The sequence below is a fragment of the Pseudophryne corroboree genome, chromosome 3 (genome assembly GCF_028390025.1).
Source record: "Pseudophryne corroboree isolate aPseCor3 chromosome 3, aPseCor3.hap2, whole genome shotgun sequence".
NCBI lineage: Eukaryota > Metazoa > Chordata > Amphibia > Anura > Myobatrachidae > Pseudophryne > Pseudophryne corroboree.
In genome coordinates this window covers 458,933,931-459,078,109 of record NC_086446.1, presented here as the reverse complement: position 1 = coordinate 459,078,109, position 144,179 = coordinate 458,933,931, and the positions used below count along the sequence as shown (strand labels likewise).

The 144,179-nt window shown below is 44.8% G+C and overlaps 1 protein-coding gene and 2 pseudogenes across 1 annotated transcript; 2 read left to right on the top strand and 1 right to left on the bottom strand.

Annotated features, from left to right (window-relative positions):
* The first annotated feature begins 64,916 nt into the window (after positions 1 to 64,916).
* On the top strand, positions 64,917 to 140,674 carry LOC135055992 (proton channel OTOP2-like). The gene is made up of 6 exons (XM_063960670.1): positions 64,917 to 65,601; positions 98,258 to 98,394; positions 116,030 to 116,088; positions 129,852 to 130,000; positions 131,295 to 132,163; positions 138,970 to 140,674. Exons 1-6 carry the CDS (start codon positions 65,280 to 65,282, stop codon positions 139,138 to 139,140), a joined length of 1,707 nt encoding a protein of 568 aa, XP_063816740.1. The 5' UTR covers positions 64,917 to 65,279; the 3' UTR covers positions 139,141 to 140,674.
* Positions 70,307 to 70,425, bottom strand: LOC134890688 (5S ribosomal RNA; annotated as a pseudogene).
* LOC134890687 (5S ribosomal RNA) lies at positions 71,266 to 71,384 on the top strand (annotated as a pseudogene).
* Positions 140,675 to 144,179: the final 3,505 nt, after the last annotated feature.

The window sequence follows — 144,179 nt, the reverse complement described above, 5'->3', positions numbered from 1 at the left end:
CATGTGATAGCACTGTCAGCAGTGTTCATTCCGGGAGTGGACAACTGGGAAGCAGACTTCCTCAGCAGACACGATCTACACCCGGGAGAGTGGGGACTTCATCCAGAAGTCTTCCACATGATTGTGAACCGTTGGGAAAAACCAAAGGTGGATATGATGGCGTCCCGCCTCAACAAAAAACTGGACAGGTATTGCGCCAGGTCAAGAGACCCTCAGGCAATAGCTGTGGACGCTCTGGTAACACCGTGGGTGTTCCAGTCAGTGTATGTGTTCCCTCCTCTGCCTCTCATACCAAAAGTACTGAGAATTATACGGCAAAGGGGAGTAAGAACGATACTCGTGGCTCCGGATTGGCCAAGAAGAACTTGGTACCCGGAACTTCAAGAGATGCTCACGGAGGAGCAGGGACCGTGTCTATTCCAAGACTTACCGCGGCTGCGTTTGACGGCGTGGCGGTTGAACGCCGAATTCTAAGGGAAAAAGGCATTCCGGAAGAGGTCCTTCCTACACTGGTAAAAGCCAGGAAGGAGGTGACTGCACAACATTATCACCGCATTTGGAGAAAATATGTTGCGTGGTGTGAGGCCAGGAAGGCCCCCACGGAGGAATTTCAATTGGGTCGATTCCTACATTTCCTGCAAACAGGATTGTCTATGGGCCTCAAATTGGGGTCCATTAAGGTTCAAATTTCGGCCCTGTCGATTTTCTTCCAGAAAGAATTGGCTTCAGTTCCTGAAGTCCAGACTTTTGTAAAAGGAGTACTACATATACAGCCCCCGGTTGTGCCCCCAGTGGCTCCGTGGGACCTTAATGTAGTTTTGGATTTTCTCAAATCCCATTGGTTTGAGCCACTCAAATCGGCGGATTAAGTAACCATGCTACTGGCCCTGGCTTCAGCCAGGAGAGTGTCAGAATTGGCGGCTTTATCCTATAAAAGCCCATATCTGATTTTCCATTCGGACAGGGCAGAACTGCGGACGCGTCCTCATTTTCTGCCTAAGGTGGTGTCAGCGTTTCACCTGAACCAGCCTATTGTGGTGCCTGCGGCTACTAACGATTTGGAGGATTCCAAGTTGTTGGACGTGGTCCGGGCATTGAAAATATATATTTCAAGAACGGCTGGAGTCAGAAAGTCTGACTCGCTGTTTATATTGTATGCACCCAACAAGCTGGGTGCTCCTGCTTCTAAGCAGACGATTGCTCGTTGGATTTGTAGCACAATTCAACTTGCACATTCTGTGGCAGGCTTGCCACAACCAAAATCTGTCAAGGCCCATTCCACAAGGAAAGTGGGCTCATCCTGGGCGGCTGCCCGGGGGGTCTCGGCATTACAACTCTGCCGAGCAGCTACGTGGTCGGGGGAGAACACGTTTGTAAAATTCTACAAATTTGATACCCTGGCTAAAGAGGACCTGGAGTTCTCTCATTCGGTGCTGCAGAGTCATCCGCACTCTCCCGCCCGTTTGGGAGCTTTGGTATAATCCCCATGGTCCTGACGGAGTCCCCAGCATCCACTTAGGACGTCAGAGAAAATAAGATTTTACTTACCGATAAATCTATTTCTCGTAGTCCGTAGTGGATGCTGGGCGCCCATCCCAAGTGCGGATTGTCTGCAATACTTGTACATAGTTATTGTTACAAAAAAATCGGGTTGTTATTGTTGTGAGCCGTCTGTTCAGAGGCTCCTACGTTTGTCATACTGTTAACTGGGTTCAGATCACAAGTTGTACGGTGTGATTGGTGTGGCTGGTATGAGTCTTACCCGGGATTCATTATCCTTCCTGATTGTGTACGCTCGTCCGGGCACAGTATCCTAACTGAGGCTTGGAGGAGGGTCATAGGGGGAGGAGCCAGTGCACACCACCTGATCCTAAAGCTTTATTTTTGTGCCCTGTCTCCTGCGGAGCCGCTATACCCCATGGTCCTGACGGAGTCCCCAGCATCCACTACGGACTACGAGAAATAGATTTATCGGTAAGTAAAATCTTATTTTTTTATGTGTGTGTTGGGGGCAGAGCAACAGGGATTCAGCAACTGGGGGGCACAACAACAAGGGGCACAGCAACAGGGGCACAACTATAAGGGGCAGAGCAACAGGGGCACAGCAAAAGGGGCACACCTATAAGGGGCACAGCAAAAGAGGCACAACTATAAGGGGCACAGCAAAAGGGGCACAACTATAAGGGGCACAACTATAAGGGGCACAGCAAAAGGGGCACAACTATAAGGGGCACAGCAAAAGGGGCACAACTATAAGGGGCACAGCAAAAGGGGCACAACTATAAGTGGCACAACTATAAGGGGCACAGCAAAAGGGGCACCACTACAAGGGGCACAGCAACAGGGGCACAACTATAAGGGGCACAGCAAAAGGGGCACAACTACAAGGGGCACAGCAACAGGGGCACAACTATAAGGGGCACAGTAACGGGCACAGCAAAAGGGGCACAACTACAAGGGGCACAGCAACTGTGGGTCACAACTACAAGGGGCACAGCAACTGTGGGTCACAACTACAAGGGGCACAGCAACTGTGGGTCACAACTACAAGGGGCACAGCAACTGTGGGGCACAACTACAAGGGGCACAGCAACTGGGGGCACAATTACAGGGGTCACAGCTACTGGGGGCACAGCTATTGGGGGCAAAGCTACAGGGTGCACAGCGACTGGGGTCACAGCTACTGGGGGCAAAGCTACAGGGGGCACAGCGACTGGGGGCACAACTACTCGGGGCACAGCTAGGGGGCACAGCTATTGGGTGCAAAGCTACAAGGGGCACAGCGACTGGGGTCACAACTACTGGGGGCACAGCGACTGGGGGCAAAGCTACAGGGGTCACAGCGACTGAGGGCACAACTACTCAGGGCACTGCTACAAGGGGCACAGCTACAACGGGCACAGCTACAGGGGTCACAACTACTGGGGGCACAGCCACAAGGGGCAAAGCTACAGGGGGCACAGCTACAAAGGGCACAGCGACTGGGGGCACAACTACAGGGGTCACAACTACTCGTGGCACTGCTACTGGGGGCACTGCTACAGGGGGCAAAGCTACTAGGGGTATAGCTACTAGGCTCACAACTATCGGGGACGCCTGCTCCATCATCCCAGTTAGCAGCAGCACTCTCCCCTGTCTGTGCTAACGTCCTCCCGCATCAGCGAGTGTATAATATTCATTAATTTCTCTCTCTCCTCCTGTGGATTACTTTGTTTGTAGGTATAATTTTCATTTTTACAGGTACCGGCCCTATTGGATTCTACTGGACAAGTGGACGTGACCGGCGTGGGATGTAGGTAAGTAATCTCTCTCTCATTTTTACAGGAACCACCTATTGGATTCTACATGGACAAGTGGACGTGATCGGCGTGGGATGTAGGTAAGTATGTGTGAGTGTGTAAGTGTGTTTTAATAAATGTTTACTTTCACGGTGTGTGTGTTGTGTTTTTATTTGGATATTTTTTTTGTTGTAGAACTACAGGTACCAGCGGGCCCGTTATTTCCCCGCATGCTGGTACTTGAGGTTCTCCAAGCACCAGCAAGCGGGGGAGGCTTGCTGGGCCTTATAGTTCCACAACAAAAAACAATATTCTTTTTTATACACACTATGGCTATCAGCCCGGCACCCACCGCCCAGGGGTGCTGGGGACAACCTCGGGCTTCACCCCTGGCCCTTGGGTGCCTGGAGGGGGGGGACCTCTTGATTTAAAGGGTCCCCACTCCTCCAGGGAACCCCGGCCAGTGGTGACTGACTAGTTGGGGGGGTAATGCCACGGCTGCAGGGACCTACATAAATGTGTCCCCCGGCTGTGGCATTATGTCCCTGGCTAGTGGAGCCATGTGCTGGTTTTAAAAATACGGGGGACCCCTACATCTTTTGTCCCCCGTATTTTTGGAACTAGGACCGATCTAAGAGCCCGGTGCTGGTTGTCTAAATACGGGGAACCCCTGTCCAATTTTTTCCCAGTATTTAAACAACCAGGACCGGCTCAAAGAGCCCGAGGCTGGTTATACTTAGGAAGGGGGACCTCACGCATTTTTTTTTTTACATTTTTGAACCCATTCAGACTTTTCTCCATTAAGTTAATGGAAGCCCTGGACAACAAAATTGCATTCATGTCCTCCTCCCACTCCCTTCCCAAACACTAATTTAAATTTTTTTCTATAAAAATGTACAATATATCACAAGTATGATGAGCAGGCAGGCAGCGGCCATTGGTGGCATCGGATTGAGATGCAAATTAGTAGCTGAGGGCTGGGTCAGTTGATGGTGGGCGAGTTTGTAAGCCATTGGCGGTGGCAGCAGGCATCGGCTCAGAGGCAGTAGCAGGCATTGGCTCGGTGGCGGTAGAGGTCATCGGCAGGATTCGGCGGACATTATGGCTGTAGTGCCTCACCAGCCTCTGACCTCACCGCATGCCACTGCTATGTATAACCAGGGCCATCTTAACAGCAGTGTAGGCCCCTGGGCAAAGCAATGCACTGGGGCCCCTAACAATTCTCCAGCGGTAGGGGTGATGGGCTGTTATCAGCGGCAGCTGTGATGTCCTGCGGGCGGCAGGGGGTGTTTTATCTTCCTCTCAGCATGTAGGACCTGGAGCAGTAATTTCTGCTTATTACTCCTTTACTGCACAGATGGTGGGAAATGGTAGATCCAAGTGGCCTAAGGGAGCTTTTATGTCAAGGGGAGGAGCCACAACACAAGTGGGAGGAGCTAGGCCAGCGGGATAGTTCCTCCACGATCCACACCACTAACTATTACCTTTAGTAACCCGGTGGCGAGCGAAGCGTAGCAAGCCACCGTGCCTGAAGTGTGGCGAGCGAAGCGAGCCCATGAGGGTACATTTCGGGTACCCTGTTCGGCCGTAGCGCCTCCACCTAGTGACGTGTCTCCTCCTCTAGTGACATTAGAAGGTCCCTTCTCCCACTCCAATTTAGAACCAACTGGTGGGAAATGGGGCAGAAAGGGGAACACTAAACTGTAGAAGGGGGCATTAGGCTGAATGAAGGGGCTCCTGTACATTACTTCCAGGACGGTATGGGGTGTTTAAAATACAGGGGAGGGCAGGTTAGTGGAGTTGGCTTAATATTCATCATTTTCCAGTGGGAGGGCAGCTTGCTTGACTGCAGCTATCTCCAATTCCTGGAAAAAGATTTCTTAGCTTTCAATGGTATAGAAAAACTAGAGAGTCCCACCTTTCTGGAGGTGCTGGGGAATTGGGGATCAGAGTTCAGGAGCCAGAGCAATCCTTAGACAAATACATAAAACCGCATCCCAGGCATGTGGAGTTGGAGCAGGGACCAGCTGCTGGAAGGCTGATAGCTCTGGTTTGGGCATAGTAGACACAAGCTGCCAGTGTCGACTGAAAGGGGAGAGCCCCAGCTTTTATAGTAAATCCTCAGACAAGCTCTAAATTATACAGAACCTGAGATATCTGGCTGGGAACAGCAATTAACAGGCTTGGATGGGGACCACTGCTTTGAAGTCAGATATCTCTGATTTCCAAGGTCCGATTATCAGAAATCTGGTACCCATGGGTAGAGGGGACCCTCAGCTATCAGCCTAAGGCCTTTATACTCCTGGGGCGCTTGGGCAAGTGCCCATTGAGCCCATACGAAAAGACGGCCCTGTGTATAACCTTTTTTAATTGTAAGCAGGGATGTAGTGAGGGTGAACGTGAGCTCCAGGCACTGACAAAGTTAGAGAGCACACAGCCACCTTATGCTGTGCCGTGGACCGCAGAGCAGGAGGAGGAGAAAGAGCAGAGGGGGTGCACACTGACTAGGACTCTGAGACTAGGTAGGGAACAGGACAGGCCATAGGAGACAGCAGGAGATACTGAAAGTCAGCACATGCCGGAGCTGTACTTGTCTTCTCTATATAGCTACTATGTGCTTGTAGCATTGCAGTAGGGTTACTTCTGTCCTGCAGCACCATTCTCTGCCTCCGCTGCTGCAGCACCTCTCTCTGTTTAGCCCAGCTGCTGCAGCACTCTCTCTGCCGCAGTTGCAGCATAATCTCTCTCTGCCCCAGCTTTTGCAACATCTCTCGCTTTCCTGGAAGATGCAGCACATGTCTCTACTTCAGATGCTGCAGCACCTCTTTCTGCCCTAGCTGCTGCAGCACCTCTTTCTGCCCCAACTACTGCAGCAGTTCTTTCTGCCCCGGTTGCTGCAGCATCTCTCTCTACATTGATGCTGCAGCACCTCTCTCTACACCTGGGACATTATTTTAATTAAGGTATAGCGGGATTATCAGGTCTGGGATGGCAGGTCTAGGGTTTTTTTTTCATTGAGGCACTAGGGGAATATCAAGTTGGGGGGGGGCAGTTTTTGTGCATTATTTTCATTGAGTTTGGGAGGAGGGTTCAGGTCTGCCGGGGGGGGGGTTCACATTTTGGGTATTATTTTCATTAAGGTAGCCGGAGATTATCAGATCTGGGGGGATCAGAGTTTTGGGGCATTATTTTCTTTTTTTGTATAATCTGTTTTTATTCAGGAAAATATAAAGGTTACATCACGTTCAGACACACAAGCGACAATGTGTAAAATTAGGATTAAGTACACTTTTGCCTATGGTAGCTGAGTATTAGGTTACCCCAGACCCTGGGGATCAGTATAGGTAAAGGCATCGGTACATCATCTTATAGCATCAATACAGTGTCCACTTGCTTTCTGTCTATACAATGGATACAATCGTGGTGTCTGGGTGATCATAGTAGGATAGTTATAGGGAGAGTGAGGAATGAAGTAAAGAAAAGGAGGGGGAAAGAACAAGGAGTGACCAGTACTGGGAGACCCGCAGACTAAGTGATAGATGTAATGCCGTCTGTGTGATCGATCAGTTGCGATGCTAAGTCATTTGTTTGCATAAATGTAATCTTTGTAGTCTTTGGAGGACGTGTATTCTAACCATGGTAGCCACGTGGTCATGAACTCTGAGAGTTTGTCTCTGGAAACCAGGAGAATATTCTCCATATTCATGTAGTAGTTAATTCTAGTGAACCATAGTTTTCTTGTGGGCGGAGTTGGGGACCTCCAGAGAGAGGGGATAACTGCCGTGCTGCGTTAAATAGGTGGCGGAGCAATGATATTCTATGTTGGGCCAGTGAGAGAGGGGAGTGGGAAAGCAACCAGAAGGCCGGGTCGTTAGGGACGGAGGTGTTGAGTATATCTTGAGAGATGGAAATTACATCAGCCCAGAAAGGGCGAAGTAGGGGGCAGCTCCACCAAATGTGCATTAGGGAGCCAGTGGCGCTAAGGCATCTCCAACATCTGTCCGTCATTCCAGGATACATGAAGTGGAGGAGAGAGGGGTGTCTGTACCATCTCATTAGTAGTTTATATTGGGTTTCCCTAACTTGTATGCACACTGAACTTTTGTGGGATTTGAGGAAAATCATCCTCCAGTCTTTGTCCGTCAATTGAATCCCCAGGTCCCTTTCCCAGGCCACCTGGAAGGATGTAGGTGATTGAGCATCTGTGCTTTGTAACAGTTTGTAAAGTGTAGAGACAGTATGCTGGGGGGAGCACTTGGAAACACATAACCTCTCAAACTGTGTTAGTTCCCTTGAAGCCTGGAGATATCTATGCTTGGAATGCAAAAAATGTCTAAGCTGTAGATATTTCCAAAAGTCATGTTGTGGGATATCCCATTTTGATCGCACTTCCGAAAACTGCCTAACTCCTGAGAGAGTCGCCAACTGGCCCACCCTGAAGAGACCCGCAAGGGCCCAATCGCTAAAGTGGGAGAGTGTTAAGCCGGGTAAGAAGTCGGGGTTTGCTAGAAAAGAGGTCAACGGGCCAAAAGCGGAAGAAAGGGAGGGCCAGCCACGCGCTTTTTTCCAGAAAGAGAGGGTTGCGTCGATAGTTGGGTGGGGGGATGAAGGCCTGGGCAGGGAGGGGAGCCAAGGGAAGATCTCTGGGAATTGCTGCATGTAGAGCCCCTCTAGAGCCACCCACTGTTTGGTATCGCGACTCCTCGTCCAGTCCAAAACCCTATTAAGCAAAATTGCCCAATAATAGCCTCTGATATCTGGTAATTGGAAACCACCACTCCGGGTGGAACGAAGCATAGTAGATCGACTAATTCTTGGTCGTCTCCGAGACCATATGAATTGTTGTATCAAGAGTTGTATGGACTTGAACCAGGAGTCTGGGATCCGTATGGGGGGGCTTGTAGTTTGTAGAGCAGCTTAGGGAGAGTATTCATTTTCACAACATTTACTTTCCCCAGCCATGAGAGTGGTTTGAGATACCATCTGCTATAATCAGCTCTGAGTGTTCGGAGAAGGGGTGCGAAGTTCAAATTGAACAAACAGGACAAGTCTCTCGGCAGTTGTATACCTAGATAGGATAGGTGAGAGGTGTTCCAAGTGAAGGGGAAGGATCGCTTAAGTTTAGCCACTGTGTCGGGGGGCGTGGAAATGTTCAAAGGGCAGGATTTGGACATGTTAATCTTAAAGTTGGAGAGTCGGCCAAAATGGGACAGTTCTTGCATGAAGTGAGGAAGGGAGGAGATCGGATGTGTTATTGTGGCCAGTAAGTCGTCTGCAAACAGGGAGAGTTTGTGGTCTGTATCTCCAACCCTCAGGCCAGTAATGTAGTCATTGGCCCTAATAGCTCTCGCGAAGGCTTCTATACAGAGGACAAAAAGTAAAGGAGATAGTGGGCAACCCTGTCGTGTCCCATTACTTATACAGAAGGGGTCGGATAAGGATCCGTTGACTCGGACTCGGGCTGTGGGAGATCTGTAGAGTCCCATAATTCTGCCAAGTGCTAGGGGACCCAGTCCGATGTGCCCCAACACAGACCTCATAAAACCCCAGCTGACTCTATCGAAAGCCTTTTCGGCGTCGGTAGATAATAACACGGTAGGGGGACCCCCCTGGGATGCTATATGAATTAGGCTCAGAACCTTGGTGGTATTGTCTTTGGCCTTGCGGTTCGGGACAAAACCCACCTGATCGTTATGGATCAGGGAGGGCAGGAATGTATTTAGTCTATTCGCCATTAATTTTGCAAACAACTTAACATTGACGTTTAGAAGAGATATGGGCCTATAGCTGGAGCACATCGAGGGGTCCTTGCCGGGCTTGGGCAACACAGAGATGTGGGCCTCCAGGGATTGGCTTGAAAAATGGGTATCAGCGGAGATGGAGTTAAAGGCCAGGAGAAGATAGGAGGAGAGGAGGTCTTTGAATTGTTTATAATATGCGAGCGTGAAGCCGTCCGGCCCCGGGCTTTTACCAGAGGGTGTCGAGGCCAGGGCGTCCTCCAGCTCTAGCTGGGTAAAGGGTTGTTCCAGTGCCTCTCTATCCGCAGGCGGTAGAACAGGATAGGACACCTTTTCTAAATATGCTTTCGCCTGTAGGAAGTTATAGGGAGTAGCTGTATCGTCGGCTCGGTTCTCTAGGTTATATAGAAGGGAATAATATTGTTTAAAGCACGCAGCAATTTCAGGGGTTTTGAATCGGAGGGCATCCCCAGTGTCTTTTATGTTGTTAATGTACAGAGATGAGCGTTGAGCTCTAAGAGCTTGGGCCATGAGGCGACCAGGTTTGTTACCCCACTGGTAGTATTTAGAATTACATTTGCGGACAGAGAGCTGAATACTATCCGTAAGGGTTTTTTTTCAATTGGGCACGGGTGTCAATTAGTTCTAGGTAATCAGTCTCCGAGAGGGACATTTTGTGTAAGGACTCGTAGTGTTCACTCTAAGCTTCTTTTGCAGGGCGCTGCGCCCTGCCCCTTTTTTGAGTGACAGAATGCCGCCCTGCCCGTTTGTGCCCGCCCTGCCGCCCTGCTAAGGACTGCTCTTCTCCCCCCGCCGCGCTGTCACTTCTTTCCCCCGCCGCGCTGTCACTTCTTTCCCCTGCCGCGCTGTCACTTCTCCCCCCCGCCGCGCTGGCACTTCTCCCCCCCGCCGCGCTGGCACTTCTCCCCCCCGCCGCGCTGATAGCTCTCAGCTGAAGGCGGAGACAGGGCCAGCGTGCAGTGGGGAGGAGCAGCCAATCAGAGCCTGCGGTGTCTCCCGCCAGTCCTCCGGCATGGTTTGATTCCCCCTCACCATGGCGCTGCGCGCTGACCTGGGCTCCGCCGTCAGCATCAAGAGACCGACCCCGCTGACCCGGCACAGCGCTTTCCTCCGCAACTGTGAGTGCCGCTCTGCATCTGCCCTGTGCCCGTCCTCCCCTTCCTCCTAGTGTTCTCTCCCTGTTACAGTGTGCCTCAGTGTTCTCTCCCTGGTGCAATGTGCCTCAGTGTTCTCTCCCTGGTGCAATGTGCCTCAGTGTTCTCTCCCTGGTGCAGTGTGCCTCAGTGTTCTCTCCCTAGTGCAGTGTGCCTCAGTGTTCTCTCCCTAGTGCAGTGTGCCTCAGCGTTCTCTCCCTAGTGCAGTGTGCCTCAGTGTTCTCTCCCTAGTGCAGTGTGCCTCAGTGTTCTCTCCCTGGTGCAGTGTGCCTCAGTGCTCTACCTGCCGCAGTGTGTATAGGAGGTTCTACCTGGTGCAATGTGTATAACGTGCTCTATCTGGCGCAATATGTATAACGTGCTCTACCTGGCGCAGTGTGTATAGGAGGTTCTACCTGGTGCAATGTGTATAACGTGCTCTACCTGGTGCAATGTGTATAACGTGCTCTACCTGGCGCAATGTGTATAACGTGCTCTACCTGGCGCAATATGTATAACGTGCTCTACCTGGCGCAGTGTGTATAGGAGGTTCTACCTAGTGCAATGTGTATAACGTGCTCTATCTGGCGCAATATGTATAACGTGCTCTACCTGGCGCAGTGTGTATAGGAGGTTCTACCTGGTGCAATGTGTATAACGTGCTCTACCTGGCGCAATATGTATAACGTGCTCTACCTGCCGCAGTGTGTATAGGAGGTTCTACCTGGTGCAATGTGTATAACGTGCTCTATCTGGCGCAATATGTATAACGTGCTCTACCTGGCGCAGTGTGTATAGGAGGTTCTACCTGGTGCAATGTGTATAAGCAGCACTATTGTGTGGTATAATGTGATTTGGTACTATTATGTGGTCACGCCCCTTCCCCACGAAACAACTCCCCTAAATTTTTGCTGCACGCCTCCGGCGCGCACTGTCCATGCTTTCACCTATAGGAATGGGAGCACCAAGCATTATAGTATGTACCTGATTTGGCCCTTCTAACTTAAAAATGTGCCCTCACGAATGAAAAATGTGCCCTCACGAATGAAAAATGTGCCCTCCCCGTGATCAGCACCCTGCCCTAAAAAAATCCTAGAGTGAACACTAGACTCGAGGTGGTGAAGTCGTTCTAGTAGTTTGGTGATTAGTGCTGACCTCTGTTTCTTCATAAATGTCCCCAGCTGTATAAGTTTACCCCTTATGGTGCATTTGTGTGCTTCCCACAGAGTAACCTTGGAAACGTCCTCTGTGTCATTAAAGGAGAAAAATTCCCTCAGGGCCTTTTCTATTTCGCCTTTGCAATATTGGTCCTGTAGTAGTGACTCATTAAGGCGCCAAGTCCATTGGCCCAGGGCTGCCTGGGGGGTCGAGAGGGTCATATGTACTGGGGCGTGGTCGGACCAGGTTATCGAGCCTATGGAGGAGTCTATTAGTAGAGGGAGATGTCTATGACTCAGAAATAAATAATCGAGACGAGAGTAAGCATTGTGCGGGGTCGAGTAAAAGGAGTAGTCTCGATCAGAGGGATGGAGAACTCTCCAGGAGTCAGCCAACAGGAGGTCATGGAATAGTCGCCTAACCTGTCGGTGTCGACGTTGGGATGTCCGGGGAGAGCCGGAAGATGAGTCCAGGGATGGATCCATTATCCAGTTCAGGTCTCCCCCCAGAACCACAACCCCTGAAAGTAGTGGTTCCACCAAGGTAAGGGCGGAGCGGAGAAATGGGATCTGGTCCTTATTTGGGACATAAAGTACAACGAATGTGTATGGGTGCATACATATTTTACAGCTGACTATCAAGAGGCGACCTGGGATCGGTTTGTGGACTGATATGTCTGACAGTTGGAGAGTCCTAGAGAATATTATCGCCACGCCCTTGGACTTGGCATCTGGGTTGTTGTTATAATAGGCCTGAGGATAACGGTAGTTAGTCAAGGGGGGGTTCCTGGCGGAAATTTTAAAATGTGACTCCTGGACTAGCGCAACATCCACTCTATCAGCCCATAGGGACCGCAACAGGGATGTTCTTTTCTCCGGCACGTTAAGGCCTTTCGCATTGATCGATGTTACCTTAATTCTACCAGGGGATGCCATGGGGGACGTAGGTCGTGGTGGAAGGTCGCGGGTCCAGAATGGTCAGTGGAAGGAAAGAGGGAGAAATAGTGGAGAGTGAGAAAGGGACAGAGCATGGGGAAAAAACAACAATAACATTCAAAAAACCCGCATTGAGGTTACCGATCCAACTAAGGATTGGGAACCCAAGGGGCAATACAGCCAGGGGCGGGTGCGGGGCGGATAAGGGAGCCTCCGCTAAGGGCAACTTGGCAATAAGCAAAAGTAGGGCAAGAATCAATAAACATGCATAGTGTTAGCTATTTGTAAACTTTAAACTGTAAACTATAAACCTCATTAATATGTAAAGACATCGAGTGGTTGGCTGCATGAAATTCCATAATCAGGGAACAGGTGTTTGCAATCAACGACTCGTGACACAATAGGGGGGAGAGGGCAGAGCCCCAGCGACAGCGAGATGTCGGATAAGGGTCCATCAGTGGTTAGAAATGGTATCGTGCTGTGTTCCGGGAAACCATGTCCCACCGCAAGCTTTCTGTCAGGTAACACGTGAGTCCCTGTCGGGGGGGGGGATTTTTGGAGCTTCTTCTCCCAGCTTTCCGCACCTCTTTCCAGGGAGCTCCGGTATGTAAGGGTTGGAAATATGGTAGCTCTGGAGTGGGGAAGTCCCAATCACGCAAATCAAGTTTCGGAATGCCCAGTCCTGTACAGAATTCCGGGAAGTCCGAGAACGAGTTGAGGATGTGAGTTCTCCCCGACAAGGAGACTTAGAGATTAAAGGGGAAGCCCCAACGATATTTCAATTGGCGTTTACGGAGTTCGTCCGTTAGGGGCTTGAGGGCCTTTCGCTGTTGGAGTGTGTGCCAGGATAGATCTTGATGTATCTGGATCGGTGAACCGTTGGCGGACTTTGCGCACGATATCATCCTTTTGGGAGAAGTAATGCAATCTGCAGATTATGTCACGTGGTCTGTCCGCAGAGAGACCCCTTGGTTTCAAAGCTCTGTGGGCCCTATCGAAAGTGATGATGTCGTTGGGGTCGTTGCACAAGATTTCGTTAAAGATTTTTGTGAGGGCGTCGATCAGACCCATCTGAGGGACATCTTCCGGCAGGCCCCGCACACGGATATTGTTTCTCCTCCCTCTGTTGTCCAAATCTGTTAGTCGTGTTTGGAGTGAGCGGAACTCTGAGGACTGAGCCTCAATGATGGTTGTCAACGACTTTAGAAATGTGTCGGAGGAATCCTGATAGTCCTCTAGGGTCGTCACCCGGTCGTAAATGTGGGAGATATCTTGTCTCACGGCTGCCAACTCACGTCTCACTGTATCTTGCAGATCTTGCTTAGTGGGTAGGTTTTTCATGTAGGCTAAAATATCTTGTAGGTCCCTACTTCCTGGGGAGCAAGCGCGTGATGCTTCCACACCTGGAGGAGATGGGTGAGGGATCTGTGGGGGTGCGGGGGAGTCCGCATCAGGAGGGCTGGCAGCCAGTGCGGGTGGGGTGGGTTGTAGAAAGGATCTCATAGCGGATTGTGACATATTTCCTCGCGGAGTTGATGTGTCGGCCTTTTTGGAGGGTCTTTTGTTCCTGGTCATCACTCCACCAGCGGCGGGAGGTTTAGTTTCCCTGAAATCGGATCAACGAGGTTGAATTTATTTACATAGCTCGCATAAGAGTGCCTTCAGCGGAGCAGCTCCCTGTGGGTTGGCATCAGCAGCACATTACGGTGCCAGTAGCAACAACAGCCAGGTGTGGCGCATGTCTAATAGCGCCATTTACTCAAGTTGCAGAGGGACATTCAGATGATCTCCCTTGAGTGGGTTTAAATGTACTTCTTCGGTGTATTAACCTAGGGTAGCCACCAGGGGGAGTTTTCTGTGTGAATAGTAGCTCAGGGACTATGAAAGGGCCTTTCTTAGAGCGTGATGGATAATTGAGTCCCCTGCTTCTGGAGAGGAGCTAGGCCGCAACCTGCAGGGAGGTTTTGAGGCCCCCCCCAGCTCCAAGGGATCAACCCCTGTTGCCCAGGTGATGCCTCCTTGTCAGAGTAGAGAAAAATAAGGGGGGATTGGGCGGGTGTTGGGGTGGAGGTGTTCACCTCCGTGCGAGTGGCAGTGGGCCCGTTAGTGCCAGTGGAACAAGGGACTCCCGGGTCAGTGTTTCCGGGGGCGCGGGAGAGCTCCGGAATCTGTCCGTGCAGGAAGTGGTCCGGGCAGCGAGGCTCACGGCGCTGCGCTGCGAGGTTGTGGGAGAGGTGCGGCCGGCCCGCGGGTGGGAGACAGGCCTGTCTGCCGTTGTTGAAGCTCCGGTGACGGAGCGGACTCACCCTTGGATGCGGGTCTGGCCTCCCGTTCCTCAGTCAGAGTGCAGGAGATCTGAACGAAGCGGCGCTGACCTCGGCCGCCGGCTCGTAGCGGGTGTCTGCCTCCGGAGATGGTGATCCGGATCTCCTCCGGCTCCAAGTCCCGGCTTCCGTCCGGGGAGAGGGCCGCAATCTACAGGAGCGCTGAAAAGCGCTCCCCAACTCCGCGGGTCTCCCCGAGCCTCGGCAGTCAGTTAGGTGAGGTGGCCTGGGTCTTCACACGTTATTTGGAGAGGCAGATGAGGGGTAAAAGGGCCTCAATTATAGTGTCTCTTGAGGAGCTGAGTGAAAGCACGTCCACCGTCTGTGCCAGCCAAGCCACGCCCCGGGGCATTAATTTCATTGAGAGATTGGGGAGATTATCAGGTCTGTAGAAGGTCACATTTGGTGCTTTATTTTCATTAAAGGATTGGGGGGCTGTGAGGTAAGGTCAGTCGGGGCATAATGTACATAGAGTTTTTAACTGATTTGAATTAAACAAGTAAATAGTTAAATACAGACACTTCCATAGTGGTACCACTGGGGTGTAATGTGTATAAGCAGCACTAACGTGGTGTAACGTGTATAAGCAGCTCTACTGTGGTGTAATGTGTATAAGCAGCAGCTAATGTGGTGTAATGTGTATAAGCAGCTCTACTATGGCATAATGTGTATAAGCGGCTCTTCTGTGTGGTGTAACATGTATAAGTGGTACTACTGTGCGATGTAATGTGAATTTGTACTATTCTGTGGCCACACTCCTTCCCTATAAAGCCATGCCCCTTATTTTTGCTGCTTGCATTATATATATTTCAAGCAAGATCTAGAACTGGCCCTATCACCAATTTAGGATTTTTTTATATTTTTTTTTCTTTTCAATTGTAACATGCCACCATATGTTTGCCAGGCCCCCAATTCAGTACAGGTGAGGGGGGCGCCAAAACATTCCCTTGCTCCAGGCATCATGGCACCTAGCTACACCTCTGATTGTAAGAAATATCCCACAGATACCTGCACAGATATTTCAAATCAAACAACATCACAATCACTGTGTAACGGTGAGCATTACTGCCGACACAGCAATAAGATCTTGGGTTCAAGTTCGTTCATGGCCCTGTGTGGAGTTTCTATATTCTCCCATACTTGCATGGGTTTCCTCCCACACTCCAAAAAAATTGATATGTTAATTTAGCTCCTCATAAAAGGAACCCTAGAGTGTATGTCATACTTGCCTATTCTCCAGGATCGTCCAGGAGGCTCACGAAAATCGGGTGGTGCTGATGTTTTACATCAGCTGGGAATTCAAACCTGTATTCATGCCAAGCTACAGCATTTCTAAACCCATTAATCATCACCTGTTTATTGCTTGGGAGCAGTTAATACAAGCAAGAAACAGTTGCTTTCATAACTGGATTAACAAGAAACAATCTTTATTACCATATACTCCTGAATTGTCCATTATAGTGCAGCGGTGGCCAACCCGCGGATCACGAGCCACATGCGGCTCTTTCTTACTCCGCATGCGGCTCGATCCGCTCCAGGCCACCGCTGCATGACACAGCGCACTCACAGCCTGGCGCACAGACAGGTCTCCAGCTGCGGTGTCTATCTTCAATTCGGCGCCAGCCCGTGAGCCAATCAGAGCTCGCGGACCGGCTGCTAAGGCTCCTGTTTGGCTGCCGGACCGCGAGCTCTGATTGGCTCACGGGCTGGGGCTGAATTGAAGATAGACACCGCCGCCAGAGACTGAGGGGTAGAAGAGGCACACACTGCGCTCTCCTTCCCCTCACAGCAGCAGCTGAGCAGTGTGGTAAGCAGCACTTTTTTTTTGGGGGGGGGGGGGGGGAGTGAGGCACTGTGGTGACATGTGTATCAGCACTGGGGGCATATCTGGCACTGTGGGAGGCACTGTGGGGACATGTGTATCAGCACTGGGGGCATATCTGGCACTGTGGGAGGCACTGTGGTGACATGTGTATCAGCACTGGGGGCATATCTGGCACTGTGGGAGGAACTGTGGGGGCATGTGTATCTGCACTGGGGGGATATCTGGTACTGTGGGGGCATGTGTATCTGCACTGGGGGCATATCTGGCACTGTGTGGGGACATGTGTATCTGGCACTGTGGGGGCTTGTGTATCTGCACTGGGGGCATATCTGGCACTGTGGGAGGTACTGTGGGGGCATGTGTATCTGCACTGGGGGTATATCTGGCACTGTCTGGGCATATCTGGCACTGTGGGGGCATGTGTATCTGCACTGGGGGCATATCTGGCACTGTGGAGGTATGTGTATCTGCACTGGGGGCATATCTGGCACTGTGGGGGCATGTGTATCTGCACCGGGGGCATATCTGGCACTGTGGGGGCATGTTTATCTGGCACTGTGGGGGCATGTGTATCTGGCACTGGGGGCATATCTGGCACTGTGTGGGCATGTGTATCTGGCATTGGATTCATATCTGGCACTGTAAGGACGTGTGTATCTGGCACTGGGGGCATATATGTATCTGGCACTGTGGGGACATGTGTATTTGGCACTGTGGTGACATGTGTATTTGGAACTGTGGGGGCATACATGTATTTGGCACTGTGGGGGCATACATGTATTTGGCACTGTGGGGGCATACATGTATTTGGCACTGTGGGGGCATACATTTATTTGGCACTGTGGGGACATGTGTATCTGGTACAGGGGGCATATATGTATCTGGCACTGTGGCGGCATGTATTTATCTGGCACTGTGGAGACATGTGTATCTGGCACTGTGGGGGCATATATGTATCTAGCACTGTGGTGGCACCCATTTTTTGGCATTTTTATATGTATGTGGCACTGTACAACATGACTAAAAGAGGTTATGACACAAGGTCACACTCCTACAAACGTCATACCGAAAGGTGTGTGCACAAAAATGGAGCGTGGCTTTGTGATAACTAGGCCACGCCCCCATTTTTGCACACGCGCCCACAATAGTGGCTCTTGCCCTTGCCTACAGATATTTTCTGGCTCTTTGCCTCTGACTGGTTGGCCACCCCTGTTGTAGAGCTACTGTACATCACAGTTGGGGCACAGGGGCAAACGCAGGATTTCTAGGGGGGTTTCCATAATATATATATATATATATATATATATACACACACACACACACACACTGTGTATAGCGAAGGCAGGTGAGGTGGCACTCACAAGACTTTCCAAGCAACAAAATGCACAGTAAATGAACAGAAGATAAATCTAAATCAAATCAATATTTGGTGTGACCACCCTTTGCCTTCAAAACAGCAAAAATTCTTCTAGGTACACTTACACAGTTTTTGAAGGAACTCGGCAGGGAGGTTGTTCCAAACATCTTGGAGAACTAACCACAGATGTTCTATGTATGTAGGCTTGCTCAAATCCTTCTATCTTTTCATGTAATCCCAGACACTGAGCCCTGCTTATAAAGTAGAGATGTGCGCCGGACCATTTTTGCTGGATTTGGATTTGGCTCTGATTCATCATCCACATTTGGATTTGCCAAACTGTCGTGACTGGTTTGGGATTTGAATTTGGATTTTTTTTTTTCAAAAATGGATAAAAAAGCTAAAATCACATAATTTGGGCCTTTTTTTGTTCCTAGAGTATGATTAACCTCAATAACATTCATTTCCAGTCATTTCCACTCAATTTTGACCACCTCACAGCTCACAATATTGTTTCCACCAATATTGGCCAAAGGCTAGCTGGCTAAACTACGGTACACAGTGTGGGTTGGATACAGTGCGGGTCAGATACAGTGTGGGTTGGATACAGTGAGGTATACAGTACAGGTTGGATACAGTGTGGGTTGGATACAGTGCGGGTCAGATACAGTGCAGGATTTATTACTGGTTGGATAAAGTGTGGGATACAGTGCTGGTTGGAAATAGTACAGGTTGGATACAGTGTGGGTTGGTTACAGTGAGGGATACACTGCGGGACTGCGGGTCAGATACAGGGCCTAATTCAGCAAGGATCGCAAATCAGCAAAATTAGCAAAAAAAAGCGTAAAAACGCAAATTTTGCAACTTAAATAGCAAAAACGGAGAAAAAAAAACTATTTCTGAGACTTAGCAAAAACTGCGTATGCACTACGAAAAGTAGGCGTGTAGGGGCGTACTAAAGGGCTGTACTCACAAAAACTACGATCAGGGGCATGTTGTGGGCGTATGCTGATGGTCGGTGTGCGGTGTGCGGTACAACAGATCTCACATTTCTGATGTGCAGTTTCTGAGTGACTATAGGTCTACCTTAAAAATTGCACAAGCTGACCTCAGTTGTAAACTGCATGTATACTGCAATCATTGCTACATTACACCCAGCTGAAGAAGCTCACACCTCAGACCACAAATCACTTCATTCAGCTGTATTGGAATTTAGAAACATGTAAGGTATTGTTTAACTCTGTAACATGTTGATTGTGAAAATATGTTACTAACCGATTTGTGTTTACACTTACTAACAATCAAGGTTTGACAATCACACTATTTGATAGAAGCAAATGTAAAATAACCTTTACAAGCATTTTGCTTAGTAGTATCTGCTGAATGACATTTAGCTTCCTAACATTTTTTTTTTAAACAACCAACATTTTTTTGTTAAACAAAACATACCCACATACATTTTTTTTATTTATTTTTTTTTATTTGTGGGCTACACACATAAACATATGTTGAAGAACAGCAACACCATCGTGTTTTTTTTTTTTTTCAAGCTTTGCAAATTCTGCTCCATTTGTATATTATTATTATTATTATTACATTTTATTTATAAGGCGCCACATGTGTTTCGCAGCGCCATACAAAGGACAGTACAGGGGACAAAACATTGCATTACAGTAAATAAATAACAGAAATAGAGTACAGGTAACAGAGCACCACACATTCTCAATACATAATACAGCTAAGATGTAAGTATTAAGGGAGTGATCATCGTGCTACTAGAGGCTGGTGGCCATAGATGGAGATGAGCCTTAACTAGCAGGATAAAGATGGTCGTTGAGTAGGGGAGAGCTGTGAGTGAAATGTGTTGAGACGAGGGCTTAGATAACAAGAGGAAAGAGGGCCCTGCTCTGAAGAGCTAACAATCTATTGGGGAGTGGCGATAGACAGATGACAAGAGGTGCAGGCAAGTGGGAGGTAGCCTGATGGCAGTATGCAAGTAAAGCTGAGATGTTCACGTCATGAGGCAGGGGGGTGGAGGCGCGGCTCATATACTTATTGAAAAAAATATTTACATATAATTCCTTAAAGTACGGTATGTAAATAAAAGCAAAGAAACAATAATATGTAATGTTTGACTACTTCACAATCAAAAAACACATTTTTTTTTATTTTTTATAAAAATGTTACTGTTGTTCCTGAATTAAAATATTTTGACTCCAAAAACAGTGTGTTTGCTAAAACATATACCAATAATTGCTTTTGTATAGGGTTTAGAGCAGAGGTTCTCAAACTCTGTCCTTGGGAGCCCACACAGTGCATGTTTTGCAGGTAACCCAGCAGGTGCACAGGTGTATTAATTACTCACTGACACATTTTAAAAGGTCCACAGGTGGAGCTAATTATTTCACTTGCGATTCTGTGAGGAGACCTGCAAAACATGCACTGTGTGGGCCCCCGAGGACCGAGTTTGAGAACCTCTGGTTTAGAGGCTAGAATTCACTCTCTCTCTCTAGTTGAATATATTTGAACACAGTTATGGGCATTTGTCAATGTTTGAAGAAAAACACTATGGTGTCTATAAGATAATAGTTGCTTAATTACCACAAGATCATTTGAACAATTAAGTGATGATTGAATTGATTTACAATTGTTGAGTAGTTTCTTTAATTTGGGTGCTATAAAAGTAGGTTGTGCTATTTTTAAGGGGAAAACACTGTTAGCAAAAAATGCAACATCAGAAACATGTATGCAAAAATTGTGATTATTAGGATGGTTTTCGCAATATTTGCACATTTCACAAGGCCACCTTCTTTTTGTTAAATTAAATTAGTGTTGCAGTTTTTCCATTTGGGCGTGCTTTCGCAATTTTGCTTTTTCTCGCAATTTTTGCTAATTTGTAATTTTTGTAATCCTTACTGAATTTGACCCACACTGCAGAACAGTATACACTGCGGGTCGGATACAGTGTGGGTTGGATACAGTGTAGGTCGGATACAGTTATATACAAAAAGAAAAGGTCGCACAAGTCATCTATTCCTTTGGACCAACCCCTTTAGATATTTGCCATTTTGTTCATATGAATTATCTTCACTGGGGGGTGCTACCACAGGCAAGATAGGGTAATATGTATGCAAAAAAGAGAAACAAGATTGCATAATAGTGGTTCACACTACTAATAATAAAATGTAAATTTTAATTTTATTAATAAAAAACATTGTGAAATATAAGATAAAATATAGAGGTGAAAAAATAGAAAAAGTGTTCTAAAATATATGACTTCCTGCACATGCCCTAAACTTCCTGCACATGTCCGCAAACTGTAAATTCTATATGCCTTTATGATATGCAAATGTCTATATATTTTATTGTATTTATTAATAAACGTTATGTAATTCCTAGCAGTGATTCATGTCTTGTTTTGTATTTATTAATAAATATTATACAATTACCAGCAATTGATGATCATGGCTGCAGCCACTCACAGGCAGATTGCATGCCTGTGAAAGTGTGAGCAAGAAGCAGCTCAGGGCTGGGATCATCAACACCAGTGGGACCGACTGCCAGCCTTTGCTTTAGATCCATGTTTAAAAAAGGTGGCATGGGGGCTGTGTGCCCCCCTCCCCCAGGGGACATCTTCATGCCTAACTTGAACTAGTTCACGTCAGCCTTCTATCCTCACTCAGGGGCAGATTTATTAAGCTTAGTGAAGTGATTAAGTGGAAGGTGATAAAGGACCAGCCAATTAGATCCTAATTACCATGTCACAGGCTGGGTTTGAAAAATGACAGTTAGGAGCTGACTGGCTGGTCCTTTATTACCTTCCAATTTATCACTTCACCGTGCTTAATAACTCTGCCCCTCAGCTCCTTCCTTCTCCCTCATCCCATGCTTCTCCTGACTGGGCTAGACAGAGTTACTCAGAAGACATTTGCCAGCTGTGTCTCTGCTCCTCTGTGTTTGCTCCCCCACCCCCACCCTTCCATGCCTCAGCTCCCTCTCCCATATGTGCCTCTACCACTTCCCTCCTCTGTGCCTCTGCCCATTTGCCTTCTGTGCTCCTGACACAATCTCCACACACACATATTTATTTACATTTCTACTTTATCTGTGTGTGAGATAGATAGATAGATAGATAGATAGATAGATAGATAGATACAGTATTATAGGCCGCGGCACTCACGGGGTTAACGCTCAATACCACCTCAGGTACAACATCTTCTCAACAGGACATCCAGTCCATCCAAAGTCAGTCAACGGTTCACTTTATTTTTTAAAAATTTTGTCAGGGCCCATCCTGGTGAAATTTAAAAAATAAAATGAAATGTTGACTGACTTTGGATGGACTGGATGTCCTGTTGAGAAGATGTTGCACCTGAGGTGGTATTGAGGGTTAGCCCTGTGAGTGCCGCGGTCTGTATCCACATCTATTATTACCCCCATAAGAGTACCGCAAGGACTAAGGATATTTAAACAACCCACCTTCAATACACAGAATGATCAATTTTTGAAAAATTGGGATGCAATACTACATGATTGTTCAACAAAACTCATGAGTTTAATTATTGAAGAAAAGAAAAGAGATCTAGTCACACTTGAAGAAGATATAAGGAAGGAGGAACTAGCCATGGAACCATATAAGGGGAAAGAAGACTACAAGATCAACGAGATTGTTTTGGTGAAGAAACTGGAAAAAATAGAGGATGAAGTTATAGCTTTGAAGGAAAGGAAATACCAACAGGACAAACATGACTACATTAATGATAGAGTAAAGAAATGGAATGGACTCAGAGAGCCGGAAGAACATAGGAAACATGATCATTCCAATCAAAGAAATCAGAACTGGCGAATCATTCCACAGAAACAAAGATATCATAAGGTTAACGGATCCTACATGAAACCAAGGACACCGGGAAAGGTAAAATTCGAGACTCAAAACAGGTATTCAGCTCTTAACAGACTACATTCGGAGACAGATGTGGAAGATTTTTTATCCCCAACAGCCTCAGACCAAAGGACGAGGAGGGACCCTTACGTCAGAGAAACAGTACAGAGAGCCTCACCCTTAAAAAGAAGGTTCGAAGAGGACGAAGGGGGGCACTAAGTGACTACAAAAAAAGAAGAAACCTCAGACAATAGACACCCCAGTGGTGGGAGAAAAGGGGATTTTCAATTTGTCCAATCATTCTTTAACCCAGGCTGAAATGACACTATTATCCAAAGGACTTTCTTTTGCCCCCACATCCCAGATGGATGATTTTGAAGCCTTTACAGATTTAAATAAATCTCACATTAAAAAGACATTTCCAAAAGTAGGTTACTAGTCAAAAAGAAAATCCTGAAACGGGATCGAAATCAGGCCTTAGACCACAATCAAAATACTATCCACTTGAATCAAGAAGCAATCCAATTGACCTATTTTATGAACTAGTAAAGAAGGACTTTGAGTCACTCAAACCAGGTACAAAAAACGAATTTATCCAACTTCGAGAAAAAAGCATTGAAAGATCTGAAAAACAACAAACAGATCGTGATACGTCAAGCTGACAAAGGAGGAGGCCTGGTATTCATGGACCGCACTCAATATGAGAAGGAAGCGTACCGTCTATTAGGAGACACAGATTCATACAGAGAATTACCTACAGACCCTACTGAGATCTATGTGGAAGAACTTAGATCAATATTGATCACAGCTTTGCACCAAGAAATTATAACAAAAGATGAATATCAATTTTTAATAACAAAACATCCTACCTTACCAATTTTTTATTTCTTGCCCAAAATACACAAACGACTAATAGATCCTCCAGGCAGGCCAATTGTGGCCGGCATAAGTTCATTAACAGCAAATTTATCAGAATATGTCGAGATTTTTTTAAAGAAGTATGTTCCAAAGCTAGAATCATATGTCAAAGATACAACATCACTGTTACAATTTTTGGAAAATTTCCAATGGAAACAGGAATACTTATGGATAACAATTGATGTTCAATCCCTGTATACCTCCATATCACATGAAAAAGGGATAGACTCTTGCAAAGAATTCTTGGACAATGATGACACTTTGGATAGCGCACACAAAGAACTTATATGCAACTTAATTGATTTTATACTCAAACATAATTATTTTCAATTTTTAGAGAAATTTTATTTACAAGTTTGCGGAACAGCAATGGGCACTGTTTTCGCACCCAGCTTCGCCAACCTACACATGGGGAGCTGGGAACAGAAACATGTATATAGTAATAATCCTTATTTTGAGCATATTGTTGTGTATAAACGCTATATTGATGACATACTTTTAATCTGGGATGGCACTAGGGAATGTTTTATGGACTTTATGACACACTTGGAAAAAAATGATTACAATTTATCCTTCACCTACAAGGTGGGTGCAACAGAGATTGAATATTTGGACTTGATCCTAAGTAATAAAGAGACTGAAGTAATAACAAAGACTTTCATCAAAAAAGTAGATACCAATTCATATGTACACCATAAGAGCGGTCATGCAACTAAATGGAAGACAAATATCCCTTACTCACAATTCTGTAGAATAAAAAGAAACTGTACAAAATCAGAGGATACGGAAGAACAACTTACTCTGTACGGAGAATGCTTCTTAGAAAGTGGCTATCCCAAGAACTTAGTGGAGGAAGCACAAACCAGGACTCTTGCCACAAATCGACAGGATCTTTTGAAATACAGGGTCAAAGATAAACAAAATCAAGGACTGAATTTTATCACAACCTTTAATTGTCAGGATAAGAAAATTCTGAGTATTTTAAGTATACACTGGGGGATTTTGCATACAGATGCCATTCTAATCTCGATTTTACCGGACAGACCACAGGTGGTTTTTAAAAAAGCAAAGAATTTAAAAGATCATCTTGCACCGAGTATGCTGCTTCCCATTCAACAAGAAAAAAAGAACTTTTTGGATACAAAAGGACTTTTCAAATGCCAGCACTGCAAAATCTGTCAATTTGTGAACCCTCATACGAAATCCTTTACTAATACAGAAGGTTCCAAAACATACTTCTCAAAAGATCGAACAACATGCAACACCTCTTGGGTAATATATATGCTTGAATGTCCTTGCAAACTCAGATATATAGGGAAAACAAAATGACAACTGAAACTACGCATCCAAGAGCATATCAGAAGTATTAAAAATAAACAGGAACATCATTCGGTACCCAAGCACTTTAAACTCTTTCATGGATCAGACACAAAGGGCCTTACAATTAGAACACTTGAAGTAGTCCATATGGGACGAAGAGGAGGCGAGAAAATACATTTTTACAGCGGGAAATGTATTGGATTTATGAACTAAAGACTCTGGCCCCTAGAGGTCTTTTTTTTTTTTTAAGTGTTTTTATTGACCAGTGAGGTAACAGTAAGACAGGATTTACAGTAAACATTACATGAACAGTATTGCACAAACATTTAATCTCAGTAAATATGATTATACTTATACGTGCAAGCCCTAGGTAATAATATTTTTGAAACAGTAGAGGGTGTGTATCAACGTCTGGAGTATATGAGGTTTAGCTGGTATATATAAGTGATATGGAGTCTTAAGCTCAAAAAGGGGGAGGTGCGGAGTCCAGAGTCTCTAGCAAGTACCATTTAGTATCTTTGAAACATTTCCGCAGAGCTTCCTTTGTAACCTGGGGGAGGAGCTGAACGTAGGGTAGCCAAATATGGAAAAATTTCTCGGTCAGTTTGTCTTTCTGTAAAGCGGTATTGGTCCAATCTAGATGGAATAGGTGAAAGATCCTAGGGTGTAGTAGTGAGATGGGGGTGGGGTCAGTGGATATCCATTGTGAGAGAATCGTTTTTTTTGTAGCAGCTGCCAGTTTAATTAATAGAATGCGTTATCCCTTGGACAGATCGGGGGGGTGTTGTTTCGGGAATATGCCCCAGAATGCCCACGTCTTAGTAATGGTAAATTGTAGCTGTAAGTCTGTTGTGATATATGATTGGAGCGCCTGCCAGAGTGTGTGTACCTTGGGGCACGACCATAGGCAGTGTACAAGGTCTGCTTCTGGATCGGTGCATTTGAAACAGTGAGAGGAGGAGGCTGCTCCGATAAGGTACCGTAGCTTTGGGGTGATATATGCTCTATGTAGGATTTTTTGGTGCATTTCTGAGTATGTAACTGAGCCTAGTGTTTTATCTAAGTAGGTATTGGCCTCTAGGATCAGTTTCATTGTGAGGTCTGGGAATTCCAGTTTCCACTTTAGGAGGCCTACTGAGCCGGTTTCCACATCTAGTAGAGTGCGGGAATATGTGTATATGAGTGCTGTGGGAAAATTACTATTTTGGGTGCGTCGCAATGTTTTGTCGAGGGCATGGGAGCTATCCTGTAGAGATAATGAGGAAGTAACCTTTTGTACGTAGCTACATGCCTGAAGGAAGGGAAAGAATGGGATTAGTAAGGATGGAAAACGTGTCATAAGTTGAGAGTGTGTTAGTAAGGTTAGAGTTTCGGTATGTAAGAAATGATGAATGAATTTCAGACCGCTATCGTACCAAGTCTGAAATATAGGGGAGGTGTTATGAGGCTTGAAATTTGGGTTATTCCAGAGAGGTAGGAATAATGATGTATATTGTGATATTTTTAGTCGAGAGCGAATCTGTCTCCATGCTACGCAGGTAGAGGAGATAAGTATATTGTCTGCCATGCAGTGTGGCATGGAGGTGGGTGTGGTGTGTAATAAAGATACCAGAGTCTGAGGTGGAGTAAAAGACTGTTCCAACTGTGTGTTGGCATATATGTCTTGGCCGCCAATCCAGTCCAAAGCGATCCTGTAGTTGGCTGCCAAGGCATAGGAGTGAAGGCATGGTAAATTAAGGCCTCCAAGAGAGCGAGGTTGGCGTAATTTGAATAATGAGAACCTAGGGTGTTTATCTGCCCAGATAAATTTGGACAGTGCTTTGTCCAATTGAGCTAGTATGTGTTTGGGTGGGATCAGTGGGAGCATCTGTATTACATAAAGGAAGCGGGGAAAACTTATCATTTTGTACAAGTGACTCCTGCTAGTATACGTAAGGGGAAGGTGGGACCATCTGGCAAAGTCTGTATATGTCCTGGCCAATAGTGGGGGGAGATTAAGCGAGTATAGCTTGGATGGGTGATCAGGGAATTTAATCCCTAGGTAAGTAATGCAATTGTTTGTGGCCCAGTGAAATGGGAACGTTTCTCCCCAGCCTGTTTTTATTGAGGGAAAGAAGGCCAATGCTTCTGTTTTGGAGTGATTAATTTTAAAGCCAGAAACTAGTTCAAATGAGTTTAGAATGTCAAGTAGGTACGGCATGGCTTTTCGGGGATTGCTAGAGTAAAGTAGGATGTCATCTGCAAATACTGAGAATTTGATTTCGTGATTGGCCAGTTTTATACCGTGCCAACTATTTTCTCTGCAGAAATGGCGAAGGAGGGGGTCTAAGGCTAAATTGAATAAAAGGGGGGATAGGGGGCAACCCTGTCTGGTGCCGCGGTATAAGGAGAATAGTCTCGAATTGTGGCCATTCACCGTCAAAAAGGCTTGTGGTGTTTGGTAGATGATATGAAATACCTTAACAAAAGCAGTACCAAAGTTTTGAAGTCTAAGTAGTCTATCTATGTGGGCCCAGGACACTCGGTCAAATGCTTTGTCTGCGTCACAGCTCAATACCATATTGTCTAGCTCCATTGAGTCGTGAGTTTTATACATAGCTGCCAGCAATGAGCGAACATTATGTACTGAGTGTCTATTACGCATGAATCCTGTCTGGGCAGGATGTAGCAGTTTTGGTAGGACTACTTGGAGACGGGTGGCAAGAATCTTTGTAAATAATTTAAAATCCTGGTTTAGCAGTGAGATTGGGCGATAGGATGAGACTAAAGTATGGTCCTTGTTAGGTTTAGGGAGGACTATGATTCGGGCCGTGTTAAAGTCAGTCGGGACGGGGTGTCCCTCCAAAAGCGCATTATATAGTTGCCTAAGGTGTTCGCTTAAGTGTGGGAGAAGTAACTTGTAATAGGTCGCTGACATACCGTCGGGTCCTGGGGATTTCCCATTTGTTAGGGATTTGATGGTTGATTCCAATTCTGTTGCGGTAACGGGGCTGGTAAGGAAATCTCTGTCGCTTTCAGAAAGTGTAGGGAGATTTGCCTGTGTCAGAAAATCCACGCCTGCTGTAGGGTAGTCAGGTGGTGCGGTGTATAATTTCTCAAAGAAAGTTAGGAAAGTGTTGCTAATTTGTTCTTGCGTCACTGAGGGGGGTCCATCTGTGTCTCTAATTGAGGAGATGTATTTTAGTGTTGCATGAGTTTTCACCATGTTTGCTAACAGCTTCCCTGGGCGGTTGCCCCAGCGAAAGTATTTATTAGATTGGAAGGAGAGGAATAGCTTGGCCCGTTCAGCACAGAGAGTGTCGTGTATTGATTTGGTGTCTTTATATAGTTTCCTGTTAGTCTCGGATGGGTCGGCTAGCAATTGGGAATAGGTCGTGGCTACCTGGAGGGATGCCTCTGCCATCCTCTCCCGAAGTTGCCTCTTCCTGGCAGAAACATAGGAAATGATTTGCCCTCTAAGGACGGGTTTAGAAGCCTGCCAGAAAAGGTTTACGTCATTGACATGTGTTGTGTTATCCTGTATATAGTTGAGATATGATTGTGTCAAGAAGAGTTTGAAGTCTTCCGAGTGGGCAAGATATTCAGGGAATCGCCAGGTATAGGAGTAGTGTCTGGGTGTGGTTAGTTTTATTGTCAGGGTGATGGGAGCGTGATCAGATATGAGTATATTGGCTATGGTGGAGTCTATTATTCTATGTATTGAAGAGGTTGGTATTAGCCAGTAGTCTAATCTGGAGAATATTTTGTGTGGGTGCGAGAAGAAGGAATACTCCCTAGAGTTAGGGTGGAGGAATCTCCATGGATCTAGCAGTTGTAAAGAGTCTTGCAGTAGTGACAGGGATGGTGGAATGGATCTACTGTAATTCTGCTGTCTGGGGCCACCGGATACATCTAGTAGTGGGTCCAATACAATATTGAGATCTCCCCCTATGATCAAGACTCCCTCCGTCCAATCCTGCAATTTAACATAGATGTCTGAGAAGAAGGAAGCGTTCGGTCCTGTAGGGGCGTAAATACAAGCCAGGGTAAAAAGTTCTCCCTCGACCTCCATCTTTAGGAACAAAAACCTGCCCTCAGGGTCTACCCAGTCGTCTTTGATCTTATAGTTCAAAGATCTGCGAAATAGAAGCAGTACTCCCCTTGTTTTTGTAGTATAGGAAGCGCTTTTGAAGTCTCCAACCCAGGTGTCTCTAAGTGTGTTGGGATCATTGAGACGCCAGTGTGTTTCCTGCAGGAACACTATATCAGGATGAAATTTTTTGAGGTGGGTCAATACCTTTTTCCTCTTGATTGGTGTGTTCAGGCCCTCTACGTTCCACGAGACTAACTTAAGGGACGTCTTTGAGCCCTCTTTAGAGGCCCCAGTGTCCCTAGGGGCTGTCATTATCCAATTCCCAGTCTAGTGGAACGCAGAAGGAGAAGCCATAAACGAAAGTCCTTTCCCCCGTCCCAGCTCGCAGGGGGAGGACTAGAGTGATGTGTCGGGCAAACTAACGGAGATAGGGTATACATACGGTAACTAGACAAAGTAGTGCAAAAAGAAAATAGTAGCCAATGTAGTATAGGCCACCAGTCATAACAATATTTAAATTTTTGAACCCAGGAAGACAGTAGTGAAGACCGTCCATCTGTAACAGAAACTTTTGGTTGGTTAGTAGGGGGAGGGGGGAGAAAAGGTGATAACAACCATATAACAACAATCAACCATGTGTTATCCATTGGACAAGGGAAGAAGATGTAACTTCGGAGGGAAATACTTGGGTCTGGGAAAGTCAGTCAGCATCATCCATTCGAGGGGTAGGTGGTGATGATGAGAGGGACTTGAGGAAATTCCGAGCTGAGTCTGGTGTGACGAAGAAATAAGGTTTGCCGTCATGGAGGATTCTCAGTTTTGCCGGGTACAGGAGGGCAAATCTGATGTTTTTAGCATAGAGTTCCTTACATATAGGGGAGAATTCTCGCCGTTGTGTTGAGACTTGAAAGGAGAAGCCCTGGAACAAAAGGAGTTTGGATTCCTTATATCGTATGTCAGGGCATTTGCGGTATGCTTCCATGATCTTGACTTTGTCAAGGTAATTTAGTAGCCTGAAGATGACTGGCTTAGGGCGTGATGAAGAGGATTGTGAAGATTGCCTGTCAGGGCCGATGCGATGGACTCGTTCCACCAGATAAGAGGTGTGGGAAGAGGGTAGGTTAAGGGTTGTGGGGAGCCATTGTGTGACCAAGTCCATTAGATCTGCTTGTCTGATGGTTTCTGGGAGGCCAATCAGGCGCAGGTTATTCCGGCGATTTCGATTTTCTAAATCTTCGATCTTGTCGGTCATGGCCGCTAAGGTGTTATCGTGTGTTTGTTGTTGGGATTGGAATGTTTGGTAATCGTCTTCCAAGGTGGATATTCGGTCCTCGGCTTCAACCAGGCGTTGGGTGTGTTGGGTCAGTTGCGCTGCTGCTGACGTAATTGCTTCCATTAGGGGTGCTAATTTTGCATCCAGTAAAGGAGATATGATGTCTGAAATTTCTCTGGCCCTCTGTATTGAGGACGGGCTAGCATGGACGTCAGTAGGTATCGTGTCGTCAGTGATTTGCCTGTTTGGTGAATATGGAGATCCCTGTGAGATAAGGCTGGGTTCCCTCTCTTTGGCCGTTGGTTTGTTTTTGTTTTGAGAATTTTTATTCGCACGTGATGTTTTGGCCACGTATCTTTCCATGGTGGAGAATATATCCTCTAAGGGGGCCAGAGGTTTCAGACGTTCTGGAATTACGTCTTGGGAAGCAGGGGACCACGGTTTCTGTGATGGTGGGGTGTGTTTCCGTTACATTCGGTTGTGTTTTATTAGGTTGAGGTGTGGTGAGGGGGGTAGCACTGGATCCAGGGGGCTAGCAGGTGATAACAGCGAGTTGCTGTAGGATGCCAGGGATCCCTCGGGCAGCCGGGTCAGCACTTTCTTCAAGACCCAAGATGGCCGCCGTTGTTTATTGCACACTTATTTGTGTGCGTTTCGGTGAATGGTGGGGGGTGAGTGAACGAATTACAATTCAGCACAGCATGGGTGTGAGTGAACCAGTGGCAGGTCTCGCCCCTGTCCGAGGGCTATTAGTTGTAGAAATAAGCCCCTTGGTATCGGGAGGGCAGATATCTGGTGTGGTATAGTGCACGACTGTGCGGTACAATTTATTAGTAGGTTCCTAGTAGCGGACACCAGGTGTCTATGATGTCAGGACCTTCACCCCACTCTCGGGTATCAGTGGGTCAGGGGGGTGTAGATAAGCGGGTCCAGAGGGGTCCGCTACCACTGCTTGGTCTCAGAGGGGTAGCGAGGGCCAGCTGCAGGATAAGGTGTCCAGTGCAGTGTTGCTGTGTTTCCCCGGTAACCAGCTCGGGGCTGCTAGCAGCGACCGGCCGCTGATGAGTGGAGCAGGTGTTAGTGGAGGGAGAGTGTGCCAGGGGAACGGCTCACCTCTGTAGCTGTAAGGAGCCGCCGGGTTGCACGTCCGTCCCGCCGCGTCGCTGCTACGCGGGTCCCGAGATCTAAGATGGCCGCCACCTCCGGAGCTCCGGGTCTCCTGCACCTCTCCTCTCTCCCGTGGTGCAGAGTGTCGCGTTGGTCCGGGGAGGGGGTCCGGTCCCAGATGATACAGGCAGGTGTGTTCTGGAAACGCCTCCGGGCTTGATATTCTGCACGGCCTGCTGCGTCAGCATCCGAAATTTAGGCCCCGGCTTCAGAGTGGTGGGCAGGCCGCAATCCGCGGGAGCCAGTATACCGGCTCCCCGATTCCGCAGCTCTACTCCACTGCAGAGGGGCACTTCCACAGTCAGAGGGATCAGATTTAGAAGGGTTCTGCGGGACAGGGGGAGAAATATTGGAGTTTTATCTCTCAATTATAGTGGAGCTCTCTGCTTGTGCTTCCTTTCACTTCAGCCTCCAGGCCACGCCCCCGCCCCTAGAGGTCTTAATGATAATTATGAAGTAGCACCTTTCCTTTAAAGTATTCTTTTTGAACCTATGATATATACCTATCTTATGTTTAAACATTTGTATTTAATAATTTTATGGTATAATAATATTTTAATTTGCACTGTCACTTTAAATTTATGCTCATTATGTGTATATGGATATATACATATGTACACTAGAGATTAAATATATTCAATTTATTTATGCACATATTTATGAACAAGCACTTTACAATATTATTACACACTAGTGCACTTTATAAACCACATTAGTTGGATCACGCTCATAGAGAGGAAAAGATTTCATTTAAAACTTTTTAAATAATATATTATCTCATCCCCTTATATGATTCTCTGAAATAGAAGCTCGGGACACATAACAATAACCCCTTTTTATTACTTTGTATTTTTTACTCTTGTTTGCATCAGAGTTTTGTGCACAACTAATCTATAGTCTCCGGCAAGATGGCGCCATATAGCAGACTCATCTGGCTGACGAAGGGAGCCTGAGCACGGCGGCGGTGGGCGGCACTGTGACCGGCCTGGCAGGTGCATGCGCACAGGGCTCCGTGAAGTCAGTCAGAGAGAGGGCGGCTGTGAAGCCCCGGTCTGCTCGTGACTTCCGGCGGTCACTCCAGACGGGGGCGAAAGAACCGCTTGAAATACACAGTACAGACTTAGCTAAGCACACTGGCGCTAGCTTCATGTGTTTGGTATAACATATATATTGAAAATTGTAAATAAACGAGATATACTCCGAGCGGAAATGACGTCATTTCTGGAAAACTGGGAAGATTGTCAATTTCCTGTGAAATTTAATTAATTGACAGGGGTATAAATATGTGTCCATACAATCACCACCATCACACTCCTGAGGAAGTCCAGGCCGTGGGCATAGGACGAAACGCGTTGAGTGTTTATACGTATGGACGACTAACTGATAGATAAGCTGTTTTTAATTTTCTATATGGTACGGGCAATGTTTTTACTGTTGGACTAGTTCCAAATAAATGTGTGTTTTGTATAAAACTTATTGCACCATCGGTCCTTTTTCTGCTCTTATCATTACTATGTGAGTAAAAAGAAGGAGAAATACCACCAGGATATTACTGATGACATCGTTCATTTTGAGATTGTGACATTCTGCCATTGACAAAGGTGGTTGGAATTCCACCATATACGGTACACCTCTATTTCACAGGGTGACAATAAGGGTGGCGGTTATATCTTAAATACAATACTAAACTAGGAGGCGCCTATTCTCATTTTTTGTTTTCCATATATATATATATATATATATATATATATATATCAAAGTCAAATAGACCGGCACCCTCTTCTCACAGCATTCATGTCACGGTACCAAAAGAGAAAATAATACAGCAAATCCAACGGAGGCACTCAAGTGCTCTTAAAGAAATATCACTCAGGAGACAGCAGCTTTGCAGCAACGTTTCGGGATTTATTTCCCTTCGTCAGGCATCATACACAAAGAACATGTAACAAACATACCTTGCAGGTGTATAAGTAAGATATGTTTGTTACATGTTCTTTGTGTATGATGCCTGATGAAGGGAAATAAATCCCGAAACGTTGCTGTCAAGCTGCTGTCTCCTGAGTGATATTTCTTTAAGACCACTTGAGTGCGTCTGTTGGATTTGCTATATATATATATATATATATATATATATATATATATATTAGAGATGAGCGGGTTCGGTTCATCGAGATCCGAACCCCCCTGAACTTCACGTGTTTTACACGGGTCCGAGGCAGCCTCGGATCTTCCCACCTTGCTCGGTTAACCCAAACGAGGCCGAACGTCATCATCCCGCTGTCGGATTCTCGCGAGATTCGTATTCCATATAAAGAGCGGCGCATCGCCGCCATTTTCACTCGTGCGTTGTTGATTGAGCGGAGAGGACGAGGCTACGTTCTCTGCCTGAAAAGCTCAATATCTGTGCTCAGTGTGCTGCAAATATCTGTGCTCAGTGTGCTGCAAATATCTACGTTCTCTGCCTGAAAAGCTCCATATCTGTGCTTAGTGTGCTGCAAATATCTGTGCTCAGTGTGCTGCAAATATCTGTGCTCAGTGTGCTGCAAATATCTACGTTCTCTGCCTGAAAAGCTCCATATCTGTGTTCAGTGTGCTGCAAATATCTGTGCTCAGTGTGCTGCATTTTGGTGACCAACAGTATATAGTTGTACAGTACAGTAGGCCATTGCTGTATCTTGCAGCTCCGTGTCAGACTCAGTTCTAGTATCCTGATCAGTGCTCAATATCTGCTGCATTGTTGTGTGTACAGTAGTACAGTGCAGCATTTTGGTGACCACCAGTATATATAGTAGTACAGTACAGTAGGCCATTGCGTATGTTGTGTGTATAGTAGTACAGTGCAGCATTTTGGTGACCACCAGTAGTACAGTACAGTAGGCCATTGCGTAGTTGTGTGTATAGTAGTACAGTGCAGCATTTTGGTGACCACCAGTATATATAGTAGTACAGTACAGTAGGCCATTGCTGTATCTTGCAGCTCTGTGTCACTTCTAGTATCCATATCTGTGCTGCATTGCTGTGAGCAGTATATAGTAGTACAGTGCAGCATTTTCGTGACCACCAGTATATATAGTAGTACAGTACAGTAGGCCATTGCTGTATCTTGCAGCTCCGTGTCAGACTCAGTTCTATTCTCCGGATCAGTGCTCAATATCTTTGCAGCATTGTGGGGACCAGTATACTACAGTACAATAGTCCAGTGCTGTTCTCGCTGCTCAGTGTCAGTTCTCCGTAGTATCATCAGTGATCAGTATAATCAGTTCTCAGTATAATCAGTGCGCTGTTAGACGTGCGCCCGTTTTCCGCCATTAGTGCATTGGGATTTAGACAATTGATGAAGTTATTGTGTCCCTGGTACAAAATCCCATCTAGATTCCACTTCACTAGGCAGGTGATAGCGAGATTTTACCAATTAATATCAGTGATTTATAATTATTAATTACAGTGATCTTGCCAAATAATTCCAGTGATTTTGTCATTTTCTTCCAGTAATTTGGACCAATAATACCATTGATTAGAACAAATAATTCCAGTGATTTTGTCATTTTCTTCCAGTGATTTGGACCAATAATACCATTGATTAGAACGAATAATTCCTGTGATTTTGTCATTTTCTTCCAGTGATTTGGACCAATAATACCATTGATTAGAATGAATAATTCCTGTGATATTGAGGTGTTTGTTTCGCTTCGCTTAGCTTAGCCATCCAGCGACCACAGTGCACCTCTTTTTCTCTTTTCTTTGCATCATGTGCTGTTTGGGGCCAATTTTTTTTAAGTGCCATCCTGTCTGACACTGCAGTGCCACTCCTAGATGGGCCAGGTGTTTGTGCCGGCCACTTGGGTCGCTTAGCTTAGTCATCCAGCGGCCTCGGTGCAAATTTTAGGACTAAAACTAATATTGTGAGGTGTTCAGAATAGACTGGAAATTAGTGGAAATTATGGTTATTGAGGTTAATAATACTATAGGATCAAAATTACCCCCAAATTCTATGATTTAAGCTCTTTTTGAAAAAAAAACACCCAAATCCAAAACACACCCGAATCCGACAAAAAATTTTAAGGGAGGTTTTGCCAAAACGCATCCGAATCCAAAACACGGCTGCGGAACCGAATCCAAAACCAAAACACAAAACCTGAATTGAAGGGGTTGGGAACAGGATGTGTGGAGGTGACCTGCAGATACTGAGTACATTTATTACAGGGTCCCACATTCCCTGCACCCCTGTCGTGTCGCTGAACATGGAAAAAATGAGAGAGGGAACCAAACAGACAGTGGCTCATACTGTGTGGCATAACGTGAATTTTGGCTCATACTGTGTGGCATAACGTGAATTTTGGCTCATACTGTGTGGCATAACGTGAATTTCGGCTCATACTGTGTGGCCTAATATGAATTTTGGCTCATACTGTGTGGCACATTGTGAATTTCGGCTCATACTGTGTGGCATAGCTTGAATTTATCTTCATACTTTGTGGGATAACTTGAATTTATCCTCATACTGTGTGGCATAGCTTGAATTTATCTTCATACTTTGTGGGATAACTTGAATTTATCCTCATACTGTGTGGCACATTGTGAATTTCGGCTCATACTGTGTGGCATAGCTTGAATTTATCTTCATACTTTGTAGGATAACTTGAATTTATCCTCATACTGTGTGGCATAACGCGAATTTACCCTCATACTATTGGCATGACGTGAATTTCGGCTCTTACTCTGTGGCATAACGTGAATTTCATCTCATACTGTGTGGCATAATGTGAATTTCAGCTCATACTGGACCAGATAGCCTTAAAAGTGATAAAATAGAGAGTGATAAAGTACCAGCAAATCAGTTCCTTACTGCCATGTAGAGGCTGTGTTTGAAAAAATGACAGAAGATGGTTGGTTGGTTGGTTGGTGGGTGGGTGGGTGGGTGGGTGGGTGGGTGGGTGGGTTGGTGGGTTGGTTGGTTGGTTGGTTGGTTGGTAGTTTATCTCTCTCTATTTTATCACTTTTCAAGACTTAGTACATCTGGCCCACTGTGTGGCATAATATGCATTTTGACTCATACTGTGTGGCGTAATGTGAATAAGGGGCACTACTGCCAGTAGCTGGTGAGCATGGGGACATGTGTGACAAATGTTGGTGTCCTGCTTGTATAGAGAATCTGATGGCATGGAAAGAGGCAGATGTGGCTATGATGGCACATGTGTACATTTTAAACTTTATTTGTGTTATCTTAAAACTCACATTTTTGGCCCCCATAAATCTCCCGTACTTTTCAGAGTGGCCCACTCAAAATCAGGGTGTAGGTGTAGGGGGGTGCAAGGCGAGGGGTGTGTGGAAGGGGAGGAGGGGAATGCATATGCACCTAGAACCACCACTCTTTAGTTTCGCCACTGGGTCAGGGATAGGTTGGGGAGGTGTAAGCAGCGATAGGGAGCAGCTGCAGCTAGGACTCAGGGTTATGCCATAGCGGACAGTCAGTACCAGCCGGTGGTCGCACCATTATGTATCATTTTATTTCTCTGGGGTGTATTATATCTACTTGTATTGCTAGGGACTATGGAGATTTTAAATTAAGCCATGTGATTTTACTGAGAGAATGTAAAATAGTGCTAGACATGTCCCTGGGCAGTGCTAGACATGCCCAAAAGGTGGTACGAGACACGTCCCTCCTGCGATGTACCACCTAATAAAATTAGCTGCGCACACCTATACATACAGCACACCATCTCGCAACAGAGGAACAAAACCTAAACCGGTAAGGAGGATAGGGAAGCGGGACACCACAAGGTCTGTTAAGGACTGAATACATCTATTCTATTTTCCGTTAAATTTGTGCCTTACAAACAAAGATCCTTTAATTCAGAAGATGGGGGAATTAATCCCCTCAAATTCTGGACTATTGTAAAGAAATGCAGGGAAACCTGACATTTTAGAAACACCTGTTCGCATGCACCAGCATATCTGTAGCCAAGGCCGGTGCTAGGGTGTTCGGTGCCCCCCTGCAATCTCTAAATCTGCGCCCTCCCATATCCCACAAAGGGTCAGCGCGCGCCGGGAAGGGGCATAGCCACACAATAGTACCACCATTTAAAATTCCGCCACACAGTACCTCAAACTTATTCAACTTATAAGTAATGCTCCACCCGTAGTAGTAGCGTCCTTATATGTAATGCACCCCAGTAGTAGTAGCATCCATATACATAATGCCCCCCAGTAGTAGTAGCATCCTTATGCATAATGCCCCTCCAGTAGTAGTAGCATCCTTATACGTAGTGCATCCCAGTAGTAGACGCGTCCTTATACGTAATGCCCCCCAGTAGTAGTAGCGTCCTTACATGTAATGCCCCCCCAGTAGTAGCATAGTTATACGTAATGCCCACCCCCAGTAGTAGTAGCGTCCGTAAATGTAATGCCCCCCCAGTAGTAGCTTCGTTATACATAATGCCCCACCCAGAAGTAGCGTTGTTATACGTAATGCCCCCCCCAGTAGTAGTAGTGTCCGTAAATGTAATGCCACCCCAGTAGTAGCGTCGTTATATGTAATGCCCACCCCCAGTAGTAGTGTTGTTATACGTAATGCCCCCCCAGTAGTAGTAGCGTCCATAAATGTAATACCCCCCAGTAGTAGCATCGTTATACGAAATGCCCCCCAGTAGTAGCGTCGTTATACGTAATACCCCCGCCAGTAGTAGCGTATGTACATGTAATACCCCCCCAGCAGTAGCGTCCATAATGCGCGCGCACACAGACACACCTCACACACACATACATCCCCCCACCATACACACACACATACACACATACATTTCTCTCTCACCCTCCACTTACTTGACACTTTAATTACTCTTCAGTCTCCCTCTGTACAGAATCCTGGTCCGTGTAGCTCCACCCCCTTTCACCCCACGTAGCTCTGCCCCTTTCATCCCATGTAGCTCCACCCCCTCCTCTGATCCGTACACAGCGCTGTCATACAGGTGGAGGGAGGGGAGGAGGCTTTTCATGCTGCCGGCGCCGCTGCCAGTGCCTGTCATACAGTGACAGCCACAGCAGCTGGCAGCAGCAGCAGGGGGGGACAGGACGGCGCAGCAGCAGGGAAGGGATGCAGAGCAGGGGGAACGCCTCTCCGTTCCAGCACCTCCCTGCACTGCATCCCTTCACTGAGCGGGTAGCGCCAGGCCTGTCTGTAGCCACGGATACAATACAGTATTGTTGATTGAAACACACCTGTTTGCATGCATGAATCATTTGGATATACAGTATATCCCCATTGGGCCTAATTCAGATCTGATTGTAGATGTGCTAAATTTAGCACATCTACGATCAGTTTCTCAGACATGCGGGAGGGGGGGATGCCAAGCACAGGGCTAGTCGGCCCCTCATTTCTGGCTCTGCCCCTCACCCCCGCACTGGTGCAAAAGCATCGTATGGTGGCGATGCTTTTGCACCTGGCGAGTAGCTTCCTGCCTGCGCAGCTCCTGCGCTCTGGCAGAAAGCTACCCGCCACGTCCCGTGTTGCAGAATCTGCATGTGACAGCATGCAGCCACCGCGGCTTGCCCCCCCAACGGTCCGGACACGCCTCCGTTGTCCGGACCACGCCCCGCCAACTGCATTCTATCGCCATTGGCACGCCCCCTCCCGCCCTGCAATCGCCTCTGCCTGTCAATCAGGCAGAGGCGATCACAGCTCTCAGATGCTTTTAGAATCTCACTGGGCTCCCAGGGTGCACGGGCGCACTCCACAAAAAAATTCAGACTGCAATCGCTGCCGCTGCAGCGATGCAGTCTGAATTACCACCATTGTCTTTTACATATTGTGCACCTGCTATATAAATATATATATATATATATATATATATATATCTTTATTATTTGCTATATTTAATTGTTTATTTTCTCTATCGTCCTAGTGGATGCTGGGGTTCCTGAAAGGACCATGGGGAATAGCGGCTCCGCAGGAGACAGGGCACAAAAAGTAAAGCTTTTCCGATCAGGTGGTGTGCACTGGCTCCTCCCCCTATGACCCTCCTCCAGACTCCAGTTAGATTTTTGTGCCCGGCCGAAAAGGGTGCAATCTAGGTGGCTCTCCTAAAGAGCTGCTTAGAGAAAGTTTAGCTAGGTTTTTTATGTTACAGTGATTCCTGCTGGCAACAGGATCACTGCAGCGAGGGACTGAGGGGAGAAGGAGTCAACTCACCTGCGTGCAGGATGGATTGGCTTCTTGGCTACTGGACATCAAGCTCCAGAGGGACGATCACAGGTACAGCCTGGATGGTCACCGGAGCCGCGCCGCCGGCCCCCTTGCAGATGCTGAAGACAGAAGAGGTCCAGAATCGGCGGCTGAAGACTCCTGCAGTCTTCTAAAGGTAGCGCACAGCACTGCAGCTGTGCGCCATTTTCCTCTCAGCACACTTCACACGGCAGTCACTGAGGGTGCAGGGCGCTGGGAGGGGGGCGCCCTGGGAGGCAAAATGAGTACCTATAAAGGCTAAAAATACCTCACATATAGCCCTAGAGGCTATATGGAGATATTTAACCCCTGCCTGATTTCTCAAAATAGCGGGAGACGAGCCCGCCGGAAAAGGGGCGGGGCCTATCTCCTCAGCACACGGCGCCATTTCCTCTCACAGCTCCGCTGGTCAGGACGGCTCCCAGGTCTCTCCCCTGCACTGCACTACAGAAACAGGGTAAAACAGAGAGGGGGGGCAAATTTATGGCGATATTTTTATATAACAAAGCAGCTATAGGGGAGCACTTATTATAAGGCTATCCCTGATATATATATAGCGCTTTTGGTGTGTGCTGGCAAACTCTCCCTCTGTCTCCCCAAAGGGCTAGTGGGTCCTGTCTTCATTAGGAGCATTCCCTGTGTGTCTGCTGTGTGTCGGTACGTGTGTGTCGACATGTATGAGGACGATATTGGTGTGGAGGCGGAGCAATTGCCAAATATGGGGATGTCACCTCCTAGGGGGTCGACACCAGAATGGATGCCTTTATTTATGGAACTACGGGATAGTGTCAACACGCTAAAGCAGTCGTTTGACGACATGAGACGGCCGGACAATCAATTAGTGCCTGTCCAGGCGACTCAAACACCGTCAGGGGCTGTGAAACGCCCTTTGCCTCAGTCGGTCGACACAGACCCAGACACAGGCGATGACTCCAGTGGTGACGGTGACGAATCAACCGTATTTTCCAGTAGGGCCACACGTTATATGATTTTGGCAATGAAGGAGGCGTTACATTTAGCTGATACTACAGGTACCACTAAACAGGGTATTATGTGGGGTATGAAAAAACTACCTATAGTTTTTCCTGAATCAGAAGAACTAAATGACGTGTGTAATGAAGCGTGGGTTGCCCCTGATAAAAAGCTGATAATTTCAAAGAAATTATTGGCATTATACCCTTTCCCGCCAGAGGTTAGGGAGCGCTGGGAAACACCTCCTAGGGTGGACAAGGCGCTAACACGCTTATCTAAACAAGTGGCGTTACCCTCTCCTGAGACGGCCGCACTTAAAGATCCATCAGATAGGAGGATGGAAAATATCCAAAAAAGTATATACACACATGCAGGTGTTATACTACGACCAGCTGTAGCAACTGCCTGGATGGGCAGTGCGGGGGTAGTTTGGTCAGAATCCCTGATTGAAAATATTGATACCCTGGACAGGGACAATATTTTACTGTCGTTAGAACAAATAAAGGATGCATTTCTTTATATGCGTGATGCACAGAGGGATATATGCACACTGGCATCACGGGTAAGTGCTATGTCCATTTCGGCCAGAAGAGCTTTATGGACGCGACAGTGGACAGGCGATGCGGATTCAAAACGGCATATGGAAGTTTTGCCGTATAAAGGGGAGGAGTTATTTGGAGTCGGTCTATCAGATTTGGTGGCCACGGCTACAGCCGGGAAATCCACCTTTCTACCTCAAGTCACTCCCCAACAGAAAAAGGCACCGACTTTTCAACCGCAGCCCTTTCGTTCCTTTAAAAATAAGAGAGCAAAGGGCTATTCATATTTGCCACGAGGCAAAGGTCGAGGGAAGAGACAGCAACACGCAGCTCCTTCCCAGGATCAGAAGCCCTCCCCGGCTTCTACAAAAGCCTCAGCATGACGCTGGGGCTTCTCAAGCGGACTCGGGGACGGTGGGCGGTCGTCTCAAAAATTACAGCGCGCAGTGGGCTCACTCGCAAGTAGATCCCTGGATCCTGCAGATAATATCTCAGGGATACAGGTTGGAATTAGAGACAGATCCACCTCGCCGTTTCCTGAGGTCTGCTTTACCAACGTCCCCCTCCGAAAGGGAGACGGTGTTGGAAGCCATTCACAAGCTGTACTCTCAGCAGGTGATAGTCAAGGTACCTCTTCTGCAACAAGGGAAGGGGTATTATTCCACTCTTTTTGTGGTACCGAAGCCGGATGGCTCGGTAAGGCCTATTCTAAATCTGAAGTCCTTGAACCTGTACATAAAGAAGTTCAAGTTCAAAATGGAGTCACTCAGAGCAGTGATAGCGAACCTGGAAGAGGGGGACTTTATGGTATCCTTGGACATCAAGGATGCGTATCTCCACGTTCCAATTTACCCCTCACACCAGGGGTACCTCAGGTTCGTTGTACAAAACTGTCACTATCAGTTTCAGACGCTGCCGTTCGGATTGTCCACGGCACCTCGGATCTTTACAAAGGTAATGGCCGAGATGATGATTCTTCTTCGAAGAAAAGGCGTATTAATTATCCCATACTTGGACGATCTCCTAATAAGGGCGAGGTCCAGAGAACAGCTAGAGATGGGATTAGCACTGTCTCAAGAAGTGCTAAAACAGCACGGGTGGATTCTGAATATTCCAAAATCCCAGTTAATGCCGACAACTCGTCTGCTGTTCCTAGGGATGATTCTGGACACGGTTCAGAAAAAGGTTTTTCTCCCGGAGGAAAAAGCCAAGGAGTTATCCGAGCTTGTCAGGAACCTCCTAAAACCAGGAAAGGTGTCTGTACATCAATGCACAAGAGTCCTGGGAAAAATGGTGGCTTCTTACGAAGCGATTCCATTCGGCAGATTCCACGCAAGAATTTTCCAAAGGGATCTGTTGGACAAATGGTCAGGGTCGCATCTTCAGATGCACCTACGGATAACCCTGTCTCCAAGGACAAGGGTGTCTCTTCTGTGGTGGTTGCAGAGTGCTCATCTATTGGAGGGCCGCAGATTCGGCATACAGGATTGGATCCTGGTGACCACGGACGCCAGCCTGAGAGGCTGGGGAGCAGTCACACAAGGAAGAAACTTCCAGGGAGTATGGACGAGCCTGGAAACGTCTCTTCACATAAACATTCTGGAACTAAGAGCAATATACAATGCTCTAAACCAGGCAGAACCTCTGCTTCAGGGAAAACCGGTATTGATCCAGTCGGACAACATCACGGCAGTCGCCCATGTGAACAGACAGGGCGGCACAAGAAGCAGGAGGGCAATGGCAGAAGCTGCAAGGATTCTTCGCTGGGCAGAGAATCATGTGATAGCACTGTCAGCAGTGTTCATCCCGGGAGTGGACAACTGGGAAGCAGACTTCCTCAGCAGACACGATCTTCACCCGGGAGAGTGGGGACTTCATCCAGAAGTCTTCCACATGCTGGTAACCCGTTGGGAAAGACCAATGGTGGACATGATGGCGTCTCGCCTCAACAAAAAACTGGACAGGTATTGCGCCAGGTCAAGAGATCCGCAGGCAATAGCTGTGGACGCGCTGGTAACGCCTTGGGTGTACCAGTCGGTGTATGTGTTTCCTCCTCTGCCTCTCATACCAAAAGTATTGAGAATTATACGGCAAAGAGGCGTAAGAACGATACTAGTGGTTCCGGATTGGCCAAGGAGGACTTGGTACCCGGAACTTCAAGAGATGATCACGGAAGATCCGTGGCCTCTACCTCTAAGGAGGGACTTGCTTCAGCAGGGTCCCTGTCTGTTTCAAGACTTACCGCGGCTGCGTTTGACGGCATGGCGGTTGAACGCCGGATCCTAAAGGAAAGAGGCATGCCGGAAGAAGTCATTCCTACTTTGATTAAAGCAAGAAAGGAAGTAACCGTGCAACATTATCACCGAATTTGGCGAAAATATGTTGCGTGGTGCGAAGATCGGAGTGCTCCGACGGAGGAATTTCAACTGGGTCGATTCCTACATTTCCTGCAATCAGGATTGTCAATGGGTCTCAAATTGGGATCTATTAAGGTTCAAATTTCGGCCCTGTCGATTTTCTTTCAAAAAGAATTGGCTTCAGTCCCTGAAGTCCAGACCTTTGTTAAGGGAGTGCTGCATATACAGCCTCCTGTGGTGCCTCCAGTGGCACCGTGGGATCTAAATGTGGTTTTGGACTTCCTAAAATCTCATTGGTTTGAACCACTAAAAAAGGTGGATTTGAAATATCTCACATGGAAAGTGACCATGCTTCTAGCCCTGGCTTCTGCCAGGAGAGTGTCAGAATTGGCAGCTTTATCTTACAAAAGCCCATATCTGATTTTCCATTCGGACAGGGCAGAACTGCGGACTCGTCCGCATTTTCTCCCTAAGGTGGTGTCAGCATTTCATCTGAACCAGCCTATTGTAGTGCCTGCGGCTACAAGTGACTTGGAGGACTCCAAGTTACTGGACGTTGTCAGAGCATTAAAAATATATATTGCAAGGACAGCTGGAGTCAGAAAATCTGACTCGTTGTTTATATTGTATGCACCCAACAAGATGGGTGCTCCTGCGTCTAAGCAGACGATTGCTCGTTGGATCTGTAGCACAATCCAACTTGCACATTCTGTGGCAGGCTTGCCACAGCCTAAATCTGTAAAGGCCCACTCCACAAGGAAGGTGGGCTCATCTTGGGCGGCTGCCCGAGGGGTCTCGGCATTACAACTTTGCCGAGCAGCTACGTGGTCAGGGGAGAACACGTTTGTAAAATTTTACAAATGTGATACTCTGGCTAAGGAGGACCTGGAGTTCTCTCATTCGGTGCTGCAGAGTCATCCGCACTCTCCCGCCCGTTTGGGAGCTTTGGTATAATCCCCATGGTCCTTTCAGGAACCCCAGCATCCACTAGGACGATAGAGAAAATAAGATTTTACTTACCGATAAATCTATTTCTCGGAGTCCGTAGTGGATGCTGGGCGCCCATCCCAAGTGCGGATTATCTGCATAAGTTGTACATAGTTATTGTTAACTAATTCGGGTTATTGTTGAAGGAAGCCATCTTTCAGAGGCTCCGCTGTTATCATACTGTTAACTGGGTTTAGATCACAAGTTGTACGGTGTGATTGGTGTGGCTGGTATGAGTCTTACCCGGGATTCAAAATCCTCCCTTATTGTGTACGCTCGTCCGGGCACAGTACCTAACTGGAGTCTGGAGGAGGGTCATAGGGGGAGGAGCCAGTGCACACCACCTGATCGGAAAAGCTTTACTTTTTGTGCCCTGTCTCCTGCGGAGCCGCTATTCCCATGGTCCTTTCAGGAACCCCAGCATCCACTACGGACTCCGAGAAATAGATTTATCGGTAAGTAAAATCTTATTATTTATTATATTAAAAAAAAATTGTGCATTAAGAAATTCTCCTCAGGAAATAATAATAAAAAAAAGACAAAAATCACTGGGTATGTGTTATAATTTATTGGTGGACCGAAACATAAAATATAAATTTTAAAAGGAGTCAGCGCCAAACTAATACAATCTTTTATAAGGTATCCGGACCTAAAAAGGTCTACAGTCAATAGGTCTACCACTAATGGTAGACATGCATTAGGTCGATAGGGTCAAAAGGTTGACAGGGTGAAAAGGTCGACACACATATGGTAGACACAAGTTTTTTTATTTTATTTTTTTATTTTTTTCAACTTTTTCATACTGTACTATCCACGTGGACTACGATTGGGAATAGTAACCTGTGCTGAGCGCTGCAGTAATGGAGTGAGCACCTTGCCCGAAGCATGGCGAGCAAAGCATTAGTGGTAGACCTATTGACTGTAGACCTTTTTAGAGTAGATCTAATAATCCACACCCCTTTTACAAATAGCATTCTACACCCTGTAGGGAGGTGGAGGGATCCTCTTACATGTACTAGTGGGCAGCAGACTCTATTCATATTTGATAATAGCCCAGCTGGAATCTGATAGAATAAACAGTACCAAGGACAATGAAATATTAAGTTAGCAGGAGGTGGCCAATAAACATTAATGTCTTTTTGTTTTCCATACTCTTATTTAAATGAAGAAGAAGGATAAATAATTTATAGTAATATAGTAATATTGTGATAAATAAGATGATGGTAAACAAGAAGATATTATTGTTTATTAGTTACTTGCTCCATTAATAGTACTGTACCTTGTATATACTGTTATATGTATGAGGGGGGACAGCTATATAAAGTTATATGTACAGGGGGCTACTACAGTGTGTGCATAACGTGCAAGGGGCACTGCTACTATGTAAGGGGCACAACTACTGTGGGCATAATGTGTATAGGGCACTAACTCTTTGTGTGCATGATGTGTAAGTGGCAGTGCTACTGTGGGCATCATGTGTAAGGGGCACTACCACTGTAGGCATAACACATACAGTATGCAGCACTACCACTGTGTGGGCATCAATTGTAAGCGGTACTACTACTGGGGCATAATGTGTATGGGGTACTACCATTTTGTGGACATAATGCACAAGGACCACTACTACTGTGGGCATAACATGTAAGGGGCACTACTACAATGTAGGCATAATGTGTAAGGAGCAGTACTGTGTGGCATAATATGTATAAGGGGTACTACTGTGAAGTGTAATGTGAATAAGGGGCTCTAGTGTGTGGTGTAACTGTCACAATCCTGACTAAAATCATATCATTTGGCGACTTACCTCTGCCATCTAACCTGTAACCTGCATGTGTTCTGCTGGCTGGGATAAACAGCTCACCAGTATCGTGAGTTCTCTGTGTGCTGAGCTCACTCTCTTCTGGCGAGTTCATCTGTGTTGATTGACCTTCTGTGTGAGTTCGGAACTTGGCGGGTCTCTGCATGGTGTGCCTGCGTGGCGGTCATTGGGGATTTTTGTGCTGTCCTGTACTTCCGTGCCAGCATTCACGGGTCCAGTGGTTGTCGGGTGTACCTTCCTGTGCTCTCAGGACCTGTGGCCATTATTGCCTGTCTGTGCACACACCACGCCGGAGTTCCCTCCAAAACCAGCTATGGACGTCGCCATGACAGTTCCTGGTCAGCTGACCTTCTAGGGTCCAATCCGGATTCACTTCCGCATCATATGAGCCACTCATCTACTCAGCTGTAAGCACTGGTTATAAGTTCCAGGTCTCAAGCACTAGCAAGCTATCAGTGCTTTGGTGTCTCTCAGCCTGGAGCTCCAGAATCTCCTGCTGGTAATGGACTCTGTGCAAGTTACCATGCCCCGCACTGCCTGACTCCCTGTATGATTTAAAGGGCCATCGCTGCCACTATATCCTGGCAGCTCCAGATTCACCGGAAGTCCTCCAGTGATCCAAAGGGACTATCCTATATCCCTAGTGGCATTTGCAATTTTCATCTCATGCACTTCCTGACTCCCTGGATGATTTAAAAGGCCTTCACTGCCACTACATCCTGGCATCTCCAGACTTGCTGGAAGTCCCCCAGTAAACCAGAGGGACAGTCCTACAGTATATCCCTAGTGGCCTTAAAGACTTTGCTGGTTCTTGCCAGCTTCCAGTTCTCCGCTGCGCAAGGTAGCACTCCATAGTTTCCGGAAAACCTGCCACTGCTGTCTAAAACATTGCAGCATCCATTGTGCAGAACCACCGCATCACAGCTACTGGGAAACCAGCAGTGCCGACACTGCACTGCACAGCATACAGAATCCCCATTGTGCTACCTCAGCTGCCCAGCATCTGGAAACCTGTGTTGCTGACATCCTCAGCTTCGGTTACAAGTATTGCTGACGTCCTCAGCTTCTGCTACAAGCTTTGCCGATGTCCTTGGCTTCGTGTTCAAGTATCACTGACATCCTCAGCTTCATCTTCAAGTACTGCTGTTGTCCTCAACCTCGTCGACAGCTATCACACTGGTTCCAGCCAGTGATCTGTGACTTTCCTGCATTGCTGATCCTCCCAGCATTCAGTCAATTCACCAGTTCTCACGTGACTCTCCATTAGGCGAGAACCCAGCTACCCATTGCACTGGTGGCATCCACCACCAGTGTTCCAGTACCCATAGCTGGTCACCTTCCCTCATAGAGTACACTGCCTGACTGCCACGTCTGGACGAGCGGATTGTTCACTAAGCCAGCCCGCTTCTGCTCACTGCGCTCAAGACAAAACCAAGTGTCCAGTACTAGTCCGGGTTCACAAATAACCTCAGCCGTGACAGTAAGCACTGACCTAATGGATCCGGATAGCGGTACTGGGTTAAGTGCAAACCTGCTTCAAGCAATAGCAGCTCGTCTAGAAGGCCTTGAGTTAGTACAGCGTCAGATGGATAAAGGCTTACAGTATCTTTCTGCTCGACCAGACTGGTTCCAAGTGACTCTGGCTACGTCGCCACCACAGTCTGCAGTTCGAGGCTCTCCGTCATTTCCTCCTGCCTCCTCCAAAGGTTCTAGCCCGAATTCTCCAGCATCAACTTCAGGTGCATCATCTGAACCTCTTATCCAGATTCCTGAATAAGCAGCAGAAAACTGCAAACAGTCTGCGACTCCATGCTAGACACAGCTACTGCATCGGTCTCCATTGCTGCAATGCTTGCTGTGAGCAGGCCCCACCCCTCCCTTTTGTTCCTTTTCGTGACGACATCATCTTGATGAGACAGTAAAAAGTCCATTTTTAATGACATCAATAGGCTTTTACAGAGCTTACCCGGGTTAAGTGGAAACAGATCGGACCCGGGAATAACCCATGTCGAAGTGCAGTGGAAACGGCAGGGCCGACACGGGTTCTAGCTAGGTTAAACATCCCGGATCGGACCCGGTATTCAGGTGGAAAAGGTTATTAGTCTACCACTGCTATGCAGATGATACACAACTGTACCTGTCCTTTGTTCCAGGTACTTATAGCCCAATATCAACCTTAAATGGCTGCCTAGCTGAGCTCCAGGAGTGGATGAGTGCCAGTTGGCTAAGACTGAACCCTGATAAAAAAAGAAAAGAAGTCCTGATGATAGGTCACAGTACAACACTGCAGTATAGCCAACTGACAGGACTTACGCTTGGGGGTTCAGAACTACAAAACACTGAACATGTGCAGAATCTTAATATTGTCCTGGATAGTAGCATGACACAAACATCAGGTGTCAGCCAAAATAAAATCCTCATTCTTTCATCTGAGGAACACAGACAGAATTATTATTATTATTATTATTATTATTATTATTATTATTATTATAGAGATGTGCGGCTGGCACTTTTAGTGTTTTATGTTTTGGTTTTGGTTCTAATTCCACTTTCGTGTTTTGGCTTTGCCAAAACCACCCTTTCGAGTTTTGGTTTTGGTTTTGGATCTGGATGATTTTTGAAAAAAACATAAAAACAGCTAAAATCACAGAATTGGGGGGGTAAATTTGCTCCTACTGTATTATTAACCTCAATAATATTCATTTCCACTCATTTCTAGTCTATTCTGAACATCTCACAATATTGTTTTTAGGCCTAAAAGTTGCACCGAGGTGGCTGTATGACCAAGCTAAGCGACACAAGTGTGCGGCACAAACACCTGGCCCATCTAGGAGTGGCACTGCAGTGTCAGACAGGATGGCACTTTTCAAAAACTAGGCCCCAAACAGCACCTCATGCAAAGATGTACAGTAGAAGAGGTGCATTGAGGTAGCTCTATGACTAAGGCAAGCGACACAAACACCTGGCCCATCTAGGAGTGGCACTGCAGTGGCATACAGGAGGGCAGATATAAAAAAAAAGGCCCCAAACAGCACATGATGCAAGGAAGAAAAAAGGTGCACCGAGGTTGTTGTATTACTAAGCTAAGCGACACAACCACCTGGCCCATCTAGTAGTGTCACGCAGTGGCTGAATGTTGAGAGTGGTCCGCAATTGTTCGGTCCACTAACAGCATCTCCAGCACGCCCCTGTCATTTTAAAAAAATTCTGCAATTGGTGGACTTATATGGCAGTACCCCAGGACTAATACAGCACTACCCCTGGACTCATACGGCAGTGTCAGACAGGATGGCACTTTTCAAAAACTAGGCCCCAAACAGCACCTCATGCAAAGATGTCGAAGAGGTGCAATGAGGTAGCTGTATGACTAATAGGCCCTACACACTGGCGACACTCTTCAAAGATATGAATTATCTCGTTCATTATTGAACGAGATACCATTCATATCTTTGAGTGTGGAGTCACCAGCGATGAACGATGTGCTCGTTCATCGCTGGTGCTCCATCGGCTGTGCATGCAGGCCAATATGGATGATCTCGTCCATATTTGCCTGCACTTGTATGGAGCTGGGTGATGGGGGGAGTGAAAAAACTTCACTCCCCTCGTCACTGCCCCCCCCGCCGCCGGGTCGCCCGTCTGCCGTATCGACGGTTGGGCTGCTTGGCGGCAGATCGCCGTGTCTGTAGGGCCCATTAGCCAAGCAACACAAACAATTCCAACTGAAATTATACATCCAAATCACCGGAATTAATTGTCAAAATCACTGTAATTAATAATTATATGTCCAAATCACTGTAATTATACTGCAAAATCACTGTAATTATACGTCCAAATCACTGGAATTAATTGGCAAAATCACTGTCATTAATAATTATACGTCCAAATCACTGGAATTAACTGGCAAAATCACTGTAATTATACGTCCAAATAACTGGAATTAATTGGCAAAATCACTGTAATTAATAATTATACGTCCAAATCACTGGAATTAAATGGCAAAATCTCAGTATCGCCAGCCTAGTGAAGTGCAATCTAGATGGGATTTAGTACCGGGGACACAATGGGGTAAATTTACTAAGGTGGGAGTTCTATTTAAGATGGTATGTTGCCCATAGCAACCAATCAGATTGTACTTCTCATTTATCTAGCACCTTCTAGAAGATAATACCTGGAATCTGATTGGTTGCTATGGGCTACATCCCATCTTAAATAGAACTCCCATCTTAGTAAATTTACCCCAATATCTCCATCAATTGTCTAAATCCCACTGCACTAATGGCGGATACCAGACGCACGTCTAACACCAACATAAAGTGTCAAGGCCTCAGTTATGAGGGCTTCCATCGCCACTCTGTGTCGTAAATGGCATATTGGCAAGTTTACGTTTCTCCTCAGACCATTTAAATTTCTTTTTTTGTGTCTTTTTACTGAACTTTGGCTTTTTGGATTTTACATGCCCTCTTCTATCACAATGGGCATCGGCCTTGGCAGATGACGTCGATGGCATTTCATTGTCTATGTCATGGCTAGTGGCAGCAGCTTCAGCACTAGGAGGAAGTGGTTCTTGATCTTTCTCTATTTTATCCTCCAAATGTTTGTTCTCCATTATTTTTCTGGAGTTATATAACACAATATGCGGCACAAGAGAGCGTACCCCTACACTTCACAGGGCAAACCCTGTAAAAATTATTTGGATTCAATATTAATAACCACTTTATTTAGAGTAAATAATATACAGCACAGGATGGCACCACTGAATTTATATGGCAGCACCACTGGACTGTATTTATACGGAATTATATGGATTTATATGGAATTATACGGCAAGATACCGGTAACTGGAATTATACGGCAGTATCAAGGTAATTATGGCAATCTCACAGGAATTATAAGCCAGTATCATGGGAATTATACGCCAGTATTCCGAGAATTTTATGGCAATACCACAGGAATTATATGGCAATATCACAGGAATTATACGCCAGTATCACGGGAATTATATGCTAGTATTCGGAGAATTATACGGCAATGTCACAAGATCTATACGCCAGTATCACGGGAATTATACGGCAATATCATGGGAATTATACACCAGTATCACGGGAATTATACGCCAGTAACACTGGATATATGGCAGTAGAGGACACCACCACTGTGACTGGTCACTGGACTCATGCAGCACAATACACTGACTACACTGGACAGCACAACATAGCACAAGACTCGCCACCCCACTTTCCCGCCCCCACACAGACACTGAACACTGAGGACACGTCCTCTCAATACACTCTCCGAGACTGGAGTGAAAATGGGCACGACGCGCGGCTCCTTATATGGAATCCAAATCCTGCAAGAATCCGACAGCGGGATGATGACATTTTGCCGCGTTCGGGTTTCCGAGTCAGGCGGGAAAACCTGAGCCTGGCTCAGAACCGAACTCGGAAGGCAAAGTCCGGTAGGGTTCGGTTCTCTGAGAACCGAACCCACTCATCTCTAATTATTATTATTATTATTATTATTATTATTATTATTTTATTTTTTTTGTATTCTCCCTCCCGTCCCATCATCTGTGCAGTAAAGGAGTAATTAGAAGAAATTACTGCTCCAGGTCCTACACATCTACATGGTGTCAGAACTGGGATGCCATGGCACACAGTCTCAGGAGAATAGATCCACTGATATTTAATGAAAACGTGGCTGACAACTGAGGTTTAAAAGGGAGTGGCACATATACTCTATAGCAGGCCTTTCAGACAAATCAAAAAAACTCCAGGCATACACTCTGCTGAACCTCACAGGCACCGATGCTGTGGACAAATCAGATGCTTTTGTATACGCTGACAGAGAAGACAGAGAGGATCCTGACATCCTAATTGCAAAGTTTGAAGAGATCTGCATGCCAGTAAAGAATGTAATTATGGACAGGCATGTTTTCAACAGCACAAACCAAAAGGGTGATGACACTATACAGTCCTACGTCTCCACGCTAAAGCTGCTGGCAAATAAGTGCAATTTTGGTATCCTCACAGAGGAGCTCATCTGTGACAGAATCGTATGCGGCATACACAGCGACAAGGTACGTGCACAGCTGCTGCAGGAGAAGGGCCTCACATTAGAAACTGCCATAAATATCTGTACGTTAAATGAGCAGTCTGAAAAGGGCACAAGGGAACTAAGAAAGGATGCTGAGGTGTGTCATGGAGGCCGTTCCGCGCCGATCCTCCACGTGTGGGAACTGTGCGGCACAGCACCCTCCTGACAAAGGTGCCCCGCATATGATAAACGATGTAATGCATGTGGCAAATGGAATCATTTTGCAAGGTGCTGCAGCTCCAAAGATCAAACTCCCATAATGCAACAGTCTGAGTCGCGCTATAGCCGCTCACCCCGGCGGATTAACCAGGTTGAAACGGAGCCAGGATGTGAATCGGTTCGCATGACAGTTTGTGATAGTGTAGACATCATGGATGAAAAGGGCAAAATATTTATCAAACTGAAAACAAAGCATACGAACAAGGTGGCCATAGTCAAAATAGACTCAGGAGTGAAGTGCAATGTCATATCCTACAAACAACTACGTGAAATAGATCCAACTGCACAGATAAACCCACGAGACTAGATCAACTTGATAGCTTATGGTGGCCAGATCATCACCACTTTGGGTACCACAAAGCTAAAGTTTACCCGTGCTGATTTGCTATTCCACATTGTGGATCAAAAGGTTAAACCACTACTAGGCCTCCCTGACAGTATGAAGCTAGGCCTTCTCAAATTGGGGCCTGAGGTACACGAAATACAAATGACCTTCCCAGATATAAAAGTCTTCCAGGATTTATTTGATATCAGTACACTTGGCAAGCTTCCTGTTGTGTACCATATGAGGCTGTATGACTCCATTGTACCTACTGTCTGTGCCCCCGGAGGGTTCCTATCACAATGAAAGACAAAATCATTAAAGAGATCCACAGAATGACTCAATTGGGTATCATTGCCCCCATAGAGGAAGCAACACAGTGGGTGTCCGCCATGGTGGCCCCATAAAAAAAGATGGGACTGTACGTCTTTGTATTGATCCAGTACACTTGAACAAAGCACTTGCTGTGTCCATATCACCCTCTCCGCAGCATCGGGCAAGTGATTGCTGACATGCCAGGTGCCACAGTTTTCAGTACCCTGGATGCAAAGTGCGGATTCTGGCAAATCCCTTTGGACAGAGCTTCGTTCCTGTTCACCACTTTCATGACGCTGATAGGGCGGTATGTCTTCCTTTGCATGCCCTATGGAATCACTACGGGCAGTGAGGTCTTCCAGCATTGCATGGAGCAACTGTTTGCAGGCTATCCCTGTGAAATCATCGTTGATGACATCCTGGTGTGGGGCCGCACCATGGAAGAACACGACCAGCGACTGGACAAGGTACTTGAACAGGCCCGTGCTTTGAACCTCAAGCTCAACCCAGACAAATGCAAATTTAGAGTTACAGAAGTGGTTTACCTGGGCCACGCGCTCACTAGTCCAGGCGTCAAACCGGATCCGAATAAAATCACTGCCATCCAGCAAATGCCGCTTCCGGCTGACCAACAGGCACTGCAGTGCTTCCTGGGGATGACCAACTACCTGTCTAAATTTGTTCCGCATTACAGTGAAACCATGGCACCTTTGCAGCAGCTACTCCACTAGGACTCAGAATGGTGCTGGCTGGACGCACACACGGCTGCTGTTGATCGATTGAAGACCATGCTGACAAATCCACCGGTCCTGAAATACTTCAACGTGCATGATCCGGTAGTCCTCTCTGCCGACGCTTCACAGAGTGGTCTAGGGGCTGTGTGCCTCCAACACCGCAGACCGGTGGCTTTTGCTTTCAGGGCTCTCACTGACACTGAAACCAAGTATGCACAAATTGAGAAAGAACTGTTGGCACTGGTGTTCGCCTGCAACCGTTTCCATGACTTCATCTATGGCCATCCTGTCACGGTGGAAACCGACCATCAGCCTCCCATCACCATACTGAAGAAGCCCATCCACTCTGCTTCTTCCTGTATTCAGGGCACGATACTCAAGCTGCAGCGGTACAACCTGGATGTCATATATAAGCAAGGCAAAGAAATGTACATTGCTGATGCTCTGTCTCGAGCCATCCTTTCGACTACTGACATGAACGTTGCTGAGCATGACTATGAGGTCATGGTTGTGGAGGTGCTCCCTACCAAGCGGCTGAAAGAGCTGCATGCTGCTACACTTGCGGATGATCTATGCCAGCGTCTCTCTGCTGTAATTCTCAACAGCTGGCCATCTTCTTCCAAGGAACTGCCGCACTGCCTTCGCTCCTTCTACTGTATGAGAGATGAGCTCACTGTGTCTGATGATGTCATCCTGCGGGGTAATTGCTTTGTGATTCCGGCTCCCCTTCAGACGTTCTACACCAAGCAGATGCACCAGGGCCATCCTGGCCTGGTGGCTACCAAGCGTAGGGCCCGTGAAACCCCGTTCTGGCCCTCCATGTACAGTGACATTGACCATGCTGTCTCGTTTTGTGCACCCTGCAATGCCTTGCGTCCACACCTGCCACAGGAGCCCATGCTGCTCCATGACATTCCTGATCTTCCATGGTCCATTCTTGCGGCTGATCTATTTGAATGGAGGGGGAAGGAGTACCTGGTACTAGTTGACTCCTATTCAGGATGATTCGAGATAAACTACTTGCTCAGCACCACAAACTACTTGCCCAGCACCACAAGTCACATGGTCATTGCAAAGCTGAAGAGACACTCATAGCCAGCCCTAACCAATATGATGCCCTAGGCAAGATTTTTGCTGGTGCCCCCTAGCACCGCAACTAGTTCTGCCTCTGAACATGCGTCCTTTTCCCAGGACCATCACCCCTCACCCATAGCAGTCCTCATTTTGGTCTTGCTACCCCCTATATTTTAAATAGGAGCAGTGCGCACATTTGGCACACAGCTCAAAAAGGAGTGTGTTCTTGCTGGGAAGGGGCATGGCCACACAATAGTACCCCCAATTCAAATTACGCCACACAGAATTGCAACTTTATTCACATTATATCATGCGATAGTGTCTTTTCTTCACGTTGCATCACACAGTATTACAACTTTACCTTATAAACGTTACTCCTCACAGTTGTGCTCCTTATTCACATTACATCACACTGAATTGCTCCTTATTCACATTACACCACACCATACTGCTCTTTATTCACATTAGACCACACTGTAGTGCCCTTTCTACTGTATATGTTTCGCTACACAGTAGAGCACCTTATACACATAATACCATACATGAGTAATGCCTTTATACACATAATACCACAGAAATGCCTCTTACACATATGACACACATTATTAATGTCCTTATAAACATAATGCACCTTACATATTATGGGGTATATGCAATTGCGGTCGAATTCCCGAAAATGTTGAAAAACGGGACATTTTCGCCAAAAAAAAAAAATTCGACAATGCAATACAGTACTTTTCGCCAGAAAAACGGCCATTCCAAATTCGACTTTTTGAAATTCGACATTTGTCAAATTCGACATTTCTGCAATGGTACAAATGCGGCATTTCGACAAAAGTATATTCAATTGAAGATTGTAAATTCGACAACAGTGCTTTTAGACAGTAAATTCGTCATTTTCAATCCGCCACACTTTGCAAGCGGAATCTAATAAAAATTATTAAAAACATGTATTTTTTTGTGTTTTTTTTATTGGTAATAGCATATCTATTTATATTAGAAGGGATTAGGTACTTGGTTTGTCTATTTAGGAGGCACAAGTATTATTTATATATATATTTTTTTTTTAAATATATATATATATTATTTTTAATGGAATGGTGTAAAAATCAGAAAAAAAAAATGCGTGGGGTCTCCCCTCCTAAGCATAACCAGCCTCGGGCTCTTTGACCCGGTCCTGGTTGCCAAAATACGGGGAAAAAAATTACAGGGGATCCCCCGTATTTTAACAACCAGCACCGGGCTCTGCGCCTGGTCCTGGTGCAAAAAATACGGGGGACAAAAAGAGTAGGGGTCCCCCGTATTTTTTGTACCAGCACCGGGCTCCACTAGCTGGACAGATAATGCCACAGCCGGGGGTCAGTTTTATACAGCGCCCTGCGGCCGTGGCATTAAATACCCAACTAGTCACCCCTGGCCGGGGTACCCTGGAGGAGTGGGGACCCCTTCAATCAAGGGGTCCCCCCCAGCCACCCAAGAGCCAGGGGTGAAGCCCAAAGCTGTCCCCCCCATCCAAGGGCTGCGGATGGGGGGCTGATAGCCATGTGTAAAAATGTAAGAATATTGTTTTTTGCAGAAGAACTACAAGTCCCAGCAAGCCTCCCCGCAAGCCGGTACTTGGAGAACCACAAGTTCCAGCATGCGGGGGGAAATGGGCCCGCTGGTACCTGTAGTTCTACTGCAAAAAAAATACCCAAATAAAAACAGGACACAGACACCGTGAAAGTATAACTTTATTACATACATGCCGACACACATACTTACCTATGTTGACACGCCGACTCTGGCCTCGTCTCCAATGTCGACATCCGGGGTACCTGAAAATAAAATTATACTCACCTGATCCAGTGTTGAGTTTTTTTATTATAATCCACGTACTTGGCAAAACAAAAAAACGCATTTACCCGAACCAGACGGACTGAAAGGGGTCCCATGTTTACACATGGGACCCCTTTCCCCGAATGCAGAGACCCCCTGTGAGTACTGTCACAGAGGGTCCCTTCTGCCAATCAGGAAGCGCCACTTTGTGGCACTCTCCTGATTGGCTGTATGCGCGTCGGAGCTGTCAGACGCGCATTGCACAGCCCCCTCCATTATCTTCAATGGTGGGAACTTTGCGGTCAGCGGTGAGGTCACCCGCGGTTAGCGGCTGAAGGGGGGGACAGTCTTGGGCTTCACCCGTGGCCCTTGGGTGGCTGGGGGGGACCCCTTGATTGAAGGGGTCCCAACTCCTCCAGGGTACCCCGGCCAGGGGTGACTAGTTGGGTATTTAATGCCACGGCCGCAGGGCGCTGTATAAAAGTGACCCCCGGCTGTGGCATTATCTGTCCAGCTAGTGGAGCCCGGTGCTGGTACAAAAAATACGGGGGACCCCTACTCTTTTTGTCCCCCGTATTTTTTGCACCAGGACCAGGACCAGAGCCCGGTGCTGGTTGTTAAAATACGGGGGATCCCCTGTCATGTTTTTCCCCGTATTTTGGGAACCAGGACCGTCTCAAAGAGCCCGAGGCTGGTTATGCTTAGGAGGGGGGATCCCACGCAATTTTTTTTCGTTTTTTTTAACCGTTTTTTTCGTTTTTTTAAACATTTTTAAAAATCTAATCAAAATCCGTCAAATCGGCCGTTTTTCGACAGCGGGACTGTCGAATTCATTTTTTTATTGAATATGTCGAATTCCGGCACCCACCTGCCGGAATTCGACGGTCGAATTGTGTCGAATTTAAAAATGGGTGAACAAGTGCCGCAATTCGCCCGTAATTGCATATACCCCTAAGCCACACATTATTAATGCCCTTACACACATAATGACACACATAGTGCCCATCACACATATGCGGAACACTACAGCACAACCAACCCTCCCATACATTGCACTCACTTGGCCGCTGACACTGTTACATCTGCCTCTGCTTGGATACAGATGTGTCCACATACATCTTGCCTCAATATACCATGAAGCAGGAGTTGCCTGGCATGAGTCAGCTGGCAGCTCTGCTAACGTTGAGCACCCTTTTTGATGAATATGCATCTTATTTGCATTGCTATGTGCAGAGCCGGTCATAAGCATAGGCAAACTAGGCAATTGCCTAGGGCATTCGATATGCCTAGGGGCATCAGAAACTTCTGCTGATTAAAATGATATGCGGCATGCCTATATTCTGTGTGTAGCATTTCATATGCAGATACAGCCACAGTCTCAGACAGTATGTAGGCATGCTGCATATCATTTTAATCAGCGGAAGCTGCTTGTGCATCCTAGCCACATAGTAATGCAAATAAGATGCATTTTCATTAAAAAAAAGGTGCCCGACGTTAGCATTGAGGTAAGATTTATAATGACACATCTGTATCCAAGCAGAGGCAGAGGTCACAGTGTTAAGTGGTAGTGTGAGTGCTGTGTGCATGTGAGTGGGTTGGTTGTGCAGTAGTGTTCGGAATATGTGTAAGGACTCGGAGCATTATGTGTGTCATGTAAAAATGCATTAATAATGTGCAACATATGTGTAAGGGGCACTATGTGTGTCATTATGTGTATAAGGGCATTAATAATGTGTGGCATATGTGTAACAGGGTACTACTGTATGTGTGTCATTATGTGTATAGGGGCACTAATAATGTGTAGCAAATGTGTAAAGGACATTATGTGTGTCATTATGTGTTTAAGGGCATTAATAATGTGCGGCATATGTGTAAGGGACATTATGTGTAAAAGGGCATTAATAAAGGTTATCATAATGTGTAAGGCGCATTATGTTTATAAGGACATCAATAATGTGTCTCATATGTGTAAGGGGCATTACTGCGTGGAATTATGTGTATAAATGCATTACTAATGTGTGGCATTATGTGTATAAGGTGCTCTACTATGTGGCATTGCGTATAGAAGGGGCACTACTGTGTCGTCTAATGTGAATAAAGAGCAATAGGGTGTGGTGTAATGTGAATAAGGAGCAATTCAGTGTGATGTAATGTGAATAAGGGGCTTTACTGTGAGGAGTAACGTTTATAAGGTAATGTGATACTACTGTGGGATGTAATATGAATTATGGACACTATCGCATGATCAAATGTGAATAAAGTTGCAGTACTGTGTGGCGTAATGGGAATTGGGGGTACTATTGTGTGGCCATGCCCCTTGCCAGCAAAAACACACCCCTTTTTGGGCTGTGCGCCAAATGTGTGAACTGTTCCTATTTAAAATATAGGGGTACAAATACCAAAATAAGGACTGCTGTGGGTGAGGGGTGATGGTGCTGGGAAAGAGGTGCAAGGTCAGAGGCGGAACCAGCAGTGGTGCTAGGGGACACCAGCCAAAATCTTGCCTAGGGCATCATATTGGTTAGGGCCGGCTCTGGCTATGTGGCTAGGATTATAAGCAACTTCTGCTTATTGAAATGATATGCGGCATGCCTATATACTGTGTGTGACTGTGGCTATATCTGCATACGAAATGAATGCTACGTTACAATGATTTCCAGGAATACACTGTAACGTAGCATTCTGTATGCAGAAACAGCCGCAGTCACAAACAGATTATAGGCATGTCACATATCATTTTAATCAGCAGAAGCTGATTTAGCCCCTAGGCATATCAAATGCCCTAAGCAATTGCCTAGTTTGCCTATGCCTAGGGCCGACTCTGGAGACACTTTGCAGCACATGGCACCCCACAGCAGCTGATCACTGATAATGCCGTGCAATTCAAGAGTAGAGAGTTCAAGGACTTTGCAAATACATGGGACTTCCAGCACATCACTAGTAGTCCACACTACCCACAGCCACATGGATTGGAAGAGCGTGCAGTCCACTCTGCAAAGCACCTAATGGAGAAGTGTGCACGTGATGGATCGGACATATACTTGGCACTGTTAAACTTGAGAAACATGCCCCGAGATGGACTTACATCCCCTGTACAGTGCCTATTAGCATGGCACACCAGCACAGGCATCCCAATGGCAAAGCAGCTCCTGCAATCCAGAGTAGAGCCACAGGTACGGGAGAACATCAGCAAGCGCAGAATGGCTGCCAAAGCTTCTTATGACAGGTCAGCATACTGCCTGCCACGACTGTCTCCAGGCCAGCCGGTCCGCATGCAAACCGAGCAAGAATTTGACAGAATGGCAGTGGTTCAGCATCCTGCAGGTCATCCAAATAGCTATGTGGTACAGTCTGATAATGCCCTCTATAAACGCAACCGCCGGATTCTGTTAAGTGTATTGCATTGACAGAGATCACTTCTGAAGTAATAGAGCCCTCTGGTGTCACAGCGGACATGCCTATAGGTTCCCAGTGTACAATTACCAGATCGGGCCGTGTGTCCAAACCCAACCCAAAGTTCCAAGACTTTATTGTATAATGTCTTTTCTTTTGTTCATGCCTAACATTGTCACATTGTTGCATTTGTTTCATCTATGTTCTGCATCCTCTCAGTTTGAAAGGGGGGATGTAAATGCATCCTGTGCATCATGGGAGATGATGTCATGCCGAGGTGACGCACTTCCTGTTGGTCTCCTGTTACTTCCACTTTGTGTCCGACTCATGCTGAGTAAAGACCTGTGTGAGGATACTGGGTTCAAAATCACTCAGTCATGGTGGTAGACGAAAAACCAACAGTGGTTTATTGAACAGAATGGGTTATAAACAGCTCAGCACACTTCTGTGATCCAATTCAACACGACAATTCCCTCCTGGAACTCCCGGCAGAACATTACTTCTTAGCCAGTCTCCTGTCACTTTCTGACCTTCTTTCTCAGATCTCTCTCACCTCCCCTGTTTACTATTATCAAAACCTTTGTCTTTTCTACAATAAGGCGACACCCCCAGAACAGTTTCAGAGCAAACCTACTTTCACATGCCCAGACATGTCCCCTAGGCCACAATAGATGTTAACTAAATTAACCTTACTTAATCTGATTGTGTGGCCTGGAATCCATTGTGTGGGGAAGAATGAGGGGGTTGTATGGCCTGACATCTGAGACTGGCTGTATCTACCCAACAGCAAACAAACAGGTTATATGAGCAGCCACATGGGGGGGAACATTATTTTACAAACTATAACACAATAACCAATACATTCATATATATACATCGAAAACATAACTGTACCCTTGTAACAATAACATCATACAATATAATACAATATTGCCTAGTACATAGCCAAATACAAATCAACAATCAGTGTAGTCCATGGGTCAGACCAGGGCTAGGGAAGTAGCTGCGTGTCTTTTACCACTGTGTGACACAACGCGCCGGCTGTGTTGTCACAACCTGTATTACACTGATGCTGCAAGTGTCGTCCTGATTTTGTTGTTACACATCTACACTTACATCTTTTTCACCCCGGATTTTTGAAACTAGAACTGGTCCAAGACCTTTTTGCTAGTTCTTAAAATACAAGGGGGCCTCACACATTTTTTCCCCTGTAGTTTTAGAATCTGGACCCTCTCAAAGCGCCTATGGCTGTTTATGCTTGTGAGGGGGGAGTCCTACACAGATTTTTGTAAAGTATTTTTACACATTTAAACAGAGACCTGTGCAGGCTTCATGTATGGGATAGTTTAGCTGCTGGTAAACACGGTAACATGGAAACATACACTATTAACTAAAACACAGGATCAAAGTAAATTCCAGTGTTTTAGTTATGAAAGAACACCTGCGTCTGATCGATCTCACCCGGCAAACACGGCTGAGATACGATCCTTAGTAAGTTTACCATTAAGGGGTCCATTCATGAAGCAGTGAAAACTGTTGAGAAGTGAGCCAGTGGAGAAGTTGCCCATGGCAACGAATCAGCATTGAAGTAACATTTATAATTTGCATACTATACAATTGTACCGAGCAGCTGATTGGCTCATTTTTCCATTCTTTTCACTACTTCATGAATAGACCCCTAAGAGAGAACACTTCATTACTCCCTAGTTATGCCAAATGGAGATGTGACTGAGGTAAATTCAGCATGGATCCTGTCATCAGTCTTCCCGGACGGCCCAATAGGAGGGGAGGGGGCCGGGGGGATGAGGCCGGATCCACAACACTTGACCTTTCCGGGAAACCGGGAATGCCACCCGATTTTCGGAAACCTCATTGCCGATCTGGGAGTGTAGGCAATTATGCATAAAATACGTCCTCTAACATTATTTGTGTTCAACTCTGCATCTGTTCCTATGTGGAAGGAAACATCTTTAAATAGGTGGAATCTGGCTCTCCAGCCTTACTCTATTGTAGTGTATCACAAACCACAATACTTTCATCTTACTGCAGACTTTTTGTTTTGGACAGGGTCAGGGGTGCTAATACGTGGGTGGGGTGGGGTCTGAGTACCCAAGCCTAGGCCAGATATAGAAGAGGTGGAATGGCCACTTTTTAGGTGCATGCTACAGAGAAGCATAGTGTTCTAAGTCAAAGGTTTAACTAATATTTCTGGCCACACTAGGGATAGCTATTGACCTTCGATGATTTTAAATCATTAAAGATATATGACCGATGTTGAATACTTTTACCATCGATGGGGGAAAACTAGATCGTTTCCCACTATCGAAGGTTCAGTGCTACCAAATTTATTTTCCTCAAAGTGTCAGGGCATTGAACTAAGCCCCACCCCCTGGATCCGATTGGCCTGCATTTCTTTGTACAGTAATGCAGGGGTGACCATCGATGGGTAAAATCATAGATGGTTCCCTTACAGATGTTTTTACACCATCAAGTTTAGCCATCAATGATACCATCGATGGTGACCAACAATGGATAACTCACCGATGGCCATCCCTAGGCCAAACCTCTGTGTTTGGCCACGCCTCCTAGAATTTTTGCCCACCTAATGTCTGGGCAGCTCTGCACAGGATTGGAGTTCCAGGCTTCTGCCTTGGCTGGTTCTGAATAAAAAAATAAAAAAAATTTAGCAAATTTTAAAATATTTTTCTAAGGCTCAGATTTATCAAGCCTTGGAGAGTGATAAATTGCACCAGTCAATCAGCTCTTAACTGCCATGTTACAGGCTGTGTTTGAAAAATGTCAGGAGCTGATTGGTTGGTACTTTACCCCTCTCCAAGACTTGATGAATCTGGGCCAATATTTGTTAATATTTGCAAATTGTACAAAAGGGTTTGGAAATAGCCCTTCCCATATGTACACACACACACACACACACACACACACACACACACACACACACACACACACACACACACACTCTCTCTCTCTCTCTCTCTCTCTCTCTCTCTCTAGTGTTAATTTTTGTTCAGCCATCAGCATATACATGGGGAGGTCACACATACTTTATGCAGACAGTCCAGTACCCCAATTGTCAACGTTAACCACCGAGTTAATATGCTGCTTTCAAAAAAGTGATTCCATTTAATTTTATACTAAGATACATACATGCGGCAATATGTAATGCCACCCAGGTCTGACGGCCATGCGAGATTCTGGCCGAACTCAGACTTTTTTTTAAAGGGGAAATCACTTACAAGGTGGTTTTGCCTTGTAAGTGATTGCCCCTTTAAAAAAAGTCAGAGTTCGGCCGGCATCCCGCACGGCCGCCTGACTCGGGCGGCATTACATACTGCCACTGGACTGCATGTGCTACTGTGCTGTAATTTAGCAAACAAAATGTGAATATAACACAAATGTCTGACCTAATAGTCTGATTTGTGTTTACATGTATACTGTATGGGCCTAATTCAGATATGGTTGAAGTTGTGCCCTGTGCCGCAAAGTACTGATCATCTTTATTTTGCTCATGCTCAGGACCCATTCTGCTTATGTGCGAATGTGAGTGGGTCCTACGACGCCGGACGGCAGCAAACTGTCAGGGATCTTTGTTGCTGGGCGCAGATTTCCTGGCCTCTGCGATGGCCGGTGATGCTGCCAGGATGCAGCAGCGATAGCAACTCCAGCCACATAAAATTAGGCCCTGTGTGCTCTATTAACCTCCACACACACACCTTTCCCAATGTACTGTATACAACATTTAGCAATAAGCTATTTTTTATGGTCAGCTCACTCTTTAAGTCTGGCATTTCCAAGCTCATCCTCAAGGCACACTAATAGGCCCTACACACTGGCCGACATCAGTCAAAGATATGAACGATCTCGTTCATTAATGAACAAGATACCGTTCATATCTTTGAGTGTGGAGGCTCCAGCGATGAACGATGCGCGGCCCCGCACTCGTTCATCGCTGGTCCCGTCGGCTGTACATGCAGGCCAATATGGACGATATCGTCCATATTTGCCTGTACTTTAATGCAGTCGGGTGATGGCGGGAGTGAAGGAACTTCACTCCCCCGTTCACTGCCCCTCCGCCGCCGGGTCACCCGTCGGTCGTATCCGCCGTCAGGCAGCTCGGCGGCGGATCGGCCAATGAGTAGGGCCCATAACAGTCCAGGTTTTAGTGATGTCCAGGTATGAGCACAGGTGACAATTAGTACCTCAGTTATTTTGATTTAACCATCTTTGCTGAAGCCTGGATATCACTAAAACCTGCAATATTAGTGTGACTTGAGGACAGAGGTTGTGAATTCCTGGTTTAAGGGGTAATGGGTCAGTGCCATCCTTTGTCACTAGCAGTGATGAAATGTCTGGTCACATTTCATAATCAGGACTTTGTGGGACATTAGTTGACATTTCACAACTGCCAAAAATCCGTCCAAAAACAAAAAACAAATGAGAATATGAGTGAATTAGTGTCAACAGCCTGCAGGTGTGTTCTGTAATAGAATTACCACTATATTATAAACATGTTGAAACATTAATGTGCCGCACCTCTGCCTACAGCATTGATGTCTGACAACTCTTCCCATTTACTTCAAAATTTTCAGCAACTGCTTTTAAACAAGTCTTTATTTAATTGTCTTTATTTTATTTGTTTTGTTTTGGATTATCTCCACATTACCTTACGTCACTGTAACTACTAAGATTTTGTCACAGTTGACAGCTCCTCCCATAAGCTAATGCTTTGTCCTGGTATTGAAATCCACATAATGCTCTGGTTACTTAAACAAAGCAAGCAATTATAAGAAAGTATCTGCTGGATCAAATACAAAGAACAAGTTTTCCCACAAAGTTAACACTGAACTCCTGTTAATAGAAAAGAATGTAGGACAACCCACGCAGAGGGAAGAGTAGAAGACCAGATATGACCAGCTTGTACAAAGGATGAATTCTTAGTCTGTGCTCTGCTGTCTGAACAGATCATACCTGCACACAAAACTTTAACAAAAGTCATCATGGAAATTGGGACAGACAAGGACGTGTCCAATGACCAAGTACAAGACGTGTCGGTGAAACTTCCTCAGCCTGAAGCCTGGAAGAAAGGGGGTCGGCTACTGTCTGGGCTTATAGGCTCCAATGTGCTACTTGTAAGCTGTGCTTTACTAACCTGTGTGTACACTGAGGATGTTGCAGTCTATGAGGTTGACTTTCTTATAATCCTGTCTGTCATGATGGTCATCTGTACTCTGTGGATGTTCTTCCAAATGTACTTCACATGGAAGTACAAAAATGCAATTCTGTATAAGGATTGCGAAGCAGGACCAATATGGATGAGAGGTCAGTCAGTTTATCTAATTTTTTGTGATAATCATTTGATTATGTTGTTTAGATTATTTTTATTTTTGTATAGGTAATGTTTTTATTTTGTGTATGTTAATATTTAAGTCCTAAACAAGTCTTATACCTGCCCAATGATCTTTTAATTAACTGGATATAATGTAGTCTGTTATATAAACAAATCTCATAAGGTATCCATAAGAGAACTAATATCAAGAGGCATGACGTCATAAATTCCATAGAATAACTACTTATGTGTCACTTGTTGGAAGTGAAAACACTGTTTGTCAATGTGATGGAAACCTGAAACAAATGAAATGAATTAGCTTGCATAAAAGCAAGTAGGAAAAACTAAAGGTGGGTACACACTAGGCGATGTGCTCTATGAGCGACGTCACCTAGTGTGTCCTCTCCCAGGCTCGGGCGGTCGGTGGCAGTGCGTACACACTGAGCGATATGCAAGCGGTATCGCTCAGTGATGTCACACCGTGGCCGGGCTGTGTATGTAGTTTTTGGATGACAGTCCAAATTGAGCTGCATGTATTGCCGACAGCAAGAGACATTAATGACCAGCAGGGCAGCGCATCACTCTGCGTCGGCGTAATTCACACTTAGTGATAAGTCCGTTGGGCAGACGGTACAGCTCGAGGCTCGTGACAGCCAGGCACAGAAACAGCTTCTTTCCTCAGGCAACTAACTTGGTTAATTCAGCAAACGCTTAAGGGCCCTACACACTGGCCGATAGAACTAAACGATATGAACGTTCTCGTTCATTAATGAACAAGAACTCGTTCATATCGTTCAGTGTGGAGGCAGCAATGATGAACGATACGCGGCCCCGCGCTTGTTCATCATTGGTGCCGGGTCGCTTGTGCATGCAGGCCAATATGGACGATCCCGTCCATATTTGCATGCACTGCTATGGAGCCGGGTGATGGGGGAAGTGAAGAAACTTCACTCCCCCCCCACCTCCCCCCCCCCACCGCCGGGTCACCCATCTGCCGTATTGGCAGTCGGGGAGCTCGGTGGCGGGACGCCCAGTCTGTAGGGCCCAGTAGTCATATTCACAAATCCACTCTGTACTCAACTCATGTACTCAAACTATCCTTCATGTGTTCTCCTTCCTCTATTTTTCTGTTGTATGTCATATTCTGTCTGGGAGCTGTGGTTATCGGAAACAAATTCCTTGTGTATTATGTACTGATATACTTGGCAATAAACTGATTCTGATAAAGTAAACAACGTTGCTCGGGAAGGGTCAAAATGAGCGACGTTGTTTCATTTTTTCGCTAAGTGTGTACCCTTCCTAACTGTAAAAATATGGAAGTCTCAAAAGCACAGTGATATATTCACAGTGATATAAAAGCAAAGTACCAAATTGTTTATGTGGTGGTACAGTCCCCTCAGGCCATGTCTGTCCCACCTAGGACCTACAGCAGTTAGGAGGTAGGCTGACCATATTATCCCTTTAACCTGGGACACTCATGAATTACACAGGTTCTGTGGCTGCTTACAAAGTTAAAACCAGGTGAAATGCAGGCTTGTAGTCAGCCAGCCACAGAACCTGTGTAATTCATGAGTGTCCCAGGTTAAAGGCATAATATGGTCAGCCTAGGTAAGTCACAACTGGAAACGTGGGCCTGGTACCAAGTTTTGATCCTGGGAACCCTCTCACATACCTCCCAACATGACCCTCTTCTGGATGGACAGAATGCTCTGCTCCTGGACTTTTCTCTTAATATATGATTGCCATCACTTGTGCTGCAACACCTTTCTTATCCATTGACTAGTTCAATACAGGTGCCGGCAATCATAAATTAAGAGAAAAGTCCAGAAGTAGAGCATTCTGTCCCTCCTGGAGAGGGTCATGTTGGGAGGTATGCTCTCATATCTGCTTTACTGATACTAATTACTGGATTTGCATATAGTCATGGCCTTCGTTGCGTCTTTTGCTGCAGTTGCTTGTGCAATATTATGCTATTATCACAACAAAGCCCTTCCCTGGTGTACATCCGTGCATCGGAATGTGCGAGGACTGTGGCCCCCTGTCAGTGTCTACAGATGCTACAATCATGTTTTGTGCATCTTATACTTCACCATCAGTTGCACCACTGAAACTTGCACAAGCTGTATGCTAGAATAAATAAACACTGCCATATCAGTGGCAAACAAGCCTTTGTCAGGAGGCAGTGGCAAACACAGGATTTCTAGAGGGGGGTTCCCAAATGCATTCCACAGTCTACCACTCTGCGGAACAATGGCACAAGTGCAGGAGTCTGGGAGACCAGTAGAGGAACCTAGTAACGATCCTGGATATTAAACATTGGTCTTTTTATACACTGGATACTGTATTGTGCATAACTCTGGAATGCCTGGAGCAATTTACACCAAACTTGGTACACATATGAATAACAATCTGGAAAAAAAAATACTGTGGGGGTAAGGCACCCCTAGGGGTGGGTGTGGAAAGTGGGTGACATGTAAAAATCCATAGTGTTCGGGGTCGCGGAGATGAATAGTGACACTTCTGATGCCGTTTAAGTGCAAGTTCAGCCCCCATCAGCATTGGGGCTGAGAAGGAAAAACTACTGTGGGGGGTAAGACACACCTAGCACCTCTAGGGGTGGGGGTGGGAAGGGGGTGACATGTAAAAAGCCATAGTCTTCGGGGTGGCGGAGATGGATAGTGATACTCCCGATGCCGTTTCAGTCCAAGTTCAGCCCCCATCAGCATGGGGGGTGAGAAGCTCTAGTAATCATATTATATGCCATTGCTAATTTGAGCCACTTGCCAAGATACACCTCCCCCCCGCGTTTGACTATGACTGAGGGCATCGGAAGCTGATTCCTGATTTGAAAACTTAGCCATGGCGCTTTCTACTAACAGGCACGTTTGTCCCCGATATATCAGTTGTGATGTATGGGCCACTGCCAGACTACAGTATGTTTTGTTTCTGAATTCACTAACATTCCTTTCCCTCTCTCAGATCGCAATCTTATTACCTGCATGCTCTCCTCCATTACGTCAAATTCAATGTCACTGAAATCTATCAAGTCTCCTCTATCCCGCAGTAATATTAACGCTATTAATTTTCAGCAACTATCTACCTCTCTGCAACCACTGCTCTCACCAATTTCTACATTCACCTCTTCTGAGACTGCTGTATTACACCTTAACCAAACTCTGGAAACATCACTCAATGAAGTGGCTCCAGCTACCCATCACACTCCACGTAGACTTAGATGTCAATCGTGGCACTCTAAATTCACAAGACACCTACAAAAATTCTCACGTAAAATTGTAATCCCCAGCATTTGACATCTGTAGTGTTGCAGCTCCGGGTATCAGCAGCCCCCTACCCCCAGCGCACTTGGGGTTAACATTCCTCTCTGCCATTGCCGCCGGAGAGGCAGAGCAACCGGCATTTAAAATCCTTTTTTTTTTTTTTCATATCCAGCTAAAGCGCTGGTAACATAGCAAACAACGGCACCTAGCGCCGGTAGTCCATTTCAATTATGGCACCTAGTGCCAATGTCTATTTAAAAATGGCACAGCAAAATGGGGGTTAACCACTTCAGGGTCGTGGCTGCCATTAAACAGGTGGGGGGGGGGAGGATATGGTTTGAGACTGGGACCCAGCCACAGGTGGGTTATACTGTTTCTGTGCAGGGTAAATACTGGCTTCTTTTGCATGTATCCCACAAATACTGGACAGCTTTATTTTTACAATGCAATTTAGATTTCAGTTTGAACACACCCCAATCAAATCTAAATCTCTCTGCACATGTTACAATCTATGGTACCCTGAATAAATTTATAATAGATGTTCAAGAGTTGGATTATCACAGGCTCGAAGTTACCAGCATGCAGTGTGTTGGCAGGAATCTGCTCTTGCTCTGGCACTATCTTCTCGGCAGCACAATTTCTTCTTCCCTCCTTTACACCGCAGCAGAGAGAGGCAAGAAAAAACGTACAATTACCCAGACAGGGAAGAGAAAAAAGAAAGACTCTGTGTTGGGGCACACTTTGAAATTTATGAATTTATTAAAACTTGACTTTTAATTTAGTATCACATAAAAAAAGGGGGAAGATAGTTTGATACAAAAAAATGTTCAAATACACAGAGTATACATATAATGGTAACAATCTACACAGAAATATTAGTTGAAATGTATAAAGTATAACAATAAAGTAAATAATAGATTCGTTATGAATCAAAATTAATTAGCAGAAATCATTAACAAAAATCAGGATAAGACTGATGAAAAATTAAGAGCACCTATGGTGAAAAATTTATCGAAAAATAATTATATGCCTGAGTCGATCAAGATAAGGAGTACAAATAAATGACATTAAAGTGAAATCACTGTGGTAATAATAATAGGTTGTTAGAGATCTATTGACCTATGTGATCTAGAAGGAAGGCATAGAAAAAAGTATAATTGTAATATAATTCATAATTGGAATACCAATTAACTGATGGTAGTCCCCTTGGTGGAAACTCTGTTTGCTACAAAAAAGATCCTAATGTAAAAGGACGTTTGTAAAAATTTGATACCAAACGACATTAATGAAGAAACAAAAATTGCCAAAAGAGAATAATGAATAATCAACAATTGTCAGGAGGGTAATCAAAAAATAGATACAGACTTTGAAAGTAAGGAAGTTGCTCTAACACTTCTGCTGTTTGTGATCATAGGTTGAATTTTTACTGCACCTGATATTCCCAAGTGGTCACCCAACTGGGTACTAATCAGGCTTGTCAACGCTTAGCTTCCAAGATCGGGTGAGATTGGGCGTTTCCGCTGAAATATGGCAGTAATTGCAACACTGAGACACAAATGAGAGAGTGTAATAGAGGATGAGCAACAAGGGTACTTCTGCTGTCCAGTTAGTAGTGCAGGTTCTCTGTTACTGTAGGCATTGCAGAGAGTGGTCTCGCATCTGGATGAGAGGGTACAGAATTATATAGAAATAATAAGTAGAGAATAGGGAGGGGACCCCACCTTCTGCTGTCCACTGTCTTATATGTTATAGCGGAAAGTGGATGAGAGAGGTAGGTTAGTCTCACCTATTGAAATATGAAGGGTTGAGGGTAAAGTGGTGTGATCACAAACAGTCAATGTGTAACAGGCTAATATGCTGAGTCAGAAGACCAATATCATAAATATTATTAAATGAGAAAAAGAGCCTGCTGATAAGTAGCATGCATACATTTATGCTACTTATCAGCACTATATCAATGGCTATTTCGCTACCTAGGCACTTCTTAATTATTATTATTTAGCGCAACTCAGGCTCTTTTTCTCATTTAATAATATTTATGATATTGGTCTTCTGACTCAGCATATTAGCCTGTTACACATTGACTGTTTGTGATCACACCACTTTACCCTCAACCCTTCATATTTCAATAGGTGAGACTAACCTACCTCTCTCATCCACTTTCCGCTATAACATATAAGACAGTGGACAGCAGAAGGTGGGGTTCCCTCCCTATTCTCTACTTATTATTTCTATATAATTCTGTACCCTCTCATCCAGATGCGAGACCACTCTCTGCAATGCCTACAGTAACAGAGAACCTGCACTACTAACTGGACAGCAGAAGTACCCTTGTTGCTCATCCTCTATTACACTCTCTCATTTGTGTCTCAGTGTTGCAATTACTGCCATATTTCAGCGGAAACGCCCAATCTCACCCGATCTTGGAAGCTAAGCGTTGACAAGCCTGATTAGTACCCAGTTGGGTGACCACTTGGGAATATCAGGTGCAGTAAAAATTCAACCTATGATCACAAACAGCAGAAGTGTTAGAGCAACTTCCTTACTTTCAAAGTCTGTATCTATTTTTTGATTACCCTCCTGACAATTGTTGATTATTCATTATTCTCTTTTGGCAATTTTTGTTTCTTCATTAATGTCGTTTGGTATCAAATTTTTACAAACGTCCTTTTACATTAGGATCTTTTTTGTAGCAAACAGAGTTTCCACCAAGGGGACTACCATCAGTTAATTGGTATTCCAATTATGAATTATATTACAATTATACTTTTTTCTATGCCTTCCTTCTAGATCACATAGGTCAATAGATCTCTAACAACCTATTATTATTACCACAGTGATTTCACTTTAATGTCATTTATTTGTACTCCTTATCTTGATCAACTCAGGCATATAATTGTTTTTCGATAAATTTTTCACCATAGGTGCTCTTAATTTTTCATCAGGCTTATCCTGATTTTTGTTAATGATTTCTGCTAATTAATTTTGATTCATAACGAATCTATTATTTACTTTATTGTTATACTTTATACATTTCAACTAATATTTCTGTGTAGATTGTTATCATTATATGTATACTCTGTGTATTTGAACATTTTTTTGTATCAAACTATCTCCCCCCTTTTTTTATGTGATACTAAATTAAAAGTAAAGTTTTAATAAATTCATAAATTTCAAAGTGTGCCCCAACACAGAGCCTTTCTTTTTTCTCTTCCCTATCCAATTATTACTGACTCTGGGAGCACCACCATCCTACAATAATTATTAGATGCCTTCTTTAAGGATCTCAAAGCGTAATATTGTTGGTCATTTGAACAGTTTTCTACAATTCTTGTATAAATCTATGTTCATCGCTATAATAATCTTCCTGTGCGGAACCAAACCAAACCTTCCAATTACCCAGACAGACAAAGTGGCAGACAGAATGTATGCAAAAGGATTTTTGAATTTATTTCTAGTGACCCTCAATAAAGGCAAGGATGGGTCACTTCAATTAAAGGAACATATGGCAAGCATTTCTCAAATCACATCAAATACAGCAATCACTAATGCCTACCTAACGGTTGTCAATTATTCCCACTTAGCAGTTTTGCAATCCTATCTAAATATCAATCACAATCATATCTAGTTAGCAATTCACAGTTATGTCTACATTGCGGTTCACAATCATATTTACTTAAGCAATGGAGCAAGATATTCCCATACATTCCTCTACACTCTCAGGGCCTAATTCAGCCTGGATCGTTATTCAGAGAAAGTGCAGTTGTCTGCGAGTAGAAAGGCGTCGCCCTGACGGGAAAAAAATGCCCCGAATAAGTTTCCGAATGCATCGCAGATCGCCATCCATTCGCAGATGCATACGCAATTTCCGGAACATCAAAGATTTGTTGCAGTCTGAGCAAATGTGAGTAGATCTGAGGCTGCAACTAATCTGTGACTGAGACGGCCTGGAAGTGGGCTGCGCTGACGTTAAAACATCTGGGCACACCTGCATTTTTTCTGACACACCCAGAAAACGTCTGTTTTCCACCCATAAACGCCGGCGTCCTGTCAGTCAAACAGCGACTATATTGTGATTATGATCTGTATGTAATTTCTGTTGCTACAACCCACACGTGTGTCCAATGCGAATGCTATGCATGTGCAGTCATTCCATAATCGCTTGATTTGCGAATTCTGTAATTAGTGATTCATGCTGAATTAGGCCCTCAATATGGTTTGGTTCAATTACAATTAAATAGATAAGTGCAGGACACAATGGGCCTAATTCAGACATGGTCGCTGTTGTGCAAATTTGCACAGTGGCTGATTATCGATAGACTGCGCATGCATCATAGTGTGGACGTGCGAGGCCAACCTGCAAAAGAATCCTGTGATTTATTTATTTTTGATCGCTAGGCGTACGCAAGGTAAATGACAGGAAACGGACGTTTGGGGGTGGTAACTGGCCGTTTTCTGGAAGTGTCAGGAAAAATGCAGGCATTGCCAAGCGTTTTCAGGGCAGGTGTGTGACGTCAGCTCCGGCCCCGATCAGCCTGTTTGTATTGCACCGTAGGAGTAAGTCCTGGGCTACGTACAGACTGCAAATATGGAAAAATCATTCAATGGTGAGTGAGTTGCAATTGAATTTGCAGATATCCTAGTTTTCGCACCGCGTACACATGCATTCGCAAACTTGCACGAGGCGGGTTTTCACTCTCTATGGGCGGAGGCTATCTGATCACAGCCCTCTGCAAAATCGCAGAGGAGCGTTCAGGTCTGAATTAGGCCATATGTCATGTATTAGAATTAGTAGAGTAGCTTTGCTAATTTTGGCCCGGGTTATTTAGGAATCGTTGTGTGCACAGTTGAGGCCCCTTACTTGGATGTATTGTATACATACAATAAGATCTGTATTTAAATGGTATTGTTGCAGCGCTGTTATACAGTATGTATTAGGAACAATGGGGGTGATTCCGAGTTGTTCGCTCGCTAGCTGCTTTTAGCAGCATTGCACATGCTAAGCCGCCGCCCTCTGGGAGTGTATCTTAGCTTAGCAGAAGTGCGAACGAAAGATTAGCAGAATTGCGAATAGAAATTTCTTAGCAGTTTCTGAGTAGCTCCAGACTTACTCAGCCATTGCCACCAGCTCAGTCCTCTTCGTTCCTGGTTTGACGTCACAAACACACCCAGCGTTTGCCCAACCACTCCCCCGTTTCTCCAGCCACTTCTGCGTTTTGCAACTCGAACGCCTGCGTTTTTCCGCACACTCCCATAAAACGGCCAGTTTCCGCCCAGAAACACCCACTTCCTGTCAATCACACTACGATCAGCACAGCGATGAAAAAGCTTTGTTATGCTGTGAGTAAAATACCTAACTTTTGTGTAAAATAACTAAGCGCATGCGCTCTGCGAACCTTGCGCATGCGCAGTAAGCGACTAATCGCAGTATAGCGAAAATCGGCAACGAGTGAACAACTCGGAATGACCCCCCCATATTGGGGCAGATGTATTGACCTGGAGAGGGCAGAAGGAAGTGATAAGTGCAAGGTGATAAACACAACAGCCAATCAGCTCCAATATGCAAATTGACTGTTAGGAGCTGACTGGCTGGTGCGTTGATCACCTTGCACTTATCACTGGCTTATCACTTCCTTATGCCTTCTCCAGGTTAATACATGTGCCCCATAGTCTAGCACATAAAGTCATTCTGGTGAATGCATAAAAGAAATGGGTGTTTCTCACCTAATCAGTGGATCGTAAAGGCGATGGCTTCTCCTCCTATTTCAGGGCAGTCTGGGATAACTTAGAGCTCTCTTTTCCATTGGAATGCATGGTCTGGCTATGGCACCACAAGTCTCAGTCATCTCTTTAATGCAGTTTGTCTCTCAGGGCACGGTCTTTCCCATTTGCTGCTCATCTTCCTTACTTGTACTGTATGTTATGCATACCTCCCAACATTTCCAGATGCCCAGGAGAGACTCCATGGCATGGCCGGAAAGGGGGCGTGGCCTATGTAAAAGGCGGTGTGGTTTTGCAGGAGTGCCGCAACCGTGAGCTACGCCCCCATTTTCCATCACTATGGGGGCATGGCCAGCACTCTGAGCTGCTGGCATGCCCCCTGTCCCTCTGTCTCTAGTGAATAGACGCTGTGCGCATGCACACAGCATCTATTCACCACTGCTCTGCTAAGCAGGGCAGTGATGACAGGAGCCTCCCAACTGACCCCCCCTCCCCACCACCACCACCACGGGACACTGCGGCCCATGGGTGGGACAGCGGGACAGTCCCAGAAAAAACGGGACTGTCCTGCGAAAATCGGGACAGTTGGGAAGTATGTGTAATGTCATGCTTCCACACTTTATGTAACATTCTCTGGCTCACATTAAAGGGAAAAGGGAAGAGGGAAATTTGTTGCACAGGAGACTCAGATGAACTTGATTTTATTTATTATGAGTTACAGAATATATGCTTGAAAAAAACCCCTGTTACTAATTTTTCTATTATAAGAGTATATAAATAGGGGGTGCTACCACAGATCTTAACATTATTGTAGACAAAAGAGAGAAGAGAGAAAGAGATCTGTCTCCGGTGCACATAAGTTTTTTATAAAAATTAACTTTTATTATTTCCTTAAAATAATTGGATTGAATCTACTATTGCATCCAGAATTACCTGGATGCACTAAATGCGAAATATTAAAACAAAACAAAACATAAGGTGATACGAAAATAGACAAGACTGTGTGTAATAAAGAAAAACAGAAATAAATTGGTTAAAAACTCCCAGCTGGGCGTCTTTTATGTCTACTAGCTGATGTATATTGTCTTATCTGACTAGTAACAGTATTTTCTAATACAATAGTGCTACAGTAATAGAGGAACAGATATTTGCTTCTGGGTTTCTCTGAAATATTACACAAATGTTGCTCTTTAATTCTCCCAGACTAATAACTGTAACAATGTTGTTGTACTGGCTCATCTGGAGGATTCTGGCACACTGCCCAGATTATTATAATGAGTGTTTGCAGATGACTGCTGGTTTACCTCCAGCAGGTTGCAGGGAAATATTGTTAAATCATACAATATGTTCCTATATTGCCAATGATATTATAGTATATAGATTTTTAGGTAGCCTTTAAATTCGTATATATGAAGGCTTGGCCTATGCCAGCATAGATAAATGATGGTAGAAATTATATATATATTAAATGCTGCAGGCCTACATAATTAGTGAAATGCTGCAAATCACTCTCAAATGTGTGTGTGCTATAATCACCAAAGAATGTTCATTTGTACATTAACTGATACTGGTGGCTGGTTGGCACATATATACATATCAGATTTTATCATGTATTTGCATAAAGAAATTGTATGCATGTATAATTATCAAAAAGTCTCCATGATCATAATTAATTTATAATTTATTTATATATATGGATACCTTTAGTATCTAATATAAGAGTGCTGCCGAATTTAGTAAGGGAATATACCATTAATTAACACTCTTATTTATAGGAATAGATATATTCTATATGCCGTGATTAAGTTAGTAGTCACAGCCCCACACTGTATAGTACGGTACAGAGCGTTAATGATTACGGCGTGTGTGCCATCCCATATGTGATTTGCTGGCGTGCACATAAAGGCATAGATTTTAGTATTGGCTTTTCAAAATATCTAATATAAGGGTGCCGCCGGGGTCACACATACACACTGTGTTATCCTGCACAGAGCGCTAGTGATTAAAGCGCGTGTGCCATCCCGTATGTAATTTACTAATATGCACCGATGAGCACCGATTTTAGAATCAATTTTTAGTTAGACATTTAGAATAGACATGTAGGACGCCCAGCCGGTGCCGTCCTGCGTACGTTTCGCAAAAAGCTTCGTCAGGGTAACAAGCTGGGCGTCCTACATGTCTATTCTAAAAAGCCAATACTAAAATCTATGCCTTTATGTGCACGCTAGCAAATCACATATGGGATGGCACACACGCCGTAATCATTAACGCTCTGTACCGTACTATACAGTGTGGGGCTGTGACTACTAACTTAATCACGGCATATAGAATATATCTATTCCTATAAATAAGAGTGTTAATTAATGGTATATTCCCTTACTAAATTCGGCAGCACTCTTATATTAGATACTAAAGGTATCCATATATATAAATAAATTATAAATTAATTATGATCATGGAGACTTTTTGATAATTATACATGCATACAATTTCTTTATGCAAATACATGATAAAATCTGATATGTATATATGTGCCAACCAGCCACCAGTATCAGTTAATGTGCAAACGAACATTCTTTGGTGATTATAGCACACACACATTTGAGAGTGATTTGCAGCATTTCACTAATTAAGTAGGCCTGCAGCATTTAATATATATATAATTTCTACCATCATTTATCTATGCTGACATAGGCCAAGCCTTCATATATACGAATTTAAAGGCTACCTAAAAATCTATATACTATAATATCATTGGCAATATAGGAACATATTGTATGATTTAACAATATTTCCCTGCAACCTGCTGGAGGTAAACCAGCAGTCATCTGCAAACACTCATTATAATAATCTGGGCAGTGTGCCAGAATCCTCCAGATGAGCCAGTACAACAACATTGTTACAGTTATTAGTCTGGGAGAATTAAAGAGCAACATTTGTGTAATATTTCAGAGAAACCCAGAAGCAAATATCTGTTCCTCTATTACTGTAGCACCATTGTATTAGAAAATACTGTTACTAGTCAGATAAGACAATATACATCAGCTAGTAGACATAAAAGACGCCCAGCTGGGAGTTTTTAACCAATTTATTTCTGTTTTTCTTTATTACACACAGTCTTGTCTATTTTCGTATCACCTTATATTTTGTTTTGTTTTAATATTTCGCATTTAGTGCATCCAGGTAATTCTGGATGCAATAGTAGATTCAATCCAATTATTTTAAGGAAATAATAAAAGTTAATTTTTATAAAAAAACTTATGTGCACCGGAGACAGATCTCTTTCTCTCTTCTCTCTTTTGTCAACATTCTCTGGCTGACAGCTTGCAGATCTTCCCATCATGGATGCTTCCTTTTGTTTTTCAGTCAACTCTCCACAGCCCCCGCTCCTCCACCAGTTCACTTCTTGTCCCCTCCATCTGTGGCTTTACAAATTTCTTCTGTAATCTGAGACTCCTAAAGCCTATCTTACTTTGCCAGTGGTGCAAGGAGAAATTTGTTCTTAGTGGTAATGATAGTAAAAATGGGTGTGGTCACGTGTCATGAGGGGGCATGGTCACACAAAACTAGGGGAGTTGCTACAAGGCAATAGGGGCATGGCCACATTATGCCACACACCGTAATGCCCCTTATACATTATGCCAAACACCATAATGCCCATTACACATTATGCCCATTAACATTATGCCACACACCATAATGCTTATTACACATTATGCCACACACCATAATGCCCAATACACATTATGCCAGACACTGTAATGCCCATTAAACATTATTCCACACACTGTAATGCCTTACATATTATAACACACCGTAATGCCTATTACATACATGCCACACACATTTATGCCACTGACACCATTTTAGGTCCCACACACAAAAATGCCCCTTATAAATGATGTCCCAGCTGTGGGCTGGTGGTACTGAGTACCACCACCAAATTTCTTTATGGTACTCCATACCGCCCTACTTTCAGCACTGGACATGGCATAGTGATACATTTCAACCCTGGGGTATCACACATTACCCCACTTGCAGTGCAACATACAGTAGTTCTGCCCAGTTGCTTCATAATTTGACTCACAAACATGAATCAGGCCCTGTTTGAGAATATGCAAGTGCCAGGATGTGTACTGTGACACCAACCCGCAGCTCTGCTAATCTCAGCAGCTGCATACGGAAATTTAGTGTCAACTATCAAAGTTCTGAGTAGCCCTATGGTGGCATAGTGTGGGCGCTGGATTTAAGACACAGATGCCATGTTCATTGTGTATGGAACTGCAGGATGAGACATGCCCCAAAAATGGTTGCAACACGCCTTAATTTTTGCTGCCACTCAACATTACCTCCCCCAAATGGTAGAGGTAACCCCTGTCTCCTTCCTGCCTGTCAATCGCTTCCATTAAATTCTCACTAGAACTGTCATTGCTAATGAATCTCTGTAAGCATTAAAGCTGTGATGCATTCGCAGACTGACGATAACTACTTAACTGTGTAACCATCGGAAATGCGTCCATCTCTTCATCAGGCCCTGTGTCACTTCTGTGTGATGCTAGCTGCCCCTTACTCCCTGTGCTGGGGCTGCCAAGAGTGACTACTCGGCCCACCCCTTTCCCATACTACTCCTCAGTATGCACAGTACCCTTATATTTCATTCCAGTATACACAGCCCCCTCCCCCATACTACCCCTCAGTACGCTCAGCAACCCCATATTCCAGTCCAGTATACAAAGCCTTCTCCCCATACTACACCCCTAGTGCACACAGTAACCCCCATTACAATCCAGTATACACAGCACCCCTCCCGATACTACTCATCAGTACACACAGCACCCCCATATTACAATGCAGTATGCACAGCGCCATCCCCCATATTACCCCCAGCATACACAGCCCCCTCCTCCATATTGCCCGTCAGTACACACATCACCCCATATTACAATCCAGTATACACAGCACCCCTCCCCCATACTACCTACCAGTACACACAGCACCCCCATATTACAATGCAGTATGCACAGCGCCATCCCCCATATTACCCCCAGCATACACAGCCCCCTCCTCCATATTGCCCGTCAGTACACACATCACCCCATATTACAATCCAGTATACACAGCACCCCTCCCCCATACTACCTACCAGTACACACAGCACCCCCATATTACAATGCAGTATGCACTGCCCCCTTCCCCATATTACCCCCAGCATACACAGCCCCCTCCTCTATATTGCCTATCAGTACACACATCACCCTCATATTACAATCCAGTATACACAGCACCCCTCCCCCATACTACCTACCAGTACACACAGCACCCCCATATTACAATGCAGTATGCACTGCCCCCTTCCCCATATTAACCCTCAGTACACACAGCATCCCCATATTACATTTCAGTATAAACAGCCCCCCTCCCCATATTATCCCCAGTATGCGCAGCCCAGTTTCCCATATTACCCCAGCACCATAATATTACACTGCAGTATGCACAGACAATTTCCCCATATTACCCCCAGTACACACAGCAACTTCATGGGTACTAGGCTTTTTTGCTTCTGTAAAGAGCAGTGAGCCAGGACAGAATGGTGAGGGGTACAGATGATCTATGGTTGATACTTAAACCATATTATTGCCATTTAAAATTTAAGGGTCAAGAGAGCTGAGAATTTTTGGCTTTGAAAAACCAATGCTTACAAATATGAACTATTAAGGAGGCAAAAAAATTAAATATGAGGAGTGTAGTACCCAGGGACGGATCCAGAACAAAATGACAGGGGGACATCATGACAGGAGGGTGGCGGTTGGCGCACACTCCTGGGAAAGTGGGTGTGTACTCACAACAAGGGGCGTGGCTTCAAATGGAATGGCGTATCCACAAGCCAGTGGGTGACAGGAAAGGGTGACGTGGAGTAGTAGTGGGTGACAGAGAGAGCGTGAGGTCTTTGAGAGGGTGACAGGAGAGAGAGGGTGTTGGGGAGATAGTGACGCAGAGGGAGACGAGGAGAGATAGTGAGAGACGGAGAGGCAGTGGGTGACCAGGAGAGGCAGAGGAAGACAGGGAGAATGTCTTTATGTAATTTAGGCTTAAATATTTAGATAACAAAAGCGATCACTTTGGGGGTAATTCCAAGTTGATCGCAGCAGGAATTTTGTTAGCTGTTGGGCAAAACCATGTGCACTGCAGGGGGGACAGATATAACATGTGCAGAGAGAGTTAGATGTGGGTTGGTGTGTTCAATCTGCAATCTAAATAAAGCAGCCAGTATTTACCCTGCACAGAAACAAACTAACCCACCCAAATCTAACTCTTTCTGCACATGTTATATCTGCCTCCCCTACAGTGCACATGGTTTTGCCCAACTGCTTACAAAATTCCTGCTGTGATCAACTTGGAATTACCCCCTTTGTCCCAAAATGTGAGGATTGTTGGGCATTCCCATAAATTATGGACAGGGCTGGCTCCAGGCCTACTAGCACCCTGAGTGAGAACATTTCAAAGCCAAGTGCGCGCTTCTCGAAAAATGAGAAAGGATCCATCGGAAAGGATCTGACATGATTTGAATATACCCCAATGTCTCCAGTATAGTGCAAGATACAATGCAAAAAATGGAAAGCTGCTCAATCAGATTGTAATGTCACTCAGGTGCTAAAAGGGAGGGGTAATTCTGTGTAGGAAAAACAATATGTTCCCTAATGCACACCGAGTGAAAAATATTACTACATAATAGTCAGATAATACGGAGATCTTAGTTGCGTATATCTGCAGATATAGGGTTAAGCCCCTAGGCCAATCGACAAGGCTTCTCCGTCACTTAATAAGAAGCACAGAAGTATATCTGCAGATATACGCAACTAAGATCTCCGTATTATCTGACTATTATGTAGTAATATTTTTCACTCGGTGTGCATTAGGGAACATATTGTTTTTCCTACACAGAATTACCCCTCCCTTTTAGCACCTGAGTGACATTACAATCTGATTGAGCAGCTTTCCATTTTGTGCATTGTATTTAGAGAGGCATGGATGGGTCAGCATTAGGAGGGATTGCTGACTCCAGAGTGCCATAGGGGAAGCCAGGGGTATCTCCAGGTAAGCTGGCTCTCAGATGCTGTAGGAGCCATTACCATGTGGCCTTACACTGGGAATTTAACCCAGACATATTTGTAATTATTTATGGGGTGGGTGTGGGGTGCGGTGGCCCCTATGTCGGTATGGCTGGGCTGCTTCAGGTCGGCACACCCAAACATTTTATTAACACTTATGATTTTCCCTATCACTTTGTATATATTATTTTAATCACACCACTTACATAGCACTTCTGTGCTTCTTATTAACCCTTATTAATTCTCACCTGTGTGCTAACCTGGGGTGGCCGGCCTGTGCCGACATCATGGGGTCCTGCACCCCGGACCCATACCTAGTATTAGGGACCCCCAGTGACGGAGAAGCCTTGTCGATTGGCCTGGGGGCTTAACCCTATATCTGCAGATATACGCAACTAAGATCTCCGTATTATCTGACTATTATGTAGTAATATTTTTCACTCGGTGCGCATTAGGGAACATATTGTTTTTCCTACACAGAATTACCCCTCCCTTTTAGCACCTGAGTGACATTACAATCTGATTGAGCAGCTTTCCATTTTGTGCATTGTATTTAGAGAGGCATGGATGGGTCAGCATTAGGAGGGATTGCTGACTCCAGAGTGCCATAGGGGAAGCCAGGGGTATCTCCAGGTAAGCTGGCTCTCAGGTGCTGTAGGAGCCATTACCATGTGGCCTTACACTGGGAATTTAACCCAGACATATTTGTAATTATTTATGGGGTGGGTGTGGGGTGCGGTGGCCCCTGTGTCGGTATGGCTGGGCTGCTTCAGGTCGGCACACCCTAACACTTTATTAACACTTATGATTTTCCCTATCACTTTGTATATATTATTTTAATCACACCACTTACATAGCACTTCTGTGCTTCTTATTAACCCTTATTAATTCTCACCTGTGTGCTGACCTGGGGTGGCCGGCCTGTGCCGACATCATGGGGTTCTGCACCCCGGACCCATACCTAGTATTAGGGACCCCCAGTGACGGAGAAGCCTTGTCGATTGGCCTGGGGGCTTAACCCTATATCTGCAGATATACGCAACTAAGGTCTCTGTATTATCTGACTATTATGTAGTAATATTTTTCACTCGGTGTGCATTAGGGAACATATTGTTTTTCCTAGTGCAAGATACACATAATGACCCCAGTAGTGCAGTTCCAGATAGACATGATATGCCCCCCAGCAGTGCCATATACACATGATATGCCCCCCAGCAGTGCCATATACACATGATATGTCCCCCCCCCCCCCCCAGCAGTGCCATATTCACAAGAATTACCTCCCAGCTGTGCCAGACACACATGATATGCCCCCCGGCAGTGCCAGACACACATGATATGCCCCCCGGCAGTGCCAGACAGACATGATATGCCAACTCAGCAGTGCCAGACAGACATGATATGCCAACCCAGCAGTGCCAGATAGACATGATATGCCCCCAAGGACACGTCAGCAGTCTCCCTAACCCCCACCCCAGCTCTGCCCCTTTACCTCTCACATCCCTGGTCACACTGCCAACTCGTTACTACGCAGGATTTACTGGGGGGGTGGGGTGTTCCATATTGAACACCTATATGAACTGTAGCATACCACACACATACGTACTGTACAAATTACACATACACATTGGACACACATACATAGCGCACCATACATACATGATCATTGCACTCACATACACAGCACACACATACATAGTGCACCATACAAACATACACATTGCGCACACACAAATAGCACACACGTGTGTGTGTGTGTGTGTGTGTGTGTGTGTGTGTGTGTGTGTGTGTGTGTGTGTGTGTGTGGGGGGGGGGTCCGTATTGAAACCTAGACATACTGTAGCTAACAGCACGTATACACATTGCACGTATGTACGTACGTACGTACGTACATACACAAATGCACACACATAAATTGCACTCCGTACACACATACACTTGCATGCACATAAATAGCACACCATACACACATGCACTTGCATGCACATACTGTACATAACATATCATACACACATACATAGCATACTGTAGCACACACGACACCCCCACACACACACACACACAAACCGCACACCTGTGGCTCTGGTACAAAGCGCCTGGGGAACCAATGAGCCACCCAGCGGGAACTGCCAGTGGGATGAACAGCGCGCTGCCACTGTGCGGTGCTGAGCCGGGAGACAGGGAGGAGGAGCGCCACCTGGTGGGGGAGGGAGTAAACTGTTCTGAATCGGAAAAGGGAGAAGGAGCCTCAAAGCGGCACAACATTAAAAAAATGACAGGGCACCCTGTGTGGCTGCTCTATTCGAACGTAGAATGCCAATAGCATAGGATGCGGTCTATATCAAAATATCAGAAAAAGAGGACCCCCTATTGTATTATAATATAAACAAGTACACTTAAGGTGCATACACACAGTGAGATTCAGGCTAACCCCCAATTCTCACTGTGCGATAGGGACTAGGGGGTAATTTAGACCTGATCGCTTGTTAGCGGTTATTGCAGTGCTGCAATCAGGTCAGAACTGTGCATGCGTACGCACCGCAATGTGCAGTCGCATCACACTGGTACAAAGCGGATCATTGCTGTGCAATGAGTTTTTTATGAAGAATCCATTCGCACAGCCGATTGCAAAAAGATTGACAGAAAGAAGGCGTTTGTGGGTGGCAACTGACCATTTTCTGGGAGTGGTTGGAAAAACGCAGACTATCTGTTCGCAGCACTGCAAAAAACTGCTAGTGAGCAATCGGGTCTGAATTACCCCCTAAGTCGGTATTGCATGCATTTAATGACTATGCTTGCGATACAGACTATGGGGGTCATTCTGAGTTGAGCGCTCGCTAGCAACTTTTTGCTGGCTTGCGATCAAATAATCGCCGCCTATGGGGGAGTGTATTTTCGCTTTGCAAGTGTGCAAACGCGTGTGCTGCCGAGCGGGCCGAAATCATTTTGTGCAGTTTCTAAGTAGCTCTAGACTTACTCAGCCCTTGTGATCATTTCAGTGTGTCTGGTCCGGACTTGCCCTGCAAACGCCTGGACATGCTTACGTTTTTCCAACCACTCCCTGAAAACGGTCAGTTGATACCCATAAACGCCCTCTTCCTGTCAATCACCGTGTGTTCGGCTGTGCGAAGGGATCCTTCATAAAATCCATTGCTCAGCAACAAACCGCTTTGTAGTCGTATGACACACCTGCGCATTGCGGTGCATATGCATGTGCAGTTTAGGCGTGGTTGAGATGATCGCTGTGCTGCAAAATGTTGCTGGCGAGCGACCAACTCGGAATGAGTCCTCATGTGCGATTTTGGCTAAGTGGCAATTTTGACTAACTTTTCTATGAGCTAGACTGTGCAGGCAAGTCAGTTTTTATTATCTAGGCTTACGATACCGACCGTGCATCGCAGTGGCGTAACTACTGCCCCCGCAGCCCTCGCGGTGGCTTGGGGGCGAGGGGCTGCGGGGGCGCCACTGACTTAGAACAGATTGACATGCGGACGAGCGTCCGCATGTCAATCTGCAGGTCTCCTTCCCTCCGCCGCTGTAAAGAGGGACACGGAGCGCACAGCGCGCGCCCCCCTGTGTCCCTCCCTGGCTCTCCGGCTGTCTAATACAGGAAGTGCCGTTCGTGAGCTCTGATTGGCTCACGAACCGGCACTTCCTTTATTAGACAGCCGGAAAGCCAGGAGGGACACAGGGGGGGGCGCGCTGTGTGCTCCGTGTCCCTCCAACACAAAGGAGGGGGAGGGGAGCAGGCACTGTGGGGTACTATCTGGCACTGGGGGCATATACCTGGCACTGTGGGGGACTATCTGGCACTGGGGGCATATACCTGGCACTGTGGGGGAATATCTGGCACTGGGGGCATATACCTGGCACTGTGGGGGACTATCTGGCACTGGGGGCATGTACCTGGCACTGTGGGGGAATATCTGGCACTGGGGGCATATACCTGGCACTGTGGGGGAATATCTGGCACTGGGGGCATATACCTGGCACTGTGGGGGACTATCTGGCACTGGGGGCATATACCTGGCACTGTGGGGGACTATCTGGCACTGGGGGCATATACCTGGCACTGTGGGGGAATATCTGGCACTGGGGGCATATACCTGGCACTGTGGGGGACTATCTGGCACTGGGGGCATATACCTGGCACTGTGGGGGAATATCTGGCACTGGGGGCATATACCTGGCACTGTGGGGGACTATCTGGCACTGGGGGCATATACCTGGCACTGTGGGGGAATATCTGGCACTGGGGGCATCAGTGGCAAACGCAGGATTTGCATGGGGGGGTTTCCAGAACTGGGCGGAGCCAATCACGGGGGTGGGGACTGAGGTGACCCAGTATATGCTGGGTCCGTAAAACTAGTGTGTCTGTGTGTGTGTGTGTGTGTGTGTGTGTGTGTGTGTGTGTGTGTGTGTGTGTGTATATATATATATATATCTACACACATATATATATATATATATATATATATATATACACATATATCTACACACACATATATATATATACATACACACACACATACATATACACGGGTGGTCTTCAGTATGCCGGCGGTCGGGCTCCCGGCAACCAGCATACCGGCGCCGGGAGCCTGACCGCCGGCATACCGTCACTTATTTTCCCTCGTGGGGGTCCACGACCCCCCTGGAGGGAGAATAGAATAGCGTGGCGAGCGCAGCGAGCCCGCAAGGGGCTCATTTGCGCTCGCCACACTGTTGGTAAGCCGGCGGCCGGCCTCCCGGCGCCAGTATGCTGGTCGCCGGGAGGCCGGCCGCCGGGAGATCGTAGTGAACCCATATACACATATACATAGCATATTAAACATGCATACATATATATATATATATATATATATATATATATATACACACACACATACAGTACACATATATATATACACATGTATATATATATATATATATATATATATATCTATCGTGTGTGTGTGTGTGTGTGTGTGTGTGTGTGTGTGTGTGTGTGTGTTTATATGTATGTATGTATGTATATACATGTGTATATATGTAGGCACATGGATATATATGTACTATAATTAAAATAAAGTAAACTTTTATTGCACTTGCAAGTGCCACCAGGAAGACAGCAGGCTGCAGAGGACGCTAGACAGTCATTAATAATACTCATGCAGCAAAAAAAAAAAAAAAAATTTTTTTTTTTTTAGTGGAGGGGGGTTTCTGGGTACTCGGAAACCCCCCTGGGTGCGCCACTGGGCATATACCTGGCACTGTGGGGGACTATCTGGCACTGGGGGCATATACCTGGCACTGTGGGGGACTATCTGGCACTGGGGGCATATACCTGGCACTGTGGGGGAATATCTGGCACTGGGGGCATATACCTGGCACTGTGGGGGAATATCTGGCACTGGGGGGAGCAGGCACTGAGGGGGCATATGTGGCACTGTGGGGGAATATCTGGCACTGGGGGCATATACCTGGCACTGTGGGGCAATATCTGGCACTGGGGGCATATGTGGCACTGGGAGCACAGCCCTAGCAACAAGCACTACCCCCTAGCAACGAGCATGACACCCAGTGCATGAAACCCCTGGCAACGAGCATGACACCCAGTGCATGAAACCCCTGGCAACGAGCATGACACCCTGAGCATGAAAACCCCTGGCACTGTGCATGGAACAAAGAGCATGAAACCCCTGGCAATGAGCAGGTCATTTAAAAGTAATTAGAAGCCTTACTGTAGAACTTAATGTGTAATGGGCATTACGGTGTGTGGCATAATGTATCACGGACATTGCGGTGTGTGTCATAATGTGTCAGGCATTACGGTGTGTTGTATACTATATCACGGGCATTGTGGTATAATGTCTCGGGGTCCTTGCGGTGTGGCATAATGTATAACGGGCATTGCGGTATGTGTCATACTGTGTCACAGATACGGTGTGTAGCATAATGTATAACGGGCATTGCGATTCCTGTCATAATGTGTCGGGGGCATTACAGTGTGTGGCATAATGTGTCGGGGGCATTACAGTGTGTGCATATTGTGTCATGTGCATTGTTGTGTGTGGCATAATGGCTAAGGCCATTGCAGTATGTGGAATAATGTATACTGGGCATTACTATAAGGAGGAAAAATGACAAATAATGTAAGGGGCATGAATCAGGATTATTTTTCTTTCCTGCGGTGGCTAACATCTGGGCATGCAGGTTGCAAAACTGGGGTATAAGGTAGTCTTTTCCTGCAATGCCACGCCCCTTTGCGCAAAGCCACGCCCATTCCAACGAAGCCACACCCCTTTTTGGTGGAGCGCACCTGAGGCGCGCGCATATTTCTCCCTTTGCTACTGCCAAGTATGGGGGGGGGGGGGGGGCGCCGAAGAATTTTTTGGCTTGGGGGAGAAAAATTTCTGGTTACGCCACTGGTGCATCGGCATCGCAAGGTGACTTTCACCTTGCAATCTGCACTAACTTTCTTTACGATTTTGACTATATAGGTAAAATTGTAAGAAAAAATCTCACCGTGTGTACACGGGTGGTCTTCTGTATGCCGAATGTCGGGTTCCCGGCGCACAGTATACCGGCGCCGGAATCCCGACACCCGGCATACCGACAACTATTCTCCCTCGTGGGGGTCCACGACCCCCCTGGAGGGAGAATAAAATAGTGTGGCACGCGTAGCGCGCCACCGTGCCCGCAGCGTGGCGAGCGCAGCGAGCCCACAAGGGGCTCCTTTGCGCTCACCACGCTGTCGGTATGCCGGTGGTCGGCCTCCCGGCTCCGGTATGCTGGGCGCCGGGAGCCCGAGCGCCGGCATACCGTACGACACCCGTGTACACACCTTTATGTTGACACAGGGGGGTAAATTTACTAAGAATCGTATTTTCCCGTTTGAGGTCAAAGTTCAATCACGAATGACATCGAAAGTGTAAATATGCAACTTTTTGAATTGATTACGACTAATTTACTAAGCTGCCGTATTCTGCATTTTCGGTTTTTCCGATGTCGATGTCATTCGTTTTTTTAGGCAGTGTTTTACGTGAGTGACTTGTAAAACACTGCCGACTTTAATACAATGAATCTCGGCCGGATCTGTGAGATCCGTGCTGGGCTTCATTGTGCACCTTGTAAAAAAAATTAAAAATGTTTAAACTTAAAAAAAAAAATTGCGTGGGGTCCCCCCTCCTAAGCCAAAGCAGCCTCGGTGCTCTTCGAGCCGGTCCTGGTTGCAAAAATATGGGGAAAAAATTGACAGGGGTTCCCCCATATTTAAACAACCAGCACCGGGCTCTGCGCCTGGTCCTGGTTCCAAAAATACGGGGGACAAAAAGCGTAGGGGTCCCCCGTATTTTTGAAACCAGCACCGGGCTCCACTAGCTGGACAGATAATGCCACAGCCGGGGGTCACTTTTATACAGTGCCTTGCGGCCGTGGCATCAAATATCCAACTAGTCACCCCTGGCCGGGGTACCCTGGAGGAGTGGGGACCCCTTCAATCAAGGGGTCCCCCCCCCAGCCACCCAAGGGCCAGGGGTGAAGCCCGAGGCTGTCCCCCCCATCCAATGGGCTGCGGATAGGGGGCTGATAGCCTTTGTTGAAAGTAATGAATATTGTTTTTAGTAGCAGTACTACAAGTCCCAGCAAGCCTCCCCCGCAAGCTGGTGGACCGAAAGTGACCTCACCGCTGACCACAAAGTTCCCACCATTGGTTACAATGGAGCGCATAGGCGCTACATTGTAACACTGCCGTGTGCCGCCTGTCAGACAGTACAGGAGCACACAGCCGATCAGGAGGGTGCCACAACGTGGCGCTCCCTGATTGGCTGAAGAAACCCACTTAGACATCAGTCAGAGGGGGTTTCTGGCATTCGGGGAAAGGGGTCCCATGTGAAAACATGGGGCCCCTTTCAGTTTGTGGTCGGGTGTCCCGTTTTTTTATTTTTACAAGTACGTGGATTACAAATGGATTATCCGAGGAGCCCTCTACACTGGATTTGGTGAGTATGATTTTTTCAACAGGTACACCTTGGATTCTACATGGAGAAGAGGACCGACCCTCGTGTGAACATAAGGTAAGTATGTGTATATGGTGGTGTGTATGTATGCATTAAAGTTATACTTTCAAGGTGTGTGTGTAATGTCTTTATTGGGGTATTTTTTTAGTAGTAGTACTACAGGTACCAGCGGGCCCGGTTTTCCGCCGCATGCTGGTACTTGTGGTTCTCCAAGTACCAGCTTGCGGGGGAGGCTTGCTGGGACTTGTAGTACTGCTACTAAAAACAATATTCATTACTTTCAACAAAGGCTATCAGCCCCCCATCCGCAGCCCATTGGATGGGGGGGACAGCCTCGGGCTTCACCCCTGGCCCTTGGGTGGCTGGGGGGGGGGAGACCCCTTGATTGAAGGGGTCCCCACTCCCCCAGGGTACCCCGGCCAGGGGTGACTAGTTGGATATTTGATGCCACGGCCGCAAGGCACTGTATAAAAGTGACCCCCGGCTGTGGCATTATCTTTCCAGCTAGTGGAGCCCGGTGCTGGTTTCAAAAATACGGGGGACCCCTACGCTTTTTGTCCCCCGTATTTTTGGAACCAGGACCAGGCGCAGAGCCCGGTGCTGGTTGTTTAAATATGGGGGAACCCCTGTCAATTTTTTCCCCATATTTTTGCAACCAGGGCCGGCTCAAAGAGCCGGAGGCTGGTTTGGTTTAGGAGGGGGGACCCCACGCATTTTTTAAAAAAAAAATTAAAACATTTCCCACCCCTTCCCACTGAAAAACATGCACGGATCTCATGGATCCGTGCCTGCCTATACAAACACGGGATAAAAAAAGCAGGTCTGTTTTTTTTTAGCACTTTTTCACGATTTGTATTTCATCACGGCAGTGTTTGGCTATTGTCGGCAGTGTTTGTGTTTTGCTCTTTTTAGTAAATTCCCGATTTCTACCAAATTGCAGGCGTATTTGACCAATGGTGTATTGATTCGTGATTTTTTACGAGGACTTCCAAAATATTACGAATGCCCTCATCACTGCCGTGATTTTTGCTTAGTAAATTACCGAGATGACACTTTGAAGAAAAAACGGCATCTCGGTCAAAATCGGGACCTTAGTAAATATACCCCAGGGTGTGCTACCACGACAAAAAGAAATGAGCAAATAACAATGAAAGAAAAAAGGATTTATCTCCATGTGGTGCACTTAAAATATAGAAATGTACTTGATTGCGTTTTCAAATTGTTTAAAAACTGTGAAATGTAAAGAAAAGGAAGTCAGAACATTGTGATATAAAATGTACTGTGTGTTAGAATGCCAATACATGTACTGTATTGGCATTCTCTTACACCTTCTTATGTAGAGTGTGTCAATAAACTCAGATTTTGTTGCGTTTTATGACAATTTATTCCAGTCTCATCCTTAAAATATTGAGATTCCACTCCTAAATCAGATAGAGGTGCTAATTTACCCATAGCAAAGTGACTTCCTATAGATGATACATCACTCACACTGGTCAGTAATATATGTAATAATCTAATGAACCTGTATGAACAAAACAGAACTATCAAAGATGGATGCAACACTATGGGCGATATTCAATTATTTTCACCCTCTTCCACACCCGTTCTGTTTCTTCTTAAGGGGCGTGGTATTATCATTTCAGCTCACTACCCCCAGGGTAGTAAGGCGCTCCTAACCCTTTACGCAACTAAACCTGATTACTATTGGCGTGATATGCATGATAACTTTGATCACTTTAGAAAGGAGATTGGGCATGATATATCATTTGAATACTGCCCTATGAATTAGTGGGAAACGGACATTAGGTCAACCACTCTTAGGTCGACAGTCTTCAGGTCGACCACTATTGGTTGACATGCATTAGGTCGACATGCGTTTTTCATTATTTATTTATTTTTACTTTTTCATACATACCGAACCATGTGGACTACGATTGGAAATAGTAACCTGTGCCGAGCGCAGTGGAAGTGGAGTGAGGCACCTTGCCCGAAGCATGGCGAGCCATGGGAGGGGACACGGTGCACTAATTGGGGTTCCGCGTCACTTTACGAAGACAACAACACCCAAAAAAGTTAAAAAAAAACCTCATGCCGACCCTTTTCTATGTCGACATAATGCATGTCGACAATAGTGGTCGACCTAATGACTGTCGACCTAATGACCCATACCCGAATTAGTTTGTACAGTGAGCTTGGACGTTTTCATATATTATAATTGTGTAAATATCACTTATTTTTATGCACACGTTTATATTCATAGGCTACTTTGTATCAAATCCAGTGTTGTGCCACTTTGTTGTTATAGTGTAACCAGTTTTGAGGAATGGATGCTGAATGAGCTACACTATTACTGAATAGTGCTGAATAGTGCTGTTGCAGCTCACATGCACAGATATAGGTTAGTGGTATAATATGGCGATTTTTATATTGGACACACCGTTTACTATATAAATGCAGCTGATATTGGTATGCAGGATCAGTTCTGTATTATATGGTGTGTCACACTGCCTTTACAAGGGTGGAGACAAAGTATGCAAAATCATATAGTGAGTTTATGCATTTGAATAGCGTAATGATAGAAAGTGCATTGGTAGCGTCCACACACAGCATAAAAACTGGTGCACGCTTCGCAGCGTCCGCCTCGTCAGGGCCTTCATCGGGAACAGCGCATCATAACAGGATTTGACCTGTAAGTATGAGTCTCTATGAGCAGGGGAGGGAAATGACTTATAAATTTGAAATTTCTTTGCAAGGTCTATCTGAACTAGTAATAATTGAGAGGCTGTATCCCAAAGGAAATAATCTCTCAGCTGAGAACAGACTTACCAGTATCCCAGGATAACCGACTCCCCGCTTTTAAATAAGAATGCACTAAAGGTGCCAGGATAATGGAGATAAGGAACTTTGGGGGTAATTCCAAGTTGATCGCAGCAGGAATTTTGTTAGCAGTTGGGCAAAACCATGTGCACTGCAGGGGAGGCAGATATAACATGTGCAGAAAGAGTTAGATTTGGGTGGGTTATTTTATTTCTGTGCAGGGTAAATACTGGCTGCTTTATTTTTACACTGCAAATTAGATTGCAGATTGAACACACCGCACCCAAATCTAACTCTCTGCACATGTTAAATCTGCCTCCCCTGCAGTGCACATGGGCCCTCATTCCGAGTTGTTCGCTCGGTAAAAATCTTCGCATCGCAGCGATTTTCCGCTTAATGCGCATGCGCAATGTTCGCACTGCGACTGCGCCAAGTAAATTTGCTATGCAGTTAGGAATTTTACTCATGGCTTTTTCATCGTTCTGGAGATCGTAATGTGATTGACAGGAAATGGGTGTTACTGGGCGGAAACAGGCCGTTTTATGGGCGTGTGGGAAAAACGCTACCGTTTCCGGAAAAAACGCAGGAGTGGCCGGAGAAATGGAGGAGTGTCTGGGCGAACGCTGGGTGTGTTTGTGACGTCAAACCAGGAACGACAAGCACTGAACTGATCGCAGATGCCGAGTAAGTCTGAAGCTACTCAGAAACTGCTACGAGGTGTGTAATCGCAATATTGCGAATACATCGTTCGCAATTTTAAGATGCTAAGATTCACTCCCAGTAGGCGGCGGCTTAGCATGAGCAAATCTGCTAAAATCCGCTTGCGAGCGAACAACTCGGAATGAGGGCCATGGTTTTGCCCAATTGCTAACAAACTTGCTGCTGCGATCAACTCAGAATTACCCCCTTTAAGTACACCCCTTCCCTTGCACTTCAGGGTTAGTAGTTTTATTTTCTGTAGTGGTGCATTATGATGTCATCTAACCAGGCTGTGGTGATGCCTGAGTAGCTGTTTCTTAGGGGTACGTAGTGGGCGATATTTTGAGGATTTTCTTTATTATGTACAGGTGAATTTAATTGACTGGGCTAGTTATTATGATTTAACTTCAAACATTCAAACTAATGGGGGCATAGAATATTGTTACTATACCTAAGGCAAACCCAAAATATGGTAGGTGGGCTACTCATCCTTGAATAAAGAACATATATGGTTTACATAAATTCTGGCTGATGAGATGACTACTGTACCTCAAGTAGCCTATTCATCTCAAGTGATTCCAAGCAGCAGGCATCAAAACATACATAAACTGTATGGGGCAAATGTAATAGCCTGTTTACTGCAGGCATCCGTTGTATTGAACATTACTCACCTATCCGGTGAGGACTAACTGTGTCCAGCTCCTCAGTAGTGTCCTCTGCTGAGTTGCGCATGCACACTGCACTTCAAACCATTAGACGGTCAGCAAAGCCAGCTTTTGCAAAGTCCCCATTGCAGCTAAAGGGGACAATACAGCCAGCAAGAACTAAATGGATTATGGCTGATTCTTAAATGAAGCCCTAAGGGTACAAAAACAGTTTTGGGTTATTGGGACGATACAGCAACTCCCTTTAAACCCAACAACACATGTAACACTGCAAAGAATGGTAGTTGGATGAACGGGATGTAGTTGGCATTACAGTTTGCAATGCTGGTGGTCAAAAGACCAGCGCCGCAATCCCAACACCCATCAGAATCTCGACACCGCAGTCCCAATAGCCGATAACCCAATTGTAAATATGCCGGGAGGCAGGGCTGTTTCTAGCCAATTTGGCTCCCAGTGCGAGATTTAAAAATGCGCCCCCCATGACATAAAAAAATGTGCCCCCCCACACACACCTAGATTTTAAAAAAAACTTGCGCGCGCACTGCAAGGGGGCGTGGCCTCATCTAAATGGGTATGGCCTCATTTAAATGGGCATGGCCTCGTCTGAAAAGACTACCTCACAATCCAGTTTTTGACCCTGCTCCAACAGATCACGACCACCACAGGAAAAAAAATTCTACCATATTAAGCCCCACACAGTAATGCCCCCTGCACCATATTATGCCGCACACCGCAATGCCCTAGATTCATTAAATCCCAACACTATGGCAGGCAAAAGTCCCCATTTCACACATTACGGCAGGTGTCCCTATTTTACACATTGAGAGAGAGAGAGAGAGAGAATACTTACAGAGGCGATTACCGCTCTTCGGCCCACCTCACCAGTCGCTCCTCGCGCCGGCCTTTCCCTCTTCCTAACTTGGATCCCCCTCTGTACTCCGCTGGGGGGGAGTTTCGCAGAGTGACGGGGTTGCGACGTGACAGGGGGAAGCAGGGAGCCACAGTTAGTGCCGCGGCGGGCGCCCAGTGCGGTTGCACTGCTCGCCTGCCCCAAGAAACGGCCCTGCCGGGAGGGTTAGGGTTAGGCTATTGGAAGGGAGGGTTAGACTGCAAGAAGGAAGGGTTAGGGTCAGGCTGTGGGAAGGCAGGGTTAGGGTTGGGAGAGGGTTAGTTACTTGCCTAACAGGTGTCAGGATTCTAGGCATCGGGATGCCTCTGTTGGTCATGTGTCCACCAGCATTCTAAATGCTGGCATCCCATACCCAACCTAGGATGAACCCTGTGTCCTGCTGGCTTGCAGTAGCAGTTATAAACAAACACATAGCAACAAATGCCATCACCAATTCAGTCGCTTGGGGGTTTTGGAAAAGAAGCACTTTTGACCATCAGTCTCTGTCACTTAAGTTATTTTCTTTAAAAAGTTACTTAGTATTCTTAGTATTACTTAGTATTCTTTTGAGTTATTATTTTCTTAATATGTAAATTTGCTAAACACAAATCTCCCAATGGGCCTGATTCTGAGTCATATGTAAAAGCGAACACAGCAACATCTATTGTCAGTCTCCCATGGTTTATGCAGATGACACTCGGATGCTTACCCTTGTGTACATCCGTGCGGCCAAATGTACAAGAACTGGGACACCTACATAGGACTGGGACACCTACATAGGACTGGGACACCTGTTCATGCTGCAATATAGATTAGTGTATCCTCATACACCCACCATTCAAACTTGCACCAAACCCTACAACAGGTGCAGTTTCTTCCTCTGGCCACGGCCTCTTGTGCTTACAGCTGTGCACACGGGTAGCAGTTGATTTACAGACGGACACAATACGATGGTCATAATCCCGACAGCCGTTGACCGACCGTCAAAATACCAACACTGTCAAAATACAGACATTCATTATGCCGACATGTTCAAAATGCTGACAGTCAGAATACCGACATATGAAATGCCGACATGTCAAAATGCCAACATGCATTTTCAAAAATGTTTTGCCCCAAAACCGACTTGTTCATACTTTACCATCCCAGTGGACCTGGAGGGGGAATATAATAGCGTGCCGAACGCAGCGAGGCACCGTGCTCAAAGCATGGCGAACGGATGCACTTAGACGTTGTCCATGTTGACCTATGTTGGCAGTGACCAAAACCCCCCAGAAAAACTCTTATCGGTATTTTGACATGTCGGCATTTCAAATGTCTGTATTCTGACTATGTTTCATTCTGAACATGTGGGCATAATGAATGTTTGTTTTTTGACCATGTCTGTATTTTGTCTGTTGATGGCTGTCGGGATTATGAGCGTCGGTATTGTGTCAGTCGGTAAATCATACTGAACCTGTGCACACAGCCACTTATATTAAGCAACACTTATACTGAGGTATAATACACCGACTACACAGACCATTTTTGTGTGCACTACTTGTGCTTTTTCAGACAGTCTGTCCCTGTCACAACAGCACCTTTTGTGCATACACTGAATTGAGGAAGAAGTAATGTTCCTTCATTATAATAGTTGTATCAATGCCATTCATTGTCATTGGATACAAACGTTATTGTGTCTGTTAAAATTATTTTAATATGTGTTTCAAAATCCCATAAACATTTTCTAACTGATGTGCTAATATATTTTGGGAACTCCACAGCATTTTGCAATACCCTATGGTCTATGCCTTGGATAAGGTTTCATCCTACAGCAAGGAACTGATGAAAAACATACTTTCTGGCTATGTGCCTAATTCATGTTTGTACGTTATGCCAATGTCTTTGCAATGGAGTAATTATCGTCAGACTGTGCGCACGTGCCAAGTTGCCTTTGCGCAGGGCCGGCTCCAAGCATGTTCCAATAGAGCAGCCGTGCAGGGCGCCACCCTTAAAGAGTGCCACACGCTTATGCCACCATATTGGAGCATGACTAAAGCCATAGCAGAAACCATCCCAGCCCGCCTCCCTAGCGCTAGCAGCAGCGCCAGAGGCTGTGTGTGATGACGATGGGGGGGAAGGGGGAGGGAGTGCTGTGGGTGGGACAAAGCTAAACTACTCTGTGCGCGCTGTGTGGCGCCTGTGTCTGGAGTCTGACTCGCCATCACAGCCACTGATAGGACTCAGGAGGAGGCGGGCCATGGAACGGACACTGCTGAAGACTCGGTGCAGCTGTCCCTTCCCTCCCATGAACGCCGCGGCCGTGGTAGCGGCAAAACACACGAGATACAAGGGGGCATGTGTATCTGGCACTGTGGTGGGCATGTGTATCTGGCACTGTGGTGGGCATGTGTATCTGGCACTGTGGTGGGCATATTATGTGTATCTGGCACTGTGGGAGCATATAATGTGTATCTGGCACTGTGGGGGCATATAATGTGTATCTGGCACTACTGGGGGTGTACTTATGTGTATTTGGCACTACTGGGGGCGTATGTGTATCTGACACTGCACACTATACTGGAGACATTATGTGTAAAGTACACTACAGTGGGCGTTATGTGTAAGGCTGCTAAGTGTGTGTGTGTGTGTGTGTGTGTGTGTGTGTGTGTGTGTGTGTGTGTGTGTGTGTGTAGAGGGGTATGAAAATATATTTGGTAGTCTGATAATATAAAGTTGCAAGGCCACGCCCACTTTTCCAGGAGTGCGCGCGCCTTCGGGGAGGGCCCGCCACTTTGAAATTTTCTCTCTCAGGGTGCTAGTAGGCCTGGAGCCGGCCCTGCCTTTGCGATTGCGCTCGCACTGAAATTTTATATGCAGAGTGATTGACAGAAAGTGACCATTTGTGGGATGGCAGCAAAAAATGCAGGCATGTCATGGCAGTTTTTTGGGTCGTGTATCTGCCTTCAGCTGCAATCATGCACGTAGAGAAACATGGCGCCAACATCGCTACTGTCATGGCCAGTCTGCGTGGCCATAGACCTAACCTTAACAAACGATGTTCCTCGTTGTTGCATCAGTGCTGTGTGTGCAAAAGCAATCAGGGCCTGACAGGTAGCAGGAGGGGTTGGGGGAGTGCCAGCCCAGGACCCCATCAGGCCCCCTTCTCTGTGCCACTGTATGCAGCTGCTGAGGACTTTGGAATGGCTCTGATGGGTGTTTATATTCTTTTCTGGGCGTTGGCTTCACTGGTGATGTTTAGCAGTTCCATAGCCTGAAAATTTGCAGCTGCATAGGCATCAGAATACAAACATTCATTAGGTTCATTAGAACCTATGTCAGAATTGTCTTTGAGAAAAAGAAAAATACAGTAGGCTTCAAATCATGGAATGGCCAACACATATGGGTGCGTCAATAATGGGTGTAAGATTTACTTCACATACAAGAAATTTGCATTTGAGATTTTTGACCGCTAATTTATTATATTTGCAGTGGGAATCGTTCTTTTTGGCGTTGGCACCCTTGTTATGGCTTTAATGAAGATTGCAAATTCAGCTAAGTACCTGGACTGTATAACACCCATGAAAATCATCCAGCCAGTCATACAGGCCTTTTTTATCATTGTGCAGGTGATTTCAGGCCTCTCCTTTCTTTAATTATTATATGTAAAATGGTATCCACTTTCGGTGTGTAGTTTTATCCTTTGTAATTTTCCATATGTGCTTTAAGTACAGTCATGTAGGTGGGGCCAGCACAAAACTAGGGACTTCCAAATAAATTTTTCCTAGCAGTGTAAAATAAAAATAAATTATGTTGCTCATGTCTAGTTGTACCTAAAGCTTAGAACATTCCAATGACATACAATACAAATAGCATCCTAGTGATTGATATACAATACTGTATAATCTAAAGACTTATATACATTGCAGAAAGAATTTAGTAAACACCATACAATACAGAGAGCATACTAGAGACCATAATATAATACAGATAGCACTCTAAGGTCACCCATAGAGACAATCATAATTACCAACATACAATACAGAAAAATCCAAGTGGTGTGCATACAACAAGTAATGCATCTTATTTGCAGGAATTCAATACAGAGAACATTCTAGTTGTCACCATACAATACAGTGAGCATTCTAGGTACTCCTCACAATTCAGAGAGATACCAGAGACTACCATGCAATACAGAAAGCATTCTGTAGACCCCATACAATAGAGAAAGCATTCCACTGACTACTGTGCAATACAGATATCAACCTAGTGATCGCCATGCATTATGGTGAGTAATGGACTAGTAACTACCTAGTAACTACCATACAATAAAGTGATTGTCCCAGTAATTCCCATAGAATACATGGGGCATCCTAGTGAGTGACACAGAGACAGCATCCTAGTAACCTATTCATACAGCCAGGGCCGGACTGGGACTAAAAATAGGCCCTGGCATTTTTTAAGCACACAGGCCCACCTCTGTGACTCCTCCCCCTACTATTCCTGACTCCTCCCACTTATTAGTCTATGTTCTTACAAATATAATTAATATTCTAACAACATACAGGCGTACATCATTCTCTATTAAAATATACACAACCAGTGGTTGAAGTGGAAATTTTTAAGTGGGGGTATGGAAATGTGAGGCTTGTAATTAAGCGCGCGCCGTAGGCGCGCGTGCTCCGGAAAAGGGGGCGTGGCCACTCAAAGGGGGCGTGGTCACTCAAAAGGGGGTGTGGTCTTCAGTGTAATTTACCACACCATACACCCCTTATACGCATTATGCACCACAATAGTAGGACCCCTTATACTATCTAGTACTGCTGCCCCTTTCACATTATACCACACAGTATGAGACAAAATTCACATTACAGCACCCGGTATGAGTCGAAATTTACATTATATGCCCCCGATAGTGCAGTGCCAGGTATACAAATGCCCCCACAGTGCCTGGTATACAAATGCCCCTACAGTGCCAGGTATACAGATGCCCCCACAGTGCCAGGTAAACAATTGCCCCCACAGTGCCAGGTAAACAATTGCCCCCACAGTGCCAGGTAAACAATTGCCCCCACAGTGCCAGGTACACAAATGCCCCCACAGTGCCAGATCCACAAATGCCCCCCACAGTGCCAGGTATACAAATGCCCCCACAGTGCCATGTATACAAATGCCCCCACAGTGCCAGATCCACAAATGCCCCCACAGTGCCAGGTATACAAATGCCCCCACAGTGCCGGGTATACAGATGCCCCCACAGTGCCAGGTATACAGATGACCCCACAGTGCCAGGTATACAAATGCCCCCACAGTGCCAGGTAACCAATTGCCCCCACAGTGCCAGGTAAACAATTGCCCCCACAGTGCCAGGTACACAAATGCCCCCACAGTGCCAGATCCACAAATGCCCCCCACAGTGCCAGGTATACAAATGCCCCACAGTGCCAGCCAATTGCCCCCACAGTGCCAGGTATACAATTGCCCCACAGTGCCAGCCAATTGCCCCCACAGTGCCAGGTATACAATTGCCCCCACAGCAGCCAGTGCTGCAGCTGCTTACCGCTGCTGCACTGCTGCTGCTGTTGCTGCTGCTCCTCCTCCTCCGGGCTGTGAGGGACGGGGGTGAGAACGCCGGGCGCCCGCCAGCACGGCTGTGTCTGGCGCGGCAGCGTATAGCGTTCAAACCAGCCGCCGGTTCGTGAGCCAATCAGAGCTCGCGGACCGGCGGCTTCTGATTGGCTGCCGGTCCGCGAGCTCTGATTGGCTCACGAACCGGCGGCTGCTTTGAAGTCCGCTATACGCGCCGCGCCAGACACAGCCGTGCTGGCGGGCGCCCGGCGTTCTGACCCCCGTCCCTCACAGCTCTCCAAGCCTGACAGCTGAGACGCGCTGCCGCCGGACTGAGCGGCAGCGCGTCTGAGTGACCGCTGGACCGGCCCACGTGGCCATCGGCCCTTCTGGCATCTGCCAGAAGTGCCAGATGGCCAGTCCGGCCCTACAGCTACTTAACTAAGTGACCTTCACATATTTTCTCTCATAATTCTTCCCTCTGTTACAATGATTCAGTCCGCAGGCTCCACCATCTGCACTGTGGACAGTACTCACTAAAGTTTAGTTATAAAGTAGGAGTCAAGAGCAAGGGCCAAAGCTATCTTTCTCCATCCTCCACCTTCTTCTTTTCCTTCTCATTGTTCCTACAATTTTTCTCCTCAGACTTTTTCATACTTTTTTTCCATCTTAATTATTTTCCATACTACCCCTCCTCTACTGTCCTCCTCTTTCTTTATTCTCTATTATGCAATTCAGATAGCATTCAGCTGAATACTATACAATACAGAGAGCACTCCATTGGGTGCTATACAATACAGAGATCATCCTAGTGATCGCCATACATATTTAAGAGCATTCTAGTTACTACCATACAATACAGGGAGTATCTTAATGACCACCAAACAATTCATAAGCATCCTGATGAGAGATACACAAAATACAGACATCATCACTTAGCTACTTAAATGACAATGTATGTGAATATTACTATCTCTTCTCTCCACATTCTTCCCTCCACTATAATATCTGTCCACAGGTTACACCATGGATGGCACTCACTGAGAATTAATTATAAAGAGGGCACTGAGAGCAAGAGGGCTTTCTTCCTCCTTCTTTTTCTTCTTCATTGTTCCTCCTCCATTTTTTTTCGTACTCCAACTACAGTATTTCCTACTCTTTCACATTCTTCCTTCTTCATCTTCATTGTATCTATACCCCTCCTCCCTTGCCCTCTTCCTTCTTCTTTTTACACTTTCTCTTTCCTACTTCCTTCACTCGCCCTCAGTGTCGTGAGGCTGAGAATCAGAGGGGTGTGCTGGGACTCAACTGGATGAACTCAGGACCTGTAATTGCTGTGGTGCCAGGGAGTAGAGGGTATGTGTTGTTCCAGCTGCCATATGGAGGGGTTGTGGCCCAGCACCTGTAATACAGACACTGCTAGTGGTAGAGAATGGGAAGGATCAGACAAAGGCACATAGGTGAGTAGAACTGCAATATGATTGTCAGCAGCCTCTTGTAGAAGGGAATTGCCAATCCCTTAATACACAAAAATACCAAAGAAGACCAAGTGGCGCTTAACAATCATGTAGTATGAAACATTTAATAAAAATACACATAAAATACAATGCAACAACCTCCCGGGGGTGTGATACAATATTAAAACATAGCAATAGTATTAATGAACAATGTGGTATGTCTAAACACCTTGTGTTTGATTAGAGCACCAGTTGGAAACGTAAAATGAAGGTTCAATTACCAATGTTAACACAGGAGTCTCAGGTTTGAGCAGAGAACAATATATACACACTAGAATGTGCAACTGCAGGATATTTTGCAAATAACTAGCTCACAGTGGCGTGCCCACAGGTTATTACCTGTGACCCGGGTTACAATGCGTTGTTCAGCCAATGTGAGCAAATGTTATAATAAAAATAAGTGCACCTGTTATCACTGGGCAGGAGCTTTCGATTCCTGCTCCCTGGTGCTATCCCGTTAGCCAGGGAGATGTTGAACACCAGAGCCTCAGCGATAGATGGAGAGCAGTATTGCGGTACACGGGGAACTTAATTTGGCCGTCCTCACCAAGACGCTGCCGCATCCGAGAGCTCCGTATCTCCCTGCACGGAGACCGACAACTGTTGGAGCCGGAGTGGTGGCAAGGGTCAGGCCAAGTGCACTGACCAGCGGCCCGTCTGTCGCTCGTGCTACCAGGCAGTGTAGAGGCGGCTGTAGCTGGAGCCGTGTAGGTTAGAAGCTGCGGGCTGGGATCCCCGAGCCGCAGCTATCAATCTGGATTCCCGTGTACGACTCTGGTGGGGGATATGCGTACACAGCAGTACCAATCCTCGTAGAATGTCCTGTATTCCTTAACGCGTTTCAACGCCAGCAGGGCGTCTTTCTCAAAAGGCAGGTATACCTGGGAGTGGGAGTGTTCGATACTTATACCCACTCCACAGGTGAGGCTAATTGTTATTAATTAATTTCAGCCATTCTCAATCCTCAAATAGGGTAAAGATACTTTCAGCTCCTTCATTTTAAAGCAGACACACACATTAAAGAGAAAAATAAACCAAGGAAATTGCTATATTAATACAATGGAGCAATATCCATTAGTACAAAACTTATAAACAAACGACAATAAATGTAATTTCATAAATAATACAAATCGATTAAAACGGAAACATGAGACTGGGAATAAGAAACACCATCATAAAATATGTATATTATAGTAATTACTAATAACCAATAACCATAACAATTTTGTGTAGATCTAAATTGCTACACTAAATTCCAACCTCTGCTGACAGCAGAACATATTCTATTAAATGAAAAAAGACCCCCCCATTCCTTGGATATGCTTAAATCCAAAAGAGAAGGGGGGGGGGGGGGGGGAAGGGAGGGGAGGGAAGGGGGGGGGGAGGAAAAAGGAGAATAATGAAAAAGAGGGAATATGGAGATGCAACTCACTTAAATGAGGAAAATAATGGAAGTATATAGGACAGCTGTTACACAGCAAGATACCAGGGACCCTAGTGCTGAAAAGGTAAATGAACACTGAAACACTCCTAAGAGTGCTATATTTATGAACAAGAGATGGGCCCCTAAATGAACTCCAGATCAATAGTTTCATTGAGACCTTGCGGGTTAAGTGTCTGTAGTCTTAGAATCCATGCTGCCTCCTGTCTGCATAGAATTCTAAAGCGATCACCTCCCCTACTAGTTGCTGGAATATGTTCCAGCCCAACCAGAAGGAGCCCAGTAGGGTCGCCCCCGTGAAACTCAGAAAAATGGCGTGGGACACTGTGGTTCAAACATTTATTTAAGATGTTTCTTCTGTGTTCCATAAATCTGAGTTTCAGGGGGCGTATGGTTCGACCCACATAATATAGTTGGCATGGGCATATTAATAAGTATATCACATGGTGAGTACTACAGTTAATAAAAGTGTTGATTCTATACTCCTTTTTGGAGACATGTAAAACAACACTTTTAGTCTTATTTAGAACAAAAGAGCAAGTGGTGCACTTTCCATGATTGCACCTATAAAAACCTGTGACCTCTGGTCCAATTAGAGTTCTTTGTATGCTTTTTGATGCCTGATTCGCATGTCCCTTAAAGAAGCTAGGAGCCAGAATATTTTTCAGATTCCTAGCCTTTTTAAAGACTATCGCTGGTGTTTTCTCTAGATGATCCTTAAGAATAGGATCAGTAAACAATAATCTGTAATTTTTGTTCATTATGCTCTTAATTTTGTTAGCAGCTACATTAAATTTAGATTTAAATACTAGACTGTACTTGTCTTTATTTTTTAATTTATTTTTATTATTATTTTTATTTTTGTTTATGTTTTTATTTTTATTCTTATTAGTTTCATTAATTCCATTATTTTTGATCTCAATAAGACTACCAGAAGGAACCTCTTGTGTGAGGATGCTGTCATCATCATTATTCTCCAGGTTCACACCACCTGGGGGACTAGATCCCTGAGTGTCCATATGCCTTATGTCATCATCAAGCCCAAGAGTATCTTTCCGTACAAGTTTAGAGGCATATAATAAGGCTTCATCTAATACAGCTTGTGGATAATCGCAACCTTGAAATATTTCCACCAGATCCCTGACTTGTTCCTGATATTTTGTATCAAAAGTGCAGTTTCTTCTTAACCTATGTACCTGACTTTTCGGTACATTCTTAAGCCAACTTTTATTATGATTGCTAGAATAGGGTATAAAATTGCATACATCTACTGATTTTTTGAAAGGAGAAACTGTAACGACTTCCTCTACCACCTCCACCGTTACATCTAAAAAATTAATCTGTGAGGGATGGTGAGTGCATGTGAAGGTTAAACCATAAGTGTTGTTATTAATATAATTAACAAACTCAGTGACTGAAGTAGAATCCCCTCTCCAAACAAAAAATAGGTCATCGATATAGCGACCATAGAGGACCAGGTTTGCAGCATGGGCACCTACCCAGATGTAAGTGTTTTCAAAATCGCCCATGTAAATGTTTGCAAAACTGGGCGCGAACCTGGTCCCCATTCTGTACCGAGGACCTGTTGGTAGTGACAGTAATCAAATAAAAAATAATTGTGAGACAGAATGAAGGCGATCGCCGAAAGAATAAATTGGCGTTTCCCCTCTGAGATACCCATATCTTCACGTAGGCTTTGTGCCACGCATTCTATCCCCTTTTCGTGTGGGATATTTGTGTACAATGCTTGAACGTCACAAGTGACGAACAGGAAGTCTGAGTTCCATTTCAAACCTTCCACCAGATTGATAAACTCAGTTGTATCTCTGATATGGGATCTCAGAGAGGATGCACGTGGTTGTAAATAATAATCAACATAATAAGACAGATTTGATGTAAGACCCTTAAACCATGAAATAATAGGACGGCCGGGGGTTCGTGCAGTGTTTTGTGTACTTTGGGGAGGTGATAGTGAATGGGAGTGATTGGGTGGAGGGGGTAGAGGAACTCAAACTCCTCCCGTGTGAGAACGTCATCAGCACAAGCCAATGTGAACATATTTTTTAATTTCCTTTGGTAGTCAAGGGTTGGGTCCTGTTTTAAGATTTTATAAAAGGTGGTATCAGTTAATTGCCTTTTCGCCTCTCTAACATAATCTTCGGTGTTTTGCACTACTACGCCCCCTCCTTTATCTGCTAGCTTAATAGTAAGAGCCTGATTATCAGAAAGTCTTTTAAGAGCTTTTCTTTCATCAGGCTTTAAGTTGTACAGGCAAGGGTGTGTTTTATGATCACACAAATTGCGGAATTCCTCCAGGGTTGAGTGGTAAAAAGTATCTATGGCACTAGATTTGTGTTGGGTAGGAAAAAATTGAGATTTTTTTCTTAAAAATACCCCTATTTACATCAAATAATAATGTTTTATCCTGCTGATCTAAGTCCTCAGGGGGCATATTTTCAAGCAACAGTTCATTCAGTATATTCAGACCTGAGGTATCATCCTGGTCTAATACAATTTCAGAATTACTTTGGGAGTTATGCTTATTCCATTTTTCTACTGTCACAAAAAATCTTTTCCTACACAATCCTCTAACATAACGGTTGAGCTCAATGAAGAGCTCAAAAAAATTGGGGCGTGAGGTAGGCGCAAAATTCATCCCCTTAGAAAGATTTTTTTCTTTAGTTTTAGTTAGAGGAATGGAGAAAAGATCAAAAATACCAACTGATTTCAACGGAACCTTTGGTTTTTGTTGCCCCTTGCCTCCTCTTCGGCCTCTTGGTTGGTATCTCTTCCTCTTTTTGGTGTTCGTGTTAGGGGATCGTATCGGTTGTGTGTCAAGAACCTGTTCCCTCTGGTATTTGAATCTATCCTTTCTCTCCTCCCTCTGTCTAAAAAATGACGGCGCTCTTGAGAAAACTCTCTGTTCGCCATTGTTGTGGAGGATTCTTGCTGACGAGATGTCGTTTTGGGAGGTACAGTTGTCCACCCTGGTGACATCCGTGAATTAGAGGAGTATTTATTATTTAATGAAGTGTCCCAAGTATTATACTGGGTAGATCTATATTGGGGCCTATTTCTTTGCGGCTTGGGCTGATAGCCATAGTTCTCATTGTGATTGGGCTTCTGTCGGACCTCTGATCTAGATGTATCCCTTGTTCTATTTTTATTATGATAAGTTTTGATAGTATTTGTATTATAATCTCTCAAATCTCGTGAGGATTTCTTCTCCTTCCTCTCTATAATTTCCTTCTCATAATGTTCCAATCTTTTGATCATTACCATTTCTCTCTCTTTGTAGTACTCTTCATCTTTAAATTTGAGAAGTACATCTTGTGTTTGCTTAATCTCATCCTCAATTTCAATTAATTTATTTCCCCTATAATCAATTAACAATTGCATCAGTGCAAGTGAACACTTATCTAAAAAAATTTCCCATTGTTCTAAAAGATCCGAATCATTGTTAAATGATGAGTTCTTGACAATTCGAAGACCACGAGGTATTTTATTATGTTCCATATATTTTGATAGGGACATTTTGTCCCACCAGTGTCTTGATTCAGACATGTAAGAAGGGGGCTTGTCCCTAGAGGGGGTCATCCATCATCAAGGAAATATATGTAATTTCAGATCCAATGAGTCAAGGGCTGCATACAAGATAATACTCTCTGGCATACTTCACTTCTCCATGTACAATGCAACCCATGTACTGGGTATGGTCACATCATGTAAGGTTAATCCATGCTCCTCCCCTGCAACACATTTGGCCTTCCTCACTCCTGTAGTAACCATCACTCACCTGTTTTGCAAACTCTTCATCACCTGTGTAACATCCTCCCTCCTACCTGTCCTGTAACACAGAGGTTGCCGAACGCGGTCCTCAAGGCACCCCAACAGTCCAGGTTTTAGGTATATCCATGGCTCAGCACAGATGGTTAAATCAAGTTGACTAAGGTGCTAATTAAGTCACTATTTAAATCAATTAAGTCACTTGGCTGTGGCCAACCATGGATACATTTAAAACCAGGACTGTTGGGGTGCCTTGAGGACCGCATTTTGGAACCTCTGCTGTAATATATGCCTCCCACCCAGAGCCGGCCCTATGCATAGGCAAGCTAGGCAAATGCCTAGGGGCACAAGCAGCTTCTGCTGCTTAAAATGGTATGCTTATATTCTGTGTGTGACTGCGGCTGTATCTGCATACGAAATGCTATGTTACAGTGTATTCCTGGAAATCACTGTAACATAGCATTTAGTATGCAGATACAGCAACAGTCGCACACAGAATATAGGCATGCCACATATCATTTTAATCAGCAGAAGCTGCTTGGGCACCCTAGTCACATAGCAATGCAAATAAGATGCATTTTCGTCAAAAAAAGGTGCCCAATGTTAGCAGAGCTGCCAGCTGACTCACGCCAGGCATCTCCTGCTGCATGGCGTAATGAGCCAAAATGTATGAGGACACATCTGTGTCCAAGCAGAGGCAGAGGTCACAGTGTTAGCTTCCCCGTGTGAGTACTGTGTACAGGTGGGGGGTTGTGCAATAGTGTTCGGTATATGTGTAAGGGGCATTCTGTGTGTCATGTATAAATGCTTTAATAATGTGCAGCATATGTGTAAGGGGCACTATGTGTTTCATTATGTGTATAAGGTCATTAATAAAGTGTGGCATATGTGTAAGACACATTATGTGTGTCATGTGTATAAGGGCATGAAAAATGTGCGGCATATATATGTAAGGGACATTATGTGTATTAGGGCATTAATAAAGGTTGACATAATGTATAAGGTGCATTATGTTTATAAGGAAATTAATAATGTGTGTCATGTGTAAGGGGCATTACTGTGTGGTATTGTGTATAAAGGCATTACTAATGTGTGGCATTATGTGTATAAGGTGCTCTACCGTGTGGCGTAATGTATAGAAAGGGCACTACTGTGTGGTCTATTGAGAATAGAGAGCAATATGGAGTAGTGTAATGTGAATATGGAGCAATTCAGTGTGATATAATGTGAATAAGGGGCACTACTGTGAGGAGTAATGTATATAAGGTAAAGTAACATACTAACCAGTGCTGGTTCTAGACCTTGTGGCGCCCAGGGTGAAAGTTTCCTTTGAAACCCCCCCTACCCCCAACAGGTTAAACAGGGTTAGTGCGCGCCGAAAGGTAGTTTTGCCCCCAGTACTGTGCCCTCAGTAGTTGTGCCCCCTGTAGAGTTGTGCCCCTAGTAGCGCTGCTTACCTTGAAAAAAAAACTCACCAGCCCTGCTCCTGCTTCCCAACCATTGCTGCCCTCCATGTCTGGCCACCGGCACTGCTCCTCGGATCTGTGGGAGAGACGTCATGACGTCTCTCCCATAGCACTGCACAGACACTAGAGGTCAATTATGACCTCTAGCGTCTACGGTCACTCCCACAATGCTGTGGGGTGTGCAATGATGTCAGGCGCACCGCATGGCACCAGTAGCGGCTCTTGCTATGGCAACGGCACCCTCGGGACAGCGGTGCCACGGGCAAAAAGCCTGCTTGCCCATGGCAAGAGCCGCTGCTGATAGTAACATAGTAAATGAGGTTGAATAGAGGCAAAATGCCCATCGTGTTCAACCTGTATTCTTTAGTAAGCTGAGTTCATTATAATGTACCTGCTGAAGTAATGTTTTTTATCTAGTTAGCAACTATAAATCATGTTCTTCCCGGATTATCAATGTCAATATTTTGAATGTTATAACCTTGGATATCTTTTTCAATCAGAAATGTTTCCAATCCGTTTTTAAATACATTTACAGAGTCCGCCATTACCACATTCACTGGCAGGGAATTCCAAATCCTTATTGCCCTAACAGTGAAGAACCCTTTCCTACGTTGCGTATGGAATTTTCTCTCTTCTAGCCTCAGCGAGTGCCCTCATGTCCTATACAGAGTTCTTTTAATAAACAATTCCTCTGATAACTCTTTGTAATGTCCTTTTACAGATTTTAAGATATTAATAATGTTTCCTATTAGACGCCTCTTTTGCAGTGTATACATATTCAACCTAGTAAGCCTTTTCTCATAATCCAGTCCCTCTAGCCCTTTAATCAATTAAGTAGCTCACCTTTGAACCCTTTCGAGTTCACCGATATCATGTTTTGTTTTGTTTTTTTATAATGTGGTGCCCAAAATTGAACACAATATTCCAGGTGCGGACGTACCAATGATTTGTACAGCGGCATGATTACACTCTCATCCCTTGTCTCTAGCACCTTACTTGCCTTCTTTACTGCGCTTTGACATTGTATATGGTTATTAAGCCTATTATCAATGAGTACCCCCAAATCTTTTTCCAATACTGTTACACCTAGACTTTCCCCATTTAATATGTAGGATGCAAGTTTCTTTTTTGTTCTGAAATGCATAACTTTGCATTTTTCTATATTGAACCTCATTCTCCATTTAGACACCCAGATTTCAAGTTTAGATAAGTCATTCTGTCACTCCACATCTATTTTCGAATTAATTACCCTACACAGTTTAGTATCATCTGCAAAGATTGACACTGTGCTTTCCAAGCCTATTTCTAGGTAATTGATAAATATGTTGAACAGTAGTGGCCCAAGTACCGACTCTCGTGGTATTCCGCTGACTACTGGTGCCCAGCTTGAGGACATCCTGTTGACCACTACTCGCTGTACCCTGTTATCCAGCCAGTTACTTATCCATGTACAAACAGTTTTTCCTAGGCCAAGCTTCTTTAATTTGAAGATCAGTCTCCTGTGAGGCACTGTATCGAAGGCTTTTGCTAAATCTAAGTAGACCACATCCACTGCTTTTCCCTTGTCAAGATTGTCGTTCACTTCCTCATAGAAGCTACTGTAACGAAGTTAGTTTGACATGATCTGTACCTCACAAACCCATGCTGGTTCTTGGTAATAATCTTAGTAGTCTGAAGATACTCCTGTATGCTATCCCTTAAAATTCCTTCCAATATTTTCCCCACTATAGATTCAAACTAACTGGTCTGTAGGTACCCGGGTGATTTTTAGAACCTTTTTTAAACAGTGACACTACCTCAGCTATACGCCAGTCCTTCGGTACCATGCCTGATCTAATTGAACTATTGAAAATCAAGTATAGGGGTCTTGCTAGTTGTAACCTAAGCTCCATAAGAACCCTCGGGTGAAGTCCATCAGGGCCAGGTGATTTATTAATCTTAATTTTGCTTAGTCTCTCCAGGACTACGTCTTCACTTAAACAAGTATCTAGCCATGAATCATTGCTGTCACTATCGTTATGCACTACTCCCACCATCAGTTCTTATCTGGTGAACACTGATGGATAAAATTTGTTGAGTTTTTCCACTTTTATTTCATCATCATTTATCAATACTCCAAATTAATCTTTTATTGGACCTACGTTCTCCTTTTTTAACCATTTACTGTTTATATATTTAAAAAAACGTTTTAGGAATGGTTTTACTCTCTATAGTGATTTGCTTTTCGTTTTCAATTTTAGCTGCTCTTATTGCTTTTTTGCGTCTTTTATTGCATTCCTTGTAGTACTGGAAGGACTCCTCCTTTCCATTAGATTTAAATGCTTTGAAAGCATGCTTCTTTTTATCTATTTCTTCCGTGACCTTCTTAAGTCACATCGGTTTGAGTTTGGTACTCCTGCGTTTACTGCCCATGGTAATAAATTTGAGAATATTGCTATCTAGAAACCCTTTTAAAGCATCCAACATTTCTGAAGTGTTCTTGCTATGAAACAAAACTTCCCAGTCAATGTCGTTTAGTGCACATCTCGGCATACTGAAGGTAGCCTTCCTAAAGTTAAATGTTTTGGTTGTTCCCGTATAGCGATGTTTCTTGAAACTGATGTCGAAACTGATCATATATTGATTACTGTTTCCCAAAGTCCCCCCAACTTTAGCGTTTGATATAATGTCCACATTATTAGTAATTACTAGATCCAGAATAGTTTTACCTCTAGTTGGGTCCTCGACTAATTGAGACAAATAATGATCCTTTAAATTATTTAAGAACCTGTTGCCCCTATCTTTAACACATGAATCGTTACTCCAATTTATATCAGCATAATTAAAATCCCAAATCACTAGGATGTCCCCCAATCCTGCAGCCTTTTCAATTTGCTGCAAGAGTTGTTCCTCCTCATGTATGCTAATATCCGGCTGTTTTTTTGCATCAATACCCCCACTTGAGATTTCAACCCATAGTGACTCCACATTATCACTAGTCCCCTCATAAATAACCTCCTTTAAGTATGGTTTAAAAGATGGTTTAACATAAAGACATACACCTCATCCTTTTTTGTTTGCCCTGTCCCTCCTGAAAAGAGAATATCTCTCTAAGTTTGCAACCCAGTCGTGAGAGTCGTCCCACCATGTTTCCATAATACCTATAATGTCATACTCAGCCTTTGATGCTAACCCTTCCAATTCCCCCATTTTACCTGATAGGAATCTTGCATTTGCAGGCATACATTTTAGTTTAGTGTTTCCCTTGTCCATTTGTTTTCTTAAAGGTATCCTATCATGGTTACTAGTGCCCAGAGGCAACACCAGGTGTGGTGACATCCATGATCTTCTGCTGCACTCACGAAAAAAAGGGGGCGTGTTTTTACACATGGGGGCATGGCTTCATGGGGATCACGAAATCGTCACTCTGTGGGCATGCCCAGCATCTCCGGAGATGCTGGGCTTCCCCCAGAGACAGTCTCCATGCGCTGTCAGCTTCTCTTCTATGACAGGAGTCGGGTGCTGTAGGAGACTTTCTTACTGCAGCACCTGGCTCCTGTCACTGCGGAGGAGCTGACATTTGGTGTCACACATGGGTGTGGGCCACACCCGCCTTGTGACGCCACTGCTAGTGCCTCCCTAGAGTTACTCTTACTAACTGTCCTTTTCCCTCCCTCTCCACACCCATCATACTTAATACTGCCCACCTTACTCTTCTCTTTGGTCAACCCATTGTTTCCTTCTAAACTCTCTGCCCCAACATAAGTATTTTCCTTTATGCTACATAGAGATGTGCGACGGGCACTTTTCGTGTTCTGTGTTTTTGGTTCTGGTTCTAATTCCCCGCTTGTGTTTTGATTTCGGATTGGTTTTGCCAAAACCACCCTTTTGTGTTTTGGATCTGGATAATTTTTCAAAAAAACCTAAAAACAGCTAAAATCACAGAATTTGGGGGTAATTTTGATCCTACGGTATTATTAACCTCAATAACATTCATTTCCACTTATTTCCAGTCTATTCTGAACACCTCACACCTCACAATACTATTTTAGGTTAAAAGGTTGCAGCGAGGTGGCTGTATGACTAAGCTAAGCGACACAAGTGTGCGGCACAAACACCTGGCCCATCTAGGAGTGGCACTGCAGTGGCAGACAGGATGGCACTTATTTAAAAAAAAGGCCCCACAGAGCACATGATGCATGCAAAGATGAAAAAGAAGTGCACCGAGGTTGCTATATGACTAAGCTAAGCGACACAACCACCTGGCCCATCTAGTAGTGGCATGCAGTGGCTGAATGTCGAAAAGTGGCCCGCAATTTTTCAGTCCACTGACAGCATCTCCTGCATGCCCCTGTCATTTTTTTAAAATTCTGGAATTGGTGGACTTATACGGCAGTACCCCTGGACTAATACACCAGTGCCCCTGGACTTATACGGCAGTGTCAGACAGGATGGCACTTTAAAAAACCATGCCCCAAACAACACATGATGCAAAGATGAAAAAGAGGTGCAATGAGGTAGCTGTATGACTAAGCTAAGCGACACAAACAATTGGCCCATCTAGGAGTGGCATTGCAGTGTCAGACAGGATGGCACTTAAAAAATAGTACCCAAACAGCACATCATGCCAAGATGAAAAGAGGGCAATGAGGTAGCTGTATGACTAAGCTAAGTGACACAAGTGTGCTGCACAAACACCTGGCGCATCTAGGATTGGCACTGCAGTCCCACTGCACTAATGGCAGATACCGGTCGCACATCCAACACCAGTATTGTTGTTGTGGCCTCAGTAATCCACTTTGCAACAGGGTATATGTGTGTGTGTGTGTGTGTGTGTGGCTGTGTATGTATGTATGTATGAATATATATATATATATATATATATAGCAGTATCACTGGAATTATATGGCAGTACCACTGGACATATACGTCAGTATCAATGGACATATACGGCAGTATCACTGGACTGGACTTATACGACAGTACCACTGGAATTATACGGCAGGATCACTGGATTTATATGCCAGGATCACTGAAATTATACGGCATTACCACTGGAATTATACGGCAGTACCACTGGACATATACGGCAGTATCACTGGACTGAATTTATACGCCAGTACCACTGGAATTATATGGCAGGATCACTGGACTTATACGGCAGTACCACTGGAATTATACGGCAGTACCACTGGACTTATACGGCAGTATCAATGGACATATACGACAGTATCACTAGACATATACAGCAGCACAGGGACACCACCACTGGACTGATGCAGGACAACACATCACCACAGCAGCACTGGACATATGGCAGCAGAGGACTCCACCACTGTGACTGGACTGATGCAGCACAAGACACCACCACTGGACTGATGCAGCACGACACAGCACCACTGGACTGGACTTATACAGCAGTACTGGACATATGGCATTAGAGGACACAACAACTGTGACTGTACAGATGCAGGACAAGACACTACCACTGAGGACGGAGACACGTCCTCTCTCTACTTTCTCCAATGCCGGATTGAAAATGGCGGGGACTCGCGGCTCCTTATATGGAATCCAAACCCTGCGAGAATCCAACAGCGGGATGATGATGATGTTTTGCCTTGTTCTGGTTTCCGAGTCAGGTGGGAAAACCCGAGCCTGACTCAGATCCGGGCTCGTGACGTGAAGTCCGGAGTGTTCGGTTCTCTGAGAACCGAACCCGCTCATCTCTAATGCTATGTACAGTGTCGGACTGGGGCATGAAGGGCCCACCGGGGGATGCTGTTGTAGGGGCCCATGCTTAAGGGTGTGGCCAGGCTCCACTGGGGTGTGGCCAGCCACCACAGAGATTTGGCTAACCATTACAGAGTATATGTTCTGTTCCCCTTGGTAAATATATAGTGAACCATATTCTTGTGAAGTATAATGTAACATAGGTATAATTCAAGTGCAATAGGATAGAGTCTGGAACCTGATACCTAGAGGAGGAGCCAGTCCGACCCTGGCTACGTATATCATTTTCTATATGCTGTAATGATGACACATAATTGTTGTTAGTTAATGTTTTGGCAATACCTTTGGTAATACCCTTTTTAGAACCCATGTAAATACCCTTGTCCTTGCCGGCTGCTCTTTCCCTCCCCCATTCTCCACCCCCATTTAGCTCACTACCACCATCCTTACTATTCTCACTGCATGACTCATAGTTTCTAGCTAAATCTTCCCCTCAGGCTCCTAGTTTAAAAGCTCCTCCAACCTTAAAACCATCCTCGCCCTCACCCCCAACACAGCAGCCCCCTCATTCAGGTGCAATCCATCGCGACAAAAAAGATGGCGCCTGACTGAGAAGTCCACCCAGTGTTCCAGGAACACAAACCCCTTCTTACTACACCAGTCTCTAAGCCACACTCTAAGTTGTACTACTGTGTGATGTAACGTGAATTAGGTACACTATCGTATGATATAATGTGAATAACGTTGCAGTACTGTGTGGAGTAATTTGAATTGGGGTACTATTGTGTGGACATGCCACTTCCCAGCAAGAACACGCCCCTTTTTGGGCACTGTTCCTATTCAAAATATAGGGGGTAGGAGCACCAAAATAAGGACTGCTATGGGTGAGGTGCAGGGTCAGAGGCTAGTGGCGGTGCTAGGGGGCACCAGCTAAAATATTGCCTAGGGCATCATATTGGTTAGCACCAGTTCTGCTCCCACCACCTATGAAATAGAACATTGCCTCTCCTGTCTGCCCTGTAACACATCTCACATCACCTCTAGTCTAACTTATGCCCCCTTACACATTTCTACATCCTCCATAACCTCTTTAATCAAATATTTCCAACCCTCATCACATTTCCACACACTACAGAAATAACAGCACATTCACTGCAGCATATTCACACAGTTGCATTTCTTCCAAGTATAGCTCCGTAGTTGTACAGGAACATTGAGGTGATGGATTTATTCTGCTCACTACAAGACTGACCTCACTGAAGAATGACAGGTCTGACTGCAGGACGGGAACCAAGAGAAACCCATCTTCCCCATTTAAACCAAGACCTGGTATAATATCTGGACAGAAAAATGAAAACCGGGTATGCCTGGAAAGAAATAATGCAGTACTATTTCTTTCTTGGGTCTCCCTGTATCTGTATAGACTTCCACATGCAGTGCCGCCAAAACTTCTGGTGGGCTGGGTTGATGTGGCCACAGGAAGGGGTGTGGCTATGCCCCCTTGTTGTTACAGCATTGGTGGGGCCAGTGTTTTAACTCCACTACACTCCTTGGCCCCTACAAAAACCAGGGCCCTGATAATCTGTACCTACTCATCGCTCTCTGTGTCCCTGCTTGCAGGTTCCAAAGTTGCCATGGAGGGTTCTTGTTGTGCACAGTGCTGTAGGTTATGTTTAAAGGAAAGAGCTTCGCAAATGTTACATTACAGTATCTGCGTGTCCTGCTTCTAATACATATAAATATATTTGCCTCTAAATTTGTAATCTTTTTCTTTTAGACATTTTTCCTTTGTTTGTCCTGCAAACATTGTGTCCAAATCTATATAAATCCAACCAGGTAAGTAATCTCAATGCTGACTTGTTATACTTTCCGTTTCTTTCTTACTTGTATTTTTGCCTATTTATTTGCTAAGGATTTTATTCATCCTGATTCAAATCTTTTGTTGATTTCACATTTAACCCTTCTATAAGAGTTTTTCCACAGAGTACTCAAAGGTGACCTTGTAATGTAACCAATGTAACTGAGTTTTCCTTTTTGGTGGGTACCACTTTATATACACAGATGTATCCTCATATTCTAGATTCTTTATGCCATACAGAGTGGGATGCTCAACACGTGTTGTTTAACATACGTTCTCACTAAATATTGCATTATAGTTGAATCACAGCTGTATCACAGAGTACTAGAGATACTAAGTATATATATATATATATATATATATATATATATATTATAATTTCGATTTAAACTCACACGGATGTACAAGTATCCTTAGCCCAGATGGTCAATGTATGCTAGAAAGACATAAGTTTTGAAAAAAGTTGTTGTAGCATTATTCAGAATTCTTCCAAGTGTATTTAGTCCTTTTTTTTTTTTTTTTTTTTTTGTGTACTTTCATATAGATTTTGGCAAAATGTGTTTCCCTCCAAATTTCCTAATTAAATAATTTTTTGTCAGCTGATTTTAGGTAATTTGGTACTAATAAAAAAACATTGTTGGTACCAGCATAAAATAATTTACACTATTTCAAAATAATAATAATAAAAATATTAATTATTATTCTTTTAGAAAAAGTTAATAATGGACATAAGATAAACATATAGGCAACCTTCATAACTTATTTGCGAAATCTCAAATCAATTCATTATTCTATTAGACTTAAATATTTCAGCCAATATGGTCGCAATTATTACCAATTTTAAATCACTTTTCCTTGCTATTCAGAACAAAATCTTTCAGGGACCACATGTGTGTAAACACGCTGTCCCTCCAAAGTCCCTGATGACATTCTTTTAATTTATCTGAAAAGAACTTCCTCTGTATCTAATAATGCACATGCTCCATCTGCCTGCTCACCTGCCACTGTTGTGCCCTTATTAATACAGGCTGCTCAACATCGGAAGTGTGACCAGTGGGCTCACTGAGGGCACAGGAAAGGAGGCTGCAAAGGGTGTGGGTCTGTAGGCTTCTGAGGTCATGGGATAAAAAGCTGCTGAGGGCACAGTGTAAGAGGCTACACCAACACAGATGCTGTACGTCTCTTATCTAACCACAGAGCAACAATTACCCCTACACAATTGAAGAGGAGAGTGGGAGGAGTTTCAGCCACTCGCAGGGATTGATTGGACGAGAACAGCAGCGGCTGCTACCGCTTTGGAGGAGGGGGCTGCCAGTTTGCAGTAGGAGTGGAATGCCCCGGTCAGCCTGGTCCACATCAATGGATCTGGCAAGCACCAGGACCATCACATGCGTATAAGTGGAGGTGGGACTGTGAATGCTTAAAATACCAGCTTCTAAGGACTCTCGGCTGCAGCCCATGGAAGTTGGGTAGACTGCCCGAAAGGCAGGGAGTGGCTTATCACAGGAAGCATGCCCTGTGCTAATCGCAGCCAGTACTGGTAGTCCCAGAGGGAGAAAACATCTCTGAATGGGTCTGCCTGTCCAGCGGGTGACTGGCAGGTAACACTACCAATGGGAAGGCAATGATAGTCACAGTGTAGCCAGTGCAGTCAGGGACTGCAACTGGTACACCGAGGTGGTGGATTTTACTGGGGGCTGTCCATTGTCCATAGGTAAAATCCGCATCTGCATAGCAGGCATATTTCCATTATAAATGAAAAGAACCATTGTAATAGGTTAATAATTGCGTCAGTGCCACAATTATTGATACAAAGGCCCCTCCATGCTCTAACAATACAATTGTTTCTCATCCTAACATACATTTAAAATCGTATGATGGATAATTTCTTTGTTAGTAATGAGAATAGAATTCTAAGGCAGCCAATATTTTTCTCTTTGAATATACAGTATGTGATGTTGCAGACCATTAAATAGTCTAAGAAAAACATATGTGGTGCTGCAAACCTCCCAAGGAGCAGTAATTACATTTGTGCTGGTGAATTGAGAGGGCCGTTCCATAAAAGTGAGGGACCTCATTCAGGTTCAGTAGGAGATTTGATAAAAAAAGAAACTACTACTGCTTACAATCACATGCTGGTGGCTGCCCAGCACAGGGCAAGGCCACCCAGCATGTGAAGTTCCGCCCAGCGATGAGATAGCAATTCAATTGCAATCACATTGCAGAAACTGCCATGTTTCCTATTGCAGGAAATGCAAGCAACGTCATCGTGCCACCCCGAAAACGGCCATGACATTGCATGTCTGCATTTCCTGTTCCCCACCCCTCCAATGTTGCATCGACACCCCCAAATGCCTGCTGTATGTCAATCACATTGCAGTCGCATCCTTCCGGGAAGTGATCGCATTGTGAATGTCCGCGCACGTGCGCTGCGGATGCTGCGCAGATGGCCAAGACATGGCCGTCTGTGATTTTCATAAATTAACAACTCATACTGAATTAGGCCATATATTTATTATTTATATGAAGATGGTACTATGGGGTATATTTACTAAGCAGTGATAAGAGCGGAGACATGAGCCAGTGGAGAAATTTCCCCATCAACCAATCAGCAGCTCTGTGTGATTTTATAGTATGTAAATTATAGATGTTACTTCAGCGCTGATTGGTTGCCATGGGCAACTTCTTCACTGGCTCACTTCTCCGCTCTTATCACTGCTTAGTAAATGTACCCCTATATTAGTTATTTAATGGAGTGACTATATTATGTAGTTTTATTTTTTTCATTCTACAATTCTATTTTATTTTATGACTATAGGGAGGAGAGGAAAAGGGCTTTCACTCTAAGCCACCTTTGCATTGCTGAGATAGAGAAACTTCCAATTGTGCAGTATTATGACAAGATGAATAAAGAAACAATATTTTATTTTATAATAAACTGGTGAATGAGGGTTTGAGGAGTGTTTTATGCAGTTAAACAATTTTAAAATTTGTGACTGTTATATTTACAGTTTTACACTTGGTATGAAGGACTGGCACTTTAGGCACCCTGTTATTATTATTATTATTATTATTATTATTATTACCAGTTATTTATATAGCGCACACATATTCCGCAGCGCTTTACAGAGAATTGGCCATTCACATCAGTCCCTGCCCCAGTGGAGCTTACAATCTATATTCCCTATCACATGTACACGCACACACATTCACCCTAGGGTTAATTTTTTTTATTGGGAGCCAATTAACCTGCCTGTATATTTTTGGATTGTGGGAGGAAACCAGAGTACCCGGAGGAAACCCACGCAAGTACGGGGAGACTATACAAACTCTGCACAGGTAGGGCCATGGTGGGTTGTATTATACTGAGAATACGGAGGTGGCAGAGTGGCCATGTATATTTTCGCAACGCAGTAATAATTAGTGTGTGAGGTGATTAATAGATTTTTTAGTACTGTACACAAACCTAGAAAGACTTGCATGATTGTTTGATCAAAGGGTTTGTTACATGTAGGTAATAAATCAATTAGAAGTGCATCATGAAAAGTACACAATAGATCCACGAAAAGCAGTTGTGTAAGAAATAAGTGCACTTCTAGTATGTTGGCAACTATAGACTTGGATTTGTATTAGATCTTTAATTTAGCACTAGCTACAGTTCATAGAACTTCAATGTATCAGCTGTAATTTGATGTCTGGTTAATTGTATTCCTTCCATCTACAAATAGCAACAGTATCTGAACAAGTTTAGACAGTATCACTTCTCTAATCAAAGACTGCATCAGCGACCTAAGCCCGTTTCACATCTCCAATGCCGGATCGCACCCAGGAATTGGAAACAGGTCCTTCCCGGGTGGGATTCGGCATTGGAGTCTCAGCGCTGGCTTCCCGACCCAGCAATATGCAGAGCCGGTTGCCATAGCGGTGGGGGGCGGAGCCAGCAGCAGGGCGGAGGCAGCACTGGGAGATGAGCTCATCTCTGTGCCACCTCTCCCTATGTAGAAAACGGGTCCCAGGTCGCATCACAACCCGTTTACACTGTCACTGACCCGGTATTCAGCCCGGGAATAACCATACCTCCCAACTGTCCCAGTTTTCTCGGGACAGTCTCATTTTTTTAGGACTGCCCCACCCGCGGGCCACAGTGTCCCGTGGTGGGGGGGGGGGCAGTTGGGAGGCTCCTACACTCACTGCTCTGCCTAGCAGAGCATCGGTGAATAGACGCTGTGCGCATGCGCACAGCGTCTATTTACTAGACACGAAGGGAGACGGGACATGCTAGCAGCTCATATAGCACTGGCCATGACCCCATAGTGATGGGAAATGGGGGCGTGGCTAATGATTGCAGCACTCCAGCAAAGCCACTCCCCGTTTCCTATAGGCCACACCCCTTTTTTAGGCCGGTCGTGGTTTTGCCGCGCCACAGAGTTCCTCCTACTCTCCTCCCAATGTTGGGAGGTATGGAATAACCCTTCTTAAAACCCGGGTTGAATTACCGGGTCAGGCGACCCAGGAATTCTCCAAGGCCCCTTTCACATCACACTGTGACCCGTGTCGACCCGGCAATATGCAGGGTCGATACCGGGTTATTTTTGCGATGTGAAAGGGGTACTAGTGATATCAGATTGTATTTTTAGGATAAAGGGCTTACTTCAGATCTGATAGCAACAGCAAATTTGTTAGCTAATGGGCAAAACCATGTGCACTGCAGGGGGGGGGGACAGATATAACATGTGCACAGAGAGTTAGATTTGGGTGGGTTATTTTGTTTCTGTGCAGGGTAAATACTGGCTGCTTTATTTTTACACTGCAGTTTAGATTTCAGTTTGAACACCCCACCCAAACTCTCATGTAGAGTTGGTCATATTTACATTTGTGGTCCCCATGTAGAGTTGGTCATATTTACATTTCTGGTCCCCATGTACAGTTGGATACTTCCCTGTAAAATTGTACCCAGCAGTACAATTTTGCAAGGAAGTATTACTTCTAGGCGCTTTTTCAGGTATCATGATAAAAACAAATGCAAAAAGCGACAAGTAAAATGACAACCCATCAAACTCATGACTAATTTAAGACTTAGGGGGACATTTACTAAGCAGTGATTAGAGCGGAGAAGTGAGCCAGTGAAGAAGTGCCCATGGCAACCAATCAGCACTGAAGTAACATCTATAATTTGCATACTATAAAATTATACAGAGCTGCTGATTGGTTGATGGGGCAACTTCTCCACTGGCTCACTTCTCCGCTCTTATCACTGCTTAGTAAATGTCCCCCTTAATGTAGCTGATTTAAAATGTTTAATAAAAACAAAGGGTGGTTAGTTGTTTGTACCTTGAAGTGGTGATTCGCTCCTCCTGATGCATGCATGCATACATATTATTTTGCCACTTAATAATAATAATAATAATAATAATAATTATTATTATTATTATTATTATTATAAATAGTCTAATGATCTGATCGGTCTGCTTAGTTGACATGCAGGATTAAGTGTATGGTAATTGGCATATAGTAAACATTATAATAATATTTTTTTTCTTTAAATGAATAGTCTCCTTAACCCTAATTGCGTATGGTAGAACGTAGTATTAGTCTAGAAATCCTAAATGAGTCAGCCTAGTAGTAGGGTTGTAGTCAAACCGTTATGTAATTTTGCTGACTGTGGCCATCTGGCAGTGGCTCATCCCTGTGCCCAAAGCAAGGCTGTGACTGTGTGTTAGGGGTCAGGGATCACACTTGCCATCCTTCTTGCCCCCCATAAAACACACACACACACACAAACACACACTGAGCAGTGCACGGCGGGAGGGCGTCCATGGGGTGGTGGATGGATTCTGGGAAATTTTTCTTTATGGCCCCATAGGTCTGGCTACAGCCCTGCATCTATGTAAACGTTGATTCACAAAGGAGATAGCATTTCCAGGGTCAGTCATACTGTAAATATTGGGAGTTGGGGATGTACATTGATATGCACTGGACATGGATGTTTGCACACTGACACACGTAAGACACCCATTTTTAAGGTCCATAGTCAACCCATAATGTTTGAATTGTGATATTTTATTAGAGTTTGCCTAATTTTAGTCTATGTTCTCCCTTTGCTTAACATAATCTTATATCCTTTCTGTGCATGAGAACCTTGCTTTTAATTCCTAGCAAATGCTCCATAATTTTTATATCATTCTACCACACAATGTAGACATGGGCATTGCTAGAGTATGTGCAGGGGGTGCCATTTCTATGGATCCCAGATGCAGTGGTGCCGAGAGAAGGGGCGAAAGGGTACAGATTACCTGGGCCCAGGCATGCCAGGGGGCCCATGCCAGAGCACACCAGTAGCCATTTTTTGGGGAGAGTAAATAATTTAAAAAAAATTATTATAAATCAGTGGATGGGCGGGCGAGCGGTGGGTCGGGCCGCCGGGAGAAGGGATATATGTGTGTCACCTGGCTGTTTGTCCCTTGTCGTGGACATTTATAACAGCCACTTCCCGCCACTGCACCGCTGCTAGGATCTTGCGAGATGATGATGATGTCATCATCTCGCAAGTCAACTCTGCAGCTGGCTATGGATGGCCTCTTCAGAATCAGCAGTCTCCATGTGGTGGGCAGGAGGGGCAGGCATGCAGCTGGCTGGGCATAGCCCATGGGTTTAAGAAGTGGCGCAGCTCAGTTGTAAGAATCAGCAGCAGGGCTGGTCATCTCATCAGGAGATGAGAACTGTGACTGTGAGTGACAGACACAACACTGTGGTGCTGCAGGCAGCTGGCAATAAATTAATATAAATTCTATATACTGTACTATATAAATATTCTATAATAAATGCATCCATAATATATATATATATATATATATATATATATAGAGAGAGAGAGATTTATGTATAGATATATACAGTGCTTGAGGTGGTTTAACTCACCCCCCCTTCACCTATGTAATAAAGGGATTGCGCGTGCTGCAAAAATAAAGGGGCGTGGTTATGCAATAGTATCCCCAAATCAAATTATGCTGCACAGTAGCACAATCTTATTCACATTACACCAGCTCCTGCCTCTGGCTGCTGCTTTGGGTAGAGAGCTGGGCGCTCACTGGTAACAAAATCTCAACGGGTGCCCAGGCAGACATTATGGGTTAGATATGGGCCAGAGTAGGCGTAACTGGTTCGGTTTCCAAATGGAACTGACAGAACACAGTTCCGCTGTGTTCCAGTTCACTTTAACCCCTGTATATATATGGATAAATAAGAATTTACTTACCGATAATTCTATTTCTCGTAGTCCGTAGTGGATGCTGGGGACTCCGTCAGGACCATGGGGTTTAGCGGCTCCGCAGGAGACAGGGCACAATAATAAAAGCTTTAGGATCAGGTGGTGTGCACTGGCTCCTCCCCCTATGACCCTCCTCCAAGCCTCAGTTAGGATACTGTGCCCGGACGAGCGTGCATAATAAGGAAGGATATTGAATCCCGGGTAAGACTCATACCAGCCACACCAATCACACCGTACAACCTGTGATCTGAACCCAGTTAACAGTATGATAACAACGAAGGAGCCTCTGAAAAGATGGCTCACAATAAGAATAACCCGATTTTTGTAACAATAACTATGTACAAGTATTGCAGACAATCCGCACTTGGGATGGGCGCCCAGCATCCACTACGGACTACGAGAAATAGAATTATCGGTAAGTAAATTCTTATTTTCTCTAACGTCCTAAGTGGATGCTGGGGACTCCGTCAGGACCATGGGGATTATAGTAAAGCTCCCAAACGGGCGGGAGAGTGCGGATGACTCTGCAGCACCGAATGAGAGAACTCCAGGTCCTCCTCAGTCAGGGTGTGCCCCTGACCAAGTAGCAGCTCGGCAAAGTTGTAAAGCCGAGACCCCTCGGGCAGCCGCCCAAGATGAGCCCACTTCCTTGTGGAATGGGCTTTTACTGATTTTGGCTGTGGCAAGCCTGCCACAGAATGTGCAAGCTGAATTGTACTACAAATCCAGCGAGCAATCGTCTGCTTAGAAGCAGGAACACCCATCTTGTTGGGTGCATACAGGCTAAACAGCGAGTCAGATTTTCTGACTCCAGTCGTCCTGGAAACATATATTTTCAGGGCCCTGACAACGTCAAGTAACTTGGAGTCCTCCAAGTCCCTAGTAGCCGCAGGTACCACAATAGGTTGGTTCAGGTGAAAAACAGAAAACACCTCAAGGAGAAATTGAGGACGAGTCCTCAATTCTGCCCTGTCAGAATGAAAAATTAAGTAAGGGCTTTTATATGATAAAGCCGCCCATTCTGACACACGCCTGGCTGAAGCCAGGGCTAATAGAATCTTCACCTTCCATGTGAAATATTTTAATTCCACAGTGGTGAGTGGATCAAACCAATGTGACTTTAGGAAACTCAAAACAACATTGAGATCCCAAGGTGCCACTGGGGGCACAAAAGGAGGCTGTATATGCAGTACCCCTTTTACAAACGTCTGAACTTCAGGCACTGAAGCCAGTTCTTTCTGGAAGAAATTTGACAGGGTCGAAATTTGAACCTTAATGGACCCTAATTTTAGGCCCATAGACAGTCCTGTTTTCAGGAAATGTAGGAAACGACCCAGTTGGAATTCCTCTGTAGGGACCTTCTTGGCCTCACACCACGCAACATATTTTCGCCAAATGCGGTGAAAATGTTTTGCGGTTACATCCTTCCTGGCTTCGACCAGGGTAGGGATGACTTCATCTGGAATGCCCTTTCAGGATCCGGCGTTCAACTGCCATGCCGTCAAACGCAGCCGCGGTAAGTCTTGGAACAGACAAGGCCCCTGCTGGAGCAGGTCCTTTCTTAAAGGTAGAGGCCACGGTTCTTCCGTGAGCATCTCTTGAAGTTCCGGGTACCAAGTCCTTCTTGACCCATCCGGAACCACGAGTATCGTTCTTACTCATCTCCTTCTTATGATTCTCAGTACTTTTGGTATGAGATGCATAGGAGGGAACACATACCCTGACTGGTACACCCACAGTGTTACCAGAGCGTCCACCGCTATTGCCTGAGGGTCCCTTGACCTGGCGCAATATTTGTCTAGTTTTTTGTTCAGGCGGGACGCCATCATGTCCACCTTTGGTTTTTCCCAACGGTTTACAATCATGTGGAAGACTTCCCGCTGAAGTCCCCACTCTCCCGGGTGGAGGTTATGCCTGCTGAGGAAGTTTTCTTCCCAGTTTTCCACTCCCGGAATTAACACTGCTGAGAGTGTTATCACATGATTTTTCGCCCAGCGAAGAATCCTTGCAGTTTCTGCCATTTCCCTCCTGCTTCATGTGCCGCCCTGTCTGTTTACGTGGGCGACTGCCGTGATGTTGTCCCACTGGATCAATACCGGCTGACCTTGAAGCAGAGGTCTTGCTAAGCTTAGAGCCTTGTAAATTGCCCTTAGCTCCAGTATATTTATGTGGAGAGAAGTCTCCAGACTTGATCACACTCCCTGGAAATTTTTTCCTTGTGTGACTGCTCCCCAGCCACTCAGGCTGGCATCCGTGGTCACCAGGACCCAGTCCTGAATGTCGAATCTGCGGCCCTTTCATAGATGAGCACTCTGCAGCCACCGCAGAAGAAAACACCCTTGTCCTTGGAGACAGGGTTATCCGCTGATGCATCTGAAGATGCGATCCGGACCATTTTCCCAGCAGATTCCACTGAAAGGTTCTTGCGTGAAATCTACCGAATGGGATCGCTTTGTAAGAAACCACCATTTTTCACAGGACCTTTGTGCAATGATGCACTGATACTTTTCATGGTTTTAGGAGGTTCCTGACTAGCTCGGATAACTCCCTGGTCTTCTTCTCCGGGAGAAAACATCCTTTTCTGTACTGTGTCCAGAATCATTCCTAGGAACATTAGACGTGTCGTCGGAAAAAGCTGCGATTTTGGAATATTTAGAATCCACTCGTGCTGTCGTAGAACTACTTGAGATAGTGCTACTCCGACCGCCAACTGTTCTCTGGACCTTGCCCTTATCAGGAAAGCGTCCATATTTCTTTTAGGAAGAATCATCATTTCGGCCATTACCATGGTAAAGACCCGGGGTGCCGTGGACAATCCAAACGGCAGCGTCTGAACTGATAGTGACAGTTCTGTACCACGAACCTGAGATACCCTTGGTGAGAAGGGCAAAATTTGGACATGTAGGTAAGCGTCCCTGATATCCAGTGACACCATATCGTCCTGGTTCGCTATCACTGCTCTGAGTGACTCCATCTTGATTTGAACCCTTGTATGTAATTGTTCAAATCTTTTAGATCTCACCGAGCCGTTTGGCTTCAGTACCACAATATAGTATGGAATAATACCCCTTCCCTTGTTGTAGGAGGGGTACTTTGATTATCACCTGCTGGGAATACAGCCTGTGAATTTTTTTCCAATACTGCCTCCCTGTCGGAGGGAGACGTTGGTAAAGCAGACTTCAGGAACATGTGAGGGGAAGACGTCTCGAATTTCCAATGTACACCTGGGATACTACGTGTAGGATCCAGGAGTCCACTTGCGAGTGAGCCCACTGCGTGCTGAAACTCTTGAGATGACCCCCCACCGCACCTGAGTCCGCTTGTATGGCCCCAGCGTCATGCTGCGGACTTGGCAGAAGCTGTGGAGGACTTCTGTTCCTGGGAATGGGCTGCCTGCTGCAGTCTTCTTCCCTTTCCTCTAACCCTGGGCAGATATGACTGGCCTTTTGCCCCCTGCCTTTATGGGTACGAAAGGACTGAGACTGAAAAGACTGTGTCCTTTTCTGCTGAGATGTGACTTGGGGTAACAAAAGTGGATTTTCCAGCTGTTGCCATGGCCACCAGGTCCGATGGACCGCCCCTTTATACGGCAATACTTCCATGTGCCGTCTGGAATCTGCATCACCTGACCACTGTCGTGTCTATAAACATCGTTTGGCAGATATGGACATCACATCTACTCTTGATGCCAGAATGCAAATATCCCTCTGCGCATCTCGCATATATAGAAATGCATCCTTAAAATGCTCTATAGTCAATAAAATATTGTTCCTGTCAAGGGTATCAATATTTTCAGTCAGGAAATCCGACCAAGCCCCCCCAGCGCTGCACATCCAGGCTGAGGCGATTGCTGGTCGTAGTATAACACCAGTATGTGTGTATATACTTTTTAGGATATTTTTCAGCTTCCTATCAGCTGGCTCTTTGAGGGCGGCCGTATCTGGAGACGGTAACGCCACTTGTTTTTATAAGCGTGTGAGCGCCTTATCCACCCTAAGGTGTGTTTCCCAACTCGCCCTCACTTCTGGCGGGAAAGGGTATACCTCCAATAATTTTCTATCGGAGGAAACCCACGTATCATCACACACTTTAATTTATCTGATTCAGGAAAAACTACAAGTAGATTATTCCCACCCTACATAATACCCTTATTTGTGGTACTTGTAGTATCAGAAATATGTAACACCTCCTTCATTGCCCTTAACATGTAACGTGTGGCCCTAAAGGAAAATACGTTTGTTTCTTCACCGTCGACACTGAAGTCAGTGTCCGTGTCTGTGTCTGTGTCGACCAACTGAGGTAAATGGGCGTTTTTACAAGCCCCTGACGGTGTCTGAGACGCCTGGACAGGTACTAATTTGTTTGCCGGCCGTCTCATGTCGTCAACCGACCTTGCATCGTGTTGACATTATCACGTAATTCCTAAATAAGCCATCCATTCCGGTGTCGACTCCCTAGAGAGTGACATCACCAATACAGGCAATTTGCTCCGCCTCCTCACCAACATCGTCCTCCTACATGTCGACACACACGTACCGACACACAGCACACACACAGGGAATGCTCTGATAGAGGACAGGACCCGACTAGCCCTTTGGGGAGACAGAGGGAGAGTTTGCCAGCACACACCAAAAACGCTATGATTATACAGGGACAACCCCTTATACAAGTGTTTTCCCTTATAGCATTTTCACATATGTAATCATATCGCCAAATAAGTGCCCCCCCTCTCTATTTTAACCCTGTTTCTGTAGTGCAGTGCAGGGGAGAGCCTGGGAGCCTTCCTCACAGCAGAGCTGAGCAGGAAAATGGCGCCGTGTGCTGAGGAGAATAGGCCCCGCCCCCTAAAACGGCGGGCTCTTCTCCCGGAGTTTGTGAGATCTGGCAGGGGTTAAATACATCCATATAGCCTCAAGGGCTATATGTGATGTATTTTAGCCATAAAAAAGGTATAATACATTGCTGCCCAGGGCGCCCCCCCCAGCGCCCTGCACCCTCAGTGACCGCTGGTATGAAGTGTGCTGACAACAATGGCGCACAGCTGCAGTGCTGTGCGCTACCTTATGAAGACTGAAAGTCTTCTGCCGCCTGTTTCTGGACCTCTGGACCTCTTCAACTTCGGCATCTGCAAGGGGGGTCGGCGGCACGGCTCCGGGACGAACCCCAGGGTGAGACCTGTGTTCCGACTCCCTCTGGAGCTAATGGTGTCCAGTAGCCTAAGAAGCAAATCCATCCTGCACGCAGGTGAGTTTACTTCTCTCCCCTAAGTCCCTCGTAGCAGTGAGCCTGTTGCCAGCAGGACTCACTGAAAATAAAAAACCTAATTTAAACTTTTATTCTAAGCAGCTCAGGAGAGCCACCTAGATTGCACCCTTCTCGGCCGGGCACAAAAATCTAACTGAGGCTTGGAGGAGGGTCATAGGGGGAGGAGCCAGTGCACACCACCTGATCCTAAAGCTTTTATTATTGTGCCCTGTCTCCTGCGGAGCCGCTAAACCCCATGGTCCTGACGGAGTCCCCAGCATCCACTTAGGACGTTAGAGAAAATATACATACTGTAGCCACACCCACTCCGGGGGGGGGCCTGGGAAGTAGTTGTACCGGGGCCCCGAATTTCTCTTGGCAGCCCTGTCCATAGACTTTGGGGGCCCCAGACCCAGGTCATATAGTGGTCTACCAAATTCCCGGAATTAGCTGCTAAGCACATGAGTCTGGCCTGTTCCCCAATCTGAAAATAGAGACTTGTCAGTCCTCATATACTGTAGGTGATGGTCTATCGTCAGCGCTCATATACTGTAGGATGTGATCCATCTCCCACACTTATGTTTCACCCCCACAGACACAAATGAGCTGACCAGTCAGTAGTTAGTTTTAAATTATAAGAAAAATACATACTAAACTAAGAACAGAGTAAAAACAGAATATTTTATCAAAATAGAATTTCCCCTTTACTGTGACCCACACGTTTCGCAGACTATTTCCGCTAGCTAGAGGCAGACAGTCGGAAAAATGTATAGGCTCTGTTCTTAAGAACAATGGAGCTCTGTACAGGGCTCTTCTATTCCTGGCTGTGCCCTGTAGATCTTCTATAACTATTACTGCTGGCGCTAATCTAAACTAAACCACAGTATGTGTTCACTATTGGGACAGAATGCTAGATTCAAGTGTTGCCAGAGAATATTTTATTCTTGAATATCACAAATCAAATTCCTGACAGACCATGAACCTGCGTCTTATTTACTATTATTACAATTATTATTCTCTCAGCGTAAGATTTTTCTGTTACCAATACTAGTATAAGACTGTTCTGTGTCAATGGCTCTACAAAATACTATGCACAAAATGTACTATTTCTTGTTACAGGTGCAATGTTTTATCCAGGGCATGCATATACATGTAGTGCAATTTATAGTTGTTAGTGATTTGTGCTTGTGTCACTGTACAATATACCTTCTTGTGTGTCTCTATTCTCAGGTGCTTTCTGATGATTCTGCTGACGCTTAATCTGATCATCTGGGTCACTGCAGTTACTGAAGAATCCAGAAATCACACTTTAGAATTACAGAAGTATCTAGAGAGAAATTTTTCCAGTGAAAGTAGCAAGAACTCCACTGAAGATGAAGGTACAGGTCTAAAAGTCAAGAATTTGCCTATACTGCCAAAGTTCATACTATTAGTGTTCAACCAAATAGAGTCAGCTTAGTAAAAGGGTATTGTATTATATGGTACCAGAAGAGTCATATTACTGGTCAAACACTGTGTCCTATAAGTTAAGAAACAACAATATATGTGTTACTGATTCCCTGCTCTTCTACAAAGGCACATTTCAGCGGGACAGTCCCGCTGTTCGGATACTGTCCCGCTGTCCCTCCCGCGGGTCACATGGCGTCTATTCAGTGCTGGCAGGGGAGCAGCGGGGCTGCCCAGCTGCTTGGGCAGCGCTGGGCACGCCCCCAAAATGCAGAGAAAGCGGGTCTGTGATGCTCGGCCACGCCCACTCATCTGAGGTCACGCCTATCCCACACTAAGCTACGCCCTTTTTGGGTCACATGAAGCTACGCCGCGTGAGCGCCCCGACCCTATCCTCTAGAAAGGTGGGAGGTATGCTTTAGGTATGTATGTTGTCACGTGTATGCTCATTTTAGCACAGTGTTTTGCATAACTAATTACTATTGTAAACAACACTGGTTACTTTACTGAAACATTTTTCATGTATGTATTGTGTTTACACAATGACCCTTAATGTCTGCCTAACATTATTCTCACAAGAAGCAAACCATCCTAATGTTAAAATATGGCATGCAAAAATCATATTTCAGTAATGTGCTGGGATGGTTTGATTAGTGTTGTGATATGATTTTTTTTCATGCCATAGTTTAACATTAATGAATATTTTGACCTATGCACAGCACTTCTGTTGTACAAATCATTTAAAAATGAATATACGTACTCCAAAATAAATAATAATTTATATTTATGTAAAATTCAATTATTTTATTTTTTTCGTCTATTATATGCTTTCAAAAATGTAAAGTAATAAAGTAACAAAATAGTATTTATCATATTTTGTGTGCATAAATAGAACATAAATAATAACCTCAGCATAACGGTAATAAACATACTTTTTCAGCCAAGTAGCAAAAAAATCAAACACATAGGTGTAAATATACTAAGGCTTCTAAAAGTCTACTAAAGCTTCTAAAAGTATAAACTTTAAGCCAGTTCAACCAATGAGAAATATTTAATTGTTTAACTTGCAAAATGATACAGATTAAAGATTACTGATGATTAGTTCCCACAGTCCAGAGATATTTTATTTATCTAATACAATATCTAAACTAATGATGATTGTTGAGTGGCTCCTAACCAAGCAAAGCAGATTTTTTCTGATAAGAACACATTCTTTTATCTCCACAGAGGAAAAAGAAGATGAGAATATATGTGGGTGCGTGACTGAGTGTAAATCCAAAACAGATGTGTATACTTACCTGTACCCCTTCAACATTGAGTACAATCTCTTTGCTGCAGCCATGATTTATATCATGTGGAAGAACGTAGGGCGTCAGATTGATGAAAATGCTTCTGACCACCATGGATTAGGGCCAGGAGTCCTAAAACATATCCCCCTTCTTGGACTTGTATCTGGACTCTCTGTTCTGATTATTGGCCTTGTGATGTTTATCCTGTATGAAATTGGAAGACAAGACAATCTCAAGCACTGGCTCTCACTGACGGTCTTTTACTTCTTTCATGTGGTCAGCCTTGTACTCATGTGTCTGGCCAATATAGTTGGGATTGTCATCTTCAGGCTGGATAAGAGGAATATGGACAAACAGAAGAATCCGAGCCGTTCACTAGATGTGGCTCTATTACTTGGAGCAACATTAGGCCAGTATGGAATATCCTATTACTCCATTATTGCCACGTTATCTAGCCAACCCTTCAGCCTCTTGTGTGGTTTAACACTCTCCTACTCTATTCTGATGATTATACAGCACTCTCTTCAAAATGTTTTTATCATCGAAGGCCTACACCGTCTTCCACCCAATAACTTACTCATTGCACACGACAGTCCAGCTACCCCAAAGCCTGTAAGACAGCATGAAGGCATGAAGCAAGTCGTTGTGCAAGAGAAGGACAGTGTACGTTCCCTTACAGGTCCTCCTAAGAATGGAAATCGTAGAATGTCAAGGAGACAAACCCTGACTATGAACATCAAAAGTCATCTCAAGAAAAGAAAAACAATGAAAGATGTGTATTTGTTTCTTTTCCTCTGCAACATTATTGTAAGTATTAAATGTAATAGTACAGTCTTTATTGTTTATCTGAACTTAGTCAACTTAGGTGATTTAAACACTGGTATTAAAACAAATGCCTTGATTAGTGCTATTTAATGCCAGCCAAAGCATGCAAACAGGGATGTGGGAAAACTAATGGGTTCCAAATACCCTATATATGATTCTGCTTGCACCAGTGGTCAGGAGCAGCAGCAACTCAGTAGTTTCTTTTAGATGTTGCATGCTCCTTTTACACATGTTCACTGAAGTATCTTCTATTGACCACCACTCAGTCATAGATGGTGTTGGTTGCCCACAGCATGAAATGTGGGATCAATGAATTGTTATAAAGGAACTAGACAACAATTTGAACACAGGAAGAGATAGCAACACTCAGGTTAAACAAAATACAAAAGTAAGTTTTATTAAACAGTGATATGAATACACAACATTTCAGTCAGTAGATCTTAGTGAAGCATCATTTGTATCATGGGGAATGCCATTTCTTTTCATTATATAGTACATTTATGATGCCCCTTCTTCCTTGTTCCTAATTGGACTATTATTGAGATGTTAGTTTTATATTATTTGTTCTGTGATAGGCATTTAGTATTACCCCCATGTAAAGTACCATAGTATAATATCAATGTGATATTAACCTAAATTATGTGGCCATACTACTACTAGAGATGGACATCAATGTTTGATAGTTTAACACCATCAATGTTAGGATAGTAGTGTTTTCTTCAATCTATGGCGGCTTTCCAGTGACAGCCACCATCGAATGGTTTGGAAGTGATGGCCATCCAGTATTAAAATCCTGCTGAATTCAGCAGTTTAACATACAGAATGCATGCATAAGCTATCACAATGTTTTCACTGAATTCATTTGATGTGATGGATAGTTACCATTGCATCGAAAGTTTCAGTGGCTGAAGCAGAGCCACCATTTGATGGCAGGCTTCTGATGTCCATACCAAAGCCCCACAATCTCTTAATCGCAGTAATAAGAAAAAAAAAGAATTAATAAAAGAAACACTTATCAGTAATACAATGTAGGCATTTTAAATAAGGATTACACACAAAATACACCTAAAACAGTACTTTAAATGTTTTTAAATGACTTTCCTTTTATATGGGGTCATTCCGACCTGATCGCACGCTGCCATTTTTCGCAGCACAGCGATCAGGTCACTACAGCGCATGTGTATTCCCCCGCTATGTGCAGGCACTTCGTACTGGTACAAAGCGTATAGTTGCTGAGCGATGGATTTAACGAAGAATCCATTCGCACAGCCGATCGCAAGGAGATTAACAGGAAGAAGGCGTTTGTGGGTGTCAACTGACCGTTTTCTGGAAGTGTGTGGAAAAATGCACGCGTGTCCAAGCGTTGCAGGGCAGGTGTCTGACGTCAATTCCGGGACCAGACATACTGAAGTGATCGCAGCGGCTGAGTAAGTTCAGACCTACTCAGAAACTGCACAAAATGTTTTTGCAGAACTCGGCTGCACAGGCGTTCACACACTTGCAAAGCTAAAATACACTCCCCTATAGGTGGCAACTGTCTGATCGCAGCGCTGCAAAAAGTAGCTAGCGAGCGATCAACTTGGAATGACCCCCATAGACACTACAGTGCTGTTTTTCTCCAAAACAAAAAGCTCAAAAAAGTGCATACATTAGCATATATGTGCATGTGCTTAGTGGGGCACATATACCCCAAATGTCAGGCACCAACAAAGAATACAACTAGTACAGAGGTTCTCAAACTCAGTCCTCAGAACCCCACACAGTGCATGTTTTGCAGGTCTCCTCACAGAATCACAAGTGAAATAATTAGCTCCACCTGTAGACCTTTTAAAATGTGTCAGTGAGTAATTAATACACCTGTGCTCCTGCTGTGTGACCTGCAAGCATGCACTGTGTGGGGTCCTGAGGACCGAGTTTGAGAACCTATGAACTAGTAGAACCAATATTAGGTAATGCATTACCAATAACACTAATATACCTATAGCAGTTAAAATAATTCTCACCCCAAAAATGTTGTAAATGCTTTAATAGTTGGAAGTGCCTAAATATGACATTTAATGAGTCATACAGTCGCCTGTAAGACGATAATGAGCATAACTGCCCATAGGAAGAAAGATGTTAATCCAATCTGGGCAACACATCACCAGATACAGAGTTTTTAGGGGCCCATTCGTCATCCTTTAATGTAAGTGAAAATAGTAATTTTCACGTACATCTGTAAAATCCAAGTACAAGGTCCAATCAATACACAGGTAATGCACAATATATCAGTGATATCCTTTGATTATCTAGCAGCCTTCATGAATGAATAGGCACCTGCTCTGTGCACATGCGTGAACTCAGGACAAACATGCACACTAACACTGCTGCGTCAGTCCTGGTAATGCCAGTGTTAGGGATCACAGGAACAGCTGCATGTCAACGGAACAATCTTGAAGTGCTCCGGTAATGATATCTAATGCTACAACTCGCAGATGGGACATATTAATCTGGAAGTGACGTCCGACTCTTGTAATGAGACTTACCTTGTACAGGTTATATCCTCCACAAGACATAAAGAAAATATCTGTCCCATTTCTAATCTCCTATATATTGTAGCTATGAGGCCCACAACAACAGATTCCACAAATGACATAATTCAGAATGGACAAGAAAAGCTGCACAGTCAGAGCAGATAATAGATTCTTTCATATCTCACTTAGCACTAACATGTTATATGTGGCCTCCATGCAGCACTGCAATAGATGCCTCTATTCTTTTGCAAATGAAAAATAGCCAGCCGGGGAACATAAATAATGTCCATACTTTATAAACAAGCAATATCGCATTCGCTTTAACTTAATGCGTTATGTTAAAAGCTCTGAGTAATAGTGCAGTTTCTTCAGGGTATAACATGTCCATCTTTACTAAATCTTATTTATAAAAGAGTTAGCCAACCAGAATACATCTTCAAAGGAAACAATCCAAAATGTATTTCATTCATACAAAAGTTAAACAGTTAATAGTATACTAATATCAATTAGCTAGTTGAGACCAATAATAAGAATTGCAACTCTTTAGATTAACCAAAACAAAGTACAGTATAATTAATGTAAACAAAAGGTACGGTACTGTATGATTTGTTCTGCAATGCTAATTTAACTTCAGATTAAAAAAAGGCTGAGAATCCTAAATCTAAACCTTTAACTTTTTATAAATGTTTAAATTGTTTGAATAATAACCAAGGAAATTAAATTGCAGTTTAGGTGAATCTCTCAGAACTGCACAATCCAGAATACAACAGAACACTTAAAGCATACATAAATTACAAGCCTCTTAGATCCACTGTAATAAATCTTTATTAAGCCTAATCTGAACAAAATGCATTATGTAATATGGGATTGGAAGAGTTAGTTTAAAGTATATAAGTACCTTCTGCTGCCTACATATAGGGAGTGTAGTAATAACTAATGACATACATGACAAATGGCTACTGACAGTCTGACAGGAATCTCTGTGCAGGCCCACTAATTACACAAACACGCCCTTACTGTACTTCTACAGCGTCCGGTTCAGTGACTGCATGTGGTATGGACTTGCTCAGACAGGCAACATCCTCTAAGCAACCAATAAATAGTGTAAAGAGAGCATTATGAAGTTAAAGTAAAAGTAACACAGTGTGTGTGTGTGTGTGTGTGTGTGTGTGTGTGTGTGTGTGTGTGTGTATATGTATGTGTGTGTGTGTGTGTGTGTGTGTGTGTGTGTGTGTGTGTGTGTGTGTGTGTGTATATATATATCACTTTTTCACAACATATTATGTAAATTATTTTATGAGTTTTAGATAGTTTTTATTATAATGTAATAGTCATGATTTCGGATTAGGAAAATACATTGATTACACAGATTGTATATGCTGAGACATTCGCTTTCTTGATAAACTGAAATATAAGATAATGGGGAAGTTCTACTAAATGGTGATATTAAATCATTAGAAACCATCTAAAATGTGCATGTTTCTTTTCAGCAACTCTTCTAAGAAACAGCATATTTTTTAATCTATTTCCATTTATTTAAACAAATATGATTTCAGTAGCCATGTTCAAAAATCTCAAAGCTTTTCTGCCCAGATTTATCAAGCCTTGGAGAGTGATGAATTGCACGGTGATAAAGGGGTCTATTCATGTAACAGTGAAAAGAGCGGAGAAAAGGACCAGTAGAGAAGTTTCTCATGGCAACCAATCAGCTTTGAAGGAATCCTTTATCAAGTTCATTCTATAAAATGTAAGGGAGATGCTGATTGGTTTCCATGAGCAACTTCACCATTGGTCTGTTTCTCCACTCTTTTCACTGCTTCATGAATAGACCCCAAAGTACCAACCAATCGGCTCCTGTCATTTTTCAAACACCGCCTATAACATGGCAGTTAGGAGCTGATTGGCTGCTACTTTATCACTGTGCTATTTATCACTCTCCAAGGCTTGATAAATCTTCATGTTTAATGCACCTATTTATTTCAATGGGATTTTCAGTATGTGCACTTCATGTAGAAACCCCACTGAAAAAAAGTTCTGACTTTAACTGAATGGCAAAATATATGTTTGAGCTTTCCATCAATAGCCAAATAAACCAGTTATGAAATAGTCTGACATTTGTATACCTGGTAGATGTGTCTAATTAATCTCAAGTAACCCTGCTCCCCAGCATGGTGTGAATTTGTTTTTTATCATGTGAACAGTGATTTGGAAATATTTAAATAGCAAATTACTTAAACACTTTTGAAATCTCTATTGATGAGGGGAACAAACATTTAACACGGCTGGGGGGTGCACCAGTCACATGAAAAGTGAAAACACCAGAAATTATAAAATGCAGAAACATTTGGAATACATATATAACTCCTCTAGGTGTCCAAATGTTAGTTTTCTTTTAGTAGCCCACTTGATGCCATAAACAAAGGTTATCACATTCATTTCAGTGTGCTCATTTATCTCAAAACCAATTATAGCGAAAAGTAATTTTCATTAACATACATGTAAATATGTGGAAGAAAAATTCACTCACTTTAATAATTTTTACGTTATTCTGTATGAATCCAATGTAAAGATTATTACTGATTTCAGCAGTTCTCAGATCCATCAAGGTATGTAGATTTGATGGCTGTTGCACTATATTTCAGTGTTAGCACAGGTGCTTAGGGGGACATTTACTAAGCAGTGATAAGAGCGGAGTAGTGAGCCAGTGGAGAAGTTGCCCCATCAACCAATCAGCAGCTCTGTATCATTTTATAGTATGCAAATTATAGATGTTACTTCAATGCTGACTGGTTGCCATGGGCAACTTCTCCACTGGCTCAGTTCTCTACTCTTATCACTGCTTAGTAAATGTCCACCTTAGTCATTATACAGACTATATAGTAAAAACTCAGTGGTGTCACTTCCACTTATAGGCTGTTTCAAATCTCCCCTTAACTTTACTAGATCCAGGATTGTAAAAGGGACTGTACTGTATGTGTGGTGGAGAATGAAATGGCAGAGTCAAAGGTGACACCTAGATACCGGAGTAGGGGGACAAAGGAGAGAGTCATGTTGTCAAAAGAGGGGCAGAGGATGGAGTAGAGGGGCTGTGGCTGGTTATGAGATGAGTTCAGTTTTAGAAATATTTAGTTTCAGTACTGGTACATAAGATGTCATGATGGATGGACTTTATTTTGGAGGTTATGTGGGTAGCAAAATCAAGCGCACTGAGGGAGGAGGTACGGGGGAAGCGGAGAGGAATATGTTGGAGGTAGCCTAGATATTGTGAGAATTGGAGCCCTAGGAAGAGATGAGCGCTTTGAAGTAGGGTTGTTTAGCAAGTGAGAAAGTGGAGCGTTGGAATGAGAGAATGGAATTGAAGGGAAGAAATTCAGTAGAAAGAAAGCACTACTACCTCCAGAGGCGCTAAGAATAGCAAGAACAATTTCGGAGAAAGCGGGTCAGAGAAGAGCACAAGGGTTGGGAAGCAGACTGATGGCTGTAGCTGGACCAGCAATTTATTTTAGTCCAAACCATCCCAGAATAAAGAGACCATGGATGGGATACAGGAGTGAATGGATGGGTCTGGGATAAACACAGCTCATTGGAAGCTGAACCCAAGGGAGGGACTGGCTCTTATCTTTTGCCACCTAGACTTTGTCTCCACCTCTACATCTCCATATCTGGGGCCCCACTCAGAGCAATAGAGTGCATCAGTGTAACGTAGGCGCCCAGATTGGGGGACCTAGTCCTTGTCTCTACAACTACTGGTAAATAAACATAAAACATTTCCAAGTATATACATAAATATTTGTAAACGAACGTCTTTATGTTTCACTGAATAAGCTTTGTAGTATAAGCTTTCTTCACCCAGGTGACATTTTCATTCAAAATAATAATTTTCACTACATTCAAGGGGCACTGTACAGTATATATGACATAGCAAGTTCTATTTTAATTTTTACTTCATTTACTGCCAATTAGTCACAAATGTTGACAACAACTCATTAAATTTAGGGGCAGATTTAACAATGAGTGATATTCCTATTATCACTCGTTATGAATGATAAATGGTGCTTCAGTCAATCATCTCCTGTCATGTGTTTGAAAAAATGACAGTTATGAGCTGATTGGCTGGTGCACCATTAAGTACTCGTAATGTATGTTAACAAGAATATCACTTTTTGTTAAATCTGCCCCTTAGACTGAAATGTACCATTTGATCACCTGGTGTTTTGCAGCAATGTTTGTCCATATTCCTGTGTTATTCCATTGTTTTTTATTTCTTTCCCACAGTTCTGGATTATGCCAGCCTTTGGAGCTCGGATCCGGTTTGACAATGGCTTAGAAGTAACTTTTTTCGGTTTCACGATATGGGCCATAATTACCAACGTCTGCCTTCCTTTTGGGATTTTTTATCGAATGCATGCAGCTGCAAGCTTACTAGAACTTTACAGCATGGCATAGAAGACTTGTTGCACGCTTGGCTCACTGAGATACAAGAAGCTTGTGGATTAACATAACTACTCTTTTGTAACAAATAAGGGAAAGAACCGTGGGGTTAAAACAATCACCTGTACAGATCAAGATCGTTTACAAACAAGCAAACTGCAACTCTGGACCTTTTTTTATTTTATATATATATATATATATATATATATATAATTATTTAGTCTTTGGGATATTTTGCTTGGTAATGGAAGTTTGCAGGATTGCTCTAGAGCGGAATTTCTCCACAATCAATTTTTTTAAAAAGATTTCTTCTATTAGGTCCAGTCAATACAGCAAAGTTACATTAGCTTAGGTATGAACAGTCTCTACATTTTATTTTAGGAGTAGGGGACTCAAAGATATGGTGCACAAAATAGATTATGCATTTACAGTAAGTATGGTAGCAATTGTAAAAGTGCCATACAGGGCCATCAACACAAAATGGTAATTTTAGAGTTGGATGCAAGCGCATTGCGGGCCTGATTCAGATTGGAATACAATTTCTTATAAGTAGCAGAATTTGCAATCCATGAGAATACATGCTGGGGGCTGCCCATCGGATCCATAGCCTGAGGAAAGGAAACTGAAACGCGTTGCTGGCGGGAGACCCCATGTGGATTTGGATGCCTGGACCCTGGTGAGCTTGATCGGACTGGACATTGGGAGGAACTGCTGACTCTGTTATAAGCTCTTTCCGATTCTGCTCAATTGTTTTACCATCTGGTAGGCATTTAAACCTATGGGACCTGTCTCTTTTTTTTTTTTTTAATGTGTTAGAAATAAAACTTTTTAAAAGGCAATATTATGCTATGCACATTTTTATATCTTTTACTGTATATGCTAATCTGCCTTGGAGTTTTGAATAAAGAATTCTGCTGTATGAAGGAGCTGATATCTATGGGATTTCTGATTATGCGACTAAAACCTCTTGTATGAGGTAAAATAAGAGGTAATCTGACAACCAAAGGGGCAAGGAAAGGAGGTGATCTCTCTCTTATTGGTGTATGGCCGTGGCTCTTGTGTGCTGAAGAGATCTCATTGGTGTATTCTTTGCTTTTGAACCCTTTTGTATATGGGTTTTATTTAAAAGTAATTTCATTACCAAAAGGGTTATTCAGCAAAAAGGTGTATACATCTCTTCTATTCAAGTGTGATTACTACAAGGTGGTGGCATCACTCAATTATTCTATATAAAACAAATTACACTATGAAAGATCTCGTCTTTTTTCTGAGGAACATAAGAACATTTGAAGCGCTGAAACTTGGATTCTCTTCATATACGGATTTTTTCAGGACGGTGATATCCTATTATTCCTGGTTTAGCTGCACTGAGTGTTTGTGAGCGCAAAAATGACCATTGTATATTTCTTTATTTCTGGAACTTGTTAAAAAAACTTTAAATGACACATGAAGAATGGTGCTGGTACTGGGTACCTTTTGAATATCGGCAAATTAATAGCACTGTTGCTAATAAGAAAGGAACTTGATAATAACAATTATTATCTTATATATTAATTATGAGGGAATAATACAAGATAATACAAATTGCACATTTTCTGTTATCTTAAATTATGTTGTATAAGCAAAATGATATAGCACAATACAGACATTCTAAGAAACATTTTTCTATGCAACCTTCCAACCTAATGCGTATAGACATCTGCAACTTCACATTAGTGATTTATATGCACTGAGAGGGGTCCACAAGGTTAGTCGTTATCATTATCAGTGCATATTTCGAACCAGAGGTTGAGCATCTGCAAGAAATACACCACCTGATAGGTATATAGTAGAATTACTAAAAACAACTAGCTGATGTGCCCAATTTCAACCCAGGAAAAGGTTTGCTGGGTAGCAGCAAATAACTGTCACAGTTTCCAGACCTCCCAGCAGGTCACATGTTCCAGATCAGTCCACAGGTGCAGAGGGAGTCCACAAACTGTCACATTTGCCAGAGCACAATGGTGATGCATTGCAAATGGCAAGTGGACATTTTGCCACATAACTCCGAAACAAAGCAACCAAGTACAACACCAATATTTTTCTGCAAAGAATATGTGGATGGATGGAATATTTATTAATATAATATAAAATTCAATATATTGAATGAATAAATCCTCAGACATACAACAGACCAAAAAAAATTATTTCAATGTATAAAGTCCCTGTTTGATAATGTTTTTGTCTTAAGAAACAAAGGGCCTAATTCAGACCTGATCATAACAGCAACTTTGGTAGCAGATGGGCAAAACCATGTGCACTGCGGTTGGGGGGGGGGGCAGATATAAGATGTGCAGAGAGTGTGCACACTGGCAGATAACACACAACGATATGAACGTTCTCGTTCATATCGTTAAGTGTGTATGCACCAATGATGAACGATGCACGGCCCCGTGCTCGTTCATCGCTGGTGCCCCATCGCTTATGCATGCAGATTCAGGCCAATATGGACGAGATTGTCCATATTAGCATGCACTGCTATGGAGCCAGGTGACGGGGGGGGAGTGAAGAGACTTCCCTCCCCCTCCCCCCCCTCCCGCATCTGGGTCGCCCGCCGGCCGTATCGGCTGTCGGGCACCTCGGCGGAGGATCGCCTAATGTTTAGGGGGCATAGATTTGGGTGGGTTATTTTGTTTCTGTGCAGGGTAAATACTGGCTGCTTTATTTTTACACTGTAATTTAGATATCAGTTTGAACACACCCCACCCAAATCTAACTCTCTCTGCACATCTTATATCTGCCCCCCCTGCAGTGCACATGGTTTTGCCCATCTGCTAACAAAGTTGCTACTACGATGAACTCTGAATTAGGCCCAAAGTCTCAATATCCATTATCCACAGTGATTTTCTGTATCTGATTTCAACACAGCTGGTTGTAACTTGCAATTAAGACATTTTTTTAAAGAACTATTCTAATTGATGGTAAACAGTTCCAATAACACATTTGGGATTCAAGAGATTGAATAAAGAATCCTTATGTTAGGACCAAACTTATTTCCAGTATCTTATTCAGATTAATTTAGTATATCCAGTAATGATCAGTGCCGTAACTAGGTATTTTAGCGCTGTGTGCAAGAAATGGCATTGCCCCCCCCCCCCCCCCACCTATGCAAGACAGGCGCGCCAAAAATATGTAAGGGCGTGGCTTCATGGGGAAGGGGCATGGCCACAAAAAAAATGCCAATTCATACTACAGTGCATAGTAGTCTCCATTATTCAAATTACGCTGCACAGTAGCGCCACTACACCAGGTAGAGCCCCTTTTAACACATTACGGCAGACGGCGTGCCTTTTTACACATTACGGCAGACAGCGTCCCCCTTTTTACACATTACGGCACACAGCGTCCCCCTTTTTACACATTACGGCAGACAGTCCCCCTTATTACACATTACGGCAGAAAGCGTCCCCCTTTTTACACATTACGACAGACAGCGTCCCCCTTTTTACACATTACGGCAGACAGCGTCCCCTTTTTACACATTATGGCAGACAGCGTCCCCCTAATTACACATTACAGCAGACAGCGTCCCCCGTTTTACACATTACGGCAGACAGTCCCCCTTATTACACATTACGGCAGACAGCGTCCCCCTTATTACACATTACGGCAGACAGCGTCCCCCTTATTACACATTACGGCAGACAGTGTCCCCTTTTTGTACACATTATGGCAGACAGCGTCCCCCTTTTTACACATTACGGCAGCTAGTCCCCCTTTTTACACATTGTGGCAGACAGACACGAGACAGAAAGAGAGAGAGAGATATACTTACCATCTCTCCCGCTGGCAGTCAGGCTCCTCGTGCTGGCAGAGATCCCGGGCAGCCTCGGGGGAGAAGGAGGAGGAGGGAGGGGGACTTGAGCCACAGCAGCACTATGTCATTGGTAGCGGCGCCGCTGCAGCACTCCCCTCTCCCTCCGTATTGGCTGGCCACTGCTGAGAATGCTGGGATGAGGGAACCGCATCCCAGCATTCACAGCAGCGCCGGGCAGCCAATACAGAAGGAGAGGGGAGTGCTGCTGCGGCGCAGCTACCAATGACATAGTGCTGCTGCGGCTCAAGTCCCCCTCCCTCCTCCTCCTTCTCTGCCTCCGGTGCTGCTCTCCCTCCAGCGCGGCGCACGGCACCCAGAAGAGGCGGCATGTAATGAGTCAATTTGAATAACTTCCTCACGCGTTTCTCGACCCATAATAACTGGTTGTTTCTTCAGCGAAAGTATGGATAATGATTTACTGTCCTTTTCGGGTTCTTATAGGGTCAGTTAGATCATTAATTATCCTAATTATCTGATTAAACACATGGGTAACACACATTATTATTATTATTATTATTATTACATTTTATTTATAGGGCGCCACAAGTGTTTCGCAGCGCCGTACAAAGGACAGTACAGGGAGACAAAACTTAGCATACAGTAATTAAATAACAAAAATGGAGTGCAGGTAACAAAGAGCACCACAATTCTCAAAACATAATACAGCTTAGATGTTTGTAGGGGGTGTTGCTCTGGCTGGGGGAAAGATAATGAGTTATTTTTTGTCCATGTTGAGCTTCAGAGAGCGCTCAGACATCCAGGAGGAGATGGCAGAGAGGCAGCTGGAGACCTGAAAGAGGACAGAGGGGGACAGATCAGGAGAGGAGCGGTAGAGTTGTGTGTCATCAGCGTAGAGGTGGTATTGAAGTCCAAAGGAGTTAATGAGCGCACCCAGGGAAGAGGTGTACAGGGAGAACAGAAGGGGGCCTAGGACACAGGGACACCAACAGGAAGGATGGAAGGGTGTGAGGTGGTTCCGGAGGCAGACACAGAGAAGGGGCGGTTAGTGAGGTATGAGGTAAACCAGTCAAGAACAATGCTAGAGAGGCCAACATTTTGGAGTGTGCAGAGGAGAGGGTGATCCACGGTGTCAAAGGCAGCAGAGAGGTCCAGAAGGATGAGCAAAGAGAAGTGGCCCTTGGATTTGGACAAAAGCAGGTCATTGGTGACTTTCACCAGGGCAGTCTCGGTGGAGTGG

Excerpts from the sequence above, each read along its gene's own strand:
- LOC135055992 (XM_063960670.1), top strand. The coding sequence starts at position 65,280 with ATGGAAATTGGGACAGACAAGGACGTGTCCAATGACCAAGTACAAGAC. Across the intron at positions 116,089-129,851 it reads ATCTATATAAATCCAACCAG|GTGCTTTCTGATGATTCTGC; the intron begins GTAAGTAATCTC and ends CTCTATTCTCAG. Across the intron at positions 130,001-131,294 it reads GAACTCCACTGAAGATGAAG|AGGAAAAAGAAGATGAGAAT; the intron begins GTACAGGTCTAA and ends TTATCTCCACAG.